This window comes from Neocloeon triangulifer, unplaced genomic scaffold (assembly GCF_031216515.1).
Source record: "Neocloeon triangulifer isolate White Clay Creek 2 clone unplaced genomic scaffold, ASM3121651v1 ptg000012l, whole genome shotgun sequence".
NCBI classification, from domain to species: Eukaryota; Metazoa; Arthropoda; class Insecta; order Ephemeroptera; family Baetidae; genus Neocloeon; species Neocloeon triangulifer.
This window is the reverse complement of record NW_026775554.1, coordinates 12,335,077-12,436,563: the sequence shown is the minus strand read 5'-3', so window position 1 is coordinate 12,436,563 and position 101,487 is coordinate 12,335,077. Positions and strand designations below refer to the sequence as shown.

Here is a 101,487-nt window from a genome sequence, read left to right as displayed (position 1 = left end):
CGGCGGCGGCTATCTCCTGTCCTGTTAAATGGAACACATACCATTAATAATTGAAAACGCCGGACTGCAGTGTGCCGGCCGCGTGCAGTGATTGATTTACCATGTTACAATGAGAAAAAAAACACGTCATTAATGGATAATGAGATTATGGACCAAATTGAAAAGTGTGAGGATGGCAAACGATCTCTCCACGCAGAACTCTTGTTGAAATTCTCGTTAGCGATCGCGCGCCCAGGACCCTTTTTTCTCGAGGCTGATATACTGAAAAACTTAATTGATCTCGAGAAGAAGGATAAATAATTTCACACATTCAAATTAACTTTCAGAAGTCGGCTCACATATTTCAAAGACAAAAAAAAAATATATTCAGGATATTAACTCAATTAATATTTTTTTGTTTAATCAAAAAATTTCACAACTGTTTCTAGCCTAACATAAAATTATTTATAGAGCTCTTTATTTTTAGCAGTGACTATTCAGTAAATGTTTACAAATATACATTGAAAATTTGATTGGCTAAATAACAAAGGAAAGTTATTTTATGATTTAAGAGAAAATATTCAGAAAAGCTATTTGGTTTGAAGATGTTTTGATCAGGTAAATTATCAAAACGATCTTTGAGCAATACCACAAACCAGTTGTTAGTCTCTAAATCCGTTTTCACCAATATTTCATCCGGCACGCGTCCTTTCCAAAGCAAATCGCCTTCTCTTTCATCCATCGCTGGAGGTTAAATTTGCGGAAAGCTATTATTAGCACTAAATAAGTGCATTGCGACTCACCTGATTCAGAAAAGACGCGCATTTTTAGCCCGTTGGGCAAATACTATTACTGATTTTGAATACCGAAAGGGACAATTTAAACAGCTAAAAAGTTATTATGTTACTTTTGCAAATTATTAATATTATTATACATCATGAACAAATTTATAATATAATTGAATAAAAATAGGATATATAAACCGCTGTCTTATTCAAGAAAACCAAGCATTTGGTCTGGTTTGGAGTAAGATATAGTGTGTGCAAATTTTGCAAGTACAATGAAAATATGAACCATTTCTCTTTAGATAAACCTGGCGACTTCATATGTATATAGTTGGAGATGCGAATTCCTCAAATTAAAAAGTAGGACAGCTTTGATAAATGTATGTGCAAAATTTTTACTGAAAACAATCCCTATTGCAGAATGTTCCCTCATTAGTAAAAAGTCTGCTAGACAGAATTGCGCGCTCTCCGGGAGTTTTAATTGTGTCTAAAAACGGTTTTGCATCTAGTGGAAGCAAAAGACTCTAAGACCATGATTCACAGGTTTGTTTATTTATTCAACTAATTGTAAGTGCCGGCCGTGCGCGCACTCGCCATAGGAGGCCATTATGCTAATCAGCTCGTCACTTTGTCTCACAATGCCTCTTTCTTTTCCCGATCAGATTAGCAAAAATTGTGCGCAGACTGAATTAAGTCAAGTTTAAGGCCGCCTAGCTGGCAGTTATTACAAACCGCTACTATTCTTAAGGATTTATTGCTTGTGTTAGGCTTATTAAGTTTGAATGAATTAAAAAAAAAGTCTGAAAAGACTGAAATTAATTATTAATTTCTGTGAAATAATTTATTTTAGCAACATTGTCAAACGTATTATAAAAGTTACAACAAAAACAAATTTTATAAAATGAGCAAGCCAAAGCACAGGTCGGTTGGCAAGGGGTCGTGGATTTATTTGCAAAAAATCAGGTGAAAAGAACACAAAATTTGACGGATTTTGGCGTGGAAAAAACTCGGAAAAGTCAAAAGCTTTCCCGGAAAAACGCTACTGTAGTTTCAACTTAAAAATGGAATATCTCGGGTTCTAATTGAGATACAGAAATGCGGCTAGCACCAAAAATTTTCTTTTTACCTCCTCTTCAATCCTGAGGGGTCAAATAATCCAGAGGTCAAAGGTCAAGGTCATTTTTCAGGGGTCACAAGTACAAAAAAAAATTCTAGCAAAAATATGCCACCTTCGATTGGGCTGAAATTTTTTTCTAAGATAGTCCTAGCATGTAGGAACAACATGTTCAAAATTCAGAATGGCATATTTTTTAGATTTATTATAAAAAAAATCACAAAGGTAAAAAAACGTGAATTTTTCGTATTTTGCCAATGGTCGGATATTGATTTTTGGAATTTTTAAGAAATTTTTTGAAAATTTAGGAATTTTTTGTCAATAAATAAATAAATTTACCCATTTTAGATACGTACTTTCTCAAAATAAATTTTTGATCATGAGCAAAATGCGAAAAATTCACGTTTTTTTACCTTTGTGATTTTTTTATAAAAAATCTAAAAAATATACCATTCTGAATTTTTAATATGTTGTTCCTACATGTTAGGACTATCTTAGAAAAAAATTTCAGCCCAATCGAAGGTGGCATATTTTTGCTAGAATTTTTTTTGTACTTGTTACCCCTGAAAAATGACCTTGACCTTTGACCTCTGGATTATTTGACCCCTCAGGATTGAAGAGGAGGTAAAAAGAAAATTTTTGGTGCTAGCCGCATTTCTGTATCTCAATTAGAACCCGAGATATTCCATTTTTAAGTTGAAACTACAGTAGCGTTTTTCCGGGAAAGCTTTTGACTTTTCCGAGTTTTTTCCACGCCAAAATCCGTCAAATTTTGTGTTCTTTTCACCTAATTTTTTTCAAATAAATCCACGACCCCTTGCCAACCGACCTGTGCTTTGGCTTGAAAGGTGTCAGTTGTTAAAATAATATTTTTTTTCATTTTAATATAAAAAACAAATTTTTTAATTTGCATGTTTATTTGTTATAAACTTGCTCAGTTTTTTCTCATCTCAGTCTTTTGATTGATTTAATGATAAAACCCCACTCAAAGATCAGAATATACAACGAAATTTATGCGTGTTAAAGCTCATATATATCCTATACCTGAATACAGATTTTGACGGGGTCCGTGAAACCCATTTTCTTTACTGAACAAAACAATTTTTATATGGTACATGTTACACTTTTCTCCGCAAAATTTTCAAAGAAAACAGTCTGCGGATAAGATCTTGAATGCAATGCAGGTCAAGGGCTGAGGTTAAGCATTTGTGACTGTAAATACACTTATTGTCAGCTTTTAATCAGATAATTGAGATTGACATGTCACAATTGAAAGTACATTCTTTTCAAACCACGGTGCAAAAACAATCCAGTGCATGTACATTCACACAAACAAGCATGCCGCGGCGAATGATTCCGTTTTTCTATTCCATATAAGGGCAATGTCACTCCAACGGATTTAATTAAGCGCCCGTCAGAGCATTTATTTATAAAAAAAATGCATCTCATTCCATTACATTAAATGCGAATTAACACAGTCAATTCGAAGCAAGTAATTTGATCTTTTCTTATTCTTGCCAGAGGAAGAAATCAGTCGACAGAGAGGGAAAAAAGGAGGAAAATAAGCTTCACTGGCCGGTGGTCGTTAATTGTGTTTACCTAATTGCAATGTCAGCGAACAGTGTGGCTCTCTCGTTGACCGACTTCTTCCTTAACTCTCGTGTCATTGCAAACGAACACTGTGTGTATGTGTGAGTCAGCACTTCAGCTAAAGGATTCTTCCACGAAGACAGAGGCTGCGTTTCCTTTTCGTTTGAGAAAAACTCGCTACTTGTTCATTAGTCTTAATGTACTCTGAAGTGCATCATGGGTTTTGCACAAATTCGACAGTTCGCCGGTGCCTTGGATTTTTTTTATATTTCCATAAAGGGCAAAATGCTGATGAATGTTTGTTTTTTCGGAGGTGAAGGAAAACTGATACTTTGTGTTTTAATTTGTGTGATCATTAGGCAAACATAATGGTTATTACGAAATGATGCATTTGCACTTTTTTAAGGTCACGCAGGCTCGATTCTGTAAACAATCCTGCAATTAGTTATAAAGTCAAACTCTTCCGCTTATGCCGACTGCAATTTCCTGTTTAAACTAATATTCACAAGCAAATATGTCAACAATCGCAAACAAACACATTTTCGTATTTAACCACGGTTATGGTAACGTTCATTAATTAGTCTTTTGTGTGGATATTGATATGCTAAAATCAAATGACATTAATTTGTATAAATTTGAGCATACACATGTTAAAGTTTTAAGAAGCTAAAAAATTTTAATTTGAAAAAATATTCCTGGACTGAAACATCCTGAAATGTCTTTGTTATACCTTATTATTCGTTGTTGTATTTTTTATTTTATTACGCCATGATTGATAATTTCATCTAGGACAATCTTCCATACACAGCACGCCAATTAAAAAAGTTTGATATATCAAACTCAAGTGATGACAAAGTTCTAATTTTTTGTTCACTTTTTCTTGGTGACACACTGAACAATCGCGCCAAAGTTCAATGGTCAGGCAATCGTCCGGAACAAGGAGGCAAAAAGTTACGAAAGCTCTTGTAAAATCGGCGTTTCTTGTGCTGCCCCTCAAGCAAGCAATTAAAAACACGTTTGTCAAAGAACAATGGGTCCTTTTCAATTCGGTAGACGCCGACAATGCAAACACCTGCAAAAAGTGAATCTCCGAACCTAAATTTCACACTGCTACGTACGCCTCAAGTAAACCACGATTTTTAATTAATTAATTTCTTGGCTGACTAGCTAAATAATTAATTATTCTGGCCGACAGTTATAAGCATAGCCAGCACGAAGTGCGTGTAAAGAAATAAAACTCGCCGGCTCGAAGCTAATGGAAAACAAAGCCGCAATTGAATGCCGCGTGCGCACTTCATAAGCGCATAAATTTAATTGGCGGTCTTTTTTTCTTTTTTGCGCCAATTGAGCATTAAAGTGAACAATTGCCCGTTAATTAAATCCTCGCCGACCGTATTATTTATGTCGGTTTGCTCGCCTTATTTTGTGTTTACTTCTTGAAAAAGACAATGAGCAATCCATCTCCGTCGGCGCGGCGTTTCCACGGGATTACGATCGCCGCGAGGAATATATTTTCTGAATGCAATCAACTCTTTCTATGAGAGGCTTGATTATCCCCGTCTTGCACCAGGATATGTTTAAAAATTAACCCAATTTTCACAATTGGATATACCACGAGAAGATTAATTACAAATTGAAATTCTTTTGCAGCCGAAAGGGATTCATAATAATTGAATTATTTTTAGATTAGGAGAAAGTTGAGGAGATCATTTTGTGGAGAAATACTAAAAAGTGAAGCGTCATTGTCAAAGTGCTTCTTCAATGCACAAACTTGTTGTCAATTTCTCTCTTTATCCCTTTTCTAGGTGAGTTGCGAGAAATGCGTTTATTCACTTCCGTGGGTGGTCTGTGCGGAAAATGGAGCAGCGAGACACCTGAAGGACGCGCGCGCTCGAATGGTGCTCCAATGACAGATTTTCACGGCAATGACACACGCGATATGTGTCCAAAGAAAGCTCCCGCCGCGCTTTTATTGATAAGTATACAAATACACGCAGAGCACCACCGTGCGAATTAAAATTGCTGAGAAAAACTTGGAAATGCCTGATTCCTCCTGTATTGTGTTGCACTAAAAGCTTCTCAGAAATTCAGACTTGCTCGATCTGAATCAATTTTTTGTCACCTCCGCATTGTTGCGTGGCAAGGAAGTTCAAGGTTGGTTTGGAATTTGCTAAAGATAAAGCTAAGGTGAATCAATTACTAAATTTCGTAGAAAATGAACAAATAAAATCGGGAAAGCTAAAAATCTAATCTGTTATTGTCACTAAATTGATTTTTTTTTTCAAGGAAATGAATAGGCAACCCGCACGACAAATTTTATATTCAGTCTTAATACTGTAAGATTTCAATTAGCAGTTAATTAAAACCGTAAAGAGTTGAATTTTAATTTTTTTTTTTTAGGGCAGGAAACTTAAAAAATTAATTATTGTAGAATGAGAATGAATAAAAAAAAAAACTTTATTTTCAAACTTTAAAATAAACTGAAATATATTATTTCATTATCCTATTTTTCCTCAATCAAGGAACTAATTGTTGAGATGCAAAATTATTGTTCAGTAAATTCCAACGCAGTAAAATGCAGCCTGAGATAATAAATCTGTTGGAAAACCTTGTGTTCTCTCTCCTTTGCAAAATCCGTCGTCGTCGGAGTTACAATGTTTAAAGATGCCTCCGCCTAGAGCAGTACAAGTTGCACTCTTCTCGAGAGCGAGAGTCGGAATCTGGATCCAGACAAACGAGAGCGAAATTTATTCCAGACGCTTTGAATGCCGCCGCTGCATTTTTCCCTGCTGCGGTAATTAGCGGCGCGACGGATGGCTCCACTTGTCAAATCAATCTCATCCTCGCTCGCGGCAACATAATTTGTTCTTCATCAAACAGCCTGACTGGACACATTATTAGGAGCATTAAATTTATTTTAATCGGTCTTTGCAGCGCCTTCCAAATCTTTTACCTGAAAAAAAAAATGTTTTTTTAAAGCTGACTTGTGGGGCTGCGTTTAAATCTGAGTATGATGAGAGTCCACGGACTTTCTTAAAGTGGAAGTTAAACGCCCGTTAATGATCATTCCATCAGGCGAGAAAATGAGAAAAACGGTGCTTTATTATTCTAAATTAATACAAAACCTTTTTTTTTTATTCTAAATATATTTTTCAAGAAGATTAAAAATCGAGACGTTATAAACAGGTTTTCAATGATATGAAAAACATTCAATAAAAAATAATAAGTATAAATGATTTTTCAATCATGAGAGATATTTAATTTAAAACTGATATAGAAATTTTCATATGTTCATTTTTTTACCGAATTTAATCATTTTTAGAACTTCCTTCTAATATAAAACGTTTGCTTCCTCATTAAGGCCACATCTCCATATAATGATCCAGATTAATTTTTTGTCCAACTTGAAATGGAAATTAACGAGATATTAATTCCAGTACCGGAGGCGCCGCTTTTATGCTAATTAATTGATTAATCAAAAGTGAGAAGTGGTAAACGACTCTTTGTTCTCGGTCGGGTTTGCCCCAATTATTTCTCTCCTTCTTCTTCCTTTATGTACGCGTGCGTTTTCTTTTAATCAACTTGATATCAGTTCTGCGTTAATTAAATTGATTGATGATTTCAAGTGAAAGAGAAAATCCTCATTTTACCCGAGAGAGTTCTCTCTAATTAGACCCGGCGTGTGTTTAGTTATGGCTTGCGAACCCTTGCGACCCAGTAATCAGCTAGACCATTTTACAAGACGAAGAATCCGACACCTTGCTTTGCGCGCGAATGAGATAAATTAATGTACGGTGAAAAAGAAAGAGAGATCTCGTTGATGCTGTTGCGATTTTTTTGCACTCCTATTTACTTTTGCTGTTTTGCTTTCTACGTCTGCACTCAGCCTGTCGTTGGAAATTAACAAGAAAGGAAAAAAACTGAAGAACAGATTTGGTGTTGATTTCAGGAAATTTTCTGCTCTAATGACGTAGTTTATTGGGGAATTTTTAAATTAATTGAGGACGAAAATGTCCTTCTTCGTAAGCCGATGCAAAGTTAAAAAAGCTAAAATTATTTCCTCCCTCTGAAAATTCCTCACATCAGCCCCTGGCGCTTTCATATTTCCTTTTGCAATTATTATATTTGTGCTTATTTTTCCTTGTCTTATTTGCGGGCATAAAAAAAATTATTTTTATAAATTCTGCTCAAATAATAATGTGTTGTTTTTCTTATTTATTCTGCTATATAATAATCAAGTTAATTTTAATATTTAAAATAATTTCTAAATTTTTATTATAGATGAAAATCTTGCACCTTGTTCAAAAATTAAAATTTTAAACTTTTTCAATATTTTCTTTGAGAAATATACAAAAACCTCAAAGTTCTATTTATACCGAAAATAATTTAGCCAATGAAATTTCTACTTGAGAATCTCTGGTGGAGCACAATGGGAGCAATAAAATAAAATCCATCATTATCCAGCCTGCAGCCAAGGTCTCATTTTATGCGACCCATTTAGCACCGAGCTGCTATAGTTAATTGGAAAATTGCGCTCCACTCGCGTCACGCACTGCTCTTGTAAGAAAAGCAAATCTTCCTGTCCGCGTCCCACAACACGCTTGTGCCGTCTGGCGACTGATGTTTTTCTTTTATCCTCAAACACGGCACTGCTTGCCGGAGCTAATGATCTCGGCTGCAGCTTTCGCACTTGAAGAAAAAAGCTTTTAACGTCGCGCCCTTTTGCGCGCGGGCCAATAAAGTAATCGTGAATTCTAATGAGACTGCAGTCGCGCTTTCAATTAACTTTATTGCAGGTCGCACATTTACGGCTGTCGGCAGCTGATAAAATGAAAAGTAAATTTATTTTAATTAATTTTTAAGCTACAGATCAAAGTTTTTAAGGCAGATTTTATTAGAGAATCGCAAAAATAATATAGCAAATATGCAAAAAGAGCTACTTCTATATTTTGCATTTATGTTAATTAAAGAGCGTTAATAATTATGTTACAAAATTTATTTCATTAAAATTTTCAATATTATAATAGTTTTGTTCTTTAATTATTTTTAATTTATAATGATATTTTTTTATATTTTAACAATAATTTGTTTTAATGATGTAGTGACATTTCTCTAAGAAATTTCATGTGTTTTCAACAGCTTACACTTCCATAAAAATTAAAAACATTTGTAGCTTTAAAACTTATGTTGTTCTTGTGCTGCCATAAAGTATCCATAATGATATAATTAACATTTTTTCATTTCATCTGACGCTATGCTTTGTTCCATCCATTCTGTGTAATTAACAATTTTTATTCTATAAATACGAAATACTGGTAAATCAGTTTAATAGAAATGAAGAGATGGGGCTTTTTTCCATGATCATCTCCTCGAGTGTCAAATTCTTCAAACAAATAAGTATATTGTTTTTCCTTTCAAAATACTACCTAAGTACTCCGTTTAAAAAAAAAAAATGTAGTTTGTCTAAATCATAATTTTTTAAGTCCAGCATTGCAGTATTTTTATTTTCGTCTACTAATAGCTGAACTCCAAAATTTCAAAAATATTAAAACTAATTAAAACCCACTTTTATCTTTGAAAACAATTAATTTATCTAATTTTGACATAAAAAGATGTTGAGTAAAGTTTTCATTTCAGAGTAAATAAAATTGGACCAAATTACTGTAAAAGGCATGAAGCTCTTATTAATTATCCACACCACTATAGCGAGATTTGTGACGCCTATTTGTCAGCACATACAAACCCGCGAATCCGCCCGCGCGTTTTAATTTCATGCGTTAACGGCAGAAGCGGCGTGTTAGTCACTTTCTAAATAATGAATCGCTTTTGGGCTGGCTCTCGGTCGATCGTCGACGTCGTCGCCACCGCAAAAAGCAGAGCAGCATTGTATTGTCATTTTATTGTAAGTTTGCTGAGTGGAACGCTTGGCCCAGAATTTTCCACAGCATCACACTTGATAAGAGAAAGAGAGGGAAGAGATTGCTCCGCTTTTTGTGCGTAAATGCATCATTTTTACATCACACGGTATATTTCAGCTGGTCATCCCCGCGGTCTTTTTCTGCGCGTGCATTTTTAGGCCACGGGTTAAATGGAGAATTTTACACTATTATAGCCGAAGCCGTTTTTTTTTATTCTCTGCAACATAAAGATGTCAGACTCCTAGAGTGAGAGGAATAATAATCTGACTCTGACCGCCTGCTTTTGATTCGAATTAGGCGCAGTGCGGGTGAGCCCAATTATTTTTATCGCTCCTGCCCTGACCGGCCTGACTCGTTTCGATGAACTCGATTTCCTCTGCTGGATGAATTATAGTTTGAAATACATATTTCTGTTATTGTATCTGTCTCTGAGGGGAGCGGATGTTCATTATGATGTCCGGAATTAAGGACTGAATCGTAGTTACTTTGACTAAAAAATCTTAAAATATGATTCCATTTGGTACAACAAACTATAGCCTAACATGATCATTTAACTCAAATAAACTAATTGTAAGTAAAGCACTTTACTTATAAAAATGAGGATACGACTTAAAAGCTTGAAATGTCAGATTTTTTAAAAAATAACTCATTGTCAGTTTTATTTTTAATTCCTATATCAGAGTTCAAGATATATTTTATAATACATTTCATAAAGTGTAATTAAATTATTTTTTAAGTAGATTTATATAAATTCCATTCCATTATTATTCGATAATTCGATCTTTGATCCTACATTTCAATCCCTGGGCATCTATTTATTTCTTTATTTCGTCTCCATTTGATACTTATATTTAGATTTTTTTCAATACACAGACCAAAGTATTTTTTTTTTTTCAATTTTTTATAACTTTTTTGGCATATTATAAAAATTGGTTAACGTCCCTAATTATGCTTGTTATTTAGTGAAATAAATATATTATTCAAATATTATAAATTTACAACAATAATAAATTAAAAAATATTATATTTTATTATGTTTTGCGTGAGAATTATAATTTAAATTAACTTATGTTAGGCGTTTGAAAAAATATATAATAAAAATACTAATACACTATTACTGGAAAATCCCTAATGTACTTAAATATTCCAATATTACACTAAAATTTTAAAAACAAATCAAATGAAACTAACAAAATAAACAAGTTTTTATGATTATATTGATTGATGGAGGATTTTCAAGAGGAGAAATGAATATTATCTAAATTAAGTGAGCGCTACATTTTGACAGCGATTGCCTGAAATGTCGATTAAATTATATTTTAAACTTTAAATCAAGTTATTGCTATACATGTATCAAATAGTAGGAGCATTGCTTCGTTTAATAAAATTTTTCATTATTTATTTCATGCACTGCTATGGTATTGAAGTTGAAAGCTTTTTGCAGCCTGTGGCGGTAATGCTCCCGGAGCAGCGTTCCCAACTCGAGGACCTTGAACCCGGCCATTGTGTTCTCTTCTGTTCCACCTCATCAACTAAAAACTGACCTGGCACAACTACTTCTAATATAAACACACACTACCACTCATGTGTGTGCACATAATGTAAATCCAGCAGCAGCGGCGCGGATATTATGTGCAGGTAAAATTATTGAAATACGCGCGCGAGCCGAGAGATTTGCATGACTGCATCGTTTCGTCTCATATACCCTCGAAAGAAACAAGATCCAAACATAAATTTCTCCGTGTCTGGCCACACATTCCGACCAGCGAGCGCGCAATCTCAATAATGCAAAACGAAATCGAACGCTTGTAAATGTACGTTTTCATTTTTTGCAACGCTGGCTGAATGCGTGACACGTTTTTCTTTCGGCAGCTCTTTTAAAAAAATTAAGCTTATTTGAGAGATAACAGGACCTGTCTGTAATTGTGTGTCCGTTTGTTTGCTCACGCCAAATAAATTATTTTCTTCGTGTTTTGTGCATGAGGTGGCGGGTTTATTTGATTTGCATAAAAGACGGGGTCCTTCTAATCCTCTTACATGACGCGAGCGAAATAAAAAAAAGCAACTTCTTTATTAAAGACGTGTTTTATCTTCAGCCAACGCACAAATCCCTATAATTAATTCAGCAAAATGTGTCCTCAAGCAAAAACCATTCTTAAATTAGAGAGTTTTATGGCCACTTTCCAATATTCCTTAAATGATGTCAAAATTAATTTATTCATTTATTCGCTGCATTCGCTAGAGATGAGGACGTATCATGGTTATTTGGGTTATTCTAAGAATTTGTCACAGTTACATAATTTTTGAAACTATATTTTCTATGATCTAATGCATGAAAATGTATAAAAAAAAATTGCAATCCATTGGAATCTATAATATAATATTTGTTAGCATCGTTTTTTTCGCCCAATTTCACAAAATGCTTCCTGCTTATAGTTCAAATAGGTTAATTTGAAATGATTGGATTTTTTTCTTTATATTTATACCCTGTCGTTATGTAATTTTACTATTTTTTGCAACTATGTCACTTTTTCACTATCATGAATTTCTTATAATGTTAAATAATTGTTTTCATAAATAAAATTTACTTGAAAAACACAACACAATCTTCTTGAAAAAATTCCATTTTATTAAATTGTTTCTCCAGTGCCTATGTTTCAGAGTGCAAGGCACGTTCGTTAGAGGTGGAGAGAGGATGATAATTCATCTTAGTTTGGCACAACAATAAGTAAATTATTCAAATTCACGAAGTCCACTTTATCAGATGTAGCGGTGAACAGGATCTGCAGATCTATCCTCTTCACGAAGCGCAATCGCCGCTTTATTGATGGAAAATTATTTCATCAGAAATGTGCTTACGAATGGTGGCGCATCGGTTGGATCGTTTTTCGCATCTGTACCGGCAGCAATGCAATTATTGTTAGTCTGCTTAGTTTCTCGGAATAATGCGAGAAACATCAGAGACATATATTTTAACTAACGAAGAGCGCGCAACATATGTTCCATCAACTCTCGTCGTGCTTTCGAAATGAGATATCGTTTCTGATATTTCCTTTGTACCAAACAGCGCCGAGGATGAATAGAAAAATAACTTGGTGGAGATGATGTTTGTATTTGATGCTCACTGTCAGCACCTTTGAAGAAGGAATCATATAAAAGGAAGTTTTCGGAATCCACTGGAGAGTTTGGAGAACGGTGATTAGAGAAAACACGATAACGATGAAAATTCATTGTAAAATTGTGTCTTTATACAAGATTTTTGGCACGCTTTCCTTCATTTTAGGGTGTTCATTTTGCACTAATAATTACAGTTTTAATTTGCCTTAATATACTCTGGCAAATTCACCACCACAGAAATATTTTATTAAAAATGCTTTATCACTGCTTCATCACTTAAAAATGAATTAATCCTAATCCAGCAGAATTGATTGATAACTATATCTGAAGAGAGACTAACACAAACCTATTCTTCTTCATTACAATACTAACAGATTAATAAGATCAAAATTAAACTCTGAGAACAAAAATCTATATTATATTTTAGGTGAATGGTGGAAGTTATTATGAATTATAATTTCAAAGCAATATGCCGCATAATTTTAATCCTATTTTTGTCCCTTTCCTCCAAATAAAATAATCTTTGAATTCTCATTCAAATCATGATTGCCAATTTCTACAACATTTTAAGTTTTTTTTTTAGACCACCGGTGATCGTAAGGCAATTGCAGTGCTGTTTTACAAAAAATGATTTCGCCCGCGCATGCGAAAACGAAAATGAGCGCCGCGGAGGGCCAAGAAAGAACAGCAGAAAATTTCCTGACCGCAAATTTAATCGTTTTTGGCCGGTGCCCTCGCGGTAATAACAGTTTTGGATTACACGCAAGTGAAATGACGAGATCGAGTCGTGTCGTCTGGTGTCTGCCAAGTTTGAGGTCGAAGGTGCCGAAATCCACCGAGTCCGTTTGGCCACTCTGTAGGAAAGAAGAAGTCATTACTTTTGTGCGCGGCAGCGAACTCGTCACGTTCGAAACAAACTCTCGCTGATCCGCGGCCAAATTTAATCAACAACACGACGACGACGTCAATGCACTCTCTCGGCGGCTGAAAACGAATTTTGATGACTTCATGCATGCGATCGAGCCGCGCGCAATTCGCGTACACGTCTCATGAGAAAGAGAGATGCAAAAGTGATTTGAATAAATAAAATACGTGACTGCGAAAGAAGCAAAGAAAGACTCACTTGCCGTGAGCAGACGCGCGATTTTTGGCTCTTGATCTGCGATGATTGACGCGAGGAGCAAAGGGTCTTTGGCATTCCTACCGTTGCCTTCCAACTACATTGATTGACATTGCATTAACGTTTTAAAGTTTTGAGAATAGGAAAAATAAATAATGAATTGGTTTCAATTAAATTGAAATAGAAATTTGCAAATAAATTTTTATTGAAAGCTCTTAAAACAAAAATAGTTAAATATTTAAACTTATAATTAATTTGATTTTAAAATTAACAGAAATGAATGGCCAAATTTAATTACATGAAATACTAATATTTTGCCAGAAAATGCATTTATAAATTAACTAATAATAAATAAGCAGTCAATACAGCACAAACCAAAGCAAAACGTCAACAATTAATTTTCATTATCTGTAATTTTTTTTACTAGATCAAGGTAATATATAAAATTATTTAGTTTAATGCTTAATAACAAAACTTAGTTTCAAATATCTTTGAAATAAAAAAAAAATTCAAAATTAGATTATAAAATAATAAAAAAATAATAAAATATATATTTCTTTTAAATATAATATAATTATGTAAAAGAATACAAAATTTATCAATATTTATATCAACGTTAATTGTTTTAAATTAATAAAAAAAATTTGATATTATTATTATTGTTGTTTATTTGTCCAAATTGCTACATCACATTGTTTACATACAAATTGTTGAAAAAATTTATTTTGAAAAAAGAAATTATTGGACAAAACGGCACCACCACTAGCAAAAATTTTGCCAAAACTTCCGAGGCCAAGAAGACCCCATCCGCCGCAGTGAGCCTCGGTTGACATATTTGTTCTTAAACTGGCACTAATCACAAAGTTTGCCTTGATAATTTAACTGCTTATTACAAATTTATTAAAATTGTCATACCAGTCAAAAACTTAATTATAATTACAATATGAATATTAAAAAAATGATAATACCCTTTTGCTACTATAAGATTGTGCCTGCAATTTAATTATATGACAATCATCTCATTAATTACCGGCCTAGCAATTAAGTAAATATTGTGTAGGACTCAGTGGAAGATCCTGCAGATTGCTCTAATGCAATAAAAGTGACGCACCTCCAGCGCTGCAGTGACATGCATGTTTTGCGTCGACCTATGACCAGCCGGCGCAATAATGCACTGATTATTAATGGTTCTGCCTGAATAAATAAATAAAGCAGCGAGAGAGTTGCTTGAAACACAACACGTAGCTCGATTCCGGCTGTGCGTCCGAGAGAGGCGGACACATTATTCATAGGCAGCACTTCTTATTAATAAAATGATATGCGCGCGAGGTTAAAGTGCTGCACTTGAACTCGGATGACTTAATTAATGTCCGAGCGGCAAAATGGGTCGATCAAAAAGACATTCCCTCGGTTAAAGTAGTGTCACTGCGCGAATACTACGATCACTGTTTCCTATTCACATGCAAATTAGAGAAATCTCAATAAATAACGCGAATCGACACGGTGAGCTTCGTCTCGGCGCTGTTTCTGCTATTCATAATGCGCTTTCGATTGAGTTAATAAGATCTGTTCAGATACCCGTTTTAATCATCGAATCAGCTGTGAAATTATAATACAAAATTAATTGTCTAAACAAGGAACAGGTTTAAAAATAAAATTCAATATGCTAATAAAAATAATCAAATAATATACAAAATTATTTTTATTAAATATCATTTCATTTAACTAGATCTATAAATAAAATTATTCATATAGTTTAATAAATTTTTGATGCTTTAAACTCAAATTTCCAAAATTCATATCAAAAATTAAAAACTATCATCAATTAAATAAGACAAATTAAGTTTTTGAAAAAATGGTGTTTAAAATATTCAATTGCCTGCTAAAATTGCGAAAACTCAGTTGTAAGGACTTGATTTGAGTATGTGAACAGGCTGGGAAATATTTCCAAATTTAAATAAATTATAAGAATCCCGAATTTTTTTATTCAACTGCTGCAGTTTTATTGTTTTAATCTGAAATAATTGAAGCTTAAGGGCCTGAACATAAATTTTATCAAGCCTTTTAAAAAAATTCTTATATTTCACTCCATTTGATGTCTCATTTTGATATGCCTCTCTATATTGTATCGCCTGAGACACGTGTTGCAAATTTCAGTTTACAGCTATGCGCCATAAAAATATAGAGTGCGACTTATTTCGCGAGGGTCAGGCCGTGAGTGGCGACCATTGACCGGCAGGATGGCGGGCGGATGAGCGGGTGGCGCAATTACAATCGTCGTTATTTCGCTCTCTCGAGCGGCAGAGCAGAAACACTAACCGCGACCAAACGACACACGGCGCGCGATTTACAAGGGGATCTGCACAGCGGATAGTAATGTTCGGTCAGTCACCACCAGAAGACAACTCGAGTCCACGCCCTTGCACAGTCAACTCTGGTCGCGCGGTAATGCACAGGGCAAATAATGCATTTTCCAATCGTAAAATATATGTGCAGTGCAGTATATTTTCTGGTGCGCGCTGCTGTCCCTGTTTCCACTTCAGCCCACTCGATACGATGCAGCCTTTTTATTATCAGGGGAAGTGAACAATATTGCAGAAAAAAAAAATTATTTAAAAATATATTTTCATTTTTAAAACAAGGTGCTAATGCGTTGATGCTTTGGAGAAAAAATTGAGTATAATTTTTTTAATCTTTAAATTTTAAATTAAATTTGTAAAAATGTGATGGTATTCATGGAGGCAAAATTTAATTTCAAAATCACTCTGGTAATTTTGAATGTTACAAGAATTGATTTTTAATGAATTTTTAATACCATCATATATTATACAAAGTTTTTAATGTAAATAATTTTTAGGTTTTCTCTTGATTGCATTTAACTACAATTTTATGTTCACTATGATAAATCCCTTTATGGGCAGCAATAATTGCCCTTGTGATAGACGAATAAACAAGAATTGTAATGAGATTTTCCGTGCAAATTAATTGAGTTCAATAACTTCTAAAACTTTGATTAAAATTTTAAATTTTATTTTATAAATAAGAAACAATTTTAATATGAACTTCAATATTAATAAGAAAATTCAGTTCTGAGCAAATTCCACAGATGCCTCACTATAATTATTGACAATTTTTGTGTTTTTTTTTTTCAATATGGAATGAGATTGGTTTGATAATCATAAAAATTCATTAGCGCAACATTTAAAATTATTTTCCCCCAATCGGAATAGCAAATCTGATTTGCTTTCTCACTTCCCTCTAGGGACAATTATTTCGCTCTCAAAGCTGAATGTGTCTTGAGCAGTAAAACACATAGCAGACTTGTTCCCTCTTGTGCATACACTTAAATGAACACATACACATGTGCCGCGGGGCCAATGTTTCATAAGTTTTATAACATAGCGCACTGATTATTCTTAGAATCTTCGTGCAGAGCGTCGATTGGCCGTTGCCCGTGGGCAAATTAATTAATAACATAATACGCGATACTTAGCATTAATAAATCAGTTTGCATGCCGCGTTAACATAAATCTCGGTGATTGCTATCTGACGATCGGTAGTTTGTGTTTTACTCAGAAAAAAAAACACATTTATTGAAAATTAATTTTGATGAAATGGAAAAAAAATCTCATTATACAACAAGGAAAATCTGATCAATGTTTGGAGTTTTGCGTGAACGAGACGCGGATTTGCCTTTTTGCATCACACGTATATATGCAAATGAGCTTCTGAGACTTGAATGTTGTTCGCAGCATTGTGTTTTTGCCAAGAGAAATCGAACGACGCCTGCGTGTGTCAGCTTGCGGGTGGCACCGACTTTGCCAATAATGGCACTATCAAATTAATGTTATGGTCAACCCTTTAACAAGAGAAGTGGTACTGCCGATGCTTGGACTGGCACTCTTGATAATCTTTGAATACCTTGCCCACCCAGAGTGTGTTCATTGGGAAACTTGGAAAAAGACAATGTTAGAGAGAGGTAGAGGTTAACAATAAGAAATAAAATAATATTCATTTGTGTTTGGATGAGAAAAAATATTATTGCTTATCATCCACCTCTATAAATGGAATTAATTCGTAAATCGTCAGAGATTTGCTGGTTGCAGATTTTTGGAGGGCGGTTTCGAAAATTTAAATAATGTATTATTCAAATTTTTTTTATTTGCCTTAACTAACACAATGCCAAAATGGAAAAAAAAGAAAATAAAACCGACAAATTATGCGTAGAGATTTTCAATAATTCAATTTCACTTCTGAAAAAATGCACTTATTATTACTATAAAATTATTAATTTGATTTCAATTGTGAGAGTATAATCTGCCCTCGATCCAATAATGAGTGACTGCATCAGTTATTCTTTGAAAATAATTTATTGCATTTTTGCAAGCAGCCGCATTATTTCTTTGACCGGAATAAACAGCAAACATGATACTCTTTTTTAATGCCATGTAGTTCACGGCAAGTGTGCACTCTATTTTTTCTATATAGTTTTTTTTCTGCTTCTGCACGTAGTCATCTGGCAGAAAAAGCGAGCAACAACGCAGGCACCGTGCCAAACGCTTTTCTCTCTTTCTTCCTCTATTCGCATTCTCAACGTGCGCTACTATTGCGATTATGCGCTCTCTCGTCTGGCTATTTGTTTTCCGTTACGTTTTATTCGACCGTCGTTGGTTCGCACGAGAACACGTAAACCGTACTGACTGTGAGATCAGAAGTCAAAAATATTTGTGCGGACGCAGGGAGAATAACAAATTTCAAATTTTACTTCCTCAACTTAACGGCCGCTCCAAAATTTTTAAACAGACTTATTTAATTGAAAAATTACTCATAACTTATCTTGCACTTTACTAGCGGTATGACAACTTTTAAGAAATCTGCTAAATGAAAAAAAAACAGTTTTACAATATTTATAAATTTCAGGACTGCAAATAATCCGTTCTTATACGGCAATAACTTTTTTCTTTAAAAAATTTTAAATAAATTATTTTTTTAAAAAAACGATCAAAGTTGAAAATTTAAATATTACTGTTTTCTTTTTTTATTGCATGATTTTATTTATAAATTATGGAGTCACTTATCTCCTCTCCAATTTTTTTCCTGCAAAATATCTTAAAAATTTATTTTATTTACTGAATATTTTTAGGTTTTTTTTTTTTCAAAAACGATGCATATATTGTCAATATTAACCAGATTAACCTTGAAATGCGTGGAGAAAAATCCCTGCCACAAACCATGCAGCAGTCGCCAAAAACATCCGCTTTCAATCAGTTTAAAAGTATATTATATTTTTATTTTTCCCATTTGCTTCTCAACACTCAACATGAAGACGGCTCTGTTGTTGGCGATGCTGCTGATCCTTGTGACAGTCAGCCTGGTCACTCCTGCAGGAGGTCAGACGCAATCTGCGGGACAGGGTACTAAGGAGTCGCGAAGACTTGGTGACAGACGAGATGGTCGTGGTATCTATCCACCTTTGACAGAATCGCAGAAGAAACTTTGCAGAAGTTTGTTGGGACCGAAATTCACAGTCAAACAGTGCTGCAGTGCCACATTTTTTGGGTGTCAATGGAATAAATAAAGTTAAAATTTTTGTTTTTATTCCAAATAATAAGGATATCATATTTAAGCAAATGATTTATGGAAAATAAATAAATTTTGGCTTTAAAATAATGTTTGTTTTTTTCCACCAATATTGTCATCAAATAATTATTGTAGATTGCATCGAACTTAATAATACCTAAAAAACCACAATAATAAAATTACTTTTCAAGTACTTAATAATAAAAAATAATTAATTAACCATACACGTAAAAATTAATTAAAATACCAGACATTTTCTACTAATATGTTTAAAAATACATACTTGATCAAAAGCTCTAAAAGAGCGGAAGAAAATTAAAATGATGATTTTAAATAAAAGGGGATTAATGATTTTTAATAAAATTCATGGAAATCGGCAAATTTGTAAATTTATTCTCTCATTTTTTTTCTTTATATTATTGAATTCTCAAAATGCTGTATGCCTATTAAAATAAGAGTTGTGCGATAGATACCATATTAATATTATGCAATTTTATTCAGCACTACTAAAATTTTAAGTGCTTATGCGGAAAGTGTAGTTTATGATCAATATAGTTAATAATTTCAGTTGAATTCATTTGCAACTAAATAAATTTGATAAATATTTTTAAAGCAAAGGGAAATCGGTCCAGAGTGCACCCTAAAAGTAATAAATTGTAAACAAAAATTTATATTTTGCTTCTGAATTCAATTTTTATTTTCTTAAATAACGTCAAATTAATACACAATTACAAATTTTCCAAAAGATATATGAATATCCGCTCACGCTACTTGGGCGCATTGCTGGTTAATAAACCGATAAGAGGGACCCAGGGTCTTGCAGATCTCTTCCCTTTTTCGCAATACTTCCCTTTGTTCTTCAGCCTCTCTCTGTTTTTTGAGTAATTTGATTATTCTGATTGGTATGCGACGTTTCTCTCTCATCCCCTCGTCAGCCTCCTCGTTCACAAGTGCGCGGTTCACGAGACCATCTTCTGCAGGAGCGGCGAGGCCGACGGCCAAAAGGCTCAGCACCAGCAACGAAATCAGCAAAATACTTTTCATTTTCAAAATGAGAATTCTCAGTAAGGCATTTGCGCCTTTTTATATAAATGCTGAAGTAACGGAAGAGGATGTTTTGGAGACAGAGTGATGATCATTTCTCGCCACACAAGGCCAAAAAGCCGCAAAAAAATTAAATAATATTTTGTTTTGGAAGGTCATGTTAATCTTTCTTAATTTTAACCTTTTTAAATAGTGTTGAAGAGAGTTATCTTCCAAATAATATCGGCCGAGTCTTTTTTGAATTAAATTAATTCAATTGATTTGTTTTTTTGTGACGGTTGGATTTGCAGCACAGCATGGATTATGAGTATACTTGTTTTTCAAGAAACGAGTACAAGATTAAAAATAAAAGAAGCTTCCCTCCACACTCGTATCATTTGATATCACGAATAAAAAACAAGATTCACAAAGCGCATACAAATTGATGTCGTGCGCGATGAGCAAGTGGTCAGCAGAAGGCATGAGCAAGTAGCCAACGATATCTCTCTCGATAGAGATGATTTAAGCCCCATTAAAACGTCCAACGAGCGCAGCGCGTAACTCGACTTTAACTCTTAATGCGACTCATATATGCACACAAGGAACATATCAGATGGTAATCGCTGCTCCAGATTGTTTGCCTATTTTATCGCCGCGGCTTTTTGCATCGAGGCTCGCTCATTGTTACTTATCCGGCCGCTATTGTGGCCACGATCTGGAGACGGCTATGCAGAAAGTGGCATTCTCATTTTCGAATAACACATCCACTCGCACACCTCCGTGTTATGCGCCGCTGACTTTTTTGAATAACAAGGTCTTGTTATGGACATCAGATACACAACACGGCCGCCGAGAGTCCTGCTGCTGCATTTTATATATATCAGCGCAACACAATCGCGATTATTTTATGCACAGACACACTGACATCGATAGAGGGCAGTGCGCGAACAAATGGGCAGCTATACGCACCAGCTGTTGCCTAGAATGCGACAAGCACAGGAAACTGCTGTGTGAAATTGTGCGAAAATTATATATTATAATATAAAAGATCTGAAACAGACTCGGCACATCGTTAATTCTTGTGCAAAACAACTATTCGCATATCCATTATGTTAACAATTAAGTACACCTAAATTCAGAAAATCATTTATGAGTAAAAAATTAAAACACACCGTATATAAAAACGAGATTTTCTGATTTTTTGAAAAGGAATTTTTTTAAATAGTAATTATAAAATTTTATACAATTCTAGCAAGCCAAATTATTCCCAAAATATTATCTTCAATGTAGAACAAGAAAAATTCTCATTTAGAAAATGTAAGAAAGATACTAATACATATTTTAGTTATTTATATCTAAAGATATTTATTAAAAATTTAATTCTGAATTCCGGAGGAAATATAATTTTTTTACATGAAATCGACAAAATAAATATGAATTTTGGAAATCGATAGCAGCAAAATGATTATGGCGAACTAACGCTTCTCCAAAAACAAATAAAATCTTATGTTATGACAAGCAATACTCCTTATACGATTGTGGTCAAGCTCTCTAAAGATTCACAACTCTCGCATGTATAATCTAGAAAGAAAGTTTATCTGCGACGAATATAATGGAGCCGTTTATCGCGCACAACAATCATCTCTCGCTGCATATTTATTTTCTTCCATAGACAGTTGCACACAAAAGCAGAGCATTTTAGTCTCCATAACACACTTCAATATGTGTGCAATAAAATCTAGCGTGAAATAAAATCCATAAATGCAGGTCGTTTCACTATATGCTTGTCTCTGGCGCTCATTCCACTTTTATTGGCCTTTCTAAATGCGGTGTCTTGTTTAAGTATTGGCATTTTAAACTTCAGCTCCTTAGAATTTCAAATCTCTTTTAATTAAGTTCATTTTTGATCTTCTTTTATTCAAACAATTTTATTTAGTAATTAAAAACATGTATTAAAAGGATAAATAAAATGGTTAGCCTCTGTCAGAGAGCAAAAAGTTGTATCAAACCAGATATTTTTCTATTTCTTATGGCTCTCAAAGCAAGTATTCGACAGATCCAAAAGTTTTGCACCGGCGAAAGAGTTTGATCCAATTTGATCAAACAGTTTAGCACCGGCGAAAGAGTTTGATCCAATTTGATCAAACAGTTTTGCACCGACGAAAGAGTTTGATCCAATTTGATCAACAGTTTTGCACCGACGAAAGAGTTTGATCCAATTTGATCAAACAGTTTTGCACCGACGGAAAGAGTTTGATCCAATTTGATCAAACAGTTTTGCACCGACGAAAGAGTTTGATCCAATTTGATCAAACAGTTTTGCACCGACGGAAAGAGTTTGATCCAATTTGATCAAACAGTTTTGCACCGACGAAAGAGTTTGATCCAATTTGATCAAACAGTTTTGCACCGACGGAAAGAGTTTGATCCAATTTGATCAAACTGTTTTGCACCGACGGAAGAGTTTGATCCAATTTGATCAAACAGTTTAGCACCGGCGAAAGAGTTTGATCCAATTTGATCAAACAGTTTTGCACCGACGAAAGAGTTTGATCCAATTTGATCAAACAGTTTTGCACCGACGAAAGAGTTTGATCCAATTTGATCAAACAGTTTTGCACCGACGAAAGAGTTTGATCCAATTTGATCAAACAGTTTTGCACCGACGGAAAGAGTTTGATCCAATTTGATCAAACAGTTTAGCACCGGCGAAAGAGTTTGATCCAATTTGATCAAACAGTTTTGCACCGACGAAAGAGTTTGATCCAATTTGATCAAACAGTTTTGCACCGACGAAAGAGTTTGATCCAATTTGATCAAACAGTTTTGCACCGACGAAAGAGTTTGATCCAATTTGATCAAACAGTTTAGCACCGGCGAAAGAGTTTGATCCAATTTGATCAAACAGTTTTGCACCGACGAAAGAGTTTGATCCAATTTGATCAAACAGTTTAGCACCGGCGAAAGAGTTTGATCCAATTTGATCAAACAGTTTTGCACCGACGAAAGAGTTTGATCCAATTTGATCAAACAGTTTAGCACCGGCGAAAGAGTTTGATCCAATTTGATCAAACAGTTTTGCACCGACGAAAGAGTTTGATCCAATTTGATCAAACAGTTTTGCACCGACGGAAAGAGTTTGATCCAATTTGATCAAACAGTTTTGCACCGACGAAAGAGTTTGATCCAATTTGATCAAACAGTTTTGCACCGACGGAAAGAGTTTGATCCAATTTGATCAAACAGTTTTGCACCGACGAAAGAGTTTGATCCAATTTGATCAAACAGTTTTGCACCGACGGAAAGAGTTTGATCCAATTTGATCAAACTGTTTTGCACCGACGGAAGAGTTTGATCCAATTTGATCAAACAGTTTAGCACCGGCGAAAGAGTTTGATCCAATTTGATCAAACTGTTTTGCACCGACGGAAGAGTTTGATCCAATTTGATCAAACAGTTTAGCACCGACGGAAAGAGTTTGATCCAATTTGATCAAACTGTTTTGCACCGACGGAAGAGTTTGATCCAATTTGATCAAACAGTTTAGCACCGGCGAAAGAGTTTGATCCAATTTGATCAAACAGTTTTGCACCGACGAAAGAGTTTGATCCAATTTGATCAAACAGTTTTGCACCGACGAAAGAGTTTGATCCAATTTGATCAAATAGTTTTGCACCGACGAAAGAGTTTGATCCAATTTGATCAAACAGTTTTGCACCGACGGAAAGAGTTTGATCCAATTTGATCAAACAGTTTAGCACCGGCAAAAGAGTTTGATCCAATTTGATCAAACAGTTTTGCACCGACGAAAGAGTTTGATCCAATTTGATCAAACAGTTTTGCACCGACGAAAGAGTTTGATCCAATTTGATCAAACAGTTTTGCACCGACGGAAAGAGTTTGATCCAATTTGATCAAACAGTTTAGCACCGGCGAAAGAGTTTGATCCAATTTGATCAAACAGTTTTGCACCGACGAAAGAGTTTGATCCAATTTGATCAAACAGTTTAGCACCGGCGAAAGAGTTTGATCCAATTTGATCAAACAGTTTTGCACCGACGAAAGAGTTTGATCCAATTTGATCAAACAGTTTTGCACCGACGAAAGAGTTTGATCCAATTTGATCAAACAGTTTTGCACCGACGAAAGAGTTTGATCCAATTTGATCAAACAGTTTAGCACCGGCGAAAGAGTTTGATCCAATTTGATCAAACAGTTTTGCACCGACGAAAGAGTTTGATCCAATTTGATCAAACAGTTTTGCACCGACGAAAGAGTTTGATCCAATTTGATCAAACAGTTTTGCACCGACGGAAGAGTTTGATCCAATTTGATCAAACAGTTTTGCACCGACGGAAAGAGTTTGATCCAATTTGATCAAACAGTTTTGCACCGACGGAAGAGTTTGATCCAATTTGATCAAACAGTTTTGCACCGACGGAAAGAGTTTGATCCAATTTGATCAAACAGTTTTGCACCGACGGAAGAGTTTGATCCAATTTGATCAAACAGTTTTGCACCGACGGAAAGAGTTTGATCCAATTTGATCAAACAGTTTTGCACCGACGGAAGAGTTTGATCCAATATGCGACTGACTCGCCTGACGCGACTGACTCGCCTGACGCGACTGACTCGCCTGACGCGACTGACTCGCCTGACGCGACTGACTCGCCTGACGCGACTGACTCGCCTGACGCGACTGACTCGCCTGACGCGACTGACTCGCCTGACGCGACTGACTCGCCTGACGCGACTGACTCGCCTGACGCGACTGACTCGCCTGACGCGACTGACTCGCCTGACGCGACTGACTCGCCTGACGCGACTGACTCGCCTGACGCGACTGACTCGCCTGACGCGACTGACTCGCCTGACGCGACTGACTCGCCTGACGCGACTGACTCGCCTGACGCGACTGACTCGCCTGACGCGACTGACTCGCCTGACGCGACTGACTCGCCTGACGCGACTGACTCGCCTGACGCGACTGACTCGCCTGACGCGACTGACTCGACTGAATCGCCTGACTCGACTAACTCGCCTAACTCCCTGTTTTTAACAAGTTGGCTTTTCAATAAAAAAGAAGCCAAAAAATGTTTAAAAAACGCAAAAGAAAAATAATTTTCAATTTTTCGTGGTCTTTGTAACTTGATCATGAAATGACGTAGACATTGTATATCAAGTGAAAAGTCTGCCTGAGGGTAGATTCGAATCTGGATACTACTGCATCTTTAACAAAGCTTTTACCATTAGACCATGAGATGTAACATCCAAGGTCTTGAAATTGTTGCGTATATATATTACCAAAATTTTTTTCGTTCACAAAATGATTCGAGATGCATTTACATAAGAACGTTTAGTCGTTTAAGGATTTATTTAAGATTTGTAATAAAAATTATATAATTGAGATTCTTATGGTTTTGATCTTTTATAGTTATTGTTTATGTGCGCTGGGAAAAGGTTATCAACGCTGACAATCAGTTCGCATGCCAAAAATTCATTTTCACGTCGTTATTCTCCTCTCGTGTACAGTAGAAGCCACCGCGTGTCCGCGGAGAGAAATCGCGTGTCCGCGAAAAGAAAGAGCGAAAAATCGGCGAAAATGAGTATCTTAGATAAGAGAAGCAGCTTGTGGAGGCGGATTTTGTGCTTAATTATCGTCAGCGCATGAAAGCAAGAAGGTAAAAGCGGAGAGGATGAAAAAATAAATGAGCATCGCAGATATGTAGGCCGCACCGCAAATTAAATTAGGCAAATAAATAACGATTAGAGTCGGACAACTCTCTTATTATTCGCAATCGAGCACGGCTCAATGGAAAACCTGTGTTTATGAGCGCTTTGAATTATGTTTGCGCTTTTACTGCCTTCCCGTCCAACAATACTTTACAATGTGTTAATTTCAAGCCAGGGGAAATGGTGGTTTTCGTTTAGCAATTAAGTGGTTATTCTTATCAAGTCATATTTCATAATTGTATTTATTTACTATAATGAAGTTTAGAAGTTTTTAGTTTTGAACTCTCAATTCGAGTACACCTTAACATGGTGCGTGTCTCACGGGTAAAATTTTCCACTTAATTAATTTAAAAATTGACGATATTTAAAACCGATAAAATTCAAATGGTTCGTTTTGTACTGCATTTATAAGGTTATAATTATATTATACATATAATTATTTGTCTCAAATAATTTATTGTCTAATGAAGTAAAAATATTTATTTTCGCTGACAGTGAGATCAACTCTGCTAAAATATTATTTTATTTTTCAGTGCAAAAAAGGTTTTTTTTTTCCTTTTTTTCCATTCAAATTAAAAAATATGCAGCGAAACAATAAATCTTCAGGCACTTCTTGCTTTGTGCAAAATGCTCTAGATACAGCTCTTACCGCTAATTGAATGCGTGGGCTCCTTGATCTTAAGTGAAATACTGCCCAGGACTAAGAGCAAACTAATATTTATGATGTCGGTCGCGGTCACCAGACAACTTCACGGGGTGCTTTCATGCCGCCTTATTGTATGTATTGTAATATGCTCTCAATGCTGCGGAGACAAGGTGATGAATGTTGTGCTCTTAAGAGCGGCGCGCTTATTATTGCGCGCATTTTTGATACCACTCGCCACATTAAAAGGATGAAAAATGCCGAGGTGTCACTTTGGGAACGCAGCAGTTTTGTTTCAGAGCCAGCGAAGAATTATTTTCAGGAGGTTTCGCGACACGGAATGCGTCCCACTAACGAGGTCCAAATTTTTCAGAGGTCAGATCTCGCTTCTTTTCACATTTGTTGAATTGGCAAATTAACTAGAAAGAAATCCATCTAAACCTGACTTTGATTTTTTGCAATGAAAAAAAAGTTCTTTACTAAACATTTGAATACATAAGGGAAACTAGTTATTAATTAATTATTTAGTTAAATTCATTTAGTAAAGCTTGAAAAAAAACAGGCAGAATCTAAAATTTAATTAAAAAAAATAATTATCACCTTAAAATTCACTTTACTCAATTTTTAACTAGTAAAAAAACATTAATATTAACCATTTTTACCGACAATTTATCAATTTTCATAATTTATCATTTTTAAGCAAATGTATCACTGCGTTGATAAATTTATTTTATCCGATATTATACTTTAAAAAAACCTGTATAATAAATATATGGAGTAAAGTTGTATTTATCAAATTAAATTTGATTATTAGAAAATGCTATAAAAAGACACTTTATTGATATTCATGTTTAAAATTTAACTCCATGAATCTGTATCGATCAAAACACTGTGCTGTTCTAAAAGCGTCATGTCCCGTGAACGAGCTGGAAGAGCTCAAGTTTTCTAGCTCAAAATTGCAGGCAGCGCAAACGACCCAAGCGATCCATTATCACCTGTTTTGACCGCTTTTCCTTTAATAATGTTTTCACAATTTGCACGCAAGCACATGTGCCATGGCTTGCCAAAAATGATGGCGCGCCTGCTGGATTCAGGTGATGGAGGGTATAATTTGATTGACCTAAAAATTCAACGAGGTGATTTTGATGAATTTTACTCACCGATTATTACTGATATTAAACACTTAAAAATCTACTTCTTAAACATAAATGAAAGCTTTAAAATGTGCAAATCATTTGGAATTTGAAAAAAAAAATTATAAAACAATGATCTTTTTCTTGCTGAATTTTGAAAATTATATATACACGATCTTCTTTCAGATTTTCAAATGGGACAATATGAATTCGTTTTAAAGTGTGATCTCGATTTGAATACAATCAAAAGGCGTGAAGCTGTGAAGATTTTTGTCGGTTTTCACTCGATAGAGTTGAGGTTTTAAGGAGAGGGTTAAGATGATGCTAATGTGCGGCTGCTAATCAGTGAGGTCCGAGTCGTTCCGCATGGCCGATCATGATGATTATGAGGCTTGCCGGTGTACAGTCTGCAGCTTGCTGATCTCTCGAAACCACACTCTGTTGATTTACAGCTCGCAAACAAAACGAGATTCCTTCGTCCACTCTCAAGCCGCCCATAAAAATGCTTTGACTATCAGCAGCAAACGGCCGAGAGCTAATTATTATTTAAAGCGACCGCCACTTAATTGTGCGACTTGGCAAAAGCAGCACCGACAGACGCTTTTATTAATATCGCCCGTGATTGATCTCTTAATATAAATAATAGCACTCGCTGCTCGCTCTTCAAGTGCCCGGCAGCGAATGCGAATAATTATTATTCTTTTTCTCTCTCTTGTAATCGGAGAACGCAGCAGGCGCGGCGTCAGAGCTCACAATTAGCAAGGGGCCGCTGCACTTAAATTGTGCTTTAATGACTTTCAGCGTTTTTGCCCGGGGTCAAGGTCGGAGCCTCGCGTCTAACCACTCTGATGTTTGAGGTTCAATAACAAATAAATTCCTCTTTGAAAATTAAAACTTTCCAAAATTATTGATTAAATAATATTTGATAAAAATTTTCTTGCTGAAAATAATTTGCAGGATAAATAAACAGCATCATTTGAAAAATATTTGGATAGATAGAGCATTTTTCTATTATTGAATATTTCATTTAAAGAGAACTAACCAAGCTAAATTATTAAAGATACCTTTTTATTATGCAACCCGCATACAGACACGTCGTGCAGGATGCATACACACCAGCTTAAAACTTGCCAAACGACGCTATAAATTAATTTCATTATTTACTAGCATTTTCCTTCACGCAAGATAACATCTTGTTTCAATGGTCTGATAACCAATAACTTCAAAAAATTATTTATCACACAGACTTTTAAATGACCAAAAATAAAATCTATTATGAGAATTGTGAAATAAATTATTATTATTTTTTTTTCTTTTTTTTCAATAAATCGAATAAATCCATATTTTTATTCTCATCCATTTCCATTAAAGATTGAAAGAATTTTTTTATAATTTAAACCGCATATGGATTTTTTTTGCTGATCGCATTGATATAGACTAAATTTTTATAAAATAAAAAGACCCGGTTACAAGATTTCAATGTATTAATTTATTTTATTTGGAAATACTAGCATACACAATTAAATATTTCTTGATTTATTCTCGTTAATGGTACAAGTTACACACAGTAAGTTGTTGTTTTGTTTTTGTTTTTATTCATTCTATCCATTCATAACTCTCGGAAACTCGAGAGTTCACTCTAGTTAGCATCGTAATCCAGCACATTCTTAACTCATGAGCTCCGAAATGACAACAGCAATCTGCACAATGTTGGAGAAATCAATGATCAATAATTGCTGATCGGCTAGTAGGACGCGACTCGTAAATTTTTCAACAAATGCAACAACAAGAATTAATTATATTCCATCTCATTCAAGACAACTACGGCGGCGCAGCGTGTTTTGTTCATTATAGGAGGATGGTTTGCAACGAGGAAATCGGTGTGCACTGCGAATTGAATGCAAGGTTGTTGAATGCAAGAGTGGACGAATTCTACTAACGACCCAAAAACTGTGAACAACGGGTCTTTAGTGAAATGACAAAGTCAGTGAACGTGGAACATTAGACGAAAGGAAGCTTTGCACTTGTACAGAAATGATTGGTTGGGAGTAGATTTTTATATTTGCTTTTCTTAACACACACACATTCTTCCCAAACTGAAACTTACATTTAAATTCATTCGAGCATTTTCACTAAATTTTGTTTTTAATAATTATATCATTGAACAAATTTGTAGGCCTTCCACTGAATGCGTCTTTACTACGAGGAGAAATCAATGGTCTCAAATTAACTATCAATTAAGTAACCCACAAAATTATAAACGTTCTTAAACTAATACTCATTGCACCTAGCAAAAATATACTCTTGATTACATCTTGCTATCACTCATTCATAAAGAAGAGGTCGTGAGTTCTAACATGTGAGTGTGATTTTAGAAATTATACAAACATTATATTGTGAAATAAATGCATTTACATATTAAAGTTTTATGATAGACATACTTTGTTTCCAAAAAATCAGGTTTTTTTTTTAATTTATGAAATATTTCACTAAAAGTAACTCTGATAAATAGTTGTATTTTTTTGGCTCTGAACACGACATTACTCAGATTTGTTTCAATAACCATTGTTGCAATGAAAACTTGTGCTGATAGAAAAATTCAATTAATAAAATTTCCACAAATGTTAAAACTTAAAAAAGTTCTGCCCTCATCGAATTAGTGTTGTTGTTATTTTACTTCTTAGACAAGCATGCAAAGCTGGGAAGAAACAATCAGGTTTGAAATTTGCAGTTATGTACACCATATAGTAGAGGAATTATGTTAGGCAGCTTTTTTGCAAGATTTCAAATTCCATCTGAAAAATTGTGCTAACTGTAGCAGCTAAAATGACTAATTTTGATTCATGGCATTTCCACTAGTGCAGAAATGTTTAAAAGCCAATAAGAAATTCCGAGTAATATCAAATTTTTGCATTATTTTTCATAATTTTACTTTTCACAAAATACAAGGTACATTTTTCTGCTACTACAGGGCTGGAAATTTTGAATTGTGCTTGACAGACGTCCATACAAGGTCTGCAAGTCCTACGGATTTCCTAGTTATTTAAAAAAAAAAATTATCACAGCTTCTCCTTGGCAAGAGAGGCGTGCATTTTTTCAACCATGGAGACCATTTGATGGCAGAGACAATTCTGGACAATCGTCCCGTCTAGCGGAGCAGAACTCAATGAGAATTGGTCCCATCAAAACTAGAGAAATAAAATATTCGCTCTTGCCAAGGAGAGGAGCCGCGCACTTACTTCAGTTAATTATTTTTCACTTGAACATCAGCATCACATACATAGAGAGTGGGTGTTTCGGCACCATTTCTTTAATTAGATTTTTTTAACTCTTATTCTCTGCGTTTATTTTTTCCTCAATTAAAAACTCTTGCGTTATTTGTTAACTTGCCGTCGCATGCGAGTGAAGGCAAAGGCATGCTGTCCATTCTTGCAGTGATTTTATAACTCGATATGTGAGGAGGGGACGTGGCACTTGTTGGCAGACACCCTTACAGCAGGGCACATCTCCTCTTCGGCTTCACTGGCATGACCGGGCACAGCACTGCGCGGATCGCTTCGTCAAACACCGTCTTCAGTCCCTTCTGTGTCAGGGCGCTGCACTCCAGGTATTTCACTGCACCAATTTCCTTGGCCATCGACAAGGCCTAAAAATAATATTAACTTTAAATTCAAATATATAATTTATTGATTAAGCCCAAAGACATGGTTGCACACATCTTTTAAAAACAATTGTAATACTGATAATTTGAATTCACACCTGCGGGTATGTGATAGGGGCAAGTTTCTTGTCTTTTAACTTCTCGATGGTTTCTTTGTCTTCCCTCAAATCCAGCTTGGTTCCCACAAGAATGATGGGGGTGCTGGGACAGTGATGCCTCACCTCTGGGTACCACTAAAATTAAAGCAGATCAAATTAATCATTTTTTTTTGGCATTTACAAATATTTTCCATTACCTTTGCTCTAACGTTTTCAAAAGACGCTGGGTTCACCAACGAGAAACAAATAAGGAAAACATCCTGCAAACATATAAAAATGATCTCAGTTTATAAAGATGAGCCAAAAACTGAAATACTCACAGTCTGTGGGTAGGAAAGTGGTCGTAGCCTGTCGTAATCTTCTTGACCTGCCGTGTCCCACAATCCAAGATTGATTGGTTTTCCATCCACCATAACATTGGCAGAGTAGTTGTCGAATCTGAAAGAAATATGTTTGTCATGAATATTTTTAACTGTATTCAATGTAACTTTTGAATAGTAAGAAAAAAAGGTAAAGTTGATATTTTTAAGCAAAAGCAAAAAAAAAAATTAATTTAATCAATTTGAGAATTGCATTATGTTAAGAGCCCAGTGAAATATTAAATGCAAATGATTTTACCCTTTTGAATACCCTATCAAGGATTCAAATCCCCTGTAATACGAAAAAAAAAGCTATCAAACTGTTTCGATTTCCCAATTTTCCCATTTAAAGCAAGAAAAATAAAATAAATGAAAAAAAACTACTTACACTGTGGGGATGTATTCTCCTGGAAAGGCATTTGTGGTGTAACTGATGAGAAGGCATGTTTTACCGACGGCACTGAAAAACAAAATAAATTGAATAGCTACATTAACTTTAAATTTTTAAAATATAGTTCTAAATATCTTGGGGGAAGTTAAAGCTAATATTTGCAGCCAAGAGCGCCGTCCCGCGCATTAGAAATGCACCACACTTAAATATAACCCACATAGGGCATCATCTTTACAAACCGAGGGAGAAAAGTCGTCTTTTGTTCAGTTTGAATGGGAGGGACACTGATCCATCAAGAGAGTCCTTCCGTCGCTTGAATGGAACACTCAGTGGGTCTGAAATTAAACGCACCGTGTGTGAGGCTTGGGGTAAGAGACAAAAATCGATTCGGGGGCCAATGACACACGTCAAACGTTTTGCAGTATTTTGGTGTTTATTTTTGGGCAAGACTGCGCTGGCGAGATAAGAGACCCACCTATCTCAACTAGGACGATAAAAAGATAGGTTATCACTAAACACGGCTGTTCTGTCAGTTCTGTGCAAATTTGCCTTTAATTGCTTTCACAGAAGTGCAGAACTTCTTGGAAAATTAAAATTGCAATCTAATTTTAAATTTCTTCATCTATGAACAAATATTATAAAAGAAAAATTGATCAAATTTTTTTAAATCAAGTTTAAAAAAAATAATATAAAGTTTTATTTTATTTTGCACAAAAATAAAATTTAATAGAATCTTCTGCAGTTTTTATAGAAAAAAGATAAGAATACCAGTCTCGTCTGTAAAAGACAGGGCCCATAACTGACACAGCGAAGGGTTAAAATAAATCTCAAATGCCACGCACAGGCAGAAAGTAATAAATTTCAACCGTTCTTTTCTTTTCATCTTCCACGCACGTTTCTTTCTGCGGTGGAAATACATATATTCTGATGTGGATTTCAATAATTCCACTTGGCACTCGGCGTGATATTTTCTGTTCGCCACCCAGTCTGCAAACAAAGATGTCTCATTTCTTCACAAGTAATATTTGCTGTGGAGGAAGTAAAATACGACGCCATCCCCCAGCCCTGCACCCACGTTTGTGAAAGATGATCTCGCGTCGGTCGACGGACCCCTTGCCAGAGGAAAAGATCACGTGCGAGAAATATGCTGATGCATCTCGTCTGCTGCTGGTGGCTCTCAATGTGTAATACCTCGGATATTACTTCCGAGAACGACTTAATTGTCGAACCCCGTTTTGAAAAGAGAGGAAGCTGCTCTGCGGAACGCGCCCGCGCCCACCCGGTGACTCGAAAGCTTTTAAGCATATTGCCGTCGTAAAAGTAAATCGGGGGAATGACTTTGTTTAATTGGAATCTTTTCTTGAGTGTTAACACAAAACCTGAAGTTAAGTACTTTTCCTTTCAGAAGCTTTGTAAAAAAATCAATCGAAAAAAGCTTGTCTTTCTTCTAATTTTCAAACAACACAAAAAATTATTGGAATCAATGATACATAATGAACTTATTATGAATCATGATATAATTTTTACGCCTAAATAGGATGAAAATAAAATTGGAAGAAATGAGAGACGAATTTATGGGATTAATGGGATGCAATAAAAATCAGAAGATGAAAAGCAATTTTCTTTCACTTTTCAGAGTTTAATTTTTTTCTTTTGGAAAAATTAAAAAATTGAAAGGCAAAAATGTAACTTCAACGTTCAGAGAGAAAAATACTGTGTCGCAAAGTTTTAAATCCCGTTCAAACTTTTTACACCAGAAAATAGTGACGGTCGACGCAATCTGCGTCCACTACCAGCTATCGGAGAGCAGAAGTGTGGTTTAGCCATTTCCTGTTCCGAGTCGTGTTCAACAATTTCGTTCCTTCTCCCTCGGTGAACATCCGTGTAACCCACCGGAGCGCAAACAAAAAAAATGTTAATAAAAGTCGCTCGCTCGATCAATTTCGCGCCACCGGTAATTGCTTTCGAGATTGATTTGGCGAGAGCAGGACGGCGAGAGATGAAAATTTATTCATTCCCTCTGACCTCCCATAAAGAGTGGCAGAAATGTAAGCATGTGAACGCAGCTTGTGAGCGGATCAAGGGTTCAATTGAAGCAAGAAGCGACTCCACTTGTATGAAAATGTCGCCAAGGAAGCTTGGAGGGAAATTATTATTGTTCCAGGAATTTGAGCAAAGTTTTTACGGAAGGGGTTTTCCCTGACGCACGGAAGTAAAACTTTGTTATTAATTGTTCTCTACAAATCAAGTCACACAAAATTAGAATTCTGAAAAATGATTAAAAAATTGATTAACCCCACAATAATATTACTTATTATTTTGTTTTTGAAAAAATAAAACATTCTCTTACAACGTCCGAGAATCACTAAGTGGATTTGCAATTATTATTTTTTTCTTTTTTCCTTGCTGACCAACTGAAAAAAATTCATTAGGTGCACTTTCCGCGTCACTTTTGGATGAATCATCCGTTTTGTTCAATTTTCAGGTGAGAACGAAAAGAAAAGCACAGCACCCAACGCTGCGTCCAATTAGTCAGCAGTCCTCAGCGCCGGCTGAGTGTGACGTCAGTTATTTTGGGTGCGTTTATACCACGATGGCCAAGCGCCAGCGGACCCTGTGTGATGTAACGAGCAAGCTAGCCGGTCGGCACCGCCTGACAAAATAAACTCGGGAATTCTCGTTTGAATCAACAACTCACCGACCAGCATTGAAAAGAAACTTTTGACTGACGGTGAAAAATTCAAGTCCGACTTTAAGAGTTTGTTGTTGTAATGGCCAAGAAATTTAAATTATTCATGAAATGCCAAGTTAGCAAACTTCACAATACATAACAAGGGAAATGTTAAAAGAAAATTAAAAATGATAAAATATGACATGTAAATTTATTTTAAAGAGATTAATTGAGTTCCAAACTTATGGATACAAAATATTTAAAAATTTACGAGTCATGAAAAAGCGACAGTAAATATCCTTCAATTTTAGCACTTTCTATTTAATTTTAATGAATTTTTTCTTCCACTTTTTTAATGAGAACTCGAAAGTTTGCAATAATCAGGTTTGTAAAAACTGTGGCCAAATGACAAAAGAGCGGAATGGCATGGTGAATGAGCTTTTTAACGAGAAGCAAATGTTTCAGCGTTGTTCGTCAATCTCATTTGCTGTGGGTTATCCATCTGTCGGGCGGCGACAAGGCTCCCATTTCATTCATTCGCTCGTTTGTCAGAGCGAAACAGAGATTCGTTCGTCGGCGCAGCAAAAATCGTGCTAAAAACGAGCATTTTCCTCCGCCTCGGCGGAGTTAAAGAGCGACGGCTGTATAAAACTTGGTGCATAATTTATACATTCGAATGTGAATAAATCCTTCCCACACGGAGAGCTCTGTGTGTCAGTTCCAAGTATGGCTCCTCAGAATGAAAGACCCACACTCGACGCCAACGCGGCCTCTTCGAGCCCTGATTTCTGCTCGAGCCTTGGTGGTTTTCTCGACTTAATTGTCCCACTTGAGATGCCACGCTCCAGCAGCATTCGTCCGAGATAAGAATGCCAAAAATAATGCAATTCAAGATGCAGCGGCGCGTGAATGGCTGCCTTTGCTTTTATCACAACAAGTGGGGTTTTGTCCGAGGATCTTTCTTTAACTCCTGGCATTTCAAAATTTCAGATTATAATTAAAACTAGTACAGATCATAATTATTTAATTTCTAATATTATTAATATTTATTTCATCCTTAAAACTTCAACGTTTTTCAATTTTGTAGAAAATCTTGCTTGAATGTAGGGTATTTTAGCTTCAAATTCAACGGTGTAAAAAAAATTGGCCCTAAATTATCAAATTAAATAAATTGATGCTACTTCTAAAGATTTCAATTTACTTAATCTTAATTAAACTCTGCCCTTATAATTGTATTCAAAGTACACACAAGATGATGTTAAGGTCCCGACTGAGTGCTCTATTTACTCTGGCCTGCAAACCGTTAATTAATAATGTACCAAAGGCGGCGCTGACCTCTCTCTTCCCTCTCGCTATGTTCGCGCTCACACATTTGTACCGTACAATGCCGCCGCCGCTCTTCGTGCACGATAATTGCGTTTCCAGTCCGTACATACACAACATGAGATAATGGTGTGTGCGGTGGTCAGTTGGAAAATTAACTGTAACATCCTGTGAGTGCAAGTTGAGTTGAGAGCGCAGTGAAAATAACAATTGTTGCCGCTCCACTTCAACCAGACACGTTTCAATTTCTTATCTTGAAATATACAATAACTTCTTCACTTTCCTACTTTTTTATGGAAAAAATTATTAAATTTTTAAAACTTATTTTATTTTAAAATTTTTGTTAATTTGTGTGCGTGGCCAAAGTTAGATGCTCACACAAAGCACGTTCCACCTTCAAATCAATGCAAACATTCCACCAAGGTGCGTGACAAACTATAAAACGCAGCAGATTTTCCCCAATTTTCCCCTAAAAGTTATTTCAGTGACGTGCCCTGTGTGCCGAGATGCGCGATCGCGACCAAATTATCTCCGAAGCAGTAAAAATACTAACGTGCTCGGATATTTTCATATCTGCCGTGCCAGCTGTGCGTGGGTGGTTTGCTCATTCAGAATGTCTATCGCGGTGCACGGCGGCGGCATCAACCCGACATAAAAGAGCCAACCGACGGGTCACGTGACCTCCGACCGCCCCAGAATAGAGAGAAAGAGCAACAAAGGAGGTGGTCCCTCGCCGGTTATTGGGGCTAAAAACGGTGCTTTTCCACGCACGACCCCCGCCTGCACTTTTAGTACACAGACAGTCGGCTCCACTGGGGGCTGTTCACAAAGGAAGGCCTTACAACCAGTTCACTTGCAATAAATTAACATAGATTAATTGAACCCAAGTGACCTGAAATTCTAAATCAAATAATAAATTTTCAGCTCCAACAGAGGACATCAATTTTGCTTTAATTTTATTTAAAATGATAAAAAAATGTACATTTTAAAAAGCGACTAATTTTTTTTGCATTTTCTTTAATTCAATGTAATCAAAAAAGATGAAAAGGCTGCTGAACTATTTTTTTTTTTAATTTCATCGAATTATAGCAGATTAATGGAAAACAAAAAGGGACAACTTTGGCTGAGAGCTTTCTTCCGTGGCTCAAACTAGAACACGTTCTGAATGAAACCAACTTGAGTACAGACCCGTGTTCTCCGCCTGCTTGCGGCAATCCCCAGCTCAAAAACAGCCCCTCCATACTATGCACTGAGCTCTTTCAAAACAAACACTTCATTTCAATATCTAGAAGCTAAAACGTGAAGCACGTCTTCGGCAGCCTTCCCGAAATAATTTGTGGCACAAGACGAGCGGGGAGACCAAGAATTTTCCGATATCTGCTCGGCGGACGCATTATTTTCCGAGAAAAGACGGAGAAGAAGAAGGACGGGTCTTTTTAATGAAGTCTGGAGCAGCGACGGCTCGTCTCGTTTCTTACAACAGAATAGAAAAAGAACGGCGTTGTTTTTCACATTCTTTGGAACAATAAATCGTTTAAGTTGTTTCTATACAGTGAAGGTCGAAGGCGCGTCACTCGCAAGCGTAGTAGTTGCTCAAGAAAGACGCTACGAGCAAACCATTTTTGTTGGAAACATCGCGAAATGAACGTTTCGTGTTTTTTAATCAAGAGAGTTTGCACATTTTAGCACGAATTACAAGATTTTATTTTCTGACGGCATTCTAGGAAAACTTCTATGGAAATTTAAAATTTACGCTTTAAAAACCTTATAATTAAATTTTCCGCCAGCCTATTTAGTTTTTTTACTTTAAACTTTTTTTCTTTTTAATCCTCCTTTGCATGTCCCTCAATATTTTAAGCAAAACGGCAGCAACCTGCGAGCCTGCTGCATTTTATGGCTTTGGCAAATCTGCCGGCTTTTTTCATAGGCCGATGAATGGGGCGTAAAATTTTACGGTGTCAGATATTCTGGGAGCCGCTCAAGGTTCTTTTTGTTTCGTCCTGCTGGAATTTGCGTGCGAGCAGTGGATTAGCAGTGTGTGCTGCGAGGGGCACTCTTCTGAGCCAGTGAGCAACTGAAAAGCCCTTTATAAGCAACTTCGTCATCGATCCGCTCATCTGCATCCCCCGCAGAATCAAACTGCTTGACGGAAGTCGCAATCAAAATTTGCGATAAGGTGAAAAGGTTTTTTTTTTGCAAATAATGAGTTTACCAGAGTTTATCAGTAAAGAAGGCCGAAAAAAGTTCAAAGCGCATAAAATTGTGCCAGATTTTGTATGACAATGGAAAGCTCATAAAATTTCCCAATTAAACAAGTTCATTAGTTCTGATATCAATAAGCAATTCAGGTAACCCTCAAGTCAAATTGGATTTTTCTTTTATTTATTCAATACTGTTTACTCTCTCGATCCTCAGAGGGAAATTTTCCATCGCCCATTTTCAAAGTTTTGTTTTTACTCAAACTTTTTGCAAACTTTCATTTTAATTTTACTCAAATAAATATTACTATTTTTGGTTATGTCTCAATGTTCCAATTAATGTGTCGAAAAAGTAATAAATTATAAAATTATATTCCATTGTGCATCTAGGAAAAATTAAATAGCTTTTAAAGTAATTGGACATGGTATAATAATTTCATGTCCGCCCGCATAATGCACTTTGTTTTGACGCAACAGGCCTTCAGTTCCTCCAGTATATCAATTTCACTCGGCACAATGTCACTCCAGTCTGTTGGAGCGAGCAGGGTCTAGTCGGCTGGCCTTTTAAATTCCATTTTTATTACTTAAGTCCCTTTTAGCAGAAGATGTTGACGCCGAGATAGAGGGACGTAATAAAATCTGTGCTTGGCTGAAGTTTCCGAACACAAAAAAATCAGCGATCGACAGGAGATTGGTGAATTTGAGCTCTCAACGGATAAACGGCTAAGTAGAAAAACAAACCATGCAGCTGATGACAGTTTCCTGACTGAGTGTTGTGTTAAATAAATCAGCCTCACTGAGTCATCTCTGCGTGCCCGCATGTGAGCGCAGGAGATGCATCCAGTATGTGTTTTAATAACACAGAAGCTGCATGGTGGTTGCTCTCGGCTCTTTAAATAATAACATATTTTCTCACGTGGTTGGCAGAAAGAAAAAGACAGCTTGGCAAATTCGTGAGAAATTGCTCAAATTTTCCGCTGTTTAACTATAAATTATTTGGTCAATTTTTTTAATCCTCATTTGTATGTTTCAGGTTATGAAGATTTACTTATATTCTTTGCTTGGTAGTTCAATTGAAGCAGTTTGAAAGTGAGCAAGTTGGTGAGAGAATGGAGTTGCTCAAGAGACTGTGCGGCCGTAATTGGTGCTACAAGGTGAATCGGCGGTTGAATGAGCCATCTGGCCAAAGTTGGGTCGTTTGGATAACAAACAAGTGTCACTTTCCAACGGTTTTGAATCGCTTGTGACCAAAATTGGTCTTCAGTGTGAATTCTATAAAGCATATTCACCAGTTCAAATGATTTCTCTTTGACCAAAAAAAAAAATCAACAACAGGGAAATATATTAATATCAAAGTCCAATTAAGCTCGGTATATCCAGGCAAGGATATTTTTAAATCTAATTAGTGTCTTTGCAAGTGAGAATTTGATTAGCAAGAACCGCCAACAGCAAAAAGTGCTTTAATTACATCTCACCGCCGGCTGCGTCGTCGCGAATTCCTTTTGTGCGAATCCACGCCGACTGGAGAGGAAGAACAAGCGCGACAAAAGCTTTTGCCAGAGAGGAAAGGGGTTGACACAATCCAGCCTTTCTCTCTTCTCTTAAAGACTTTTACCGGCAGCGTTTTACTTTGAACCATCAAAGCAAGCGAGCAGGATGCGGTTCCCTGCATTCGCTCAATTAATGTGCTGGGTGATGTTTGCGGATTCAGAGCAAAATTGCTCGTAGAGCGGACTGACACAGAATTCATTTTTCCTACCAAATTTTTACCACTCACTCTGAAAATTTTAAAAATTTCGTGAGATTTTCACGTTTAAAAATTATTTTCCTCAATAATGCTTGAACATTCTTTTTGCCGTTGAAAATAGAATCCAGTCATATTTTTAAGCTCAGAAACTTTAAAAGATAAATTTAATTATAAAAAACTTGCATACAAATTAAATATAAATGATCTGATTGAACAAATTTTTTTTTTTTTTTAATTTTCTTTATTTCATAGTTGGAAGAACTTATTATTTTTCTTCCATAACTATCCTGTTATAATGGTGAATGATAAAAGTTTTAAGGAAAAGACATAAAAATAAGATTTTTAAAGTAATTTTTATGCCACAAAACTGCGTCATGGTGGCTTTTTCATAATTCTAACAAGCCTCTGGACGTAAATAAACTGTCGCAGCCAGCACGGTGACTCACTTCTGGTTGGTGCCCTTTGGCCGACGCAACCTTTGAACGCGCGAAAGGACGCCGGCACGGAAGTTGCCGCTCTTGTTGTCGCTCGCCATTAATAACAATAACGCTAATGGAGCGCCAAATACCAGCAGCAGCACCACGCGGATGTCGTTTTTGTACAGTGGCAGGGCCCGCGCTCCAAGCCGACGTTGGCAAGACGTCAACTTTCCTCCGCGTTTGCCATGCAAACACAGACACCATTCAATTACACGTTTGTGCATTTTAATCAGCCGGCAGTGCTCGGGGGAGATTACCAACGGAACCTGCCAACGTTGTTTCATCCAGAGACGTGATTAAGGCGCCATTGTCACTCTTGATTGAATCAAGTTAATTTCGCTGAATTTTTAGCGTAAAAATTCTCAAATTTTAAAATCAGCTGATTTATTTGAAAAATTGAATTCAAATTAGCAAGCAAAATATAATTTTTTTAATACAGAGAAAAAAAATACAGCGAAAGTTGTTTAGAGGATTGCAGCGGATCTTAAATCATTGAATAGCATTTTTAAAACAGAAAATTGTTCTCTCCAAGGCTGATTGTTACATTTTACACTCATTATTGGAAAATTGCACGTTTAAATTAATGAGTTTGAGTCAGACAAGCGTGACTTCTTCTTAATTGGATGTAAATGTGATATGGAATAACCGACGGCGCGGGCTATCCGGTGATGTTTGCGTTACTCATTCTGATCGTGCATCATCGCCTACCATGTTATCTGCTGATGGAAGACTGTGTTTGATTCTATACAATTCGTATACTTGAAAGAAGTGCCGACGTGAGCTTTCAATTGAATCTTGCTCTCATCAGAAAAATAAATAAATTAGATAAATGTGAACCCTTGATATAAAATTGTATTTTTTTTTTATATTATAAAAAAAAGGAATAATAATGTCAATCTCAAAATCAAAAATAGATAAAATGCAAATTGAAAGTCAAAAATGAAAAATTGAGACTCAAGTGATTGATAACTTTTCAGACTTAATCTCCCAGAGGGTCAGTGTGTTGCTAATTAAAAACAAAATATTCTAATGGCAAAAGTACATATTTTGAATTGATAAATCTCTACATTCCCGCTGCATATTAAAAGTAATTTGTAAATTAAAACAACAATTAATGGCAGAAAAGTCAGCGAAAAAATATTTTTAGTATAGTTTGTTACATAACCAACCACTGCAATTTATTTTAATTATTCTAAAACAAATATCATAAATTGATGTGTTTTTTTTACTTGTAAATTATTTACATCATCGTCGATTTATTTTAGATTTGTATGTTCTGATAAGTTCCTCAAATCACTCATACATAGCTCACACCTTAATTTTATTTCATACAACATCCCTGACCGCATACCACATTTTTTTCTGGCCCGGTTTCCTCCCAATGTCAGGATAAAGATAAGTTTCAACGATTGAATCAAACTTTTAAGAATGATCTCCGAGCAACAAGTTTTTCTTCCGAAGAGCGAATTCCTAAATATTTGAGCACCTCAAGCAAGTTTTGACGTTAAAAAGTCACAGACACCTGTCACCGTATGCAATCTTGCACAGTTTCGTTTCTGATTTTCTCGGCACCAAAAGTGGGGGAAATCAGTGCGGTCTCGGAACATCGAAATCAGTGCATAATTGAGAACCTCTAATTTGGTGTCAACAAAGTTACTTGGAAAAAAGTGGAAATAAAAGGCGAATTTAAAAACCTTCCGACAACTCCGCGGAAGGAAGAAGAGTCAACTCTTTGACGTGGATAGGCGTCTGGGTCTCTATTGACTGGCCCGTCTGGAGTGCCAATTAATAAAAAAGGGGCCGGTCAATCGAGAGGACACACCGGGGACAAGAAGGAAGCTGAGTGCGAATGGCACGGCCTTGGCGAATTCATTAGGCCCTGCGTATGATATGATTGTTCATGATGGCGGCCAGTCGCCGACGGTGTTGGTTCGCAGAGTCACGCTTTTGGGAAGACGCTTTTGGCTGCAGGTACAGATCAGTTGGGGCCGTGGGGATGTTCAAAGGGTAGCTACTCACCCGTCGCCGACGACGACACACTTGATAGCCTGCATTTCGTGCTCGGCACCCACCCAGCAGGAAATAAAAAGCGTCTGGCTGATGGGCGGGGAACTGAACTCACTGTGTGTGTGTATTATGCACAACGCAAGGCAGACAACCCGACTAAACTCGCGTATGTACCAACCTTAGCAGGATTCTCCTGTGCGCGCGGCAGCGGCAGAGTGGGCAACTTGAAAGAAAAAAACAGGTTTCTTTGCACCTTGGAGAATTGCTCGTCGGTGGTCGGTGGCGCTGCAGTCGCCTAAGCAAAAAGCACCGGTCCCTGCACGTCTGCCCTCTGAAGTTTATACGAGGAAACTAGAATTTTGCGAATTTTTTCGCCAATTTTCCGGTTTTTCTGGGCTTGGTTGCTGCTTTCGGTTTGTATTTGAATTTATAATTTTCCGAGCTATTTTTTGAAAACATATTAATGGTAGCTTTCGATAGGGAAAGGCTTGAAATCGGCGGAGCAAGGTGGTGCCTCGATGCGCAATGCGCCATCATCAGTCAGTTTGCAGCTGAGGGGTTCGTTCCGTAGCGGAGAGAGCCGGAGAGCGATGTTGGAGAACGGTGCATGTTGATGGTTGTGCTCACTCCGCGCACCGAATTCGCGAGCTTTTTATTTTCTTCTCTCCGCCGAACTGCGACCGTGAACTGCGAACATGTCTGCCTTCAGGTCTCGTGTGAGTTTTTGGTGAGCAGCACCCTTGCTGCTTGTTTCGTCTCGAGCACCAGCAACAGCAGCTTATTCTCAACGGCCACGATGGACCAGCCGAGCGTAGAGTCCATTGAGCCTTGGAAGCGGCCCTACTAGCCTGTTCGACCGACCGACCTGACCAATGGTTTGAGCACCATGGCCTCGGACTGTCGAGAGATCGTCGTTTTGGTGCTCGCCCTTCTCCACCAGTGCGACAGCTACCCCATCGACTGGACCAATACTGCAGGTATGAAAAATAAAAAATATTATGCAAAGAAACAGGGCATCTCAATCGTTATTGGGCCGCAATTCTAAACAAATTCGACTCTTTGATTAATATTATTACAGTAGCTATTAGATTTTTGCCAAACAAAAAGAAGAGAAAAGTATGTATTGCGAATTTGAAAGTTTGCATGGGTTGAAACCGACATTTCAATTCTTTTCTCTATTATTTAACATTATTACAAAATTAAAAATAAAGATTGCCTTGTATCAAATTAAGGAGAGTTGAATTGCTACGCAATTAGAATAACATTGACAAAATTTATATTTCATTATTTTGATCTTGAGGTTTATAATTTGAAGTGAAATTTTTATATTTTTCTTCTCACCAAAGTAACATATTAATTTGTTATGAAAAAAAAAAAATAAAAAATTAATTCAAATAAGTGACAGAAGAGATTTTTATCTCTTATTTGACGCTGAGAGAGCTAGCAATTTTTCATCAAGATATTCACGCAATCTGAAGTTTCCTACAATATTAAATTTCAAGATATTGTAACATTTTATTTTATAGCATTAATTAATCGCTTTTTATAAAAAAAGCTTAGTTTCAAAAAAAGTTAATTCCAATTTTTTATTTTATTATTTCTTTTGACAAAAAAATTTGAATATAAAAATTTTCAATAAGTAAGATAAATTTTATTTGTAAGAATTCCACGCCCGCCTTCCAAGTTACCAATTTTTGAACACAATAATGTAAGTGCCATTTGAGCATCCGATCGAAAGTTCTTCCTGTCATGATCACGACTGCACAGCGTGCAGATTAACAACTCGTAAATAAATTTCCGCGCCTGCATAATTACGACACTATAATTACGACAGCACTAAAAGTCTAGCGGCTTTGGAAGGAAAAATTTTCACAAATTGCAAAAATATGCAAAATATTTTGAGCACGCCGATTTATAATTACACGTGTTTTTTTACACGCTTTCTTCACATTCCATACAATGCGCCAAGAATCTCTTTCTTCTCATTCATCTGCGTGATATAGTCGGTGATTGCAAATTCGATTGAGCGACTTTGCACTATTTTGCAGAGTACTTCTTGGTGCAGAACAAGAAAAAAAATCTATCTCAGAAGTCGGTTTGGCGTAGCCTTGCTCTCTTTCCATTCATGCATGGTCAAACGAACGACAGACAGAAGCAGGCAGTGCCGCCGTCACCGAGGCAGCCAGACAGAAAAATAATTTCACAAAGGCTGGCAAAAGACGCGAGGAAAGGATTTGTGCAGACACTTTGCCAATGTACCTATACATGCAGGAGCACGTTTCACGCCGACAACAAGAGCTCCCGAGTTGAATATTTTCCCACTTGGTATTGTTTGAAGATCAAATCAATTGTAGCAATTTGAAAAACAATTTGAAAGGTATTATTAAAAAAAAAATCGTGGTGATCCGTCTCATTGAAAGAAATTTAATGTTTCAACAAAAATATTTGTAAATTTGTGTAATTTAAAACTAAAAACATATTTATTCATTCTTAATTTTAATTATTTTATGCCTTTCAAAAGCCAGAATGAATGAATTAACTATTGTTACATAAGGATTAAAATTTTATAAGACTTCCTTTCTTTAAAATTGATTTTTCAAAATCCCCAAACTTTATAACTGCATCTCACTCAGTCAAGTTGTGAAACAAAAATTATTTATCTTCAAAAGAAGAAGAATAAAACACTTTTACGGCTCAACTTTATTGCACCAATAGTTCAAAGCCACGCAGAAAAAGTTGAAAACAACATTGAAACTGGCAGCGATTGTGTTGCATTATGAACATAAATGCTGAGAGCGCGCAGCCCATTCTTTCCAGTTTCCACGAATCGCCTCTGCCCTGACTCACTTTGATCATTATTTCGCTTACGATTTTATCTTTCACACTCTCGCACATTTACCAAACAAGCAAAGATTCTATAATATTGCAATAAGTTTATTGGAGAGCAGGAGGCGGAAGAGAAGAAAAACAAGCAAATCATGCGCGGTCGATTTGATTACACCTCGCGTCTTCTATATTTATAATAAAGAGCCCCGTTATGTTCCATAAAAACTATGAAAAAAAATCGCTGCTGGGTGTATAAAGAGACTGATGCACGCAGTGGGTCGCTCGCTCCGTCGGTGCTGCGGCAAGATAACATTGAAACGACGCTGCCGGTACCGTAACACCTGCAGACTGATTTTCAATGCGCTCAATATTAGCATTTAGCCTCATTAGCACTCGAGCTACAATGGAATTGAATGAAAATCATGTTTGTTATTATTTGAATGCACCTGCGCCTGCCGTTTAGCCATTTTTTTATTTTGTGCTCCCATTAATTTTTTATTCTTTTGGATTTGCTTTGGTGCCTTCTTGAGAGGATAAAAAAGTTCACAGAGTGGCAAATTTATCACCATACTTGGTTTTGACGCACGATTGACAAATTTTAACTATTTTATAATTATTAGTTTATCAATAAGGAAAAGGGCGTCAAGATGAGGAAAGTGGCAGAACTAACCGCAGTATAATTAACATCAAATGAATTTTTTTTCTGTTAATATCAGTGTGTAATAATAAATAGGTGAAATTGAAATAATTATTAATTTACAAAACTTAAAATCCCTGAAAAACCATTCTGAAAAAATATTGTATTTAAGAAAAGAAATGGCTTAATTAATTATAATTAATCAATGCACTAATAAACTTGAAGGTTATCACTTATAACATATATAATAAAATAACTATTAATTAATTATAACTTAAAAAGATACAATCGTTAGAGGTAAAAAGATCTACCTGCTTTCATTCACATTTTTTGTGAAAAATGTAAGACATGAAAAAATCAAGCCTTTTTTAAATCGACTTAAAATGTAACTCTGCTGTATCTGATTTGCCAGATTATTGTGATTATTTTTAGGCTTTTTAGAAATTTTGGAAATTGTAAAATATAAATTCATTATATTGTATATTGTTAAATTGTATATTTTTAAAAATTAATTTACAAAAAGTAGGTACAGAAAAATGAGTTTTTCAAACTAATCGCGAGTTATAATGTATAAAATATTGCGTGCTTGAAACCATGAAATCTAAACGTCAATATTCAAATTTCTCGTTATTAATTAATCTAAATAATCGATTGACAATTCAAAGTTTTAGCATGTATTTCGTTGTGAGCAGTCAACGTTGGAATTCAAGGCGATCGGTTAATGGTGTTGTTTCACTTGAAAGTGGCGTGGAAAAGGGCAATAATATGTAATTCCAGTTCAAGTTTATTGATGACGTCCTTCTTTGCCCGAAGAGAAGCAGCAAAAATTCGCTCAGAGAGAAAAATTAAATTGCAAAAAGAAAAGCAAGGCGCGTTATCTACATCGAAGTGGCCTTGCTACAGAGAAGGCATGCAAAATGACACAATGGCGCAAAATGGAAAAGCCTCTTCTTCTTCTGCTCCGCCGCTTATTTAATTCACGCGGCTCGAGCGCTAAATTAGTCCCGCAGCCATTCGCGTCTGGCGCAATTATTCATTAAAAATGAACGCGCAAAAGCTGCTGGTGGTTTAATTCTTCCGTCAGCAGCGAGAGTGAAAATATTGCTCCGCTGGCATTTGAATGGGGTATAAGTACGTACCGCACATGCACGGCGAGTACACACAGCCGGTTCACGACCAGTGTAAATAGCTGCAACCAACGGGCACACAATAACTCGCCCGCGATGACTCACATAATAATATCTCTCGCGCGCGCGTTCCCTCCGCCTTCATTTATCTCTCGCGCCGCGGCCGAAAACATTTCACTCATATGCCATCGCAAGACCAAGAGACGGACAGAAAAAGATAAAGAATGAAAGAAAGAAAGAGTTAGACCTGCTGCTCCGGTTTACTTTTTTGGACGCCCTCAAATTTGGGTGTGAGGCCAAAAAGTTCAAAAGAGGATAATTTTTTGGTGAAACAAAATATTTAAGCTGAAAGAAATACCAATATTCATTTAATTTTTTGCTTTTCAATGTTAAATAATTTGAGACAAGAAGAAATTAAGAAAAATTTTGTTGAAGGTTTGTTGAATTTTTTTAGTTCTCCAAGGATTTTAATAAAAATAAGCCATACAAAAAGGACAGAAAGTAACTCAATCTTGTACGTAAATCTCCTTAATCCAGTTCATATGCAAATGGATTTCTCCATCCAGATCACTTTTTATGTGTTATTATATTATCGTTGCTATTATGTTCAATGAAAAAAAAGTGAGAGATTGATTAACGTAAAAAATTCACATATATTATTGCTTTTACTAATTTAGATTAAAAAAAACTCCAAAATGAATATCAAGTAATTTAAATTAATTTATTGTACAAATAAGTGACAAAAAGTAACAAAATGTCTTTTAAGTTATTTAGGTTTGAATTAGAAACAAAATAGTTTGACACTGAAAGAATAAAATAAATAATATTGATTAATTATAGTATTTAAATTTAAATCTAAAATTAAAAAAAAAGACATATAAGCTCTTTTAGTCCTCCTGTGAGATAGCATTGCTGCTTTAACATGGTTCTCCCTGGAGGAAAATACTGGTAGAAGAAGCCCCTATAACAATTTGTGGTGTGTGTTTTTTCCCATCTTTTTTACGAGTCTGAAGAATCGATTGTCACTTTTGATGCCTCAGAACAAAGTTCCAATGTTGGTCCACCGGCGAATGTGCCCTTCAAAAGCGAATTTGTTCTCCGCTGCCTGTCCACGTGGGCCGGTCGCTCTCCATCTCTCTCAATTCGCTCGGACAGACAAAGGCAGCGGAATCCGTCCCGGCAGCAGCCACGTCGCACGGTGGCCGCCGCTTTGTTGAAGATCCGATTATCCTTTTCTTTTTTCGTCTTTTTCCTCGCGTCGTCTGCTCGCAGGCGGCGGCGGCGGGCGCTTCAAATCCGTCTCTACTTTTAATTACTTGGTTGGTTAGGTGTAGTTTTGCGCGCACATTATATTTTTAGCCGGCGCGTCCCGAGAGCACCGCCACTCGCCCGCTATTGATTTCGCCGCCGCTCCAACTCGAAATCCAATGTGCGTGATTCTGCCAATGCATTAAATCTGCATATGCTTACGAGCAAACTTTGCTCTTGGTTTTTCGGCCGATGATTGATGATGTTTGAAGGACGGAGCTAATTTGGTCGTTTGTAAATATGGATTTTTGGTGTATTTTAAACTCGTCTTAATGACGGCTGTTTATTTTTCCACTGTGGTCCGATTTGCTTCGACTTGCGCGTAGGTGCAAATCGTGGGTCGACGTGCGCTCTGTTCCGGCGTGTCTCAAGTGAGTGAGCCTTGAAAAGTCACATTTGGAGCTCAGGTTGTCGAGGTACATAACAATCGAGTAAACTTTATTGCCCGTGGTGATCTCAATTTTGATTTTACTGTGCTATTTATTGTGGTGTTGCTAATTTTATGGCCTATAAATGCTGAAGGTGGAATTTAAATTTTTAAATTATATCAAGTTTTCCCATGCATATTCAAATAATTAAGAAAGAAAAACGTAAAATTTAATTAATTCAACAACGTAAATCAAAATCAAAGTGAATTATGAAGAAAAAAATAGAGAAAATCAATTATTTATTAACACTGAATATCAAATTTTGCTATTCACTATGACTGACAATGAGAGTTTCTTAGAATCCAATTTAGGTGGTGAAATTTTGCACACCTGTCTTTATAAAATGACTTTGGCAGACTTGGGTGCTTTTGTCTTTGCTCTTAATGCCATTTTTGAGGAACAAAAGCCCAAGTTTACCGAGCCGAGCTTAATTCCCGTTCCGTCTCGCGGATGTTCGTTCCTCTTTTTGCCATAGAGCAGCAGTGCAGCGGAACTGAGAAACGCCTTCGCGAAATTCAGCTTCTGCTGTCAGCCCATCTGGCGCAAGAAGATTTTGCACTTGTACATACGCCGGCCGGCCGGGGCTTTGTGCTGCGACCGTCATGTTTTAAGTCTTCTGCAGCATCTGCGAAATCTCTTTATACGATTACTCACAAGTTTTTATAGCTCGGTACATATATACACATGACACGCCGCAAGCCTTTTCCCTCCGCTCGCCATACAAATCCAAATTATTTCGCAGCAATTTATTTTCCAGGCGATTTCAACCCACGGTGCCAACTGGACGCCATCATTTATTATTTTGGCAACATGTGGAGAGGAAATGTAATAATTTGGCCGCCCTTATTTTTGTTGTTAGTCGCACAAAGGTGCAAAGACTAAACGCTCTTTTTGTTTTGTAAACTCGTGTCGCAATTTCTTATCGCGGTCGTTTGCTGAAAAATAATCCTCGCTGGCGCGACGCACAGGGCTGATGTGCGTCACTTTGAATAATTTAATTAGGACTCTTAACTCTCAACTAAAGTAAATAAATGCATAGCGGCGATTTAACGCTCCAATGCAAGCAAGACATGACTTGGAGGTTTCCCAGAGAAAATACATACTCGACTGCTGCACTTGGTGCTTCTCATAGAGATGAAAAATATTGGCAACTGTTCGTAATGCTCCTAATTTAAACCTGTATTTGACCATCTGTCTGTATATTGAATTGCATACCAAAAATATCTTTTGTGAAAAACGCAATTCATGGCAAGATTAAACCGATTCTCAAAATATATTGCTATTATTCACTTTTATTTTAAAATACTTTATTCCAAGCTAAAAACAACATGCCATGTAGAAATAGCTCTTTTATGATCAATTTTGATTAAAAATTATTTTCCTTGTCGGTAATGAAAATTGCTTAAATTGTAATTCATTATTAAATAGATATTTTCATTTTATTAAGAGGCTTTATATTAAATTGATGCTTTTTTTTTAGATTAAGGATACAAATCGATATTCCAATAATTTTTAAGCCACCAATGTCTATGCCGAGCAGTCTAAATTTGGCAGCTCTTGCTTTTGCGCATACTTTTGTGACCTAAATATCACACTGATAAGAAAAATTCGTGTAGCAAACCTGGCAAAATCGACCCAAAGCCCGCAATGCATCAACAAATTTAATCCTTTTTGGCCTAAGTCAACCACAATAAATAAATCTGCTAGTTGCCGTCGTTGGGGAAATCAAAATAAAAGGGCCGCCACTTTTGTCCTGGAAATTTTATTGGATTATCCTGCTCTGGCTGCAGCTTTATGCAAACACGCGAATTACGTACCGAGATTGAATAACGCCCTCATTGAGCAACTTTTTCTGCAACTCGAGCAGCCTTGCCCGACAATCAGTCGCAAGGTCGGAACGGGGGGACCGCTCAGTCGTGTCCAATTAATTAGCACTTGACTCATTTTGACGCTAAACGTCGAGAGCGTTAATTTATAAAACTTTGCTTATCAGGTTAAATTTATAAATTGGCCGGTCTTGACGTAGAATAACTTTTCTATAAAATCCATCCTCCGTCGGGATAACATGATTTACGCAGAACCTATGGTCTCAAGGGGGATGAGGTCAAACGAGTTTGGCGTCATCAACACTGGAGTCTGAACTCGCTTATCAGCAGCAGTTTCATTCATGGTTGCGGCGGTGCACGTGTGTACACGATTCGCCGGCGGTGCTACTTTTAATCGAACATTTATCTTGTCGCATCTTGTCCTCCATATACTTACAATGCAACTGCAGCTATACATATTTAATGGACTATTTCGTAATCAGCTGCTGGAATTTAGAATGGTGAGGTGTGCAGGGAATAAATTTATAAATATTACAACGTCCTTTAAATGTAAGGTGATTAAAAGTAATAAAAATTAGCAGTGGTTTTTGGAAATAATTTTTTTTTTAAATGGCTTAAACTTGTAATCTAAAATGATTATTAAGAAAACAATTTTCCAAGCTTCATAACAATTAATTGCAAGAAATTTTTATATTTATCTATTTGAATTATTCACAAGTGTTCACAAGGCAATTTTCCTCTAGCGCTGGGTCATGTTTTGAAATTGAGTTAAAAAGAGCAAAGTTGGAACATTTAATAGTTACATATATATTTACTGTCATATTGCAGATTACATTTTCACTAGGATTTTAATTATAATATTTTAATTTGTTATAAAAATTACAAAAACTGGCTAATTTGTTTAATTGGCAATACTTTTCTACTTGGGATCCACTTTTCAACTCAAAATTGTCAAAGAAATGTTGAACGAAGTATTATCCTCGGAAAAGATCATCAATTTTTATCATCTACCAATACTCATACTGATTTGATTTCATTGTTTCCAGCGTGTGCTAATTTTTTAAAAAGTCCCTGAACTTCTACAAGCTAATTCTCTTTTTAATCATACTGCGATAAGGTGGCAATCGCAACATTATTATTATTTTTTAAATATATACCGACTGCTGTTCGTTTGCGACGGTATCGCAATAATTATTGAAAAAAGTGTCTGGATATGAACAAGTCTTGTTTTATTAAACGTCACGTTGCGGTTTTATCAGCTCGCAAGAACGACCGACCGAGAAATCCAGTTTACAATTTTCTTGGCGACGCGGTAGGTAATCCAACCCCCGCGAGTGTGTCGATTGCGAGTGGCGATTGTACATTCTGTTCTGCTTGTATACGTGGATTGGTAACCAGTCGCTGCGGCGTATCTCGCCGCACGTATATAAAAATCACTCGTCGCCGAGAAAACTGCATGCGCGCCTCGTAATCCCTTTCACTCTTTGTATATCAAAGAGACGAATATCATGTAGGTGGCGAACGACATTCGTGCACTGCAACTATCTGTGCTGCTGAAATAGCAGCAAGATGGAAGAGTAGTACAAACTGCTCGCTCGCTTCTCAATTGGTGCACGCCGTTATTTTGCTTACGTAATGTGCGAGCAGAGCACTATTGATGTCACTGCGCCGCCAGTCCGTGTTGAAATTCTCACTTATGGTGACATTAAATGGCAAAAATAACTTCAACCGACAAAAATTTGGATCTTTCTTTCATTAAAAAAGAAAAAAGCTTATTTAAATATAAAGATTTTACGTCTCAAGTTGTGATCAAAAATTACATAAATTAATTTGATACCATTTGTATTTATATCTGGTAAAATAAGCAGTCTCTCATCTGAGTTACAAATTAACCTAAATAAAATGTTCTTGTTTTGTTCCAGGTGGAGCTGAAGAAGTATGGGGCCCAATTGCAGCAAGTCTGGTCCTTCTTGTGATGTGCGCGGCGTTGGCCCTTCTTGGCTGCGTCTGCTGCAGGAGAAACAAGTCTCCGCCTTTCCAGGTGAGATTTTTACCATCACTTTCAGTGTTTCCAAATGAAATTTTGTCAGCTCTTGATCGGCCGTTCCACATATCTCTGAATCTCTTCACGAGAAATAGGGAGACCATTATATATTTCAAATTCACATACGTAGGCGTCTCACCTTTGACCTCTTGGGAGCTAGTCAGCGAGAGAGCACCTTGCACAGCCCGAATTCAGTCGCCTTAGCAAACTCTGCGGAGTCTCGTCGTCGCAAAAATAAATTAGCGTCTTTTCATGATGCAGGCAGGGACGCAGCCCAGTCCTTTAAAAACTCCCCCTGTCATTTTCTCATACAGCGCACACGCGACAAAACCTTTCAAGAGCCCTTCCTTATTAAACGTCTCGGTGCCACGAAACGAAGCCAAGTGCCCTCGAGTCGGTGCGAAGGCGAGTAAGCGGTCATGTGCCAAGTGCAAACTCGGCCGCCATACATATATTTTGCTAGCCTAGTGCTTTCCCCGCTATTTTTCCGCCGGAATAAATTCGTATCTTCTGTGTGCCCGGCGGCGCCCGAGGGCTATTTATTTTGCAAGCCTCCTCGAAAATTCATAAATCACACTTCTTCTCACAAAAGTTATTCAACGCCCTCCGTGGAGGGACAGAGAAAAACTAAAATATGAAAGGAAGGAAGAATGTCTCTGGGAGGACCATTTCTTTTATTTGCCGTTCCATCTTTTTCCCTTGATATTTTACATCTTTTTGTGTCTTCAAGAGTTATTATTAAGAGTCACGACGGCTCTTTTTCTAGGCGAGTAAGAGATTATTCATTGCTTTTATGCAAAATTTAGTATAATTAAAAAATGTAATTAAAGAAAAATTGGCAAAACGTTCATTCAAAATGAATAAATATGTTTTGTGGGTAAAAATATAGATTTGTTTAGATTTAGATTTGATCTCGTCCCTATAATTTGTTTTAACATCTGGAAACCAATATGCATACAGGGACAAGGTTGATTCTTTTTAAGATAATTGTAAATTAAAAAAAGAGGACTATTATTATTTGGCAATTTTAATCTCCGAAAAATATTTCATTAAAAAAATCGAGCTAGTTAATAGCAAAGATTTTCCAACAAATTAAATGTATTTTTAAGTTTTTTAACTATTCTTTTTTTTATTGACATTGTTTTATTTTGTATTTGATGAGAATTTTCATTTCTATAGAAACCGTTAACAAAGGGAAAATAAAATTATAAATAATAGGTAAAAAGGAAAAAAATTAACATATATAAATTTTTGTACTATTAAGTCATGAGAAGAAGAATGAATTTTTATGATTTTTCTGACTTACGCTTTGGAATTCATCATCATTAGAGCAGGCTCATTATTCACGCGCGCAAGAAGACGAAGAATAAGGCGCGAAAATAAATTAATTTTGTTTAGCCGCGGCGCAGATTTATAACACTTCCACGGTCGCACAAGCAGCAGCACGTCCACGTTTGCAAATAGGACGTCACGTTTCTCCCATGAAATTAAACTAATGGGGTAATTTTTCTCCTCATTCTTCAAAATATGTTTATTCTCCAAGGAAAAAAAGACAAAAGATCAGTGTGAATCTGCTGGATAAAAATAAAGAACGTGCGTTCGTTGACATCACGAAGTCTCTCGAATCGGGCGAGCGACCCACGCACCCAAATTATACATACCGGACCTTTTCAATTACCTTCTTCTCCTTTCATTCAGGATGGAACCACTCGTCTCCGTTATTATTTTATTCTCGCTGCTCGCGTGCTTTTGTGCAGCCAAAGGAGGAGTCGCCGGAGCGTCCCCGGCACTAAATTTTTTATTTCCTACCTCTGCTCGTTCTGCAGTCTGCTGGGGGAATCGATCACGTAACGAGCAGATTTCGCTCTCATTAAGCAACAGGAACAAAATCAATGCACACTTCTGGCGACACCACCAAGGCAGAAGAATCGATGGCGGCCGAGTTTTATTATACGAGAGGTTGTCGTTTCTTTGTTACATCCACGACACACATCTTTTTTCTCTTTCGCAAAGTGACATTTCTAGTCAGCCATCCAACGCGGTGCCAAGCGCTCATATTTTTATTATGTACCATGGTGTTTTTCTCCCTCGTAACGTGCGCACTGGGTCTAATTTGGCGCTTCTAATTCAAACTGACAATGTCTGCAACACTGCTGGCACCCACCCTGAAATTGAACGTCAAAATTTGCTGCCAGTTTTTGGCATGCTGAAATAAATTTAATTTGATTCTTTTTGGCTTGCACTTTTGAAAATAAAATTGCTTTTTTATATTATTTAATATATTAAGTACACGTTTTTACAATAATAAATCATTAATACAAATATCTTTTTTTTTTAATTTTCTTAATTATATTTTGAGGTAATCCTAGAGTGAACCAATTTATTACTTTTAGAGGATTTGAGCTGATGAGTCATTTGGCCATTTGTTGATAAAATAATGCAAAGTCCCTCAACCAATAGATCGGAATTCTCTAAATCTATATATCAGAAACAAGTCGATTCCCAGAAACCCAGTAGTGAAGGGATTACTGCTCTGGCATTCGCAAGTTCAAACCAAACGCGTGAAGTGTTTTGTTCATTGAACGCAAAAAGTTTTCAACCAGAAATTTGGACTGAATCCAAAGAAACGCGTCTGGTTCGTTGACCTTTTCCTAATTCAGCCGGTATTCAATAGACCGCAGATGTTGCACATCAGCACCCGCATGGCGCCGGAACTCCTATGACTTTGCGAGAGGAAAAGTTTCGCAACTTTTCCCTCGCGCACTCATGTTATTGCCTCTGATTTCTAAACAACGCCGCAAAATAAATAAGAAGAAAAAACACGCAAAGTTAATTCCCAGACTACTTATTTAAAGGCAAATATTTTGCATTTTGCTTCTGGAAGAATTCAATTTTAACAAAGAGAAAAAGTCACATTGAAAATTATAACAAAAATAAATTATATATTGACATTTTAGGCCCAACACGCTCATTCATGTTTGATCCGATCATCGTGGGTGGAGGGAAGTCAGAAATTCGCAGCATGTATATAGGGAGCCATTGTGCCGTAAACATTTTGAGGTAGATTGGTCGTTCGTATACATAGGTGGTGCATGTGCGGCGGTGCCACGCTGGATCGTCACGCCACAAATGCAGAATGCACGCTTCACGGAACTCGGTTGAAAGAATTGATTGACATCGACCATTCCGCAATAGACTTATTGTGATCCAATAAAAGGGAAGGTTGAATTGGATAAGCTCGTAAAGACTCCGTCACTCACACTGGCAAAAGCTGATGAGTTTTGCAGTCGTCGGAAGGAAATCATTCTGATACCCACGAGGATAGACTTTGAAAACATGACAGCTCAAAATTTTCATAATGAAATTAAAAATTAATTTTATTCTGATTAATAAATTCTTTGTGGAGGAACTATTTTATTTTTAAGAAATTTAGATTAAGTTTCAAGCACAAGAAGAAATTTTATATATAATCTCTGAAACAGATTGATATTTAATAAAATTAACTGTGTAAAATAAATCTTTCTAACAAAATCCAAACTTTCCATCTGATAGAATGCTTTAAGTAAAAGTTGTAAAAGAAACAAAAAAGCTCTCGTTATTTGCCAATTTTCCGCCAGCAGCATTAGCCGGTGAAATTGCTCGAGAAAAAATGCTCTCTTCACTTGTCCTCGGCGGCGAAGCCAAAAAAGCGGATATTGCAATTGTTCACACCAGCAATCCATGTTTTACAAGCGTGCCGCAGCTGATAGACCCTTTCTCTCTCCAAGTCGGTTACTGCTCTCATCTTTTTATTGTTCTGAAAAGTCAGAGCAAAGAAAATATAATAAAAACCGCCGTTATCAAATAAATTTTAGCCGAATAAAATGCCACAATGGAATGAAAAATCCACGAGAGCAGGCCGTCGTGCGTAACCGATTGGATTATATTTGAGTAGCTTTAGAAAGGGTCCCACCGGTGCACGCAAATTAGCTCAAAAAGCTACTCGACTCTCGAGGGGAAGATCGATGCCCCGGAATGCGTCCTGCAGAAAAGGAGCCGCCCTTAGAACGCAACTTTTTAATAAAGCTGAAAGCCGCGCCCTTTGCCTTAATTAGGGCACCTTTGGCACACAGGTAATTACTGTTCGTCGCGGGGTGCAGATATGACGGGGAAAAATTAAACAAATCGTTCGTGACCTTGACCTCTAGAGTTTTTTTCCTGATGGATGGCAAACAGTGCACGAAACACACACACACACCACGTGTGACTTCCAAACTAGGCCCTTTTCTGATATGTTTGCTCGCGGGGCGTCTCCTCCGACAATCGCTTCGTGCAGTGAACACCGTGGCCAATTATTTTATTAGCAGTTGTGCCGCCGTGCGGATCGATATTATTTTATTGCGCCTTACAAATTGCAGCGCGCTTTGTACTGGAAAAATAATGATCACACCTGATGTGTTGGAAGATTCATTGTTGTAACTGTTTGTTGACCAATTGAACTTATCCGCATCCGTTGCCAAAATCGTGTGGTTAAAAGAATCTTATTGAATAAGCCATACTGCCATTTATTTTAATATTTTTTTAAATTATAAAAAAAAAATAGAAAATTATATTCTTAAATTAAATACTTAAAATCAAAACTTTTTTAGAAAACACATTTCTTGAGATCACTTTGAAAACATTACGTAAAATTATGCAAAAATTTAAAACCAGTGGAAATTTTGTTTCTTATTCAAGAAAATTTTATATAATTAACCAGACGAGTTTGCGCTAGTGATCTGAATTAATCTGAATCACCGATCGCGCACATTGTCGTCCGGATGCACTTGAAGTCGCGCGGGTTGACTTTGAAAGGAGTCCGCGCGCCTGCTCGTCTCTTGATACACATTCAAGAGCTTCCTTTCAGCTGATGAACTAATAGATGCCCTCGTCACTTTGTCAGATGTCCGATAAAACAGCTCTGGGAAAGAGAAGGAGCGAGTGCACTTATGAATGACCTCACGAGCGTTGCGCTGAAAGATCCGAATCGCGCCGTTTATGAAAAATGTATACTTATTGATTTATTCCGCACGGTCGGTGACTCACGCCAGGAGGATTCTATAGTAAAAAAGTGACATCCTTAGCACACTTTTTAACATGTAGGATGTGGAAAAACGTGGCGTTTGTTTTTTTGTTTTCAACGTTTATTTCTTTGTCTCTAATGCACTCGAGGAACTTCAACGTTCCCCTTGGTAACAGTCTACCTGAACGACAAGCAGCTTGCTTTTACTGCTAATGCGGATGTTAAAAAGACATACTTGCGTAATAGTTCTACATTACATTATTTTGTTAAAAAGGAATCATTTGAACCCAGACTATCAAGTAGGAACAGCTGTTTTACGAAGTAAGTTTGAAACAGAGCATTTTTATAATAAAATTTATAAAATAAACGTGTAAAAAGCTTTCTAGTGCAGTAAAATTAATTTAAATGGAATTATTTCTAATCTCATTCCTAATTGACAAAAATTTTGAATTGTAATTATTAATAATTTAGTTAATATATTTCTATATTTTTAAATTTGAAATTGGTAATTTTATGTTTTCATATTTTATTTACTTTATCAAAAATGATAAAATGAGAGAGATGAGCAAACATTTTTACCTTTTTATACTCCATTTTATAAATATACAAATGTTATTTTTGTACTTAATAAATCAATAAAATATTAGAGCTAGCTGTTTATTCTCTTTCAAAATTTCACCTTTTCGGTGTTAATGTTTGACTGGATTATTGAAATGAAATTCAACAAAATTATTATTTTTAGAGGAATCATAAAAAAAAAGTTTTTTTGATATGTAATTTTTTTATTATATTAATTTATTTTTTCATTTGAATTAATTATAATTTTTCTTTTAGATATAATAGCTTGTATCTAAACTATTGAAAAACGTTATTAAGTAGGTTTCAGAAATTTCAGTTCTTAATTTTATTTACTATTTCAAGGCCCATTTTCTTTGAAATTTGAGACTTATGAAATTACTTACTCACATATTACATTTAATTTCAGTTTATAATTAAATTTACAATAATTGGGGATTTATTTGATTGGAACAACCCCCTTTGATGCGATGCTACAAATGTTGCGGCTACAATCACAAGGCTGTGAATTGCCGTTACGCCGGTCCCAAGATCTGCACCATTTGTGCGGAGGATCACCTGTGGAAGGACTGCCCCCATAAGGAGAATAAAGAAAAGCATAAGTGCATAAACTGCTGGAACCACAACCTAAAATGCAGCAGTGATGAGAAGAAGTTCAACGAAAATCACATAGTAATGAACTTCAAGTGCCAAAGTATGCAGCAGGCGATGAAAGCAGCTGAAGAACGTGCAAGAAATGACTAGCGTATGTGCGAATATGGTGAAAAATCAAACTCAATAATTTATGCCAATGCGCGTGGTATAATTAATAGTAAAAGTGACATTTTAAGGACGTTAGAAAAATTAACTCCCAGTGTGCTCTGCCTGAGTGAAACACATATAACGGAGGACATTAACGAATGTGAAACTAATATAAAGGGTTACAACTCTCTTTCGGTTTATTCACATTCAAAGCACACTGGTGGAGCATCAATCTATGTTCGTGAAGACATACCTTTTGAAAATATCTGTTCACTCAATAAAGCGCCATTTTGGTGGATATGCGGAGTTAAAATTAAAACTAAAAGGGGTGTTTTTTATATCTATTCATTATATCGCTCTCCATCTTACAGTGCTCACGAATTTATTGATTCTTTTGATAAATGGCTGCAAGAAAATTATATTAGTTCATCTAAGACAATTATAACTGGAGATTTCAATATTAATTTAAATGACAAATGTGAAGCAAGTAAAAAAATGTTAGATGTGATTTTTGACAATGGGTTGAAGCAATTTGTGAATTTCAATACGAGAATAACCAACACGTCAGAAAGCTTAATTGATTTTGTAATAAGTGATCATTTTGGCTTAACTCTACAGAGAATGAAACGAACTAAAATTGCGGATCACGAGACAATTAAAATTAAGTGTGACCTATTTGACACTCGGCTCAAAGTTCCGCGTGTGGTTGAAGTGAGGGATTGGAAAAATTTCGACTATGATAAACTGCAGGACTGCATGGAAAACATAGAAATCAAGGACAAAATGAACGCAAGTGAAAAAGCTGAGGCCCTCTTCGGTGAAATAGACAGAGCGGTGAGCGCACTTCTCCCCCACAAGGTTATTCTCCTGAAAGGGAGAGTGGCCGAGCCATGGGTGACCGAAGAAATAAAAAGTGAACAAGCGAAAAGAGACGCGGCGCGTGAAAAAGTGTATAATTGTGTTCCATCTGAAAAAGAAAACTGCTGGAAAGTTTATACTAATCTGCGAAACAGTTGTGTGCAGAAAAATAGAGCCGCGAAAAGGATGTATTATCATAAAAAAATTGATGCACTAAAAAGTGATTCCAAACAAATGTGGAAAACGCTAAAAGAAATTGTCAGCAAAAATAATACCAGGTCTCCAGTTACGGACATATCATTTCAAAACTGTAATATCTCTATAGAAAACAGTTTTAATGAATTTTTTGTGCAAAGTGTAGAAACTTTAAACATGAATATACCCAATGTTAATCGGAGAGATGCTGAGAGGTTAAATGAAATTCCACAAAAACCAGCGAATTTTAAATTTAGTTCTGTTGATATGGCGACTTTGTTGAACATTGTAAAAAATCTGAAGTCAAAAGCAGTTTCAGACAATCTTAACTTAAAAGTCCTGCTGCACTCATTTGAGTTCATACAGGACAAACTTTTGAATATTATTAATAGTGCAATTGCAGAAGGAATTTATCCAAATTGCTGGAAAAAGTCAATGGTGGTACCGATTCCTAAGGTCAAATGTCCTAAAGAGCCCCAGGATTTCCGTCCAATTAATATTTTACCATTGTGTGAAAAGATTTTTGAAATTGTGCTGCACATGCAAATTGTAAAGTATGTTGAAGAAAACAACATACTTTATGAAATGCAGTCTGGTTTCCGAGGCAAACACTCATGCGAGTCGGCAATTCAGGCAGTGTTAAGTGCGTGGAGAAAATCAGCAGACGAGGGTAAAATAACAATTGCTGTATTTCTTGACTTTAAAAGAGCATTTGAAACTATTGATCGGAATCTCTTGATAGAAAAACTAAAAAAATATGGATTTGGAGGTGATAGTTTGAAATTGTTAAAAAGTTTCCTGACCGAGAGGAAACAATTTGCGTTTGTAAATGACAAAAAATCGGAGGAAATTGAAGTAAATATTGGAGTCCCACAGGGATCGGTTTTAGGCCCATTACTGTTTATTTTGTATATAAATGACCTACCACTCCATGTGCAAAGTGTGTTGTTAAAAATATTTGCGGATGATACGTTGTTGTCAGCCACTGCTGATACATACGTGAAGGCGGCAAATATTCTCAACGACAACCTAAAAATAATTTTGATTTGGCTCAATGTAAATAAGGTGAAGTTAAATGCAGCAAAATCAAAATGTATGTTAATAGCAAAATCAACTCAAAAATTAAATGAAGTGAGCACGGAGAGAAATGAAGTTCCAATTGTAATTGATAATGAACCACTCGAGTGGGTTGACAACATGAAGTATTTGGGTGTAATTATTGATAGTCATTTGAAATTTGATGATCATGTTTCATATGTCATTAGGAAGGCGGCAACTAAAATAAGTTACCTCGGCCGAATAAGTAATTTTTTGTCAAAAAACACGAAAGTGCTAATTTACAATTGTATTGTTGCACCACATTTTGATTATTGTGCAAGTGTTTTATGGAGTGCTAGTGAAGAAAATGTGAAGAAAATGCAAGTTGTTCAAAATAGGGCCATGCGCATTATTCTGAATTGTAACAAGAGGACGCAAATAAGTGAAATGTTAAGAAAGCTTGATTGGCTTAATGTCAAAGAAAAACTAGCTCTAAATATTCTTGTGTTAATTAAAAAAATTAAAAACAAGGAGGTCCCCAATTACCTCTGTAAGGAAGTACAACTTGTGGGTGACGTGCATAATTATAAAACTAGAGCAGTTGGAGATTTTTATATTTCCAAAAGCAAGAGTAAATTTGGAGAAAAATCACTATTTCAAAGCGGCCTCCAATTATTTAATAAGATTCCATCAGATATTAAATGTATTGAAGGTACTAAATCGTTCAAAAAGGCGTGTAAAAATTATTTGAAAAATCAAGATATTGTACTATTGTGTTCAAGTGATTGAAAAGTGACAATTTGTGCAGGACTAAATAGTCATCAAGAGTGCAATGGACAAATTTTTGACATATTAATTTTAAATGTACATGTACTAGTTTTCGAACTAATAAATATATATTAAATCAAAATCAAATTGTTCTGCCACCTCCAATTCGTGAGTCACTGAAAAACGAGCCATCGGAAAAGAATTTGGGCGCCGCCAGTCGATCGGCAATTGACAGCCCGCGGTGCGAGTCGCACCTCTTTCAGCGGCTCATGTATAATAATTCTGCGACTGAAAAGCGCCACAACCGGCGCCCCGTCCTTCCCTCCGCAATAAAGAACGCGCGCGCGGCCAGAGAGCGTATGACTCATCCGCATTACAAGCATCCCAGCAGCGAGACTAGTTTTATTGCACTTGGCTGCGACCTTGCCTGACTCACTGCATACTGGGGACTCCCTTCTTGAGCCAGCAAAAATTTTCAGCGCTAATCAGCAGCCGGCTGCCGAAAGCGAAACAACTCCGCGCATCGCTGCTCATTCATTCATTTTAGAAAAATTATGTTTTTGTAAAAATCGTCATCATGCTCAGAACCAAGGCGACTGAATTCGGTGACAACTCAAAGTGCTCTGTCAGTCAGTGGGTCACAAGTAGAAAACTTAGCAATTTTTTTCTCTATCTGTGCAAGCAGCCGAAAAAAGGATCAGAGAATCGGCCCGTGGTGAAAAAGGTAAGACCAAGAGTTGGTTGTTCTTTGCTCGCTCGTGAGAGATGATTTCATCTCTCGCTCCAAAGCCGGATTTCAGTTCAGTTGTTGCTGCCATTGTTCTTCATTTGCGTTTTACATTCGTGCGCTTTTACGTTTTGCAACTCGTTATATTGTTGTATGCATTGTGTACATAGCAGCTTTTCAGTTTCAACTCCTCCATCTCTTTTTTTAAATTTATTTCTTTACAAACATCCTCACCGCATCGAATGAGCATGATTTTATGCATAGTGTAATTTTTGTTTTCCATTTTTATAATGCTTAAAAAGTATTTTTTTTAAATTTCTCATCAAGAAAAGTGCTCGTCTGTGATTCATTTCATTTGAAAACAGTTCGTTGGAATTCATGCTACGCTGTTTCTTAAATAAATTGTCACTCACTCACAATCAGCCATGACACATGCACGTGAATAGCGTCCAATGCAATTTATAAATATTTAGAAAAAAATATTTAATAGCGTGATTAACAATTTGAAGGTGATTTTCAATTTGTCTTCTCAAAAGCATTTATTTTTTTATAAATATTTTATTTATCAGTCAAGTAATGCGTAATGTGAGGGAATTTTTTAATATAATAATAAATTTTTGATTATCTCCTTTTCTATGATGAATTTTTTCAAGGGGAAACTTTTATAACTTGTTGCCGTATAGCAAAATTATGGAAGATGTTCAAAGCATTTCAAATAGGCACCTTCCCAGGCACACCTTTTGCTTGTTGAAATCCTATGTTTTGCCTGAAACGCCCACGTTCCAACTGCACACCCCGACGACGCGTCTACCACATTCACGACACTCTCGTCGTTTTTTATCGCGCATTTCCAGGGACATGCTTTCATTTCACCCCAGCACGTTTCGCCGGGGTTAAAATTTCCTCTTTCGCGCTCTGTGTGTGTGTGTGTGTAATATTCATTACAACTTCCAGTCAACAGCAGCGTCATGCCTTGTGAGCCGTGCTGCTTTTGCATTGTTTCCGCACCAGTAGGCCGCGCAGATTTGCAGCCAAATAGAGTGCGAGCAAGAGAGAATAATAACAAGCCCATTCAAACGAGCATCTGCACTTGATTTTTGAAATGATTTACTCTCGAGCTGCTGGGTTTGGCCGCCATTGTTTCCCCCGGTCATTTTTATTTCATTTCATTTTTTATTCGCCTCCAAATTGATTTTGTCGCCTTTCTCGTCTCTTTCCAGACACAAAAGTCTCGTCGTTCACTTTTTTAACATTGTTTTTCTTCTTTGTCCGCTTCATTTCGCTCAGGCGTGATTTAAGAAGTCTCATTTGCACCATCACGCTCCCTCAGTTCATTAAACGCGTCGGTGCCACCCTGTGCCAGCAAAACCGCTGAATTTATTTATTTTGGTCGATTAACGTTTTGTTTCAACTATTGCTCATAGTCAGAAACTGGTGAATCAGACGGCGCAAAACAGTAACACACTGACTGTCTCTCAGCGCTTCAGAGGATAAACATTTCTCGTTTCGTAAAATGTGACGCGTTTTTTAATAAAGAAGTGGGTGCGTCACCTCTGTTTACTTTTACCATACGTTTTGAAAGAGAAGCCCCTGAATAAATCATTTTCGTTTTCTCACAAAAGAGCGCACTTCCCGGATATCAGAGCTGTTTGCTCGTCGCGGCGGTGAATAGGAATTTCCTTAATCGTCCGTCGGACGTCAAATCCACCAGGGCGATTTTCCTGTTACCTTCTTGACCGCATCTCGCGCTTTATGCAGCTGTGAAAACCAGTGGGCCTTGCTTCCTGGTATATCTTTACGAACGAGAGTAGAGGTTGAAGCCACAAAATAATCAACGATCCTTCCGAAAACAAGAGGTTATCCCGTCTGTTTAAGATATAATACGGTTTCATTGTTTATTAAGGTTACGAGGAAACTGATTGGGGTTTTTTCTCTGGGTTTTCTTTAGGTTATCTCTGATGGCGCGCCGGATTTTCCGCTTTATATTTAAAAACTTTTTTTTATGTTTTGCAAATAATGCACTTCCTAGTCTGTGAAATGACTAACTTTAAAATTAAACTCGAACTATTACAAAGATTACATACAACAAGAAGTAAAATAATATTTAAAGTAATATAACGTATAAGTGGAATTAATTTACATTTTTTTTTTATAAAATTAAGATACCAACTTTACTAAGTGAGATAGTCAATGAAGGAAGATTAACAGTTGAAAGCTCAAAGCTGATTATATTTACATTAGATCCCCTAGAAAAAGTTAAAAAAGCATTAACGATATTTTTTGTAGCTTTTTATTTTTACCTTGTTGTATAATACCTGCAAAAAGCATCCCATCGTTTACTGCCTACCTCAATACAAAAAAATTGTCACGATAAGGAAAAAGTGAACCGCTTTGCGAATTATAATTTTCTCTGAAAACTCTTTCCTCCGTTCAACCATTCGTCCATTCGTTTTCCTCGTTGAACGCAATCGACTGGCGAATTGCGCCGCTCAAGATCAAAGTTTATCCTTTAACTGTCCTTCAGCGCGCACTACTGTAGTCGGTGATGCGAGCGAGAGAGTTTGTGCCTCTTAAAACAACACCCACTGCTGCCGATTAACGCGAAAAGGAAAAAAACAGCCTCAACAATGCGACCGAATTAATTTTTTTTGTGTCTCTGGAGCTCGTTTATTTTTTGCAAGTCTATTGAGATGATGATGAGCAAAGGAGCAGTGCACCGGAGCACAAAAGCGACGGTGATGAGGCAGCTCGGCTTATGGCAGACAGAACAACGGTGGAGGTCAAGCATTCAGCTCGGGCCGTATTTTACAGTTCTGCAGTCTTTCTCGCTTGCTACTTGTTTAATTGTTGAACAGCACCAGCAGACGCTCCGAATATAACCTTTGCAAAACACTTGAGAAAAAAGAAACGAACAAGACCAACGGCACGACCAAGTGGCACACGTGTACAGGCTCGGAAAATATTTTTGCAGTTTATTATTGTTTGCGATGCTGTGCGAAAATCTGATCTAATCGAGGCCCAGCCTTGTTGTAATCAATAAAAGCCATAGTCAAAATTGAACGTAGGGCGGAATAATTAATGAGCACCGCCGCCGATGGTGTCTGCCAATGTAATTAATGCACAAGAGGAGCAAATTATAGCGCTGCTCCCTACGTGACTCACCACCTCGTTGGCCAATCCAAAGCCAATTGCAAGTTCCTCAGACTCGTTAAGTGATGCAATCGTGCAACACAACCACTCATGCACTGTTTTTATTATTCATGACATTTTCGTTTGCAAAACCATTTAAAAACAACATGCCCGTCTGACAAAAGTTTTGAAACAAAATTTGCTCGTTTGTTTACAGGAATTCACCGACACGACCTCGAACCACAGCCTTTCCACAGCCGGTTTTGTCAACCCGCTGGCGAGTGCGGCTACTCCAGCCTCAGCCTCCTCCGAATTCACAATTTTCCCACCGCCGGGAGTGCAGCCGCCCTCTGATCGCCCGGTGCCCACTGTCCGCTTCGAGCCGCTCCCAGACATCAGGCCAAGATTTGCTGTGACGCCGGCTAGTCCAGAACACACTCCTTTGAGACCAGCTGCGTTCAGCAGTGCAGATCCTAAACTCCCATTCACAGAATTATTTGGTAATATTTTATGCATTTTTATTGGTTCAAAATTAATTAAAAATATTTTAGATGAACCGAGTTTTCCAAGAGAAAGACTTAAGTACCTGAGAGAGTTGGGCAAGGGTTGGTTTGGAAAGGTGGTGGAAGGTGAGGGTTTTATGGATGGCCCTGGAACGACACCTGTGGTGGTCAAGATACTAAGCGAGGCTGCTCCTGAAGAGGATAGGAGTTTGTTTCTCAGGGAGGTGGCGGCTTTGCGCACCCTTAGTCACCCCAATTTGCTGAAGGTTCTCGGGTGCAGCTACGACAACGAGCCACTACTCATCACCATGGAGTTTTGTCCTGTGGTAAAGATGAATATTATTTATTGTCTTTACTATTTTGTTAAAATTTAAATAATTTCAGGGTGATTTGAAGTCCTTCTTGATAAACCAGCGAAACAATGCAGCCCAGTTTGAGCAAGAAGGAAAACTACTTAGCATCATGTGCCAACTTGCAGCTGGTCTGGAGTTCATGGCGCAAAATGGATTTGTTCACACGTAATATGCAAAGAGATGATGCTCTTCAAGTGCTTAATATGTATATTAAATTGCATTACAGTGACTTGGCAGCAAGGAATTGTCAGCTTGCGTCTGACTATTCGGTTAAAATAGGAGATTATGGAAACAGTATTGATAGATTTAAGGTGAGTTCGAGCTCTGTGTGATTAATTCTCAATTTGCATAATAATAAATTTTGCAGGAGGAGTATTATTATGCAGGGGAGATGGCATTGCCAATTAGGTGGTGTGCGCCTGAAACTCTTGTTTGTACGGACTCTATAATTGAAACCAAAGAGGCAAGTACATTGATTTATTTAATTTAATTTTTTTAATTAATTAAGATGTGTTGTATACAGGTCACAACTTCTGCTAATGTCTGGACATTTGGTGTTCTACTTTGGGAAGTCATTGAATTTGGATCACTTCCTTATGCTACGCTGTCCGACGAAGAAGTCATTGTCCAAGTGCTTGGTCCCTCTAGACGAATTTTGCCTCCCCCGTCTCTGAACTTGCCCCACAGTCAATATCTGTAAGTTAATAGCTGGCCAATGAAAACTTAATCTAATTTTTAAACACTTGCAGTTATCATTTGATGAAGCTCTGCTGGTCGAGTGATTTGAACCGTCCAAACATCTCCCAAATCAAGGGCATGCTGCACCACCTACTTAGCAACAAGGCGCAGGCTGACAAGACCTTTGAAGAACGATGGGCCACCTTGAAACCAAATCACTCTGGTTTGCAGCAAATCCCAGAGCAGCAGGAGCACATTGTGGTGATAGAGCAGCACGACCTCTTCGCATCTCCGAGCAAAGACTTTCCCATTGCTGAGAAGCAGCGGTCGCCGAGCTTACAGAACCTGCATGGCTCCCTGGATGATGTCCAGGAGCTGCGCTCAATTTCGTTGCCTAACAGTAGAGAGGTGTCACCAGTGAAAACAATCGCAACCATGATCAGCTCAACAGGCGATCTGTTTTCAAGCCAGTCGTCAACTTTGGACGACGATGACACCAGAAAAATATGCGAAGCCATCCAAGATTTGGACGACGCTCTTGCTCTAGAGCAGACCTCGTCCTCAGAATGCAGCTCAATTGTTTGCACACCAATCAGGCGTCATTCAATCACAGCCAAGCCGGAGGACATGACTCTGCGCGCCGACTCTGACTCGGAAGAGGAAGAGACGTGGAGAGGCCGAGTGGAAAGGGGCGAGTTTTCTGAAAAGGTGAGACAAAAGTCTCAAAGTGTGCAAGACCTGATGGTCCTCACACACATTGACTCGAGCAGCGACGGTGACGACACAGACTACCCAATTCCCAAACCCCTCAAGTATGACATTTTCAAGAGTGAAGGCAACATTTGTGGTGCTGTTGTCATCGAAGGCCTGCTCGACTCATTTAGAAAGTTACGAAAGCTGTCAAAAATTGAAGACACTGCGTTTGACAGCCTGCAGTATGATAGCATATCAGCAGTGGCAGTAGACTTCCAGTTAGACGCCCCGACATCTCCCCCTAGCAATAAGTTCCTATCATCAGATCTATCCACCAAGTACCTGATCTCAGAGGAGAGTGCTGCCATTTCTTTGGCTGACGTCCAGCTGGAGGCGTTCGACCAACCCTACAGCATTCTGGACTTCACTGAGGACACCATTGCAAAAGAAGAAAGCAGTGCTACTGATTTTGAAGTTCATCTTGACTCTCAGCAGTGCTCAGAGCAAAATTTTGACATGCCCGTGACTTCTTTCCTTGCCACAAATGAAAAACAACCCAAGCTCATCGAGACTGAAGAAAAACGTCCACCTGAGCTGATTGAAGAGAGCGTTTTAGAAGTTCCGATCGTTGTTACCGATCTCACTCCAGCAGAAAGCGAGGTGAAGCTGATAGCTGAAGAAAATCAGTGTCCATCTTCTCCCCATCTGAATCTGCTGCAGCCTCCTCAAAAGTCCCACAAGTCGAAGCCTCACCACATCGAGCTGGCGGCCGAGCCTGTCAGCATGATTGCGTACGAAGCGACGCATCCTAAGCACCACCGCAAAATCAGAGACGTTTCCAAAGATTTAAACTACCTGCAAATAACATCCCACCTTCAGATCGTCCCTAGCGCTGACACGGCAGGCATGATCGCTTTTGACTCGCATGTCCCACACGTGTCCTTAAACTCCCCCGAAGACCCCAGCACAGAATTAACGGAGGCCGCAATCGTGCCCGTGGAGGCGCCAACCCTGCCCATCATGCTCAAGGTTGAGCGCAAACCGCTTCCCAGTCCAGAAAAGGAGAAGACGGATGGCCCACTCAGTACCATTGCATTCGAATATGTGGCAGACAAGCAGGAGGCGCTCATATTGGACGACGTCCAGACCACCTTGGAGCCTCTCTTCAAGCCCAAGCGGTTGGCCGAGCTCTGCGAAGAGACCCTGGTGCTTGATGTGAAACAGTACGACGAGTCCAGCATGGAGGCAATCATACTGGACGTTGACACAACAACCCTGGCCGCTGAAATATGCCTGGAAAACCCAGACCTGGTGCCTCTGACAACGCAGGCTGAGCAGTCAACCGCTCTGAGCAGACTGGACAACTTGCTGAACGAGAGAATAGACGTTGTTAACAATTGGTCAACGTCTGCTGACATTAAATTTCCCGCTGCTAAAAGGACAGCCGCGGAATACGAAGGTCTCAAGACTGGTTTGGAGGAATTTTCCATCAAGAGAACTACGCCCGACGATGAACGCAGCAGTGATTCAGGCTATAGGGACAAAGTGAGCCTGAGTGAGAGCTGCGATGGCGAAAACGGTGAAAAGTACAACCTGGAAGACATTGAGGTGGAGCTGGAGACCTTCGGGCAGCTGGGGACACCGTCAAGCGACAGTGGCTTGGAACGAACACCGCACGATGACCTGAAAGGTTTCGACACCGGCGACAGTGAGGACAAAAACGATGATGACGACGACTTCTGGAAACAGCAAATGGCCTCACTCAAGAACGCCGCTGGCAAGACAATGGCGCTCTTCCATGAGGCTGTTGGCTCTGACTTGTCCCCCTCGGAAGAGGAGAAGGCGTACACCAACTCGTGGTTCAAACGCAGCTTGGAGGACAGTGAAGGCAGTTCCGAAGACAACTACGGCATGGACGAAGCGAGCGAGGCGGCCATTCGTAGCGAGTTGCAGCAAAAATTGCCCAACCTGGGTGGATGCAGTGACGGCGGTGACGAGGAGGAGGTGCGACAGGAGGACATTCCTGTGCACTACAACATTTACCCGGCACCGTTGTCGCCAATTCTGGAGGAGCAGGAGAGTCTGGCCTCGTCGGGTAGTTGCTCGCCGTCGGTCAGCGTTGCCACCAAGGTTGCCGCGCGTTCCAAAAGCCTCTCCAGTTCGTGCTCCAACAGTCCGGCGCCTGTCGAGACTCCACCTTTGGTGCTCGACCGCTCCGAACACTTCGAAGCGGACATAAGGGCGGCCATCGAGTCATGCTCAAACGGCCCCCAGGCGGGCGAGGAGGACGACATGCTCTTTGTCAACACCGAGACTAACGAAGCCACCATGGTGGAGTCGCCGCTCAAGCCAAAATTGCCTTTTCTCAACTTCGCCAATGGCCAGCAGGTCTACAGTGGCGGCGCCTCGACTCCTAGTAGTGTTGAAGACCAGTGGGTGGAGGACGAGTATGAAGAGGAGGCACCTGAGGAGCATGAGAAGGTGACCACCTTTGGCCGCGTTGAGGAGGGCAAAGAGGAGCCTCCAGAGCCGATGACCTGGATTTCGCTTCCGTCAACCAAAGCGCCGATGCCTTCGCCTGAGGAGGAGCACTCAAAGTTGGTTGGCGCAGAGCTCAACGAGCCGCAGCGCCAGTGCGTCACTCCCGACTGGGAGAGCGACACGGGAAGCGAGGATTCCTGCTCGAGCGGTGAATTTGTCTGGAAGGTTCGTATCATAGTAGTACTAAAGCTAAAATTTTCATATTTCACTTAAACGTTCAAAATTGCTTCCAAAATTTGTCTTATTGGTAAAGTAGTTAGAGCGAAATTGTCCAAAGAAATTAGCAAATAAAGGACAAACGCTTGTTAATTGGCTTATTGTTAAAGTGCCTCTTTTCTGCAAAAAGGGGTTCTTTGGAATCAGAAATTATTTTATTACTATATTTTTTTGTCAATGCTTTTGTTTTTGCTACTGCTAATTTGTCGCTTGGTGTCTGTGTGCATTATTCAGGAGGGCGATAAAGAAACTGAAGTAAAGCCTGTTGTTAGCAATGAGGTCGAACTTGACGAACAGAATCAAGCTGTTGAAGCGTCAAATGTTCAGCAAGCAATTCATAGTCCCACCAAGGTGAGCTGAGACAACCCTGAAAATAGCTCTCTGTCTGTCTCTCCTCTTGTTCTTTTGTCACTCTGTATGTGGTGATTTTGTCTTTTACCCCCTTTGCAACCTCTGCTGCTTCCGCTTCTTTGTGGCGTTTAGATTTTTAAACTTATTGGTAGCAAATTTTGCAGACATTCGAAACATTCAACGCCATGGACGTCATCGAAGAAGAAGACGAGGATGATAGGTCGAGTTGCTCCAGTTCCGAGACTGAATTCATCCCATCATCCTGGAATTCTGAAGCCACGCCAAACAGATCATCGCTGAGAAGTCCCGAGAGAAAATCTGTAAGTTCTCTTTAATAGCTTTGTTAAATTGTTCTGCATTATTTACTGTGCAAAAACAACAAGGTTAATATGCCAAGCAGGGTCTTTTTTAATTTTTGCAATTTTCGATTCCCATGCCTCGAGCAGGAAGAGGAGGACAGCATTGTAAGTCAGGCTGGGCCTACATTTTGATGTTCCCTTTCCAAAATTAAAAAAAAAAAAAAAACACTAGCATGAATACTTTTTGGACTTTTAGAACAATATACAGGGAAACTAAAATAATAATTTTGAATTTTTAAAATAAATTGCTGGGACTCAGATTTATTAGATTGAATAGGATTGGCAGATTTAACTACTTTTAGACAAATTTAGATTTTAAAGGGTAAAATACTGAATCTGGACTAAATTTCAGGAGCTGAAAAAGAATGTTTCTTTCAAAAAAGAAAAATACCACCACGTATATGAGTATCCAAGAGAGCCAAGCGACACGGAGGTGGATGACTCAGTTTTTGCAGACTCTCGCAAACGATGGGAGACAAGCCAGAATGCCGTAGACTATGCCACCTATGCTGGTATTTATAAAATAAAATGTAATGTGTAACAAACTTTTCATTATCTTTTTCAACTGCAGACTGGGAGCTTTATGACGATGATCTCGCAGAGAATGCTGACAATGACACCGACCCTGACTCATCTGAGCACGGGAAAGTGCAGAAACCCTTCAACTTCTATAAACTCAGCAGCATCGAGTGTGACTTCAATAATGGTGAGTTTTGCATTTCGCGTGTCACTCAAATAAAACCCTAGAAATTTTGACTAAAGAAAATCAAAGGCTTTTAAATTAAATTAAAGTTTGGTGGTTATTAAATCCATTGATTATTTATATAATTTAAAAAATATTATTGAGATTCATTATTATACTCATATTTGGAAAAAAACAATCCTCAAAATAATTCTGAATAATACATCTGCAAGGAAAATTTGCAAAATCTTTGATATTTAAATTTTTTATTTGCCCAATTTTTGAACATAAATAAAATAAAATAAATGTATGAATGATTTCTAATTTTAAGTTCAATGTTTGTTTTCAGGAGTTAACTCTGAAGAGGGTGACTTCTTTGTCAGCAGCTCAACGCGCCCCTTCCACCTGAACCCCGCTGCGATCAGCACAAGTCAATTCTTCCCTGGCATGAGTGCCACAGATCCATCCGAACCTCCCTCTCCTGGGGGCAGCAGTGGCGAGAGCAGCAACACCACCCCACCCTCACCCCTTTCCCCGACAAGCCTGGGAGAGTTGCGGCACACGAGGGACAAACTGAAACTAGACTTGCCAAATAAGTTCTGCCTGGTGCCACCGTTGAGTCCAAAACTGAACGCTTCTCCGTCGCCAACAAGCGAAGCTGCCGAAACGCAAGCGTAACAAAAGTTCAGCTGAAGCTTATGATTTCTTTAGATTTCTGAGTAATTTTTTTACGAGAAAGGAAGAAAAACTCTACTAGTGTTTAAAATCAAGTTCTGTGATGATTTGTTGATTTTAATGTTTATTGGCGTGTGATACCCGTTTCATTTTGAATCCATTTTGGTTTGAAGTTATCCACATTGAAAAAATCGGCGAGTCTCAAGCAACCATGAAAAGGTGTTAGGCTTTGATAGCCCTGCCTATTTTCGGACTCTCACGATCATTGATCAATCATACCGGGCCATCCAATCTTCAATTTGCAATACTCGTAAGTACAGGTCTTAGGAATTAAGACTGAATCATAAAAGACCTTCCAAGTAATTGAAAACGTGAACTTTAATTTTAACCGGCGTCGCTACGACCCGATAGTGAAACTGTTGAATGATAAATAATATAGTGTATTTATTGAAGAGAGATAATATTTATCACAAAATCGGCGTTTGCTTTCACATAAAAAAGTGTAACAGATTTTTCTTGCTAATCATCATTTAACAAGCAGCAGCATTCATGTGGTTATGGCAATTGATAGGTTTGCGCCATATTTTTGCCCATCAATTTTGCTACAATCACATTTCACAACACCCTCACACTTAATTCTTTCTAATAATAATTAATATTACTTGAAAAATATTTTTCTTCAAGCAATATACCTTGAACACGCTTTAGTCACTGCATTGTGTATGGTTAATATTATTTATTCTCACATTCTAAAAGCGACAGCTTGAGCAAAAGCAGTAGTTTTGTAGATGAATAACTTTTGTGAAGTAATTGTTAATTTGTGATTTTGAGAGTACGATCATTGAAAAGCATAAGAAATTAACTTAAAATGTGCACAGTTTTAAAAAGCCGTCCAAACGGAGTTCTCTAATGAAAGTGATCCATCAAATGACATCAAAAAAACTAATTGAAATTAGATTTAATGTGGCTTTATAAAGTTGAGTTGACCTTCTGGTGATGAATGAGATGCTAAATCTGTGTTGATTAGTCTGTTATTATTTAATAATTCACCTTGTCTTGTTAATTATTGTTTGGTGTATAGACTTGATTACTGCTAATTGTAATAATTGTATTACTATTAAAATGCAAACATGATTTCTGATTTGCAATCATTACAATAAAAACAGGTAAAAGTGAAAATAACTCTTTTATTATTGAAAACAAATAAGATTCAACAATCTGTGGGACTTGTTGCCGACGAACTATTTCTGCTCACCCGTTTCCACAGAATCACCAAACCTTGCTGATCACTTGAGGCCAATAGAGACTCGTCATAGTTAAAACTAATACCAAGAACTGGGCTGGAATGACCTTGGAGTTTGTTGAAGCAGGGACTGCGTTCATTTCCGATGTCAAAGAAGTAAACACAGCAGTCTTCACTACCACTAACTAAAACAAAAAATTAATGCAAAATTCATTTTTTCCCTACGTGAAAACTGACCGACACAAACTCCTTGGCGGAATGACATGATGGGACAAAAAGTAGAATGGACCGTTAACTCTTTGTGTTTGATTGGAAATCTTCTTTTAAGGAGCAGTTTACCTTCACTGTCTGCAACCCTGTTGTTAATTTTAAAATATTTTAATTAAAATGTTAAAAAAAAACATTTAGTAAATCAATACCCAAATAAGTAAACTGAATTGTTTGTTGCATTAACTAAAAGGGTGGGGTCTCTAGCTTCTCTGCTGCACCAAGCGCGCCAAGAAATGCAGGTCACGGAACAGTGATCGCCCAAACTCAGTCTTCTGCACTTTGAAATTCGTCCATTGACAGGACCCAGCACAAATGAAAAAATGACTCCCTATAATGCAATAACAAATACATTATTCAGAAATGTTCAATAAAAAAAATAATACTTTGTCGTTGCCAGCCCAGAGCATTTGTCCCGACGACTCAAACTCTATAGCTTGCACCCGACCTCCCATTTTGCTAGCTCCACTCTTGGGGTTGATTCCTGTTGAGACGTTCACAACTTGCACAACTCCTTTGGAGTTGCCAGTCTGTTTTTTCACTCGTTAAGAAATTTTTCAGGAGTTTCATTGCTTAGACTTTTAATATTATTGTAAATATTTTGGTAAATTATGTTTGAAATTCTGAAAGGATACAACAAGGAGGTTTCCATTGACTGGGTGGAAGAGACAGCAAAGAATTTCAGTGCCAGCCTCGCAACTGGTGATAGCTCGAAGGCAAGAGGGAATCTGACCGGCAGTCACGTTCCACAGGCGTATGCTGCCATCGAGGGAACTGCTTGCTATGAAGTCGTTTGAACTGCTCCAGTCGCAACCTGTGACGGCCTTGCTGTGCCCTTGTAGAATGGCCACAACACATGGAGGGTCTGCCGTAACGTTGCAGATGGACAGGGTACCGTCCTCGGAGCAGCAGCACAAAAGGGATCGATCATTGTTGGCAAATTTAACCATGTTGACTGGCGCCGAGTGCTGCAAAAATGTATTCAATAATATTCTTATTTTCAAAATTAGTCTTATATGTCACACTTGGTCAAAAATGTGGTGAACACCGACAAATGCGTAATTTTCCTCAATAGTTGTTCCACCAACAATAGCCCTGGAAGCTTCAGCGTCAGCCGTGGGCACCACGTCTCCCCTCTGAACTCTACTCTCTGAAAGGGACCAGTCACTCAGAGACCCTCTTCTCTCTGGCGATTCGCTGATCTAAATTTTCAAATTAATCCCTAGTTAATTTTTTTAAATCGTAAATAACAAATAACTAACCCTGCTGCTTCTGGCACTCACGCTTCGTGTGCTAGACAGATCACACAGGATGCCATATCTATTTTGGAGAAGCTGAACCCGTGTTCTAAGATATGCCTGCCTCTCCATCTGAACAGACTGGTCCTACACATAAGACGGTATTAATAGTTTTTAATCAAATATGATAATAAATTGAAATTTTCTAAATACATGATGTATTAGAAAAAACGTTTATACATCATCATAAGAGTTTGCGGCGTTCTCTCGCAACAGCTGGCTTCTCCTTCGCAAGTATTGAGTGCCTGAGAAAATAAGAATCTAGAAATCGAATCATGTAAAAATTAAATGAAAATTGATACTTACGAAAGTTTGGGTGTTTTGATGCACGCAGGGCGTTTACTCGCGCGTCTATGGCAAACGCCTGCTGTTGCCATGAGCTCGGTGTCATTTTAAAGACTTAATTCCACTTATTTTATGTCTACAAATAATTTAAAATATGTAGATAAAAATAATAAACGGCTGCTTCCGCAAGTTATTCTTCGTGTTATTTTTTGTCATAACAAATTAAAGATTAAAGTGGGCGCGGCTAGGCGCAGCTCAGCTGCCGAGCCCTTTAAATAGCTTAACCAACTTTATAGAATCCAAGATAATTTTTCATCTCCAAATAAAAATTACCCAAATTATTGTTAAAAATAATTATAAAACTTTATATCATATTATAAAAATAGCTTAGAATGCAATTTTAGGTACTTTTAATGGACTAAATCGTTTGAAAATTCGATCGAATTCTTTTCATTTTGTTGGCAGCTTTTATCTATTGTGATGTTGAGTGTGGTGCCTCGGTCAAGTTTAATTTTACTCGGTGCTTGTTCGAAGCGCATAATATTGCAAAATCGACGTCGTAGGTCTTTTGCTTTCGTCTCTAAAATGTGAATGGAGAGTCCTCCGACGGGCACCATGTACACGGTCGTGGACTTGGACGTGGACGAGGGCCCCGGTCTGAAGGCCGTGGAAGGCCTCAAAATTCTGCACGATGAAATCAATTCCGTGTTGGAAGAGTATGAGCAGAAGATCCGTGACAGGTTAGTCCGTCAATCCCCTGGGCCTCGACGTCAATCACCATCAACGACCCTCCGATCGAAGGACAATCAATTAATCGTTTTCCTGTTGGTTGCAGGTGCCCTTGGAAAGAGGGTGGCTGGCTTCGTGATGCGCTCCACTTTTCAAGTCCTAACTCCACTTTGTGTTGGACCTCAGCAATTACACTAATCGTTTGTGGCCTTGTCCTCATCGTTGCTGCAATCTTTCATGAGGACTCAAGGTGAGCAAGTCTGTCAAAAGCTTTAGTGCCTCAAAATTAATGGAGAAAGACCCCAAAAAACTGACATAAAAAATTACTTTCAGCTACAACTGCTCTTTTCTGCAAGGCATTTTCATCATCCTTCTGGTCGCCGCCAATGTTGCAATGGTCTCCTGGGATTCGTGGCTCCGGCACATGGAAATCCCTCAGCAGATCCGGTCTCTGCTGGATCAAGTTCAAAGTATTTAAAAGGATAGGTTTAATTTGTATTTGTTAAATTTGTTTTTTGCTTGGCAGACTGTATTGATTCAGATGACTGGAAGGAAAATCACTTTCCTCAGCTGTGCTGTCCTTACTCGCCTTGCATTACCCTTCAGTGGACCATCAGAGATGGTAAAATCATCAACTTGCCCTGGGCTTTGCTGGTCAAAGGAGATTTGGTCGAGATGCGGCCAGGCCAGCAGGCACCTGGCCTCTGCACTCCAGCTGACGTAAGGTTTCAAAAAGTTTTAAATTTTTTTATTGAGCATTAAAATTCAGGGTGACCCCGACTCCCCTGACCTACAAGCCAGAGAAGTCTACTCACCTAAAGTGAAAAACTCGCCAGCTGAAGAAGAAGATGAGTTGACAACACCTAAAATCAGGCGCCCTCTTCAAAGCAAGCGTTACATTCTCCAGGAAACGCCGTACCTGACCAACCTTAAACTTGCGTTGGACAGCGCCCTGACGCGTCCTGATTCCTACCATAATAAACTGAAGCACCTGCTCATGAGTACTATATCAGAAAAATTCTTCATCCCCATATTTTTGGTACTCTTTTTTTTATAATTTCATCAACAAAAAGAAAGCATTTCATAAATTGATTCGTTCACAGGTACTTGTTTTCTTCATGGGACTTTTGAGATACTTCTATTTGGAACCCTGGATTGGTTCCGGTCACTGGACGGAAATGTTCCTCATCCAGCCAGTGGCTGTTTGTCTTCCGCTGCTACCATTGATATTTCCTCTTTCGTGGACCATTTTGAACTGCATGGGTGTTGCGCAGATTCAGTCGCTTTTCCAAAAGTCGAGAGGAACGGAGGTATTGCAAATTTTTTATTTTTTTAATCGATTTTACATGATATGTAGGAAGCCGCTCCCTTAATTTTGAAGATTTTTTTCTAAATGCCAGAAAAAAAATATTAACCTAATATTGACGATTAACTTTATAGGGAGCATTTAATGCAGAATGGAAAACTGAAGTGTCAACGCACAGCCCTTGTGGGGTTTGTGAATTTTAAAATTTTGTTTTGATCCATGTACTTTGTGCACTTTTTGTTGGTGGAGCATGAAAAAAATATAATTTTTGTTTTGCACTGCATGCTGTGCTGACATTGATTTCACACAAATTTCAGCGAAACATAAATATGCAGTAAATATGTCTTTATTTGAAAAATAATTTATTAATATAAAACAAAATTATGACACTGAGAGTTTTTTAACTTTTTTTTCTAATTTTTGCACCAGCAAGATTTATGTATCTGTATTCTGTATTTTTCTTTTTTTTTTAAAGCAAGGTATGGCGGTGAATGTATTTGAAATTCTATTGTGATTGGAAAATATTCGAAGATTTGTGACACAAAACTTGTCTTCAGGTTGCAGCAGATCCGTTTGACGAATCGGAAGATGAACTTCGGCCGTACATCACTTGGAGAGAGCGTTGGCCACTATTTGTGGCCTGCTTACGTGGTCAGAGTGGGATGCCATGTAGATCGGCCAATTTACTCCATGTTTTGGGTTCTGTCACTGTAATTCTTTCAAGAGTGTTTAATTTGCACAAAATTAATTGCTCCTAATCCTAGGCCTTATGTTGCGTGGACAAAAAAGGCATCTTGTCATGGCCAAATCCTACTGCTGAAAAAGTTTTTTTCCTCAGAAGCTCCTCGAAGGCCAGTTGTTCATCCAGGTAAAAATTTTATTAAATTTTTTTTAGCTGCAGATGTTGATTATATTACTAATAGCAACGAGAGCTTGAAGAAAGAGGAAAGTGAAAAAACAACAGCTGAAGAAGAGCAAGATGGAAATTCTGAAAATTCCAAAGAGTCATCAAAAGGAAAAGAAACAGAGAAGGTTTCTAAAGTAATAGAGCAAGATGCAAAAGTGAATGCCAAGGAGATCCAAACAGAGACTCTTGACCCAGAAGGTAGGCTTTTTATTTATGGCGGTAAATAGTTTTCAATTTTTTTATTCGTAGCATCGGGAAGTGCCAGACACACCCAATACCAAACATTATTATTTTGTCATTTAACATAACGATTATTTAAACCTACCTTTTGAAATATTTAATAAAAAAGATAATTTTCTTGGAACAGGACTAATTTGAATTATATACAAGAAGAATCAATATTCCATGAATGCGACACAGCAGAATGATAAATTACGTTATTTAAAAAGAAAGAGTACTCATTTTTGTTAGTGCTGTGTAAATGAATAATTTGTTGAGATATTAAATTTTTAAATATAATAGATATTTTCAAATTCAGGTTTTCAATAGTTTGTTGCGATCTAATTCTTAACATTTTGATCTGTAGAGTTGGAAAGTGCCAGACACACCCCACAAACAGTTGCAGAAGTTCTTGACCTCACTCACGACCATTCCAGTCCTTTCCGACTGCACTTTGATGACCCCAGCTGGCGGAAGCACCTCAACTCGTTAAAGCCTCTTGGTCTTTCCATCTTGCTGAACACTTGCAACATGTCTACCCAGGAACACTATACTCAGTTTTGCTCACATGTAACCTGTGAAGCGATGCATTCTGAGCACCTCGTGCCTGTCACCAATCGGAGGTTTGCTATATTTTTTCTCGCTTCCACCGTGGATTGAGTAAATCAAGAGCTTCAATTAGTGTTTTTGACTTATTAAAATTTTTTTTCATTATATAAAATTTTTTTTCATATTTTTTTTTTATAATTTTCAATAATGGAACTGTCACGTCCAGGCACCCTAAATACACAGGAGAGATGACTGTCCTTCCAGGCACCAATAAGTAATGATTTCTCGACACCCACTCTTCTCATTCCGTCCTTTACCTTCCCACGCTGGTTTTGCATTTTTTGATGAGAAGGTTTTGCTATTTGGTGGCCAATTTTCAGCCAAGGTGTTCGGGAGAAGTCGCAGCTTTATTTTACCCCTTTTTTAATGTAACTTTTCAACCCTGGTCGTTTTTATCTCTGATTTGGTATATAATACAATATTTTTGTATTTTTTATTTGTCTGCTTTGCTGAATTTTCCTTTTTATTTTTTATTAAAACAAGAGTTGCATCAGACTAACCACCATGACTAACTTTTCTTATTGTGCCTTGTTGGATTTATAACAATTTGAAGATGTCTCTTTTCTGTTTTCAAATTCCATGGTGATGTTTTAAGAATACACGGGTGAGTGCAGGAAATTTTTGCACGGTTGTTTTCTGTACCTGACCCTTGAAAACATCCATCCACCCATGCGAAAACTGCCAATCCACTTTGTTGACAATTACCTGACATGTTTGTACAAAACGTCTGTTATAAATTGAACTTGCACATTTTATTTATTTTTTCTTCGGATTGGCAATTTATCATTTTTATCTCTTTCAAATAGAGGAACCTAGTCTCGAAACTTCTTCACTTCATTCTTAGTGTAGTCTAGGATTTGCTCATTAAAGCTGGAAATTAACATTACAAGCCCAATTTTGACACAGCGTGCTTCAAAATACTGGGTCATAATTAAAAATCAAAAGATGGTTATATTTTCTGTAAATCATTTTCGTTATTGAGTTCTTCCCCTCCGATATCCAGTTTTGTTTTTAATTTTGTTATTTTTTAAAATATGAATTGAATTTTTCCGTCACTCTAGGTTTCGGATCCAGGATTTTAATATTTGTAAATATCGTGTACAATTTAAAATTCCAAAGGTTGGAATTTTATTGATATTTAAAAAAAGAGCGCCAACAAATAATTCTGTATCTTTGCACGGATGGTGGTTTCTTAGCTGCTTTGAGCAAGCTTCTGCACAAGCTTCTACGGCTGCTTTGTTTTTAGGTGCTTGATTCTTTGACAAAATGTGTTTCCACTGCGCCTGAAAGTTTTTTTCTTATGGCCACATACTTCTTGCAGGTGCCTCTGCGAATTGGCCAAACAAATTGGATTCCAAGAGCAAGCCCAGGAGGCTTTTTCGCTGGAACAGCAGCTCTCAACCTTCAGACACGTTGTAAGCTGTTAATGTAAAAATATAACTTTCAGAATTTTTATTCTTTTTACTTTAGCAGCCGGAAACAGTTCGAAGAGACATTAAATTTGCTAGGTCACTCTCTCTAGCCAAACTCAAGTTTCCTTTTCCTCACATGGTGGCTGTGGTTGTCAAGGAAAATCACGGTGGAAACCTGCAGCTTTTGTCCCAAGGAACAGCTGATATTATTCTAGACTCTTGTGAAGAGTTTTGGGACGGACGGGACTTGTGCACCCTGTCCCAAAGCGACAGGCAAGTACTTACAATAATGTAAAAATCTGTAAATATTGTGTACTTTTATTGATTCTACACAAACTATCAGGACTTTACGGTAACACACAGACAACTTATTTCTTCTCTAAAGCGTGCTTTTTTGCAAATAATTAATTAACCTAGCTTCGTACTTGGAACACACACTGCGCCACTAAATTACTATAAATTTATTAGTAGCAATCACCTTTTATACCTTCTTTTATATTCTGCTGAGCACCTTTCATTATTTTAAAACAAAACCAACGAGAAGAAGATTAATTTTCTAATTCAATGTTAGGCGAAAGGTTCAGGATTTTTATCAGAGGACGAGTTTAACAGCCTACTGCACTGCATTTGCTTATCGGCCGTTGACCAGAGCTCCTGACACACACCTGTCCCACATGTACCTGGAGCTTCCGTCAGATAGCAAATCTTTGTATGCAACACATGCTCATCACACAGAAACTTCACTCGACTGTGCCTCGAGTGTCAAGTCGGTCGAGTCCATTCCAAAACAGGTTAAAATCCACCTTTATTTTTTATCCTCACATTTTTTATGAAAGCTTTTGCAGCTCTCAAGAGCAGATGACTGTTTCCAATTGCAGTGCAATCAGGTTTTTGTCGGAATGGTCACCATGCAATATCAGGCCCAGACGGACATGGTAATTAAAAAAATAATTGTGAATCAACACCAAAATATATTTAAATAAAATAAATCATTAAACAGGTGCAACTAATCGAGCAGCTGGAGCGGGCATGCATTAGATTTGTACACTTCAGCAAAGAAAATGAACTGCGGTCCAGAGTATTTTCAGAGAAAATGGGTCTTGAAAGTGGGTGGAATTGCCACATTTCCCTTTTGAGTGAACGGGCAGGGTAAGCATTAAAATTGCAATCACTTGCATTTGATTTTTTGCTGTTCCTTCTAACTGTTTGAATCGATATTGTTAACAAATTGACTGAACTTCCGTCGGGCAGTTCACTTTGCGTATGAGAAAAACAAAGTTTGTTGCTTATTCAACAGTTCCGAGAGTGGAAACTCCGGTAGTTGGCATAACTCGCCAAGTGCGGTTAACTTGCAGTCTACTAGTGGTCCCACCCCTAGAGACTCGTCTCACACTAGTCTTCCTCGTTATGCTCCCACCCCACCTCGAAAGAGACACGAATCCACCATCGAAGAAACCGAAACTGAAAGTCTAATTCGCGAAAGGCAAGATTTTTTGAACTGATTATTGTATATTATTTCTGTAAAAATTAACTGCATGACCAACAATATTTCTGCGACAAACCTGCACCCTTGTACAAATTATGTTTACTACCTTCTTTAATCTTTTTTAATTTTCATTTTGGTTCAGCCTTTTCTCACTCTGCCCTCGTTATGTACCATCCTTGTTGAAAATCTGTATCCTTCGTCCAGAGATGCATTAATGTATTTTAATTATTTTACTTGGAATTTTGGTGGGAGTTAGGATATTGATCAGGTTCACTCTAGGAACACTTAAATTAATTATTTACAACTTTTTATTGCATATATTCATTATTTATCATAATTTTTGTGTTCTGACTCACCACTTCAATTATTTTAGTTTCTTTCTCCTACATACACATTCTCTTTTCTTTCTTCCATTCTATAAATTATTATTTCCATTAATTTATTTGTTACCATATTTGCAAACAATTAAAATGTTAATATTTCTAGGCCACTAGGTGAAGAAACAAAAACCATGAGCCTATCCGCCCCTAGCGCAATCAATTTAGACTTTTACCAAGTGAAATTCGACGCCGAGGACTTGAACAAACCCTCTGACGGAAATGCCCTAAGAAGGGATACTATAATGAGTGACAAGAAAGGCAGCAAAGACAGCATGTTTGTGCAAAGCGTCGATCTGACTTCGCAGCCAGACCCTTGTCGGTCGCTGTCTGTTCTCACGGACTCGACAGAGCAGAGTGCACCTGTCAATTTTGACATGTCCAACAGGGTATGTAGACACCATTTGGCAGAATAGAGCAAAAATTATCGCAACATCTTTTTGTTCAGGCAAAATTACCCAGGGGTATTGAGAATATTCGACCTCACTTGAGACACATTGACAATGTTCCCCTGTTGGTTTCCCTCTTCACTGACTGCACCCCAATGGCTACTCGGGAGATGCTGTCAATTATGCAAGAGCATGGCGAAGTTGTGTGTGCCATGGGCAGTTCAGCAAATGCAGACAACATGCCAATTTTCATGCAAGCAGACGCTAGGTTTTTAATTTTTTACTCTTGTTTAATAAGTTTAATTATTTCTGTTCAAAAATTCTAGTATGGCAGTTGAACCACTTTATCCACAAGTTTGCCAACGAATATCTGTTTTTTCACCGTACACCACTCTTAAAGATGGAATATCCCCGATCGAGTTGAGTCGGATATTGAACTCGGTCTCGTGTTCAGTGAGCTTTATCAGAGAAGAACCTATTTCAATATTTCACCTTATTATGGAGGTAATTGATTTAATAATTGAGATATTTTTCACATGTTGCTGAAATTCTATTTTAAAATTGCAGTGCCGGCATTACATGCAGTGTTTGACTAACTGCCTTCAATTTTGGTTGAGCTCAAGTGTTGCAGTTAGCATTATCCAGGTTGTAGCAATCGTCAGTCTTCTTCCGCCACTTTTCACTATTGGTATGTTCCAGAAATATATTTAGCCCTATTTTATCTAACAAACAAAACAAAAAATTTAGGCCAAATTTTGTGGCTCCAGTGCGTTGTGATCCCTATCCTAGCACTGTCCTTAATTGGAAAGCCAACTGACACACAAATCATGCAACGAGCTACAGGAAAAAATCAATTTCTGATAAATACCGATGTAAGGCTGTATAAAAATAACTTTTGTCCTCCTTTCATAATAAATTATCTTTATATTTCAGACAATATTTTTTGTTGCGTGGTTTTACGGAAGTAAATTCATCCCTGCTGGCATCGTGCTGCTAAGCCTGTACACGGCTGCCTTATCAAAGCTGTGTCCCCTCCTAAATGGAGTGGAAATCTGCTCCCTAGTTTACCCAGAAGTGTCTCTGAACCGAACAGAGAGCGTCCTTTGGCAAGGATGGGGCACAAATCTGTCTTCGCTCACCGCCCTTCAGCATGCCACCTGCTTGCTGTGGGTCATCCACCTCATTGTGATTTCAATCAGCTTTGTCCACAGGGACAGTCCAATCTGGAGAGAAAATCCTTTGCGCAACCGTTTATGGGGTCTTTCAGTCCTCCTTTTGTAAGTTTTAAGATTTTATCTTTGTTTATTGGAGAAATTATTTTCTTTGTCTCTAGGACATTACTACAATTTGCATTTTCTGCCATTGCTATGGGACCCCGATTGGCTACCGAGGACGAAGACTTGCCTCCAGGTCTTCAGCAAGTGCCATGGCCCATCTACCTGTTAGCCGCCATATCCCCATTTGTCGTATTCCTAATCAACGAGCTTGTCAAACTTCAAGAGATTAAGTAAGTGTTGAAATTATCAGTGAAGCGCTAACAACTAAAGATTTTTTTCTTACAATTAGAGCAAGCGTGAGACAACAAAAGAAGGCACGCCTCGAATTTGGTACAAAGCTGGGTATGAACTCGCCATTCTAAAGTGGTCTGCATAGGGCTGAATATTTTTCAACCCTTCAGCCTGAAAGTCATTACATGTTCTTTCATCTTTTTAATTTTAGTTCAAGCCTCGTTTATTATTCTGTGACAAGCATTTCTAAGATATCGTGCTAGTGTGTTTAAAAATTTGACAGGCTCTACATATAATAACTGGGTGGATCCAGGAATGATTTGGGTGTGATTGTTGATGAAAAGTTACCATTTTGAAATTCATGTATGTTGTTGGGGTTGGAAAAAGGTGCTTCCTCCTAAATTTTCAGCTAAAAATATTGGGTGCTTTTCCGGGAAATCAGATTTTTCCAAAAACACTAAAATACCAATATCTCTGCTCCTACTAAGAATAAACGTATGCTCTTTTCACGTTCAGACGTAACTTTTTACGCCCGACAACTTTGCCACTGACAAATTTTGCATAGGTCAAAGGTCAAGGTCACTAAATTACAAATTTCACTTTTAAACGCAATTTACGCAAAGAAGCACCCCTCAGATTTTTTTTGCAGTATAGGAAAAAATGTAGCCCCAAGTGTGTAGAACAAAATACCTGATTTTCAGAATGGTAACTTTTACTGTTTAATTTATAATACTAACTAAATATTAAAAAACAGTAAAAAATCGCTTTTCCGCAATAGAAATTAATTTTCAACCAGCGATAACTCTGTTTCTGTTACAGAAACGACAAAATGTGTAATGACAAAAAGTGTTTGTCTTGACTTTTTGCATCCAACCATGTATCAGTCAAGAAGGTCGGGTCACCTAAGGTCATTGACCTCGGTGACCTGTGACCTTTAAACACGATTTTGCTAATTTTTGAAATTATTTTTCAAAATTTAAATGGGTTTTATTATTTCCTACACAGAAAACTTGCAAAATCGTGTTTAAAGGTCACAGGTCACCGAGGTCAATGACCTTAGGTGACCTGACCTTCTTGACTGATACATGGTTGGATGCAAAAAGTCAAGACAAACACTTTTTGTCATTATACATTTTGTCGTTTCTGTAACAGAAACAGAGTTATCGCTGGTTGAAAATTAATTTCTATTGCGGAAAAGCGATTTTTTACTGTTTTTTAATATTTAGTTAGTATTATAAATTTAACAGTAAAAGTTACCATTCTGAAAATCAAGTATTTTGTTCTACACACTCGGGGCTACATTTTTTCCTATACTGCAAAAAAAATCTGAGGGGTGCTTCTTTGCGAAAATTGCGTTTAAAAGTGAAATTTGTAATTTAGTGACCTTGACCTTTGACCTATGCAAAATTTGTCAGTGGCAAAGTTGTCGGGCGTAAAAAGTTACGTCTGAACGTGAAAAGAGCATACGTTTATTTATAGTAGGAGCAGAGATATTGGTATTTTAGTGTTTTTGGAAAAATCTGATTTCCCGGAAAAGCACCCAATATTTTTAGCTGAAAATTTAGGAGGAAGCACCTTTTTCCAACCCCAACAACATACATGAATTTCAAAATGGTAACTTTTCATCAACAATCACACCCAAATCATTCCTGGATCCACCCAACTATGATTGAATTTCCAAATCAGTTCCTTTAAACGAAGTTTTATGCAAAGAAAGACACTATATTTATAGCGTTAATTTAGCGAATTAGAAATTTTGCTTCTTTTAGCAATGCAACTTGTCCTATATTTTTAATTCCTCATTGTAGTCAACAAATTGTGTTATTTCAAAGGAATATATTTGACAAAATGACTATTTTAAAAATCGCCAACAATATATTTATGTGTACCGCGTGAAATCAAACTTGTATATTTATCTCCTTGTAAAACTCTGTCCTAAATGTGCATTTCATAATTCTCAGAAAATATACACACCATATGTACAAAAAAGTTTGTTTATAGACTTTCATAATTTTTAATTTCACTTTAGCTTTTACACAAATAAAAGTAGCAATATAGTAAAATATTTACAAATTTTACAACATGTAGTACAATCGATATAATTAATATTTACACTCAGTCAAGTCAACATATGGGCCACAATAGCGCGTGGTCAAGAGGGGTTCTGATTCATTTGGTAAATAGGTTTGGTGGGCACTGGAGGACGAGGCTGTTGGTGCGGTCGCCACCACATTGGTGGATGCGCCGGGTTTTCTAATCTGGCGGCCGCGGGCACCATGGCGATTGACGCAGGCCTGTTTGCTCGGCCAGCCATCCGTGATGATTCTCCTGCCATTGACAGCATGTCCTCAGACCTGGTCCACAAAATTTGATTAGAAATTTGAGTTGGAAACCAATGAACAAGAAAATTAAAATAACTTTTATTTATCAATAATGAATGGAGCTACTCAACTCTGAAAATGGGAGCAGCAAAAGAACAATTTTAAATCAATTTTTGCCCCATGAAGAAGTTCCAAACATAAATTTTTTAATTCCTTGATTGAAAAATAATTGTTTGGTATTTAAAAGCAATTTTAGTGATTCTCTTTATTTGTAATAATTAATTAGCTTGCGGCCCATCTCGGCGCGGACCTCTCTTGAGGATTCGCGTTTTAGCGACGTGTTCGCCAGAGGTGCTGCCGTTTCTTCACATTTTTTTTCTCGCTTTCATGTATGACTACTTGTGAAGAATAAACAATGATAATAATAATTAAAAATTATAAATTTTCATTATTGAACAAATTTGTTAAAACTTTTGCATACGTCTTTAAATTTAAAGAAATATTGCAAAATATTTTTTTTTAATTTGTTTAAAATTTTAGATTGGGTGAGCAACATCTCCCATAATACTTTTCTCACTTTTAAACGAAATATTTGTAATATTAAAAAATAGTTAAGTGTGGAGCGCCTCTACTCGTGTCATTGAGGCTCTCGTGACGCATCGCTCGACTTTCTCTGTCACATGCCAAGGATATTTTGTCCGTTTGTCACATGACACACAACGAGAGACAAGAGAGAAAACAAACTTCATACATTATTAATGGGGATTGCAAGTCTGCGAGACTTAATCATTTTTTACTTTGGCTGCCATAGGCATCACAGAACTGCACCAGCGCGGCTGCTGGTTCCCATCAGAGAGAAATAACAGTCAGTGATTAAATGTGTTTATCCAGACTGATACGTCGATCGATGGAATATATTCTTTCAAAAAGATTGATCGCGGTTTCTTAGAAAAAAAAACACTAAGAAAATTTCCATCAGCGCTGCGTTCGCTAACAAAAATATAAAACAAAAGGGGAATGACCTGAATCAACGTGCAACCGCAAGTTAACAAATCACGCGCGCCGACAAAAATGACGGATGTTCTTATTTAACAAATAACTTTGTATCATTTTTTTCTCAATTTTTGAAAATAGTGAAAAAAAATATACAATTTTCATACAGCTCCAAGTTTTCAACCCAATTATTTACCTCTACTTATAACCATTTTTATTACTATATTTTATTTTTTTCATAGAGTCATTTTTCAATTGCATAATTTTCAATGATCAAATAACTTTATTTCATCTAATACCCTTCTTTTGTATTCCTGCTGTATCTTAATCTTATCGATCGTTTTGTATAATATGTACTATTAATCAATCACTTGCATACTAATTGTTCCAATATTTCTCCTTATCTACATGCCAGTCTTATTTTTTTTTCAATTTAATTTACCTGGCACTTTGCTGAGGTATGGAGAGGCCATGCTGATATTGGTAGGGGTTAATGCCCTGCCAGGGTGCGTGACCGGCGACGCTGGTCTGCTGATGAGGCATGTAAACGATCTGCTGCTGCCGCAACTCCTGCAAAGGGACGGCCTCCTCGATGGGCACTTGGGGGCCGCGGGGCCGTAGGCGCGGCGGCCGGTGCGAGCGCCACTGGACAATGAGCAGGACGAGCGAGACGAGCGCGGCCAGCACCCCAATGTACAGCAGCACTCCCAGGTCCTCGTGGTCATGGCGCTGGAGGATGGCGCCGGCCACGGCAAGGGCGCCGCCGCACAGCAGGCAGCAAAGAAGGGCTGCCCGTAGACAATAGTGGCACACGAGCTGCGCCCCTGGGGAGCAGCAACCTAATGAAAACAATAAAGGTTCAAAAATAAATACCATTGATAAATATATAATTTGCTGAAAATATTATTGGGTTGTGATAATTACATTCATATCAATTGTAGGTAGCGATCAAATACAATTGATTATAAAATATTAAACCATAATGCAGACCAATATTATTTATTTTAATTAATATTTATTAATAAAAATATAATAAAATTATATTTTGAAAATAATTTGAGATTAAATTTACTCTATTCAATGTGCATTTTTCTACCAAAATTCTTTCAAATTTTGTGCCAATAATGTAAAAAATAAGTTTTTATTGAAAATCACGGAACTTGTAATTTTATTGTAACTTTTGTCGATTGCAATACTTTACAAAATAACAAATTTATTCTTCTTTCTTACAATATCAATTTATCGTATATATATATAACTTTGATTTGAAAGCCAAAATACCATTTATTTTCATTTATATTTAAAATATATATCATCCTAAAAATTCTATGCATAACATAATATCTAATAAAAATTCGTCCATATCTCTCTGATTGAAATTAATTTTTCAGAAATAATTTTCACAGCTAAATCATTTGGTTTGTGGAATTTTATTACTACTTCTACATGTAGAAATACACTGTTTGTTACGTAAGTGAAAGAAGAAAAAATCGAAACGATCACATAATATAAAGAACTGACAGATTCAAACCTTGGCGACAGCAGATGAGGTATGGATTGTAGGTCATATCACGCGTCGGCGGCACCGCGCGCGCTACTGGTGCTCATCGCGACACTTGACTTGGATGGCCCTTATCGCCCCCACAATCTATTGAATTAGCCCCTTGCCGCCGCCGCCGCCGCAGCGAGAAAAACATTTTTTGTCACGAAAGATAAGGCGGGCAGGCAGGCGGCCAACTCGCGCAAAACCATATCAACATGAAAGGGGAAGAAAACAGAGAAAAAGTCGAAACGTACCTGGGGCTCCAAGGTTTCGCGAGGCGGTTCTCGACGAGGCTGTGCTGCCGATCGAATTGGAGCGGGTGCGGATTTGTCGCTGTGGCCGCGGTGGAGGCACGGAGGCTGAGGACGAGGTGCCGTGGTCCGAGTCTGCACCGCCGGCCCAAGGGTTCCTGATCGCAACAGCAAATATGCGTGAGGTTGGTTGACACAAGAGATGTGCGCCAAAATACACATGATTTACGCAAATATTGACACTGCGAAAATACCAGCAGTCAAATCTTTCCAGTTTTAGATTTATAACGGAAAATAAAAGCAGGCATAAAAAAAATTAATAGAATTAAATTCAATTAAGGAGAATTTTTACTTCTATAGAGTATCAAGAAAAAAAAATGCTTAATTTGATTAAAATGGCATTAAAATCAAATAAAAGTTAATGGTATCAATCAACTATTTAAAGCACATTACACATTATTTAATTTATTTTTGAACTTTTTGCATGAATCTTTTATTAAACAAAAATTTCTGGTATTGAGATATGAAACTTTTCACTCTAAAATGCCTAATTAATGAAGGAGATTAATAAGAAAACCTACAGTTGCATAGTTTAAATTCATTAAATTTTTTAATTTGTCAATTACTATCATAATTACTAATAAACTATTAAATTACTTGCGACAATAATTGTAATTAAGTAAAAAAAAAATTACATATAACATATATTTATTTATATTTTTAATTGCTAAAAATATTATCGATTCTTTAATTGAATGAAGTTTTTTTGTCATTTCTCATGTGATTGTTCATAAACGTCAAAACGTCACTTCTTGTATCTCTGCAGCTAGGAATAGCTTTCAAAACCATTAGTAATGTAAACGATTGGTGATCGAGACCAAAACATCAAAAGATACACCAAAATATTTAATTTTCTATTTTTATACCATGTAGAATGCCACAACAGCACGAGGAATTATCCAAAATCCAGCGTGCGTGTTTTTTTTTCGCGGTCAACGAACAAGCAAGCGCACGTATGTATCACACAAAAAATGCTCTCTGATATAATTATTCAGTTTGGCTTTGATCCGGCTCAGGCTGTGATCGGAATAGCGAGAGTGCAGACACACGTGAGAGCAGCTCATCCATTGATTTTTAATTACCTGATGCTGGCGGGCGGCTGCGGAAGCTGCGACGGCTGCTGGAAGAGGGGCTGCTGCGGTCGAGGAGGATCCGCTCCAGCTAATTGCCGGCTGGTGAGCTGCCGGCCAAGCCTCTGGGGCATCGCTCATCCTGGCACCACCGCCTGTGAATTATGCAACCCGTCAATCCGACAAGCACTGTGTAAAGCGACACAAAGTTCCCGGAATAAGAGCTGAGCCTGCCTATTATTTTTTGCGGTCATCAAATATGACATGTTCAAAAATTTCATTTTTGGGTGGTCCAGCACAACATTATCAGTGGTTAAAATAATTGTATTTCTGGACAGAAGTCATTATCTCTGTAATTATTGGCTGCATTATTATGATTATTATCATTAAACTGAGTCGGAACTGTGTGGGATTTATAATGACTTTTCGATTTGATGTCTTTTTAATGGTCACTCACATGGGAGGCTTATAACTTGACCTCATTTATTTTTGAAAATGAAATTTGTATCAATAAAGAATTATCATATGTATATCGTGCAGTATGCGAGGAATTGACTTAATTTATTAAATTCATCATAATATATTGATCGTATATGATCAATTATAAATAATACTATTACTTATAGCTGCTTATAGCATAGCTTTTTCCGATGTGAAATCACTAATATCCAAATTCTTGGCATTTTTAATGAATTTTCCCTTAAATTAACAAAATCAACTAAAGGTGAAATATTTTCGGCGTGGATTTTATTAACTTGAAATCAAATACTTTATTATTTGTTACATACTTATTGTTAATTTTACTAAATAATTAAATATTTTTTAACTTTCTTTTATTTAATTACTGGGCAAGTAACCCGCATGCATTCTAAATTTTACTTACTAACCACCTAGCAAAGATCTAAAGATCTTAAAATTCAACCCTGCACAAATCTAAGTCTTTCAATTTTTTATTCGAAAAAAATAATGTTATCCTTCTTAATTTTTAATTGCTATTCATCTTCTTAGATTTAAAAAAAAAAAAACTTGTGATCGCGTCCATTTGCCAGATTTTGACCTCAGTTATTTGCAAAATAAAAATAAATGCGTGGCAAAAGGAAAATGCCAGCGAGGGGAGAGGCGCGAAAATGTGTCGGACAATGCAGAACGAGGCAAGGCCGGCAAGGGTCGGGCTTTGCGGTGTGCCGCGCGCTAAATCCAAGGGGCAAAGGAGCTTTTTCCCAGCGTGACGCATACAAAAAAGCGCGAAGAGTGCTTGCTGAGCTTGCAAAAAATATATTTATACGCGAATGCCGCCCACAAATACACACAAAATACGACGGGCCTTCTTTGCTCGATACTGCAGCGGGCAGGTATATAACAAAAAGAAAGAAAAGCGCGCCGTATTTTGCGGCCAGTTAAGGCGGGGGTACCGGGGGGCGACCTTGATGGTCCACGCGTGGCCCTTGTTAGCTGCGCTGTCAAAACCCCCCAACCAACCGCCTTAGCCTCGCATACATACGTGTGTGCGAAAAGCGCTCAAATATCACGCGCCTGATTTTTCACATCGCGAACGCGCCGTCAAATAAACCGGCGCTCCGAAATCGAGGAAGATAATTTTTCGCAAATTCATCTGCCGTAATTGGTCTGCGGGAATCAAGAAGATTTGAGATTCTCGTATTTTCTTTAGACCTTGCTACATTTTCAAATAAATAAATAAACTCGGCTTTCAATTGTAATCTAGAAAACTAATTAAATTAATCAAATTGTTATTTTAAATATATCAGATATATTAGTTCATATCCTGTGATTTATATTATTTTAATCTGATACAAATGCATTAACGTTTTTATATTAGCATTGGAATCTAAATTAAATACTAATTAAATAACAATAAATCCATAATAAATTTTATAATTTATTTTTAAAACATTGTTATTAAATTAAATAATTACATAATTATATACATCGTATTTTATATTTTAATCTTTAAATTTATACTTTTAACAATATTTTTGAGGCAAACATAATTTTTTCAAATTCATTATTATTTAAATATATATATATATATATATATATATATATATATATATATATATATATATATATATATATATATATATATATATATATATATATATATATATATATATATATATATATATATATATATATATTTTTGTAAATTGCTGTTAATATTCTCAGTTGATTGGACTTTTTGATGAATATTGTTTTTTTTTTAGGATTTATAATTTTAATATAGTAACTTAATTGCCTAAAACTGTCTAGAATTAAAGCATCAATTAAGATGATTTATTTATACTGTGCTTCCAGTTGTCAGAATTAACTCTTAAAGCTTTTCCGTAAAAAAAAATCACAAATTCACTATATTCCTGAAGAACAATTAGAACAATATAATTAAAAAAAATTCCCAGGGCTTGCGATACTCACTTTGGAGCAGGTCATCCTCCTTGCAAAGACCCCATCGTCCAGGTTGATGAGGCAAATGCACCTGTTGCAGTATAAGGGTGTCAAACCGCGTTTGAATTTTCTTTGGCCAACAGTTTTGTCGGCATCGCGCGCCCAGTCCGCGGGTGAGCCGCGAGCAGAAGAATGCCCTTGTGTCGTGTCGCACCTGAGAAAACAGTGCGCTCCGTTTCTGTTGCCTGCTCGTGCACCGACCGACTAACTCGAGACTAACTAGCTGCGATGGGAAAGGCAAGATAATCCGGCCGGCTCCAAACAAGCAGCGGCCTCGGAGGCCAACGGAATGAAGTTTCGGCAGAAGTTCATTGAGGACAACAGTTGTCAATATGAAATTTTTTATATCAAAACATTCCTCATAGTGTGCTGAACATTTCTCAATAAGGAAAAGCCGGCGCAAATGAAATGGGAAGTAATGAGAGTTGAAATAAAATTAGGCGTTTATTAAAACTACTTTTAATGCATACAGATGTAAAAACGCCACCTAGACGGGAGTTTCCTCTTAAAAAACCGTCACGCCACATGTAGTGTATTAATGAACTAGCATAAAAATGGGACAATTTTATCGATTTAAGGCATTTAAGGGCGATATTTTTGGGTACTCTACATTCCTGACTGAATTTTGAATTAATTGATTTTTGCAAAATCCCACGTGAGGGGAAATTGCACGCACACCACGAACCAGACCACCCCACAAACCGGCAACTCGGAGTTGGGCAACCCCCAAGATTAATTTTTGCAGAAGCCGCGAGCGAGGGGTGGAGGCGCAGCGAGGTCGAGGACGTGGGGAAGGCCGTGCGGAGGGCGAGGACAAAAGGGCGGCTGTGTTCGTGGGGGGGCTCCGCAGGAGCCTCCCCACGATCCCCGCCCTTTTGTCCCGCCCGGAGCCGGCCTTCACCACGTCCTCGGGCGAGCGCGCCTCCAGCCCGAAGCTCGCAAACCCACAACGTAGTTGCCCACAAAAGGAGTTGTCTGCAAACGGACTTGTAAGCAATAGAAACATAGATATTTGTACTTTTTATTAAAAAAAAATCTGATTTGATGTACCTAGCGACCCTGAGCTGAAGTGTATCCTCTTTTTTTAGCTTCAAATTGTGCGGTAAATTATGCTGCTTTTTTGGCCGTCACCCTTAATTTTGGAAATATTTTCGTGATTCACAAATCGATATTTTCGTAAAATCGTCCCTTTAAATGCGACGTCCTTGCTCTTTAATTCGTCTTTCACCCGCCAGGCATCGCACACGCAGCCTCAGTGCTGTGCACAATGGCAAATAACAATGGGAATTTTCAAATTTAATTTCACGATTTTTTTACTTTCGGAACGTTTGCGCGCACAAATTTCTTTTGGAAACTCATCACAATTGGCCCCTTTTTCTATAGAAAATTTTCATTTCAAAATTTACAACTGTTGTCCTAGGTAGCCTTGTACCTGAAGTTTCTTCGTTGCTGGTCCACATCAGATCTTCTCTTTCTTTCTTAGCTTCTCTCCTTCCACGACCGAGAAAACGCGGCGCGGAGGGGGCAGAGGAGATTTTTTATTCCTTTTGTGTGCCACACAACATTCTCACAAGAAACCAAAACTTCTCCGCGCGCCTCTCCTCACATGGCGCTAATATACTGGAATTCGACTTTTTATGCTCTTTGTCGTCACATTTTTTCTCACGAAAATAAATGTATCTTTTCGGCTGGGTTATAATATATATTTTTTTATTATGCGGAAAGAATTGGTGCTGTTAAAAGTTATAAGTTTAAGTTTTTTCTTAAAAAGTATTTTAAACAGATACTTTTTAAATCCTTCGTTATAAGCTTTTTGATAATGAAGAAAAGTGAAGCAATGCTTTGCTGATATAAAGTGGATAAATTATAGCAGAAAGCAAAATTATAAAAATATTACGGAGCCATAATTTGTATTGTACTAAACATAATACACAACACTCAGAATTAGGTAAAAAAAATTAAGTGAAGCAAATATATTAAAATAATATTAATAATAATAAATGAATTAAAAATTATTTTTTTTATCAATAACTCTTTAATCTAAAATTACATTATTATTCATTTTTTTTTTAAATTTATTTAATAATTTTACATTTAAAAATGATGTCAATTATGGACCTGTTAAAATAAATTTAATGATGTTGAAAACCATGAAAACGAAAATAATTTTATCCTAAGCTCCTAGCTTACCTGAAACATGAACTGTTGTGACTAAAACTTAACTCATTATAAACAGAAACCAAAAATTTCCCAAAGCGGTTCAGTAAAATAACTATCATTAATTTTATCTTACTTAATTGCATAAAATATGGGGATTTTTAATTTAATTTATTTCAAAATTGCATTCAATTTATACTAATTTAAAAACGAATTTGCCGTTAATGCCGATTTTTGTGTGGAGTATTGACAATAAAAATTACTTGCGCTACTTAAAGTTGTCTCACATATCATGTATGGTTTGCTGTCATTTCTATTTCCCTCTTCTCTTGCGGTGTGTATTAATCTATCTGGCGTAATTCGTTATCACCACAGGTAACTATGGTGACTCGGCGATAAGCCGTCGTGAGTGATAAGAACGTCACACTTTTCTTGCTCAGATGAACTGACAAGACAGGGCGTGGAGCCTCCTGTACACTGGACTCGAATTTCGCTTTTTGCCTTTGGTGTGAATAGGGCGTGTGTTTCTTGGTTCTGCAAAGGAGGAAAATCGCCACAATATGAGGGTGCTCAGGTCTTTCGCCGTCTTTTCGCTCTTCTCGTTACGTGAGTACACATACATTTTTGCAGGCGCCGTCCCTTTCTTTTATCTCCGCCTAAATTATTTCTGGCCTGGAAATTGCGTCTCTCTCGTAGAAAGCAAGGCGTTGCGATATTTGCACGCGACGAATTTTTGTCGATTTTTTTCTGTTCGCTCGGCTGCAGGTTTCATTAAACTTTGAGGATTATGTTGTCTCTTGTTGCGAACTCATTCGCTCTCTTTAGCGACAGCCGCCCGACACACGTAGTGAATAAATCACACACCCCGGCCGCAGTCCCTCTGCGCCCTTGGTACACCCTCCGAATAAATAATTGCCCTCTCCAGCCCCACACCTAAAGCACTCTCGAGCGACCGAATCACACACTTGTCGCCTAACCACCTGATTATTTCCACTAGACCTTAAAAATGCATAAAAGTGCCTGAAAAACTTCTGCCGTTCATCTTGTGTATTTTTTATAGGTGTTTTCAACTCGTTATTCAAACCATAATCACGTATTTAATATATTATTTTCCTTGTTTGCTTTCATTCAGACCGACAACCCATTTAAAAGCAAACGAGGAAAGTTATAATTTATTTCATTTTGTTTATAATTCCCTGAATTTCAATGCGTCATTCAAAATTCAAATCTTCAGAATCATCCTAAAATAATAATTTGATTTTAAAATTTTCATTAGAAGAGGCATTTTAGCTCTAATTTATTGATTTTTTTATAATCGCAATACAAAATAATTAAAGTCAGGCTCTTCGTAAAAAAATAGTCAATCAGAATCAAATACAATATAATATGCTGGAAATCACTGGAAATAAATTCAACTTGAAGAAAAAAACATCTTATAAACAACAACGACTGGCTTTAATAACAATAATAACGAGCTATTTGAAAAATTATTTATTTATTTATACAAATAAATTTTTTATAAATACAAAATTTTCAAGTAAATAATTTATTGGTTATGAGTTGGGCCCGCGGAAAATTCTCCCCTTACGCGAATGTTACACTGTGAGTGCTCAGCTCAGGCATAAAACTTTAGACAGAGCTAAGTTGTCTCGGTGGTGAGGTAAAATTGGTTGAAAAAATTTACATATAGAGCGATATAATTTTGCATGCATTGAATGGGGCAGACACTTTATAATGGTTTGTCAGTGCGAATTCCATCTCTCACCCAAATGCTCCCTGACGTGCCATTTAAAAATCCTATGTCAATGAGCAATTTTTTTAAACGTTTTTGCCGATTTCAGTGCTCATGTCCGTGTTTTTGGACGAGGTTGAGGGACGGCGCAAAATTCTGCGAGGTCGAAAGACAATCAACAGGACCTACTACAGTGAGTATTGCGTGATTTGCATAATCAATCATGCCGCTTTTGTGGCAGACAGAGAAATGCAAACACGGCGGCCGACCCATTTGGCCCAGTCAAACAATACTGGTGCTCCCAGTTGATTAATTATCAATGCTCCGCTTTGTATTGACGCTAAAATAATTTCACCCTGCGGGCAGAGGAAAACTTTTAAAAGAGCTTTTTCATATTTATAATAATTTTTAGAATTTATAAAAATTCTAACAGAATAAAAATGTATTTTCAAATAAAATGAAAAATAAAAATTAATGGAAGTTAGCTTTCCTTAAATTTTTAATTTATTAGCGTTTATTATTATCATTTTTGGGCTTATTTAATAATTTCTCTTTTAAAATAAAACTTTTGTTTGAAATTATACCAATCCAACACAAAAATTGTATTATTAAATCAAAACATCTTTACTTTACGTTTTCTTTCAACAATTTAAGAAGGATTTTGATTCGTAATTAATTTTTTAACAAAAAAATTGAATTTCAGAATCTGCAGCAATCCCCGCGTGGTCGATAATCGTGATCATGGCAGTGGTGATCATCATCATCGGCGGGGTGCTGTACGCCGTGATGAATCGTTTTGTGCTGGGAAGTGTCCCGGAGAACAGACGACCTTTATACCAGCAGTGAGAATAATGGGCAGCAGAAAGGGATTTCCTCTTCCACACTCTCCTCTTGTACATAGAAAACACGCTCTTACGCAAAAGGAACGTCGAGCGAACTGTCCCCGATAATCACTTGCCCAACAAAGCACCACCTAATCATCACTCTTCCGGCCGACGCACTCCTAATCCCACTTCTTGTACCCTTTTCACCAATCACCCGCAAACGTGTCACATTTCTGTTACTGGAAACGGGTATAGTTTGCTCTACCACTTATGACCCATTGTGTAGACGTTCAAAAATACGTTCACAAATATAAATTGTTTGTCATTTTTTTATATAATTAATTGTTTACTTTTAATAATAAAAAAATTAGTGTAGAAAAAACTGGAAAATCAATTTTCACCCAATTCTCAATTCCTGCATGAAGCGGTAAATTTTTGAATTTGTAGGAAAGCCGTTTCAATTTTAGTAGCGTGAGGCTGGCAATATATTTTACTTTTCAAAGAGATAAAATGCCACCTCTGAGCTGCGCGTTGCTGCAATAAAAATGATAAAACGCGAGCAAGTTAGGCAACTGGAGAAGATGATTCCATCAAAAGCGCTGCGGGACGAGATCATGCGTGGCGCGTAGATAAAAGTTTGTCAGCTCTGACGACACCGCGCCAGCTCATAATCTGACCAAGTCGGAAGAAAACACCGCTGCTGATGAAAAATAAACACGCTGCGTCACTCCTGGAGGAAGCGAAATAAATATGCATAACACCTTGAGGAAATTAAAATGCGCGTGAAAGTTGACGTTGGCAATTAATTCACAAAATATGCTGCCATTGTGCAATAATCAAAATATTATATGAAAATATTTTTTAGCATAACAAGAATTTCGTTTTCTGAAATTTTTTTAATTTGATGGGTTTTTCCAGAAAAAAAACTAATCAAATTTTCGAAAAAACCTTTTAATAAATAATAACTAAGAGATAAGAAATAGAGCAATAAAAATTAATCAAAATTATAAATCTTAATCATATATTGTGTATAAAGCTAGCAAAATATACTATTACATTATTTATTAAATCTAACAAGCAGCTTCAGACAATCAATTATCAATATTATTTTCAAATCATCCATTAAAATTGAACAAGCTCATTTGGTTTTTCGCCGTTTTCACATTAGATATCATTATTTGCTAAAAATTAATGAAGTTCTTTTTTAAGAATTACATCGACGATAATTGTCAGATAATATCTTTTTGTTTTCTTCAAGCAGAACAGTTTCTTTGCAATTTCTGCTAACTAAACCACCAGCGCACGCACTGCATAACGTTCCACCGGTTCTGCTTTAAATTAATCATTGTTACATCTTGCAAGAGGCTTTTCTCGTCGTCAGCACCCCTTTTTTTCTGATGCTCAAATCGGGCTCTCACAGGCCGGAAAAGAGTCGCAAACTGACAATCATCAGCTGAAGAGGAAAAAAGAAGGACGCGTCTTATTTTTTGCTGGCGAGAGCATTCAAGAGCTGTCAATAGCTGGTAGATTGATGTTTGCAAAGATGAGCAGATAGCAGCAGACCGACGACACGAAAACCAGAATCAATATTGTTCCGGTGGCACTTGCTCGTCACAGTTGGGCGAAAATTGGAAGACTTGGTTTTATGCACTCGGCCCCTGGGATCGACGTATATGCAACACGTTGAACGCTGAAGAGGAAAAACAGAGAAAGAGAGGAAGCAAAAGCGATCCACTTCAGCTTGAGAGCAGGAAAAATATTGTGCGGTTGCTGTGAGTGCGGCAACGGGCAACACTCGCATCCATTTTCAGTCCTGCTGCACAATAAAATATTTATGAGGGTGCATATCTCGGCCAACTGGTTTCCATTACCCATCTCTCTCTTTCACCGGGGCAGTGAATGATGGCGTGGAGATAAAAAAGCAAATTTTCGTCATCAATCATATCATGGCCAGAGTAACCAGAGAAGTTCGTTTCAAATAATTTTCAACTAAAAAATTTATGCTTTTGTTTCATCTAATGATTCTTAACATTATTTATATTCAAAGTTGAATTTTATTTTGGAGCGGATTTAAAAATGCATGTCACTTCCCTGTTTCGTGCTCATTGTGTTTTTGTGATGAAGCGCACAGAGTGCACTTGTCAGTAATTATGTTGTGATATGGACGGCACTCAATCGTCCGCCGCTTACAACCACAATCGTTTTTGTTTCCAGCATCATACGCAGGTGATGCGGTGCACTTCATATATGTAATTAATTGCGACACAAAGTCATGGAACCTTTCATTATCGGCCAAAGTGTCGATGCAGACTGAGTGAGGACTAAATTGCGCCAACCGACCGATTGAGAGTGGTGGAGCGTAATTTTCACGCTCGATTAAAATTACTCTCGCATGCGAGGTAGAAATTTTAATTAAAAGGGAACGCATCACGCTATGCACTCAGGTCGCGCAGGTTGCATACACAGTAAAAAACTTAATAATTATTTTATATTCTCATATTTCAAAATTTTTATTAAAATCCGATTATTAAAACACCGGATTTGTAATATATTAAATTAATATTTTTTCAGTTTTAATATAGTCATTTTATTTAATTTATGAACAATGTGCAGGGCAGTGCGGAGCTGTTTAAATTTGAAATCTTGAAAGAATTTCGGGAATGGCATCAATAGAAAAAGATGACATTTTAATTGATTATAGATTAATTCAAATTCTGCAAAATCTTTTGTTTTTGCAGCTAGCATGATTTTGAATCACTGATTATTCGTCGCAATTAGAGCAAAGCTCTTTTCTTAAAGCGAGAGCGAAATCTGGCCGCGTTCTCACGCCCTTGAGGAACAACATCAGCATACGAGCCGCGCTATGTAGTTAATGACGCTCTCATGCTCAGGGTGTGAGAGAGGCTGCAGTGCTTTGTGCCTTCGGTTGGAGGTGCGCAGGCCAATTAATCATTGGTGCCAAAAAGTGCCGCTGGAGCAAAGTGATATTGCCGCCGCGCGCTGAAGGTCAAATTGTGCGATAAATTGGGCTAAGCGGGCATGGTTAAGTTAT

The 101,487-nt window shown here is 37.3% G+C and overlaps 6 protein-coding genes and 1 long non-coding RNA gene across 14 annotated transcripts; 4 read left to right on the top strand and 3 right to left on the bottom strand.

Moving 5' to 3' along the window:
• Positions 1 to 30,782: 30,782 nt before the first annotated feature.
• LOC132196806 (ras-related protein Rac1) lies at positions 30,783 to 42,845 on the bottom strand. Its single transcript, XM_059619700.1, has 6 exons — positions 42,682 to 42,845; positions 32,242 to 32,313; positions 31,815 to 31,932; positions 31,692 to 31,754; positions 31,495 to 31,629; positions 30,783 to 31,381 (listed from the first exon to the last, which is right to left on the bottom strand). Exons 1-6 carry the CDS (start codon positions 42,714 to 42,716, stop codon positions 31,226 to 31,228), a joined length of 579 nt encoding a protein of 192 aa, XP_059475683.1. The 5' UTR covers positions 42,717 to 42,845; the 3' UTR covers positions 30,783 to 31,225.
• A 168-nt stretch (positions 42,846 to 43,013) lies between these two features.
• Positions 43,014 to 73,359, top strand: LOC132197739 (uncharacterized). Of its 5 annotated transcripts, none has more exons than XM_059621250.1 (16): positions 43,014 to 43,082; positions 43,150 to 43,646; positions 52,744 to 52,862; positions 62,768 to 62,806; positions 66,156 to 66,438; positions 66,490 to 66,767; positions 66,826 to 66,959; positions 67,021 to 67,105; positions 67,162 to 67,257; positions 67,318 to 67,490; positions 67,544 to 70,871; positions 71,157 to 71,273; positions 71,426 to 71,593; positions 71,985 to 72,144; positions 72,204 to 72,338; positions 72,664 to 73,359. In XM_059621250.1, the coding sequence occupies exons 2-16, from the start codon at positions 43,556 to 43,558 to the stop codon at positions 72,990 to 72,992; spliced, it is 5,535 nt and encodes a 1,844-aa protein (XP_059477233.1). In that variant the 5' UTR covers positions 43,014 to 43,082; positions 43,150 to 43,555; the 3' UTR covers positions 72,993 to 73,359. The 5 variants fall into 5 exon arrangements, with proteins under 5 accessions (XP_059477233.1, XP_059477232.1, XP_059477236.1 ...); XM_059621249.1 differs by having other exon boundaries at positions 43,066 to 43,082; positions 43,140 to 43,646; XM_059621253.1 differs by lacking the exon at positions 71,157 to 71,273 and having other exon boundaries at positions 43,068 to 43,082; positions 43,140 to 43,646; positions 71,438 to 71,593.
• An 800-nt stretch (positions 73,360 to 74,159) lies between these two features.
• On the bottom strand, positions 74,160 to 76,347 carry LOC132197741 (WD repeat-containing protein 13-like). Its single transcript, XM_059621259.1, has 9 exons — positions 76,104 to 76,347; positions 75,978 to 76,042; positions 75,762 to 75,884; positions 75,525 to 75,701; positions 75,135 to 75,467; positions 74,886 to 75,029; positions 74,652 to 74,830; positions 74,470 to 74,588; positions 74,160 to 74,417 (listed from the first exon to the last, which is right to left on the bottom strand). The coding sequence occupies exons 1-9, from the start codon at positions 76,186 to 76,188 to the stop codon at positions 74,200 to 74,202; spliced, it is 1,443 nt and encodes a 480-aa protein (XP_059477242.1). The 5' UTR covers positions 76,189 to 76,347; the 3' UTR covers positions 74,160 to 74,199.
• A 223-nt stretch (positions 76,348 to 76,570) lies between these two features.
• Positions 76,571 to 87,028, top strand: LOC132197740 (transmembrane protein 94). Of its 4 annotated transcripts, none has more exons than XM_059621256.1 (26): positions 76,571 to 76,822; positions 76,918 to 77,061; positions 77,145 to 77,281; positions 77,338 to 77,531; positions 77,581 to 77,850; positions 77,915 to 78,121; positions 78,252 to 78,305; positions 78,675 to 78,827; positions 78,882 to 78,985; positions 79,041 to 79,222; positions 79,611 to 79,866; positions 80,019 to 80,066; positions 81,174 to 81,267; positions 81,326 to 81,537; positions 81,836 to 82,055; positions 82,110 to 82,199; positions 82,265 to 82,413; positions 82,562 to 82,747; positions 83,237 to 83,516; positions 83,576 to 83,784; positions 83,843 to 84,020; positions 84,084 to 84,204; positions 84,264 to 84,388; positions 84,450 to 84,793; positions 84,850 to 85,023; positions 85,083 to 87,028. In XM_059621256.1, the coding sequence occupies exons 1-26, from the start codon at positions 76,674 to 76,676 to the stop codon at positions 85,153 to 85,155; spliced, it is 4,353 nt and encodes a 1,450-aa protein (XP_059477239.1). In that variant the 5' UTR covers positions 76,571 to 76,673; the 3' UTR covers positions 85,156 to 87,028. The 4 variants fall into 4 exon arrangements, with proteins under 4 accessions (XP_059477239.1, XP_059477238.1, XP_059477241.1 ...); XM_059621255.1 differs by having other exon boundaries at positions 81,323 to 81,537; XM_059621258.1 differs by lacking the exon at positions 80,019 to 80,066.
• On the bottom strand, positions 86,934 to 94,014 carry LOC132197742 (uncharacterized). The gene is made up of 5 exons (XM_059621260.1): positions 93,693 to 94,014; positions 91,275 to 91,417; positions 90,136 to 90,290; positions 88,781 to 89,177; positions 86,934 to 87,378 (listed from the first exon to the last, which is right to left on the bottom strand). The coding sequence occupies exons 2-5, from the start codon at positions 91,394 to 91,396 to the stop codon at positions 87,177 to 87,179; spliced, it is 876 nt and encodes a 291-aa protein (XP_059477243.1). The 5' UTR covers positions 91,397 to 91,417; positions 93,693 to 94,014; the 3' UTR covers positions 86,934 to 87,176.
• Positions 90,053 to 91,772, top strand: LOC132197743 (uncharacterized). Its single transcript, XR_009441899.1, has 3 exons — positions 90,053 to 90,317; positions 91,066 to 91,145; positions 91,209 to 91,772. It is a non-coding gene; the product is annotated as an uncharacterized LOC132197743 (long non-coding RNA).
• Positions 94,015 to 96,298: 2,284 nt separating the features above from the next.
• Positions 96,299 to 98,811, top strand: LOC132197195 (uncharacterized). Its single transcript, XM_059620308.1, has 3 exons — positions 96,299 to 96,485; positions 97,721 to 97,804; positions 98,315 to 98,811. The coding sequence occupies exons 1-3, from the start codon at positions 96,440 to 96,442 to the stop codon at positions 98,455 to 98,457; spliced, it is 273 nt and encodes a 90-aa protein (XP_059476291.1). The 5' UTR covers positions 96,299 to 96,439; the 3' UTR covers positions 98,458 to 98,811.
• Positions 98,812 to 101,487: the final 2,676 nt, after the last annotated feature.

Coding starts and splice junctions, on each gene's coding strand:
- LOC132196806 (XM_059619700.1), bottom strand. CDS start 42,716: ATGCAGGCTATCAAGTGTGTCGTCGTCGGCGACGG. Junction 32,314..42,681: donor TGTGTCGTCGTCGGCGACGG/GTGAGTAGCTAC, acceptor TTTGTTTTTCAG/TGCCGTCGGTAAAACATGCC. Junction 31,933..32,241: donor GGAGAATACATCCCCACAGT/GTAAGTAGTTTT, acceptor TATTTCTTTCAG/ATTCGACAACTACTCTGCCA.
- LOC132197739 (XM_059621250.1), top strand. CDS start 43,556: ATGGCCTCGGACTGTCGAGAGATCGTCGTTTTGGTGCTCGCCCTTCTC. Junction 66,768..66,825: donor CCATGGAGTTTTGTCCTGTG/GTAAAGATGAAT, acceptor AAATAATTTCAG/GGTGATTTGAAGTCCTTCTT. Junction 66,960..67,020: donor CAAAATGGATTTGTTCACAC/GTAATATGCAAA, acceptor ATTGCATTACAG/TGACTTGGCAGCAAGGAATT.
- LOC132197741 (XM_059621259.1), bottom strand. CDS start 76,188: ATGACACCGAGCTCATGGCAACAGCAGGCGTTTGCCATAGACGCGCGA. Junction 75,885..75,977: donor CCGCAAACTCTTATGATGAT/GTATAAACGTTT, acceptor TCTTATGTGTAG/GACCAGTCTGTTCAGATGGA. Junction 75,702..75,761: donor TGAGTGCCAGAAGCAGCAGG/GTTAGTTATTTG, acceptor TTGAAAATTTAG/ATCAGCGAATCGCCAGAGAG.
- LOC132197740 (XM_059621255.1), top strand. CDS start 76,674: ATGGAGAGTCCTCCGACGGGCACCATGTACACGGTCGTGGACTTGGAC. Junction 77,851..77,914: donor TCTTCATCCCCATATTTTTG/GTACTCTTTTTT, acceptor ATTCGTTCACAG/GTACTTGTTTTCTTCATGGG. Junction 84,794..84,849: donor GGTCTTTCAGTCCTCCTTTT/GTAAGTTTTAAG, acceptor CTTTGTCTCTAG/GACATTACTACAATTTGCAT.
- LOC132197742 (XM_059621260.1), bottom strand. CDS start 91,396: ATGCCCCAGAGGCTTGGCCGGCAGCTCACCAGCCGGCAATTAGCTGGA. Junction 90,291..91,274: donor CAGCCGCCCGCCAGCATCAG/GTAATTAAAAAT, acceptor TGTTGCGATCAG/GAACCCTTGGGCCGGCGGTG. Junction 89,178..90,135: donor GCGAAACCTTGGAGCCCCAG/GTACGTTTCGAC, acceptor TGTTTTCATTAG/GTTGCTGCTCCCCAGGGGCG.
- LOC132197195 (XM_059620308.1), top strand. CDS start 96,440: ATGAGGGTGCTCAGGTCTTTCGCCGTCTTTTCGCTCTTCTCGTTAC. Junction 96,486..97,720: donor CTTTTCGCTCTTCTCGTTAC/GTGAGTACACAT, acceptor TGCCGATTTCAG/TGCTCATGTCCGTGTTTTTG. Junction 97,805..98,314: donor AATCAACAGGACCTACTACA/GTGAGTATTGCG, acceptor ATTGAATTTCAG/AATCTGCAGCAATCCCCGCG.